Source organism: Solanum stenotomum, unplaced genomic scaffold, assembly GCF_019186545.1.
Source record: "Solanum stenotomum isolate F172 unplaced genomic scaffold, ASM1918654v1 scaffold11373, whole genome shotgun sequence".
Lineage (NCBI taxonomy): Eukaryota > Viridiplantae > Streptophyta > Magnoliopsida > Solanales > Solanaceae > Solanum > Solanum stenotomum.
Genome location: NW_026021534.1, coordinates 30,190 through 138,897, shown reverse-complemented (window position 1 = coordinate 138,897; position 108,708 = coordinate 30,190). Strand labels below are relative to the sequence as shown.

The 108,708-nt window shown below is 34.6% G+C and overlaps 5 protein-coding genes, 1 long non-coding RNA gene, 1 other non-coding gene and 1 pseudogene across 8 annotated transcripts; 5 read left to right on the top strand and 3 right to left on the bottom strand.

Moving 5' to 3' along the window:
• Positions 1–18,667: 18,667 nt before the first annotated feature.
• On the top strand, positions 18,668–19,730 carry LOC125849918 (uncharacterized). Its single transcript, XR_007444722.1, has 2 exons — positions 18,668–19,011; positions 19,433–19,730. It is a non-coding gene; the product is annotated as an uncharacterized LOC125849918 (long non-coding RNA).
• Positions 19,731–43,400: 23,670 nt separating this feature from the next.
• LOC125849922 (U5 spliceosomal RNA) lies at positions 43,401–43,517 on the bottom strand. Its single transcript, XR_007444724.1, has one exon. It is a non-coding gene; the product is annotated as a U5 spliceosomal RNA (small nuclear RNA).
• A 6,289-nt stretch (positions 43,518–49,806) lies between these two features.
• Positions 49,807–55,463, top strand: LOC125849913 (phosphoribosylformylglycinamidine cyclo-ligase, chloroplastic/mitochondrial-like). 2 transcript variants are annotated; one of them, XM_049529868.1, is made up of 9 exons: positions 49,807–49,951; positions 51,070–51,458; positions 53,221–53,315; positions 53,384–53,485; positions 53,601–53,660; positions 54,232–54,404; positions 54,532–54,634; positions 54,737–54,895; positions 55,025–55,463. In XM_049529868.1, the coding sequence occupies exons 2-9, from the start codon at positions 51,107–51,109 to the stop codon at positions 55,193–55,195; spliced, it is 1,215 nt and encodes a 404-aa protein (XP_049385825.1). In that variant the 5' UTR covers positions 49,807–49,951; positions 51,070–51,106; the 3' UTR covers positions 55,196–55,463. The 2 variants fall into 2 exon arrangements, with proteins under 2 accessions (XP_049385825.1, XP_049385827.1); XM_049529870.1 differs by having other exon boundaries at positions 49,807–49,955.
• An 865-nt stretch (positions 55,464–56,328) lies between these two features.
• LOC125849914 (glucan endo-1,3-beta-glucosidase 13) lies at positions 56,329–59,613 on the top strand. Its single transcript, XM_049529871.1, has 4 exons — positions 56,329–56,613; positions 58,512–58,850; positions 59,033–59,069; positions 59,294–59,613. The coding sequence occupies exons 1-4, from the start codon at positions 56,559–56,561 to the stop codon at positions 59,397–59,399; spliced, it is 537 nt and encodes a 178-aa protein (XP_049385828.1). The 5' UTR covers positions 56,329–56,558; the 3' UTR covers positions 59,400–59,613.
• A 2,552-nt stretch (positions 59,614–62,165) lies between these two features.
• On the bottom strand, positions 62,166–75,780 carry LOC125849909 (UDP-sugar pyrophosphorylase). Its single transcript, XM_049529866.1, has 17 exons — positions 75,600–75,780; positions 75,347–75,451; positions 73,871–73,987; positions 72,496–72,636; positions 72,202–72,301; positions 71,418–71,545; positions 71,275–71,346; positions 71,076–71,140; positions 70,620–70,680; positions 70,389–70,506; positions 68,096–68,220; positions 66,819–66,895; positions 64,949–65,054; positions 64,774–64,833; positions 63,824–63,904; positions 62,954–63,193; positions 62,166–62,761 (listed from the first exon to the last, which is right to left on the bottom strand). Exons 1-17 carry the CDS (start codon positions 75,702–75,704, stop codon positions 62,594–62,596), a joined length of 1,869 nt encoding a protein of 622 aa, XP_049385823.1. The 5' UTR covers positions 75,705–75,780; the 3' UTR covers positions 62,166–62,593.
• Positions 75,781–78,010: 2,230 nt separating this feature from the next.
• Positions 78,011–86,799, top strand: LOC125849912 (uncharacterized; annotated as a pseudogene).
• LOC125849897 (uncharacterized) lies at positions 80,132–81,421 on the top strand. Its single transcript, XM_049529849.1, has one exon. It carries the CDS (start codon positions 80,132–80,134, stop codon positions 81,419–81,421), a length of 1,290 nt encoding a protein of 429 aa, XP_049385806.1.
• Positions 86,800–105,704: 18,905 nt separating the features above from the next.
• Positions 105,705–107,562, bottom strand: LOC125849896 (putative laccase-9). The gene is made up of 5 exons (XM_049529848.1): positions 107,446–107,562; positions 107,210–107,361; positions 106,924–107,132; positions 106,698–106,823; positions 105,705–106,207 (listed from the first exon to the last, which is right to left on the bottom strand). The coding sequence occupies exons 1-5, from the start codon at positions 107,560–107,562 to the stop codon at positions 105,705–105,707; spliced, it is 1,107 nt and encodes a 368-aa protein (XP_049385805.1).
• Between the last annotated feature and the right edge of the window lie 1,146 nt (positions 107,563–108,708).

The following is a 108,708-nucleotide window of genomic DNA, read 5'->3' as shown; positions in this document are numbered from 1 at the left end:
AAAGGAATAAATATGGACATATTGAGGGAGAAATTGATTACCAAGATAAAAATACATTTGAGGCACTAAGGGAGGAAGAAGAGCATGAGCAGGTAGATGACAAATCAATCAATGTTGTAGAGGGTAGCACAAAAGAATGGGTAAATAGGAATTTTGACAGTAAGCAACAAGAATCAGAAAATAAGGAACGGGAAAAACTTAGGGAGTAAAGAAAATCAAGTGAACAAAAGGAGGAGAATAATACACAAAGGAAAGAAGTGATTCCAAGTGTGCAAAGAGAGGAAGACGAAACACATGAAAGCAACCAGACAGTGTCACCACAATGTAAAAAAGGTCAGGAAACTGGAGAGCAGCAGAATGAAAAAGTTAAGGATGGGCAAAGTGATGAAGATATGTATGAGGGAGAAATAGTTCTAGTGGAAAATAATAATGATGGGGTGTTGCCACTGGTAATACGAAATGATAGTCAGGAAGAAAATAGAGATCAAAAGGATGAAGTGGACGACATATCACAGTACATTGCCAAAATTGTTGTCAAAACGAGAATTGTCACCTACTTGGGTTGACAAACTAAAGGAGAAACAACCTAAACAAAGGAAACAAGATATAGAAGAGATGATTGGAGCATAAACATCATCCGGACATTCAAAAAGGACAATCATAAAAAATACTAGATATCAATGAGAGCTTTAATATGGAATATTAGATCGATAAACACTCAAAGGCGTTTACTCAACTTATTAATTTGACAAAAGATACCAATTCTACTTTGTGGGGTTGATGGAGTTGTTTGAAGATAGACATGACATAGATGAGTTTAGAAGAAGATTGGGGATGCAATATGCAATAGCCAATGTGAATGGGAAGCTATGGGCATTTATTGATGACGCCCTAGAGTATGAAATCATAAGGGATGATGATAAAATGCTAACTATAAGTGAAGAATCAATGGATGGGAAGTGAGGTTATGATTTCTTTAGTGTATGCTAAATGCACACAAAGAGAAAGATTGCAACTATGGGAGTCGATATATGATCTGGCAAACACAACTAATTTCCCATGGGTGATAGAAGGTGATTTTAATGTGATTAGTAATGAGAAGGAGAAACTGGGTGGTAGGCCAGTAACTGAGGCAGAGAGTAGGGACTTTAATAATTGTAATAATGTGTGCAATTTAGAGGATAAAGGTTTTAAGGGCAGCAAATACACATGGTGGAATGGCAGAACAGATGAAGATTGCATATTCAAGAGACTAGACATGGTCTTATGTAATGAACAATTGCAAAATGTATTTCCAGTAATGGAAATAGAACATTTTGGTGCGAAATGGGTCTGATCATACTCTATTATTGATTGTGTTAAAATCAAGTAATGAGAATGTGATTAAGCCTTTCAAGTAATTGAACTTTTGGTTGAAAGAGGAGACATTTATGGAGGTGGTTAAAAGTCATTGGACATCAGATTTTGAAGGAAACCCATTTTGTTTATTCCACCATAAACTGAAATGGGTCAAAAAAGCTTTAACACAATGGAGGAAAACGACTTTTGGAAACATATTTCAGGAGATAACTACGTTGGTGGAGGTAATTAGAGTGCAAGAAGTCCAATTTGAAGCTAATCCAACCATTTGTAACAGATAAAGGCTCCATAAATGTCACGCTTTGAGTCTACACCCTAGGCGAGACTAGCACTCGAGAACCATTGCTGACCCCAAGCGAACCCTTGGCCTGGCTTACTTAACTCAGCGGAAGACTCTAAGCATGATTACAATAATCAAATGAACTTACTCAAATAGCTTAACAATATAACTTAGAATGTTATAAGAATTAAACATTCAAATTGGCCGAAATGGCAATCCAAGTCTTAACATAAGATAAAATGAGAAGACTAAAGAACTAATAACTGACTGTCTATGAAGCCTCTAAAACAATTGAGATTGATGTTGGGACAAACCCCACAACATCTTAGTGAACTAAACTAGAAAGCAAATAAATGAGTCCTTCGAATGCAAGGAGGCTCACCACCGACTCCGAGTGCTCAAACTGGATCAACGAGGCGCTGGATACTGACCCTGGTTACCTGTGTCTACATCATAAGACGATGCAGGTCAACTGACATCAGTACATTGAAAGTACGAGTATGCGAGTTGGAATGCTAAACAATACATAGTCTTGAAAAGATTCTGAAAGAAACACTTACCTTGACTCTTCTCAACTCATGAATAACTTAACTCAGAATAAAGCAATGAACACATGCAATATATGAAAAGCTTTATAAAATAGTAAAAGCAACTTATTTTGTTAAAGGAAATATAGTAACAAACTCAACTTTATTCATGTAATAAAATAATATAGTTTCTGGGGGAGATTTTCTAACCGACAACCACCACTATGAGCCTAAGCGGTGATACATCGTTTTTACCATCACGCTGCCAGACTGTCCTATACTTTGCCATCATATAGAACTACTTAACTTAGTGGATCCACTAGCTTAACTTATGTGATCATCTAAAAAGTATCATGACCCATTAATACCCATGATGGCTACATGGTTTATGGAGACTTGAGTTAATAGGAACTCGCATCCCCATATTGGTGCTCAATACTACTCCCAAAAATATACTTAGCTCATATGTTTAAAAACAACTTCTTTCTTTGATTTGAGATAATTACTCAAAACTTAGCTTAAAAGCTCTCTTAGAATCAATGTTCCCTTTTCTTGCTCAAATGTGAAAACATTTATAAACTCTTTGACAATACTTAGTTCCCTTATAAGTTTTTGAGAAATAAACTCAACTCTTTACTATTTGCTTAACTTGAAACTTAAGTCATAAAACAAAGTTAAAACGTTTGTTAAAGACTTTTGCAAACTTTAAAACTTTGTTTGACTTGCTTCTTAACTTCTAGACTTTACTCTTAACTTCGCTTGACTTTGATCCTAACTTTCCTTGAATTGGATTATGGATTTAAGGTTCATGATCGCATGTTTATGAATGATTTCATGATGTTTATATGTACCTTGGAGTGTTGGAATCAACTAGAAAACATAGGTACATTGCTAAGGAACAAGTACGATAAGATGGGGAACGAATGGGGAGAACTGACGTCCTTAGCGCTCTGAGAGGCGCGGGGCGCCAGCCCTCAACATTCAGAGACTGGTCTGGGACGCACTGGGCTGGCGCGACGCCCCACCCCTATCCCCAGGTGTTTGACGACTTTTCTTCTCCATTTTTTCTCTCTAAACTTCCATGGTTCCTTCCCCGAACACTTAGCATCATTTATACTCTCAATATATGATAGATACAAACCAAAATAGCATCCAGAAACATGAATCAAATCACAAGAAACTTCAATCAACACAACCCACAGGAATTCAAGAAAACCTTCAACAATGTTCATCAAGAACTCAATTTCTAAACCTTCAAAGACTTAAATTCGCTAAATTAAATCATGATTGCCCTGTGGGTGAACTAAACCAATGCTATGTGATCTTATATATCTTTTTAGGGATCACCCCCGACGAAATCCACAAGCTATCGTCGACGAAATCGACGAATCTTGCTTCCTCTTCTCCTTTCTCCTCTTCTCCAAGCCCTAGCGTAAAGTTTACTTTTCTTAACTGACTAAAATCTGACTTTACCCCAATTAAACTCCTAAAAACGAATTAGAATAATTAGGTAAGGAAAAGACTAAATTACCCTTCCAATATCCGGATTAGACTTTCTTTAATCCAACAGCCCAACTTCTAAAGGGGATAACTTACTCATACGAACTCGGAATCGCGCAAACTTGGCGGCGTTGGAAAGATCATTCCAAGAGCTTTCAAACCATGTATTTAAGTACACCTAACTCATCCTGATCTAGGAGTTATGTCCGTTTGAAGTTGACCAAAACTCAACTTTTCCTAACTTAAACAAATTTCCAAATTTTCATTCTTTCCAAAAATGACTATTTCCAATTATTAGCTTCTTCCTAGTTATTTCAAATTGCGAGATGTTACAATATCTCCCCCTTTGGGAAAACTCTTCCTCGAATGAGATTACTCTTACTAGGTTAAAGGTGTAACATCAAGTTCAAACCCCCAACAAGCAATTGCAACAAACAACATGCTCACTCATAATTAAAGAGTACTAAGAAGAGAATTAGTACCTTGGTCTGCATTTTCTCCGGACTCAAAGAGATGTGGATATCTTTTCTTCATATTCCCTTCAGCTTCCCAAGTAGCTTCATCAAAAAATGGGTTCCTCCAAAGGACTTTGGCTGATGCTACTTCCTTAGTCCTCAACTTGCGAACTTGGCGATCTAGAATCTGAACAGGAATCTCTTCATAAGATAGGTTATCTTTGATCCCAATATCTTCAGTTGGTATGATCAATGAAGGATCGTCTATGCAATTCTTCAACATAAGAGAGGTGAAACATCGGATGAACCGCGGCTAACTCTTGTGATAGCTCCAACTCATAAGCTACATTGCCAACCCTTTTGGATATTCAATAAGGTCCAATATACCGGGGACTAAGTTTCCCCCTCTTACCAAACCTCATAGCACCCTTCATGGGTGAAACTTTAATATATACCCAATTATCTACTTCAAACTCTAACTCTCTTCTCCTACTATTAGTGTAGGATTTCTGACGACTCTGCGTCATTTTCAACTTCTCTTGAATCACTTTCACCTTCTCCATAGCTTGATGAACCAAATCTAGTCCTATCGACCCAGCTTCACCAACTTCAAACCATCCAATAGGAGATCTGCATCTTCTCCCATAAAGAGCTTCTTAAGGAGTCATTTGGATGCTAGAGTGGTAACTATTGTTGTAGGCAAACTCAATGAGAGGTATGTGATCATCCCAGTTGCCTTTGAAATCAATCACACACTCCCTCAACACATCCTTTAAGGTCTGAATGGTGTGCTCTACTTGCCCATCAGTCTGAGGATGAAAAATAGTACTCAAGTTCACCTTTGAACCCAAACCCTTCTGAAAAGATTTCCAGAACTGGGCAGTAAATTGTACACCCCTATCTGAAATAATAGAGACCGGAACCCCATGAAGTCTTACTACCTCTTGAATATAAAGCTTAGCGTAATCTTTTGCTGAGTGGGTAGTCTTCACCGACAAAAAATTGGGCTGATTTCGTCATTCTATCGACAATCACCCAAATAGAATCATGTTGCCTGCGAGACCTTAGTAACCATGTGATCAAGTCCATATTAATCATCTCCCGCTTTCATTCCAGAAGTTCTATATTCTGAGCCAAACCACCGGCCTTTGGTGCTCTACTTTAATTTGTTGGCAATTTGGACACTTAGCAACAAATTCTGCAATGCCCTTCTTCATACTATTCCACCAATACACCTCTCTCAAGTAATGATACATCTTTGTGGAGCCCAGATGAATGGAATATCTGGAGATATGAGCTTCCTCCATGATCCTCTCTTGGAGTCCATCCACCATAAGTACACACAATCTTCCTTGATATCTCAACACACCATCTCCCCCTTGTTCGAAAGCTAATACTTTTGGCTTATGAACATTTGCCTTCAACTCAAGAAAAAAGGGATCTTGGTCTTGTTTTTCCTTCACTTCTGACACTAATGAAGATTCAGCCCCATTCATCACAACTACTCCTCCTTCTGTTGAATCCATTAGCCGGACTCCTAAGCGTGCACGTCTATGCACGTCTTTCACCAACTCTCTTTTTTCTTTCTCAACATGGGCGGTACTACCTATAGACAACCTGCTCAAAGCATCAGCAACAACATTAGCCTTACCTGGGTGGTAAAAAATACTCATGTCATAATCCTTGAGTAATTCTAACCACCTCCTTTGTCTGAGATTAAGCTCTTTCTGTGTGAACACATATTGAAGACTCTTGTGATCGGTGAACACATCCACATGAACACCATACAAATAATGGCGCCATATCTTCAAAGCAAAAACTACAGAAGCCAATTCTAGATCATGGGTTGGATAATTCTTCTCATAAACTTTCAACTGTCTGGAGGCATAAGCTATAACTTTGTCATTCTGCATCAAGACACAACCCAAACCAACTCTAGATGCATCAGAAGACACCACAAAACCTTGAGTACCTTCTAGTAAGGTCAAAACTAAGGCAATAGTTAACCTCTTTTTCAATTCCTGGAAGCTTTTCTCACAAGCTTAAGACCATTGAAACTTAACTATTTTCTGAGTCAATTTGGTCAAAGGGTATGAGATAGACGAGAACCCCTCAACAAACCTTCTATAATAGCCAACCAAACCAAAGAAACTCCTAATATCAGTTGGAGATATGGGTCTAGGCCAATTCTGCACTGCCTCTATCTTCTGAGTATCAACTCTAATTCCATCACCGAAAACTATGAGGCCCAAGAATGCCACAGACTCAAGCCAAAACTCACATTTTGAGAACTTAGCATACAACTCCTTATCTTTCAAAGTTTGAAGAACTATTCTGAGATGGCTAGCATGATCTTCTTCATTCCTTGAATAGATTAGTATGTCATCAATGTAGACGATAACAAACATATCTAAATAAGGTTTGAAAACTCTATTCATAAGGTCCATGAACGCTGCAGGTGCATTAGTTAAACCGAACGACATGACCAGAAGATCATAATGACCAAAACGAGTCCTGAATGTTGTCTTGGGAGTGTCACATTCCTTTACTTTCAACTGATGGTAGCCAGATCTTTTCAAAAAAAAAAAAAGCACCCTGAAGCTGATCAAAAAGATCATCAATTCTTAGAAGAGGATACTTATTCTTGATGGTAACCTTGTTCAATTGGCGGTAATCTATACATATCCTAAGGAAACCATCTTTCTTTCTCACAAATAAGACCGGAGCACCCCAAGGTGAGACACTTGGTCGAATAAAACCCCTATCTATGAGATCTTTTAACTGCTTTTTAAGCTCTTTCATTCTGCTGGTGCCATTCTATATGGCGGAATAGAGATAGGACGAGTATCTGGAAGAACATCTATACCGAAGTTTATCTCTCTCAGGAGGGACTCCGGGTAGATAATCAGGAAAGACTTCTGGAAACTCTTTTACTATAGGAACTGACTGAATGTGAGGTATCCCAACACTTGAGTCATTAACTCGGACTAAGTGATAGACACAATCCTTAGAAACTAACTTTATTGCCTTAAGGTACGAAATGAAACTACCCTTAGGCACTGTTGAACTACTCTTCCACTCTAAAACTGGATCATTAGGAATCTGAAACTTGACAACTTGAATCCTACAAATGGAGGCATAACAGGCATGAAGTCAGTCCATACCCAGAATGACATCAAAATCTACTATGTCTAACTCAATTAAATCAGCCATGGTGTCTTTGTGATTGATGGAAATGACACAATCACGATAAACTCGCTCAGCTAGAATAGACTCCCCAACAAGTGTAGAAACACAAAAGGGTTCACAAAGTTTCTCAGGAAAAACATCAAACTTACTTGCAACATAAGGGGTTACAAAATATAAACTTGCCCTTGGGTCTAGCAAAACATAAACATCAAAAGCAAAGACTTTGATCATACCAGTAACAACATCTGGAGAGTTCTCTTGCTCTTGACGACTGGTGATTGCATAAAGATGGTTTGTTCCTCTTCCAGTACCTGAAGTAGCTCATCTAGGTGCAGTCATGTCTGGTGGAGAAACTGATGAAGATTGGGCCCTATTGCCCTAATTTCCACTACCTTGCCTATTCTTTGGGCACTCTTTCATAAAGTGACCCTCTAGCCTACACTTGAAACAACATATCTGGCCATCACGACACTTACCTGGGTGGATCCTACCACACTTAGCACATGCAGGAGCCCAATTACCTTCTTGTGCCACACTACCTTGAGACTGTGCAGGTCTAGCTCTGAAGTTTTGCAAATTCTGACCATTAGACTCACCTTTGTTTTAGGGTGCAGGTGCACTAGCAGATGATGGAGCAAGTCCCTTTTGGTTTTGCTGAAAAGACGAACAGTTCACATTACCTTTCTGCTGCCCGAACTCATTTCCCGTCTTAGCTTTCTTATTTCTGAACTCTTCTCTGTCCCTCAGTTTCTCTTCCTCAACCTGCTACACATAAACCATCAACCTTGATATGTCCATGTCCCGGATAAACGATCGTATGCAATATATTTACCCAACTATGAGTCAGGGTCAATCCCACAGAGAATATGGAAGAATATTGTCAATAGTAAATANNACCTTTCTGCTGCCCGAACTCATTTCCCGTCTTAGCTTTCTTATTTCTGAACTCTTCTCTGTCCCTCAGTTTCTCTTCCTCAACCTGCTACACATAAACCATCAACCTTGATATGTCCATGTCCCGGATAAGCATTGCAGCCCTACCTTCTTAGAGACAGCCCAGGAACAAACAACTCATTATACTCCTCATGTCCGCAACCATCTCCGAAGCATAACGGGATAGTTGGGTGAACTTCAACCCATACTTATGAACACTCAAAGAATCATGCTTAAGTGTGAGGAACTCACGTACCTTGGCCTCTTTCAATTCCCGGGGAAATAAACACCCCAAGAAAGCTTCCTCAAAACAGGTCCAACTCGCAGGTGGTGCATCCTCAGCTCTACCCCCTTTCCACTGGTCGAACCAAGTCCTAGCAACATTCTTCAGTTGATATGCAGCTAGTTCAACTCGCTCAGTATCTGCCACATGCATAACATCAAATACCTTATTCAGCTCCTCAATAAAATTCTCTGGATCTTTAGTAGTGCTCAAACCAGTGATGCTTGGAGGATTCATCCTCAAGAACTCACGAATTCTTGAAGTGTCAGCCCCTTCTTGTCGAGCTTCTCTTTGCTGCCCAACCTGGTTAGTCACAGCTTAACTCAGCATCCTAATTGCTTCTCTGATTTCAGCATTAACGACCTCCCCTTGAGGTTGTACTTCAGGTGCATTTGGTAACTCTAGCTCCTCAAAATTACGCCTAGTAGGACGACCTCTGACAGCCCTTCGTGGAGGCATGATTATCTGAAAATATACACAAACACAAATTAGAAGGAAACTTTTTAGAGATCAAACTCTAATGCACAAAATGAGTGTGAAATAAGTGAGATAAATTTTCCTAAGTGTTGCAGCCTCCTAATTATAGATGTGGCATGCTTCACACCGATAACTATGAATCTACAGACATGGCTTCATAGACTCCCTAGGNAACTATCTTTTATTAATCACGAATACAAATAAATAATAAAGGAGAAGAAAGAATAAACCACAATTCTCCGGCCTCCACGGCGGCTCTTCCAAAGTTCCTAAGCTAGAAGAAAATTTATATTGTGTTTTGTATCTTGGTTCTTGGCTTCCCTCAAGAATAACTTTTCATGCCCTATTTATAGATATAGAAATCCTAAATAAAATAATTAAGTTCAAGACAAATTAGGAAAAGAAAACCCAAAAGAATTGGATTTCACACGGTACGCGTAAACACTAAACCGCCTTATTTTTCTGTTGATGCCGCTGATGCATGGTCTTTGTGACACGTGTCAGGTGCAATTCGCTGTTCTGCCTCCAATTTACTCCATATGCATAAATATTAATATTATATTACAATCCTTCCATTAAGTTGTCTGCTTGATTTTCTTCTTCAACCTTCAATCTTCAATTCATTTTAGCTCCAAACATCTTTATTTTTCCACCAATTTAATTCTATAAATAAAATACACAATTTAGCACAATTCATAAAATTCACACTCAAAAAGGATAAATATAAATAATAAATGTGAGGAAATAATGATTAAAAATATGTATTTTTAGCCTCACATCAAGCATTGCAGCCCTACCTTCCTTACTCGACAGACGAGACAACCCAGCAACAAACAGCTCATTCTACTCCTCATGTCCGCAACCATCTCCGAAGCATAACGGGATAGTTGGGTGAACTTCAACCCATACTTATGAACACTCAAAGAATCGTGCTTAAGTGTGAGGAAGTCACGTACCTTGGCCTCTTTCAATTCCCGGGGAAATAAACACCCCAAGAAAGCTTCCTCAAAACAGGCCTAACTCGCAGGTGGTGCATCCTCAGCTCTACCCCCTTTCCACTGGTCGAACCAATTCCTAGCAACATTCTTCAGTTGATATGCAGCTAGTTCAACTCACTCAGTATCTGCCACATGCATAACATCAAATACTTTATTCAGCTCCTCAATAAAATTCTCTGGATCTTTAGTAGTGCTCGAACCAGTGATGCTTGGAGGATTCATCCTCAAGAAATCACGAATCCTTGAAGTGTCAGCCCCTTCTTGTCGAGCTCCTCTTTGCTGCCCAACCTGGTTAGTCACAGCTTAACTCAACATCCTAATTGCTTCTCTGAATTCAGCATTAGTGACCTCCTCTTGAGATTGCACTTCAGGTGCATTTGGTAACTCTAGCTCCTCAAAATTACGCCTAGCAGGACGACCTCTGACAGCTCTTCGTGGATGCATGATTATCTGAAAACATACGCAAGCACAAATTAAAAGGAAACTTTTTAGAGATCAAACTCTAACGCAGCCTCCTAATTATAGATGTGGCACGCTTCACACCGATAACTATGAATCTACAGACATGGCTTCATAGACTCCCTAGGACTCTTGAAGTCTGTGCTCGAATACCAAGTTTGTCACGCCTCGAGTCTACACCCTAGGCGGGACTGGCACTCGAGAACCATTGCTTGCCCCAAGCGAACACTTAGCCTGGCTTACTTAATTCAGCGGAAGACTCTAAGCATGATTACAATGATCAAATGAACTTACTCAAATAGCTTAATAATATAACTTATAATGTTATAAGAATTAAACATTCAACTTGGCCAAAATGGCAACCCAAGTCTTAACATAAGATAATATGAAAAGACTAAAGAACTAATAACTAACTGTCTATGAAGCCTCTAAAATAACTGAGATGGATGTTGGGACAAATCCCACAACATCCTAGTGAACTAAACTAGAAAGCAAATAAATGAGTCCTCTGAATGCAAGGAGGCTTACCACTGACTCTGAGTGCTCAAGCTGGATCAACGAGACGCTGGATGCTGACCCTGGTTAACTGTGTCTGCATCATAAGATGATCCAGGCCAACTGGCATCAGTACATTGAATGTACCAGTATGCGAGTTGGAATGCTAAACAATACATAGGCTTGAAAAGATTCTGAAAGAAACACTTTCCTTGGCTCTTCTCAACTCATGAATAACTTAACTCAAAATAAAGCAATGAACACATGCAATATATGAAAAGCTTTATAAAACAGTAAAAGCAACTTAGTTCATTAAAGGAAATATAGTAACAAACTCAACTTTACTCATGTAATAAAATAATATAATTTATGTGGGAGATTTTCTAGCCGACAACCACCACTATGAGCCTAACTGGTGATACATCGTTTTTACCATCACGCTACCAGAATGTCCTATACTATGCCGTCATATAGAACTACTTAACTTAGTGGATCCACTAGCTTAACTTATATGATCATCTAAAAAGTATCATGACCCATTAATACCCATGATGGCTACATGGTTTATGGAAACTTGAGTTAATATGAACTCGCATCCCCATATCGATGCTCAATATTACTCCCAAAAATATACTTAGCTCATATGTTTAAAAAAACTTCTTTCTTTGGTTTGAGATAATTACTCAAAACCTAGCTTAAAAGCTCTCTTTGAATCAATGTTCCATTTTCTTGCTCAAATGTGAAAAACATTTATAAACTCTTTGGGAATACTTAGTTCCCTTATAAATTTTTGAGAAATAAACTCAACTCTTTACTCTTTGCTTAACTTGAAACTTAAGTCTTAAAACAAAGTTAAAACGTTTGTTAAAGACTTTTGAAAACTTTAAAACTTTGCTTGACTTGCTTCTTAGCTTCTAGACTTGACTCTTAATTTCTTTTGACTTTGATCCTAACTTTCCTTGAATTGGATTATGGATTCAAGTTTCATGATCTCATGTTTATGGATGATTTCATGATGTTTATATGTACCTTAGAGTGTTGGAATCAACTAGAAAACATAGGTACATTGCTAAGAACAAGTACGATAAGATGGGGAACGAATGAGGAGAACTAGCGTCCCTGGCGCTCTGAGAGGCGCGGGGCGCCTGCCCTCAACATTCAGGGACTGGTCTGGGGCGCACCGGTTGGCGCGACGCCCCAAGGGTGAAGATTCAGAGACACTTTTGGGGCGCACTAGCTGGCGCGATGCCCCACCCCTATCCCCAGGTGTTTGACGACTTTTCTTCTCTTTTTTTCATCTCTAAACTTCCATGGTTCCTTCCCTGAACACTTAGCATCATTTATACCCTCAATATATGATAGATACAAACCGAAATTACACCCGAAAACATGAATCAAATCACAAGAAACTTCAATCAACACAACCCACAAGAATTCAAGAAAACCTTCAACAATGTTCATTAAGAACTCAATTTCTAAACCTTCAAAGACTTAAATTCGTTGAATTGAATCATGATTGGCACGTGGGTGAACTAACCCAATGTTATGTGATCTCACATATCTTTTTAGGGATCACCCCCGATGAAATCCACAAGCTATCGTTGACGAAATCGACGAATCTTGCTTCATCTTCTCCTTTCTCCTCTTTTCTCCTCTTCTCCAAGCCTTAGCATAAAGTTCAATTTTCTAAACGGACTAAAATCTGACTTTACCCCAATTAAACTCCTAAAAATGAATTAGAATAATTAGGTAAGGAAATGACTAAATTACCCTTCCAAAATCCGGATTAGACTTTCCTTAATCCAACATCCCAACTTCCAAAGGAGATAACTTACTCATACGAACTCGGAATCGCGCAAACTTAGTGGCGTTGGAAAGATCATTCCAAGAGATTTCCAACCATGTATTTAAGTACACCTAAATCATCCTGAGCTAGGAGTTATGACCGTTTGAAGTTTACCAAAATTCAACTTTTTCTAACTTAAACAAATTTCTAGATTTTCATTCTTTCCAAAAATGATTATTTCCAATTATTAGCTTCTTCCTAGTTATTTCAAATTGCGAGATGTTACAATAAAGTTCAAGTGGAATTACAAAAACAACTCCATAAGAAGGAGGAGTTTTGGAAACAGAAAGCCGGAATGGAATGGTTCAAAGAAGGAGAAAGAAACACTAAGTTCTTTCACACCATAATAAAAGGGAGATGAAGTAGAATGAGGATAAACAGAATACAAACTGATCAAGGGGAATGGTTAGAAGAACAAGAGGTGATTGCGGAGGCAACAATAGACTTTTACATAAGACAGTTCACAAAGCAAACAGATAACGAAGATTTCGAGATGCTAAATGAATTGTCTGTTGTGATAAATGATGACAAAAATGAAGAACTACAAAGATTGCCATCAATAGAAGAAGTCAGAAGCGTGGTTATGAGGATGAATAAGAAAAGTGTAGGAGGTCTAGATGGTATGTTTGGAGCTTTTTTTCAACATACGTGGGAGATATTAGGAAAAGATATTCATAACATGGTGAAGGCATTCTTTTGTGGTGCTGAATTGCCAAGATATATCACACACACTAACTTAGTCCTTCTGCCTATGAAGAGTGTGATAAATAATTTTTCAGATATAAGGCCTATTTCTTTGAGTAACTTCGTGAACAAGGTTTATTCACAAATTATTCACGAGAGAATCAATCTAACCAAAGTGTTAAAGGAGAATGGGATTTAGGCACCGGATAATAGACATGGTGTACATATTGATTAGTAATAATTGGTATTCAATTCTTCTGAATGGTCAACCCAAAGGTTTTTTTAAATCATCCCAAGGAATTAAAGAAGGTGATCCTATTTCACCTACTTTGTTTATATTGACGGCTAAAGTAATGTCTAGATCATTAAATACTCTACTAAGGAAGAAGAAATTTAAGTGCTTTGGTATGCCAAGTGGGAGTATGAAGGTAAATCACTTGGCTTTTGTTGATGACATGATTATCCTTTGTAAGGCAGAGGTGGGAATTATGCAGCTGATCAGTGAGACTCTAAGAAATTACAAAGAAGTATCTGGTCAGAAGGTTAATAAAGAGAAAAGTGCAATTTATATGCACCATAGTATAACGGGGGGTGAAGTAATTGTTGCAGAGGTAGCTACAGGAATACTGAGGAAGGATTTCCCATTAACATATTTGGAATGTCCTATTTTTTATAAGAGAAAACAGAAATCGTATTATCAACAGATGATACACATGATTTGAGCAAAAATACAAGCTTGGAAAGGAAAATTACTATTGTATGGTAGAAGAGCAATCATAATCAAAGATGTACTATATAGTACACTTATTCATTGTACTAATGAACCCTCCTAGCAATGTCCTTATGATGGCCCAATTTTCTTGGAGTAGCTGCGTTGGAGGAAGAGGAAGGCATTGGACTAAATGGAGTAGCTTATGCTTACTAGAAAACGAAGGGGGTTTGGGTTTCATATTACTTTATGATATGTCAATGCCTTGTTTTGTAAGTTATGGTGGAATTTTAGAACGAAGACATCTTTGTGGAATGAGTACATAAAGAACAAATACTGCAAAAATATGACAGCTAATCTGACTATGTGGAGAACTGGATGTGGGGGCTCTCAAGTGTGGAAAAGAATAATATAAGTGAGAGATTTAATAGAACATCAAATTTTATGGTAGGCGAGGATGGGATCGTCTTTAGTATGACATGATAATTGGACAGGATTAGGTGATTTATACACTATCACAGAGGATAATTTTGTATGGGACGACAATTATAAGAGAATTGTTGAACTAGCTACGAATGGTGAACGGTCCTTCAATATTTTTTATTTAGATTTCCCTTTAGTTAGTAAAACTCAATCATGACTTTGATTTAAGACTTTAAAGTCTTCATTGAAGAAATGTTTGAGAATGAAGTATAATGCCTTTATTCCTAACGCTCGCCTGGTTTGAATCCACTTTTTATTAAGATGTGGAAGTTTTTTATTCACTTATGTGGCTTTAACTTTAAAATCTTTTATCTTTTCCACCGAAATGTAGTTGATGGTTGGATAATATTCCTGCAAATCTTTGCTTTCCATAGAAATGCTGAAGAATCTGCCATAAACACCATCTCCTTGTGCATAGTTTTTAACTGAATTAAACAACTGAGTTGGTAATTGGATAATTCTTGTAGACCTGGTTTTGCATACACTCGATCTAAATATCCGAATTCAAATAATTGAGCTGTAAAGCCCGGTGATCCATTAGGGAATATTGATATTCTTGGAAACAAACTTGTTGTTCCTAAGACACTGAATGTTTCTCCGCTTTCTTCTGGGAGGTTGTAAATATATCTTGTGAAGGCAAGATATTCTTCTTCCTTTGGGTGTTGTTTGCCAACCTGAAAAGAAGAAAAAATTTTTGCTCCTGATGGAACTTTGTTAGTACTACTACTACTTTCTGGTTTTTCAGCTATTGCTGAGGATGTGCTTTTTCCTTCTTTCGAAGTAGAAGCATCAAACATTGTGCGGTTTTTTCCTTCGTCTTTCGACTTGGGAGTCGGATATCCGTGCTTACCGTTGAGATGTTTTGGGCACTATGTACTAGTGGGACATCTCTTGCCACTTTGTTGGGAGTATCATTCCCTTTAGGATTTGAATTCCTTTTTGGACAAGTGTCCAAATGTTCACACAAGAGTAAAAATTCACTCATGTTTTCAGCTTGTTCAGTATTGAATTGTTGTATCCCATATTGCATCATCCTAGCTTGTTCTGACAAGCTTTTTAATTCATCACTCTTATGACATAAAATGGCTATTTGGTAGTGTTTTTACTAAAGCACTGCCTCTTAATTTCCAAAACAATGAAATAAGTTAACAATCAATAAGTTTTATTTTAATGCTAGATTTGATGGCTTAGAGCTTTGCTACATTTAAAACAATTAGGTTGATGAATTTATTTGTGGGTCAATGAATCGATTAGCTCTTAATATTTGAAGGAGTAAGAGTTCATTAATGGTAGATCAAAGAGAAATATAAAATATATGGTTTTATTTTCTTAATAAGTTACCGTAAATGAATAAAACATCATTCTACTTTCAATATATAATTGAAACTGCATTCACTTCACAAAGAATAAATTGTGGGAGTGATAAATTGTCAATAAAGATGGGGAATGACAAACGGAAGAAAAAGAAGAGGAAAATAGAGAAATTAGTCAAGGATGATGTAAACAACAACTTATTGATCATGATGGAAAGCAGCTGATTTTTTGCGTTGAAAAATTGCAAGAGTTAGGAGTTGGAGAAGATTAACAAAGAGACGAGTGGTGAGTTGTTGAAAGTTGCACAAAAGTACAACCAGATCCCCCCGTTAGTAGTTAAAAATAGGGGGAGTATGAAAGTAAGGGAGTAGCCACTTGTAAATAGTTTCACTTTTTGGGGTACAAGTGTTCTTTCCCCAAAATTAGGCATCCAAATATAGGTCATTTAACTTTTTGCTATATTTCATTGGATCTTAGTGAATTACATACTGCTATACTTGGATGCCTAATTTTGGGGAACAACACTTGTACCCAAAAAGGGAAATTATTTACAAGCGGTTACCTCATTACTTTCATATCCCTTGTTTTTAACTACTAATGGGGGGATCCGATTGTACTTTTGTGCAACTTTCAACAACTCACCACTCGCCTCTTTGTTAATTTTTCCAACTCCTAACTCTTGCAATTTTTCAACGCACAGAACCATTTGTTTTCATCATGATCAATGATGTTGTTGTTTCCATCATTCTCGACTAATTTCTCTATCTTCTTCTGTTTGTCATTATCCATCTCTTCATCACTCTCACGATTTGTGAAGTGAATGCAGTTTCAATTATACTTTGGAAGTAGAATGATGCCCTGCTCATTTTACGACAACTTATTAAGTAATTTTCCCCTTTGATCTACAGTTATATGAACTCTTACTCCTTCAAGTATTAAGAGCTAATCAGTCCATTGACCTACATATAAATTCATTAATCCAATTGTTTTAAATGTAGCAAAGTCCCCCAAGGCCTAGCGCGAGTGGTAAAATGTGGAGAATTTGTGGCTTAAGGTCGCAGGTTCAAGCCCCACACAATGCAAAGCGAAGCCCGATATTTAAGTGGAGAAGGGTAAAGGGGTGGGCCCATCATCCACCGAGTTTAGAAGACTGTGACTGGTCCAAATGGCGGGTCACAGACGGATTTCTCGGTTATAAAAAAAAAAAGTGTCGCAAAGCTCTAAGCTATCAAATCTAGCATTGAAGATAAAACTTATCGATTGTTAACTTATTTTAATATTTTTGGAAATTAAGAGATAATGCTTCGGTGAAATTGAAATAATTTAGTAGTGTTTTCACTGAAGCACTACCTCTTAATTTCCAAAAAAATTGAAATAAGTTAACAATCGATAAGTTTTATTTTCAATGCTAGATTTGATGGCTTAGAGCTTTGCTACATTTAAAACAATCGGGTTGATGAATTTATATGTGGGTCAGTGGACCAATTAACTCTTAATATTTGGAGGAGTTAAAGTTCATATAACTGTAGATCAAAGGGGAATATATTATAGTATATGATTTATTTTCTTAATAAGTTACCATAAATGAACAAAGCATCATTCTACTTCCAAAGTATAATTGAAACTGCATTCTCTTCACAGAGAACAAATTAGGGGAGTGATGAATTGGGGAATGACAAACGGAAGAGGAAGATAGAGAAATTAGTCAAGGATGATGGAAAGCATATGGTTTTGTACGTTGAAAAATTGCAAGAGTTAAGAGTTACAGAAGCTTAACAAAGAGGCAAGTGGTTAGTTGTTGAAAGTTGCACAAAAGTACAATCGGATCCCCCTGTTAGTAGTTAATAACAGGGGTATGAAAGTAAGGGGGTAGCCGCTTATAAATAGTTTCCCTTTTTGGAGTACAAGTGTTCTTTCCCCAAAATTAGGTATCCAAGTATAGGCCATTTAACTTTTTGCTATAATTCGTTGGATCTTAGTGATATTATAAGTTTAGCCCATTTTAGTTTTGTATCATATTAAGGATACAAAACAAATGGTAATGTTGAACAAGTTTGCACATGACTCTTGAATGCTGACGAAGAACATTTTGTTTTCTTGTTTCTTTTAATGTTGGTTTACCCGTCAATTTGCTCTCATCAATGCCATGATTATTGTGTTGAAGATTGAAATAATGAAAGCACAATTCTAGAATAGTTGGTTCTCCTATTTTTCTTCAACTTACATGGATTTTGGTTCTCCATTTCTCTGGCTCCGATCAATAATTATTTGTGGATATTGCACGTGTCATACAGTATTTCAATCAATAATGTTTGATTCTGCAGCTAATTTTTTTAAATGATTCCGGAAATTCTGTAATATACATCACTTTCACTCCAAGGAAATTTTTTTATGAAGGGGTGAGGGGGGTAGCAATATCTCTATTCCATTGGTCTTACAGACTCAATTTTGTATGTGGACATGTTTATTTTGAGTTTTCCAACATGATGGGTTTAGGCTCTTGATAATGTTAGCAGATATTTTTAGGATAAGTTGTTAACCTATTCAATAGAATGTCTATGATTTCTCAAATAAGATGCCCTTATATAAGACTTTTATGTTTATCTGATTGATACCAACTTTATACAAAATATTCAGCCTTTCTCAAATTCAAATAAGGATCTAAATGTCGAAGTAGACAACTAGGATTGTATAAGACTAGTATGTTTGCCTTTTCCCTTTATTAATTGGTGAAATGGAGAGGTGTAGGATAGTTTAAAACTGTACTTTCATTTTTTAGTTTAACAAGTTGAGTTAGCAGTGAAGAGATGGATGTATTAAACTCTTCTTCATTGTGTATTTCATTCTTTATTTCTTCTTTCTGCTGCTAAATCAGATTTTAGGAGCAAAAGTCATGATACTTGAGGCCTTATCCAGGAACAACTGACTGATTATCGTAATCTCTCTGGGACACCATATGAAACACTTGCAGCCCTAAACCTCTTTAGGGTGATATGCATCCATTCTTTTATCCCTTTTATGTAAGTTAACCTACTTTAATAATCAAGTTAATTTGCTATTTCAGTTTTACCGTTGCGTGGTTTCTTTTGTTGAGTTGCATTTTACTCTATGATATTTTGATGTTAGTCATGTAAATTTGCTGTGTGAGTGTGTTAACATGGCTGGAAGTTTGATGCGACAACTCTTTTCCTTTTCATATTTGAATTTAATTTAGTTAGAGAAGAACAAAAATAGAAAGAGCTTTTCTATCGCATCCAATCCTGAATGTTCGTATGCATTTTAAGGAAAAAAGTCTTGTCGTCTAATTTTTCTCACTTTGCTAACAGTTGGCAGTATAACTTAGTTATAGTTTGATCAATGACTTGTAGGTTCATAAACAGATATGTTACCTCTGTTATCAGTTCTTTGTCTGACAACTTATTAAGTTTTTATTGTTAACAGACCTAATTGCTCTCAAAGTGTATATCTGATTGACAAGCGTCAATCTTTTATAATTGGTTAATATGTCATAGACATGATCGAGAAAGGGGTGTTCCGTGCACTAAAGCTGGGCTATGCGTGGGATCTGAGGAAGGGCTGGACCACAGGGTCTAATCCAAAAAATTCATGTTGAACATGGAGCGGCTATAGTGATGCTCAAGGCCAACTGTGGTGAATTAAATTACTTTTAGGTTGTAAACTTACAAATTATATTTAAACAATTTTCTACTAACATGATATATCAGGTATCTTTTGCAGGTATTGAAGTGTTCACTTGAGCAAGTCAAGATACAAGTTGTCAAGTTTCTTATAATTTTTCTACTGTTAGGTAAATAATTTATATCTTTTGCTGAGGATGTTAGATTTCTTGAAGGGTTGTGTAAACAATACAATGACCTACTAAAAGTTTTTTTTTTCCTACTAAAGGTTAATTTCCACTAATAATTGATGTTGAAACATAATTTAGGAACAATTATGTTACTACCGTTAAACAATTGTCGCAAAAAACTTTACTTGTTGCAGTGAGTAGGTGTTATAAAAATTGTGAATTAGTTAGAGCTTGCAGCTTGGCTGAGGCTGATTGAAACAAAAGAAACAGAAAAAGATTACCAAACTATGGGTTTGCAATAGTTTTGATCATGCCATTCTGAATTTTTCCCATATAAAGTGTCAATCTATCTCTATATGTTTTGTTCTTTCATGGATTTTGGGTTTGTAGCTTTACTGTCAATGTTCACTTGAACTGGTAGAACTGACTTGAACTCCAATTTCCTTAAGTATCCCAGAATTCATGTTAGCTTAACTACAGTAGACGATGCTAAGCTTCTGTATTCAGTTTCAACTGAACTTCTAGATGCTATACTTTGCTTTTTTGATTTCCAAGAGATTAAAGAGTCACCTAGTTTGATTAAAAAGCCTATCACATTTTTTCTGGAGTTTGGACATGCTGTCTTGTTCTTTGGTGCTGCTTGATATGAGTATTCCCCGCTGTTCATTTTGAAGGCTTGATGTAGTGCTGTCTTGGTTTCTTTAATTAGTTGTAAGTTACTACCAGTGATAAGCATGCCATCCACATATATTAGGATGACTATCAGATCATTTCCAACTTTCGTCGAGACTAAAAAGTGATCGTCTTGGCTTTGTTTGAACCCAGATTGCTTCCAATAACTTTGTATTCCATCGTCTTGGGGGATGTTTTAGGCCATACAAGGATTTTTAAGAAGCTTACATACTGGTCTTGTGTCCCTTAGCTCTTAAAACCTTATAGAAGATCCATGTAGACCTCATCACGAAGATCTCCTTAAAGGAAAACATTGTATACATTTTGGGTTGATCACTTGATACCATTTTGATTACCTCTGGTAATCAATGCCCTCTTGTTGATTGTATCGTTTTGCTACTAATCTAGCCTTGAACCTTTCAATTCCACCTGCGTCTCTGTATTTTATCCTAAAGTCCCATTTGCAGCCAATGCCAGGAGACCTCTTTCCTTCGGGTAGAGGAACTATTTTCCGAGTGTTGTTACTTTCTAGAGCAGCTATTTTTACCTTCATTGCATCCACCTACCTAGGATCTGAGACACCTTCACTATAAGATGATGGTTCTACCTTTGTTGAACTAGCAGCAGCGAAAACTCGATAAGCAGAAGAGAGAATGATCATAGTGAATGTAATTTGCAATGATGGAAGGTCTATTGTGACACCCCAACTTAAGATAAGAAATCTCACATCGGCAGAACACATGAGAGATGTTGGGTATATATAAGTAAGTAGACTTGTGCGGGCCTAGGTCCAAAGCGAACAATATCACTAGCGAGCCGGGTCGTTACATCCATGCTCATACAACATTTCATATTGCGACTTAATTGTTAAGCACAGATCATGTTAATTAAGTAAGTTGCAGCTAGAACATAGTTAACAAAAGCTTAAAACACTTTTGACCTTCCAAAAACTTGGTCAAACAGACTATAAGTCGTAAAGAGATGTCTAAAGGAAGGAAGGAATTAACAAACTTATATGATTGTATATATTTCTGTTACACCCCAAATTCAAATCACGCTAGAGAAATATATCAGTTCAAACAAACATAGAAGAAAGGCACAAACCTAAGAAGTGATCATCATATGATCAGTTCCATGACTCTACTTTATTATGACAGAATTAAGCTTGTATAATAACACACACTTAAATTACTGTGGAAATTAGTAATTTAGCAATTGCAAGGGTCACAAGTGCAGTTTGATCCACATTTGCATCCATTTCCTCCTTCTGCTTTCTCCTCAACCATTCCATAGCTACAACATTACATTACATTACAAGTAAGTAATCTTTAAATTTCATTTCCCAATTTAATATAGTATATGTTTAAAAAAAAGGGAAAAATAAACGTACTTGTTGATTGGTGCAACACCTTGAACGATGGTAAAGGTAGCAGACTTCTCCATGTCTGGGTACATTCCACATCTACAATAATGTATATCGAAAAATGTTTAGTGGTTATTTTCATTGATTTTTTGGTTGAATAGGTGAGAAAAGAAAAAATAATAATGCTTTCATACAGACATGATAATCTGTTTTTCACAATGCATTTTTCTAGATTGTTTGATAAAAATTGAGTAGAAAAATTATGTTCTGTAGCTCCAATTTACTACTAATTTGTGGTGGGAAAAACTTTGTTTCTAGTAAGGCCCACTCTTTTCTGGTGCATATGGGTAGGAAAAAATATATTGAAAATACCCCTAAATTTTGCGCAAATTATTAGTTTCATCTTCGAATTATTGAAAATCTTAAAAACATCCCTTGATCTTGCAACATGAGTGAAATACACCCATTAATTCTTGTAAGTTAAGGGGTGTTTTCAATACTTCTCTTGGTTTTTATTAAGAACTTCATGCTCTTACAAGAGTTTGAGACTACTTGCTATGTCAATGTGGCAAATTGGGAGTGTATCAAAGTTTAGTTAGTCAAGTAAAGGAGTGTTTTTAAGGTTGTAATAGTTCAAGACGAAACTAATAATTTGCGCCAAATTTAAGAGTATTTTCAATATTTCTCTCCCTAAACCTATAAATTCATATAAAGGGGATTAAGCAAGTGGTAAACATTTTTCATTAAGATTGTGGATACGAGTAACCAAACAGATTAATATATAATTGGTAAGTAGGAAAATCAAATGAAAGTTACCCTCCACAGCCACTGCCGCACTTGCAGCCAGATCCACAGCCACAGCTTCCTCCACAGCAAGACATGTTCACTTAATTTGTTTTTGGAAATGAGAGATTAAATTTGTTGTAAAAGAAAGTGTAATCACTAAAGCAAGTTCTTGTTGTAGTTGTGATGAAAAATGAAACATAGAGTGAGGGGTTTTTATAGGAGAAAAAGGAATAAAATTGGTGATCTATGTGTGCCTAACACGTTGACAATTAAATGAAAATTTGTATTTAATAGTAATTTATTATGTTAGAAATATCTATAATTATTTATTTAGAGGAGAAAGGCATGGAGCTTGCTGCCACAAAGAGTAGAATTGATCAGCCACCCCTACAATGTTTGACATTCGTGTGGTGGGTTCGAAAAATCTCGTATATTGGGGCTAATTATATTTTATTCCTAAAATTTTTCCAATCACAAAAATTCTGAATTTTTCATCGCGCTTGAATACACTCCTTAGTTGTTGATACATTACTTAATGAGATGGATGTATTCAAGAGGAGATGATGTATCTAAAAAGGGATAGAGATTTATTTGAGAGGGGATTTTTTTGTAAAAAAAATAAATGGTAGGAAATTTTAGAGATTATGATATTTTAAGTTGTGTATTTATGTAATTTTTCTCGAATTATATACTCTACTACTTAAAAAATAAAGTACGTTAATTACTTTGAGAAAATATGAAATTCGCTATGATATTTGTCGACAGATTCTAACTTATCTGTTGTTAAAACACTGTAAACTAATTAAATTATCTTATAATTCATAGCTAATTCAAAATTAAATGAAATTAGCATGAGATTTTTCAATTCTAAACAATGACACTTGGGTTGGGCATCAATATAGGACTTAAAGACTTTTAAGTACATATTAAATAACATTATCCAATTAGTATCGAATTGTTGGTGACACGACTTTAATTTCTTACCTATATAATTTTATTCCACTTGCTTTTAATAAATGTAGGCCTTTTATTTTGTTCCATTAAATAATTTCTAAAAGCATCAACAAGACCATATTCATTTTCCTGTCTCAATCAATCTAACTAGAAAGGCATATATTTGGAGTTTTTAGATTCTTGAAAAACTTAGCAACATAACAACCAAAGAAAATTGTTCTTTGTTAAATTCTCCATATCAACCAACTTATTTGATAGTATTAGGACCTTGTCAAAGAGTTCTAAGATTTTAACTATTACAAAAACTTGCACTAGCTAGTAGGTAGGGGTACAAGACCCATAAAATGAGCATGACATTTTATTATTTTGGTATAATGGAAAAGACAAAAGGTTTATAGATTTATAATGCAACGTCTTCTCACGTTACCAAATTTTTATTGGTTTGATTTGTCTTTTACACTTTCTCCATTTGTGTTTGATAGAGCTAGTTTTATTAGGAGTAACATTTAATAAATATTTGCAATCTTCAACAAATGATCGCAAGAGAATAATTTTATATGTCTTTATTTTAATAAGCTTGACGTTAAGTAAACCATCTGTTTGCTGCATGGATACTTTTACCACAGAAATTTTTTAGTGTGTCTCACATAGCTAACGGTAGTTGTGTCAGACTCCTTTTAATATAAATTTGAATCCATTTTTTTTTTAGTTGTGCGAGACATATAGTAAAAAAAAATTCCTCGTTCTACTAAAGGATGTGTGATAGGTAGTAAAAATCTTTTTGCCCTTAAAGATTTTAGATTCGATTATAAAACCGAGTCCTCTTTTATAAAGATCGTTGAAACCTTCATAATGAATTTTCAATATTGTGAATTTGAATAAATCAGATTAGTGCATTTTGGATGGTAAAAAACTAAGAGATGCTCACAAAAAAATCCTTTTCTTTTTCTATTTCTAACCGTCCAATATGGTGTTTCATCAATCATCAATCTCTTTTGCTTTTGGTGAATACATACCAGAGGCTCAGCCAGAATTTTTATTAAGCAGGTTAAAAAAATTTAAAAAAATATATACAAACTAGTCAAAGAGAGTTTAACATTTATTACATATACATAAAAAATAATTTTAATCATATATAAATAGTATATTTTTTTTATCGAAAGAGAATGGAATAAATTTCTGATCATAAGCTGACTTCGCCCCTACGTACCATACCTCTCAGATATCTTCTACTAAAAGAAATATATCACAGGACTCGAGGGTGCTTGATACCTTCCCCTGATCAACAGAATCACTTACCTAAATTTCTAGTTTGCAGAACAAAATGAAGAGTCAATTTCTTTTTTAGTAGGAATTTAAATAAGGTGACTTGGAACACCAAAATTCAATTCCAAGTGGCGACTATGTAAAATAAATAATTCCTTTTCAAAATGTCACTTTAATGGAAAAAACTCCTTTTTCTCAAAACTTTCGTTTATAAAAATTGGAGTGTGTGACACATATAATTTAAATTCTGAATCTGTCTCTCAACAAGTGCATATGGAAATGAAACATAGAGATAGATAGCATATACTACAATGTACTTGAAGTTCTCAACCTTCTTGTGTTATAATTTTCAATTCATTCCGAAAAAGGATATAAGAGAAAGTTCAATTTCTCCTTGGTCTTGTTGTCTCCGTCATGCATAACATGACTTGTACATAATTATACAGTGCATATAAATTATTTTTTATTTTAATTATTTGATATTCTATTGTATTTTGCTAGACACATAATAGCGTTTCACCAAGTTTTTTTTTAAAATTTTATTTTGTATATTACAAATTTCCCCAAAACTAACAAGTGCATAGTCAAAACAAATTGACTTAGAGTGTAAAGATGAAATAAAAGGAAATATACAGACACAAAAGGTTTTTTTTTTAGCTTAAAAAGTTGATTGACTAAAAAACAATGAATCTCTTGCAAAAAATAATAATAATACATAAATGTATTTGCTAGATGAGTAATTGAAAGAATTTTGTTCAACAGTCTAAGGTATTGATCCGATGTTTTTGTTCTTAAAACTCCATAGAGTTCTAATCAAATTGTTTATATAAATTTGAGTTAGGGCCGAAAAGAAAAAGTACGCAATTGATATAGATAGTCATTGCACTTAAAAATAAATAATAATTTTTTAAAGGTAAACTATGTGTGACATATTATGAAGAAGTAGAAAAATAAAATACACAATTAAAATGATTTTTTTTTATGTATGATTACGTGGCAAATAACGATTGAAAGTAACTCCATATAAAAAAAATAGCCCAAGAAGTAAAGATCAATTACTTTTTCTTACACAATAAATGATAAAATTCAACAATAACTATTATTAACAAACCCAAAGTTTTTTTTTAATTATTGAGATAGTCTTATTAATGTGAAAATTAATATGGCATTAGATATGTATTTTCGTTGAACAATAAAAGTATATGAAATTCTGAGATCCATGCAAATTCATTCTTTTAATCGAGTATTATTATTGTATATAAGTGAGATAAGTATGTCATTAAAACTAAACATTAACCAATTATTTACTTTTGAAGGACACAAAAATCAAAGAGAGATTATTAATATAGAATTAATTCTGAAAACAAAAAACAAAAAACCAAAAAACAAAAAAAGAATATTAAATATAAAGGTCCACTTGTACAATAATTTTGAAAAGAAAGTAAAAGTGAATATTATTATTAACCAGGCCACCAGGGTATCTTCACTGTACTCAAAAGCTTCTCTACAGTTCCCTTACCGCCATTGCTACTTCTCCGGTCGCAGTTTATTTGCCGCCATTGCTGAAATCTCAAGTTCTCCAAGTAGGTGTTTAGATTTCTTCTTCTTATAATCTGCGCATCGGTTATTGGCCTTGAAGGCTGTGAAGGTGAAGGGTTCTGACTAATCTGATTTTTTTGGGGATTAAATGGATAGGGTTTTTGTCTCTGTTGTTTTTGGGTCGTATAAGTTTCGAATATCTCTGATATTGCTTTATTTGGATAATTTCGGTATTTGTTGCACTACTAATTTTTGGCTTAAAAAATAGTGCTTTTTACTAAACCTTGAATTTTGTTGTTCTTAGTGAGCTGAATCTGTCTAATTGGAGAAGAAATAGTATTTAGGATTAAAATAAACTACTCTGGTGATTAAGTAGTAGTTAATGTTGATGTTGTGTTAACTGGTGCTTGATCATGGTGTTTGGTGCTGCACTTAATATATGATTATCAAGAGTGTTTATTGAAAGTAGTTAGTTAGAACAGTTCAAGTAATAAGCTAGTCGTTTCATAAAGTTAGTTAGAAGAGTTAGTTAAATACTGTTTAATTAATTGTAGATTAGTTACAAGTTAATTAGTTACAGATTAACATTCTTGTTATAAATAAGAGTCTTCTATTCATTGTATTCATAAGTTTGAGTAGTGAGAAATTGAAAAATCTCAATTGCTCTCAATTTCAATATGGTATCAGAGCCATTGAGCCAATAATTCTTTGGTTAAGCTCGATTTTGTTTCTGGAAACCGCTGTTGATGAAGTACACCATTGAAAAAGTTTGAAGCTTCGATGCCGTCAACAACTACAGACTCAGTAGATGAAATTGTTGCAGTTGCGATGGAGATGCTTGCAGTGATTGAATCGAAAAGGAATCACCCTTTTTACCTACACCCGTCAGATACTCCGGGATCTATCTTGACTACGATTTAGCTTACAGGTAGCAAGAACTATTCGATGTGGAGTCGATCAATGCTGATTAATCTCAGAGCGAAAAGCAAGATAGGTTTTTTGCTTGGGCCTGCAAAAGAAGTGATTATACATCTGATTTGGAGGAACAATGGGAAAAATGTAATGCGTTTGTACTTGCCTGGATTATGAACACTGTCTCGAAGGAGTTGCTAAGTGGAATTGTATATGCCTCTGATGTTGTGACTGTTCGGGAAGATTTGAAGGAGCGATTCGATAAAGTCGATAGATCAAGAATTTACCAACTTCATAGAGAGATTTGCACTATCCACCAAGGTAATTTGATTGTTTCAACTTACTTCACTAAATTGCGATTACTATGGGATGAATTCGATGCTCTTGTACCTCCACCATCATGTAGTTGTGATAGATCTAGATCTTATACGGATCACATTCAGTACCTACATTTGTTTGGTTTTCTAATGAGATTGAGTGAGACATATGGACATGCTAAAAGCCAAATTTTGATGATGTATCCACTACCAAGTGTGGGTAAGGCATACACAATGATAGTTGCATATGAAAGTCAGAAAATCACTTCGGGTACACTCATAGGGGGAGATATGGTTGAAAATGTAACTTTATATGCAGGAAGAGGAGGTTATAATCCTGGACACAATCGTACTGATGGAGACAAAGTTGAATCGCCAATGTATCCTAATCAGGGTAACTATAATGGGAAGAAGAAAGTGAATTGGAACTTGTTTTGTGATCACTGTAAGATGTATGGTCACACTCAGAAAATATGTTACAAACTCGTTGGAAATCCTGAGGGTGGAAATTCAAGAAGAAAACATTTGAACAAAATTTCACCAACACAACCTGCTAATAATTACAGCTCTATTCGTAATAATCTGCAGGCATTTGCTGCACAACCAAATTTCACTCTCAATCAGTATCAAAAGATAGTACACCTACTGAAAGAAGAGGAGCAAATTGTAGGAATAGCCAACATGGCAGGTAATTCTAATAAAACTGCTTTTTTTTGTCCATTAAGGATAATGAATATGCTGCTAGAAAGGAAGATTGCGTTGCTGTTATGAATGGTAGAAATGAACCTGCTTGTATCAGAAAAGGAAACTGGATAGTAGATTCGGGAGCAACATGCCATATGACTTCTTCATTGAAAACATTGAACAAAGTATATGCATCAAATAGAAACATTGGTAGGAAAGTATATTTACCTAGTGGCCAATCAACTTTAGTGACTAATTCAGGCAGTTGTGTTATACAAACAGGAGGAGAATTGGAGAATGTTCTTGTAGTACCTGAATTCAAACATGATTTGATGTCAATATCTCAATTAACTAGACAATTGTACTGTTCTGTTCATTTTTTTCCTGAGTTTTATGTATTTCAGGACCTCTTCAATGGAGAGGTGAAGGGGATTGGTAAAGGGCCAGGACCTCTTCAATGGAGAGGTGAAGGGGATTGGTAAAGGAATTGAAGGATTATACTACTTCCCTAGACAGTTCTCAAGTATACAAAAACAAACAGATGTTGGTGAAACCAAGGCTTTGATGACACAATCAGATAATTCACAATGTATGGTATGGCATAATAGGCTGGGGCACCCTTCTATCAAAGTGTTGAGGCAATTGTCATTGATAAAAGAAGACTCTGATGTAAGGTTTTGTGATAGCTGCTCAGTCTGTCCATTAGCAAAGCAAACCAGGCTCTCATTTCCCTCTAGTATGTCTGTAACAAATGTTATTTTTGATTTAATTCATCTTGATGTATGGGGACCATATAGATGTAATACTCATAATGGTTTTAGATTCTTCTTGACTATTGTTGATGATCATTCAAGAATGACTTGGCTGTTTTTTATGAGACTGAAAAGTGATGTTCTTTGTACCCTAAGATCCTTTTTTTTGCTTGTTGAAAATCAGTTTAACAAAAGAGTTAAGAAGATAAGGTCTAATAATGGGACAAAATTCTTTAACAAAGAATGTAGTTTGTTGTTTGATGCCTTAGGGATCATTCATGAAAGCAGTTGTTCATACACTCCACAACAAAATGGAGTGGTGGAAAGGAAACATAGACATATACTTGAAGTAGCAAGAGCACTTAGATTCCAAGGAAGCATTTCCATCAGGTTTTAGGGAGAGTGTGTGACAACAGTTGTGTATCTGATAAATAGAATGCCTACGGTAGTTTTACAAGGTCAATCACCCTATCGGGTCTTCCATAAATTCAAGCCATCCATTGATCACTTGAGAACACTAGGTTGTCTGGCATATGCAACCAAAATAGTAAAGGAGGACAAATTTTCTCCCAGGGCACATGCTTGCGTTATGATGGGGTATTCAGCCACTCAAAAGGGGTACATATTGTATGATTTGGACCTCAAAAGGTTTATAGTAAGTAGAGATGTCATCTTTAAGGAGCATATATTTCCTTTTAGAAAATTGTAGAACAAGTACATGCCAGTTTTTGTCAATAAACCACTTAATGATTATGATGTTGATGCACCTGTCAATGTTTATGATGATAAGACATGCCACAATCATGACCATCAATAAGGGTATGAAGTTAGTTTGGATAATAATGTTGAAGAAGTCCAAGAAACTAATGTACATGATTCAGAAATAGTACCAGACCAAGAGGATGCTGCAGAATCCTCAACAAGTGTAGATGTTGTCAATGAAGTAAGGCTTAGATCCTCTTCTAGGATATCTCACCCTCCCATTTGGATGAAAGAGTATGTGACTAAAGTGACTGATTCTGACCATCATTATTCACTGGCAAGCTGTGTTTCTTACAACAAGTTGTCTCTTACTTATCAAGCTTATATGAGAAGGTTGTCTAATGAAACTGAACCAAGAACATATAAAGATGTTATTAAGGATCCAGATGGGTAAAATTTATGAAGCAAGAAATTGCAGCATTAGAGGATAATGGAACCTGGATTGTTATTAAAATGCCACCAGTGAAGAATGCAATACGGTGTAAATGGGCTTTTAAGATTAAATACAAGGCAAATGGTGAGGTTGACATGTTCAAGGCTAGGCTTGTAACAAAAGGATACAATCAGACAGAAGGAATTGATTATCAGGAGACTTTTTCCCCAATAGTTAAAATGGTAACTGTGAGATCAGTTATTGCCATTGCAGCAACATAAAGTTGGATGGTCTACCAGATGGATGTGTACAATGCATTCTTGCAGGGTGATTTGGTTGAGGAAGTATACATGGAATTACCTAGGGGCTTTGCTCAACAGGACAAACATCAGGTTTGCAGACTAGTGAAGTCATTGTATGGATTAAAACAGGCCTTGAGACGATGGAATGCAAAGTTGACTGATGCCTTGTCTAAATCTGGTTACACACAAAGTCATTCAGATTACTCTCTATTCACCAAGAAGAAAGGATCAACATTGGTTATTGCCCTTTTGTATGTAAATGACATATTAATTACAGGGAATGACTCTTTGTTGATACAAGAAACCAAGCAGGTGCTATATCATCATTTCAAAATTAAAAATTTAGGAGAACTGAAATATTTTTTGGGGATAGAATTTTGTAGGTCTGCACAAGGGATTGTGATGAACCAAAGGAAGTATGCCCTGGAGTTGATGTCTGAAGCTGGACTGGCAAGTGCTAAACCATCATCCACACCTTTGGAAAGCAATATTAAACTAACATATTCAGAACTTAATTTTGAGGATGTCCTATTTGCTAATGTAAACATATCAAAGACTCATAGGGAAACTACTTTATCTCACTAACACTAAGCTTGATATAGCTTTTTCAGTCTAATGCTTGAGCCAGTTTATGCATTGGAATGTAGCCTTGAAGGTGATTAGATATATCAAAGTTGCACCAGGGCTGGGGTTGCTTATGAGCTCTAAGAAACAAACCACAATCACTAGTTTTTGTGATGCAGACTGGGCAGCATGCCTCAATACCAGGATGTCAGTTACTGGGTACTTGTTGAAGTATGGAGAGTCACTAATATCCTGGAAATAAAAGAAGCACAACACTGTTTCCAGAAGTTCTGCTGAAGCAGAATATAGAAGTTTTGCCAAAATAACAGCTGAAGTAGTTTGGTAACAAGATTGTTTAAGGAGTTGGGATTGAAAGTAGACAACCCTGTCATCAACCATTGTGATAGCAAAGCAGCCAAACAGATAGCAGCCAATCCTGTCTTTCATGAAAGGACAAAACATATCGAAATTGATTGTCATTTTATTCGGGAGAGAGTACAACAAGGACTGATCAAAACTTGTTATATCAACACTAAGGATCAATATGCTGACTTATTAACCAAAGCTTTGGGAAGATCTCAGCATGATTTTTTGCTTGCCAAGCTTAGTATCCTGAATGTTTTCAGTACATCCAGCTTGAGGGGGGATATTGAAAGTAGTTAGTTAGAACAGTTCAAGTAATTAGTTAGTCATTTCATAAAGTTAGTTAGAAGAGTTAGTTAAATACTGTTTAATTAATTGTAGATTAGTTACAAGTGAATTAGTTACAGATTAACATACTTGTTATAAATAGGAGTCTTCTATTCATTGTATTCATAAGTTTAAGTAATGAGAAACTGAAAATTCCCAATTACTCTTTCAATTTCAATAGTGTTGAATTTGGGTTTATCTTTGGTGGCTTATTGTGCAATCTTTAGGATTTGATTCTAACTAAAAAGCTTTAAACTGCTAAATTTATTGTATGGAGTAGGGAGTTGGTTTTGTAATTTTCTAGTATCTCGTGTGAACTATTTGGGTGCGAATGAATTATTAGAGTGTATTGGCTGCTAACTATGGTCCTCAATAATGTCCTTGCAGAATGGTGTCTGAATACATTGCATAAAATTTCTTATCTTCTTTGTACAATTCATATTTGCTGTTTGCATTATTGGAGATATGGTAGCTGCATGTATAGTTCATAAAATTTCTTATCTTCTTTTTTCGTCTTATTATCTTCTTTTGTTCTACTTTGTATCTATAATCTGATTTTATTTTTCTTGTCTTACTAGTTATTTGCACTGTTGAATTTTGAAATTGATTAATGTGTTATTAGCTATCACTTTTCTTAGCTAGTGTTGTTCTTGTGTCAAGTATATTATTTAGACTTCCATATATTTGGAGCAAGAGCAAGTCCATGTGTTAATTTGTGAAATTATTTGTTTGAATAACTTACTATTATATTGTAAAATTTCTTTTCGACATAACCATTTTTTATGGCAGGTGAAGCATATAGATATATATGTGAAATTCACTAATATTGTGAATTAAATTTTCAACCCATGATTCAAAGTAATGGTTCCAATAATAAGAACCTTGTCAAATTTAAACTATGGATATGTTTCTAACTATGTTCTCTTTTGTTTGGTTATTTTAGTTTTTTGAGTTTGAAGCAGAATTTTCCTTGGGATGTTGTTAGACCCGTAGTCTAACTAAGCAAATGACGTGCAGGCATGGCAAGGATTTGGGCATTGGTCTTGGCATGTATGCGGGCAAAACAGTGCAACAAAGGTTCAAGGTGCTTGGGTGTTGGCAAGGCAACTTGGACGTGCAAGGCTTACATGTGGGCAGAGTCGTCGGCAAGACAAGGCAGTATGTTGGCTTGACAAGGCAAGGTTGTGGAGCTTGACGATGGCAAGACAAAGGCATTTACAAGAGTTGCTGAAATAAAACTAAGTGTGGGAAGTAGGCTAAAATATTCTAAGTGTTGGAAGCTAGCTGAAATATTCTAAGTATTGGAAGTAGGCTAAAATATTTGAAGTGTTGAAAAGTAGGCTGAAATATTCCAAGTGTTGGAATGTTGTAATTTCGGTTAAGTGTTAGAATATATTTGAATTCGAAATATATTCTATCTCTTAGAATTATAGTTGTTGAGACTTAGTTTAAATTCTTTAATGACAAGTGTTAGACATATGTCAAACGTAACTGTTTTTGTAACTGTCGTAAATGTCTTGTGCAATAATTTTAAAAGGGTGGAATTTGTCTAAGGCAAGGGAGAAATGCTCTGGCCTTAGATTAATTTGTGAGGCTTTTCCTTGTATTGATCTTGATATTAATAAAGGTTGGGAAGAGTTCCTGTAAAGTATTTGTTCATTACTTAAGTTTGTTGCCTAGAAACTAAGTTAAAATATTTCTATACTTAGTAAAAAAGGTGAAAGTGTTAGGCTGAAGTTTGTAGACGTTTGCAGACTGTCTAGGAGTGGTGTTAGATAAAAAAAATTGACCCTCTTTCAATTGGTATCAGAGTGCAATTGAACGATGGTGATGAACGCTGAACTACGGGAATTAGTGTGCAGAGTTGAAGCCTTCGTTGGGATCACTGACGAAAGAATATGACCCAACGTTGGTGGATCTTTTGACGCATATTATCAGCTTGAGAGTGGACGCTGACAAATTTCAAGGTGAAATCAATGTGTATCGTAATGATATAGATGAACACATGGCTGCGAACTTGAATTTTTGTGAGGCAACGACGCTACAATTGGAGGGACTGCAAAAGGAAAATAAGAACCTTCGCGCAGAGATCGTTGTATTGTGTCGGGTTGTGGCAGCATTAGGCATAACTCGTGGGGAATCGTCTGAGGTTAAAATTCTGGAACCTAAAGCCTTTGGTGGCGCAAGAAGTGCTAAAGAACTGGAAAACATCATCTGGGATATGGAACATTATTTTACTGCTGCAAAGGTGCCTGAGACAGACAAGTTGAATATCACTACAATGTACTTGACTGGTGATGCTAAACTTTGGTGGAGGACTCGAAATGCAGACGATGTAAGTGCTGGAGGACCCAGAATTGATACGTAGACCAAGTTAATGAAAGAAATGTGTGATCAATTTCTTCCTACGCTTCATGGCTTGCAAAGGACAAGTTGAAGAGACTTAGGCAGAATGGTTCGGTGCGGGATTGCATTAAAGAATTTACCTCTGTGATGTTAGACATCTAAAATATGTCTGATGAGAATAAATTACATAATTTCATTTCAGGTATGCAAGGCTGGGCGCAAAACGAACTTCAAAGGCAGAATGTTAAGGATCTGCCAGGGGCAATTGTTGTTGCTGATTTGTTGGTTGATTTTCGGATGACTCGACCTGTTACTGATGTTCTTTCTACTTTGAAATCTAAGAAAAAGGGTGAGAAGAAAGGGGACTGAAAAAAGAAGAATCGTAAGGACAATGCTAATGACAAAGGGAGGGAACCAATGAAAGAATACAAAGACAAAACAAAGAGTAAATATGGTAATTCGAAAGGCTGTTGGACTTGTGGTGGTCCTCATTTGGCTAAGTCTTGTCCAAACTGGAAAAGGGTGAATGCTTTGCTAGCTGGAAAGATAGATCAAGGGGAAAAGGAAGAAGTTGTGGCTGCCATAGTGAATCCATTGGGTTTATCTTTCAATCAAATTACGTTGGTTAATAATATTGAAGGGACGTCTAGTACTTCAAATCCACATGCTCCACTGATTCATATAGAAATGAAAATTAAGGAACAAAGTATGATGGCTATGGTTGATACACGGGCTACTCATACGTTTGTACATGCTAAAATTGCTACAAAATTAGGGCTTAAGTTGACTAAAAGTCCTTCCTACGTCAAGACAGTTAATTCTAAGGCACAAGCCATTGTGGGCATGGCTTATGGGGTGTCTATGTCGACTAGAAGTTGGGTGGGAAAACATAATTTGATGGTAATGTCGTTTGGTGAGTTTGAGATCATACTTGGGATTGATTTTCTAAGAAAGTTTCAGTTTGTTCCGTTTCCTCACTTAGATGGGATGATGTTCATGAACGAGAGCAATGCTGGTGAACTCATACTTCTCGCTGAAAGGTTCATAAACCAACAAAACATATAGCATAAAATTAAAGGCAAGATGGGGTCATTAGGCGAGCCGCAGAATGGTTCGGCAAGCTCGACACAGCTCGCCAAACGGCCCAACGTGCCTTCATGCAACCCACCTTCTCGAATTCAACCCCGTAACACCCGAAAATAAAATCAAGGCATGCATAACTCAAATTAGGCTTAGACCCAATGACACTCATGCACAACCCACGATTTTTCATGTCTTTCAAGGTACAATTTTCAAGAATTAACTATTTAACTCAGTATGGGCAAAATTAGTGAATCTAACAGGCAAACAAATTTTTTTAATACTACTAGAGAGGCCCAGCACACATCAACAAGGTAATATCATTGCATTGAGTACAACATCGATAGAAAGAACTCAGAGTTTGGGAACCAACCTTTTGTGCTGACTAAAATGGAATTGAATCGCTAGGCAGTAATGTAATACAAATTCCGAGCATAAATCAATAACTAAAAATACCCGAAAAATGTAAGAAATATAAAAACTAGAGTGCGGGTGTGAGTTTGGGAAGATGGAAAGCTGAGGGAAAGGGAATGAGTTTGAAACTTTTAAACCTTTGGCCTGAAAGACCGTCCAGTTTCGCCCATTCAGCGACATTAGTCAGGATCGCCAAACCATTCGGCGTTTCACCAAGTAACCACTTGCCTCGCCGAATTTTATAGAACTTCCAGTTATTTTGGGAGTCCAAACTACGGTCTCCGTCGGGATCGCCGACATGATCGGTGATTCGCCAATAATTTTTTGTGTTGGCCGAGTGTTACAGACTCCAATGTAAGTTGGTCTTGAGTCTAACGGCGGACTAGTTTGGGGTCGCCGAACCGTTCAACGATTCGCTAATTAGACATGTTGCTCGCCAATTTTCACTTTTCGTTCACTCTCCACGCTTCCATCTGCACAATCAACACACCATTATTTTATCAAAGCAACATAAAGCAATAAAGAGTTTTGGGTTGCCTCTCAAACAACACCTTAGTTAACGTCGTGACACGACGCAAGTCCACCTTCAAACCTCATTTTTGGGGATGACCATAATGTCACTAGGCAAACCCATTTTTTGTCTCGGATTTAGGTGAGACGACATCTGACCTATTTGGGTCTCCAGCTGCTTGATTGATACTGAATGGGAGGTGACGGTCTGGCTCAGGGTCGACATATCTTCCTTCATTTCTTTCAAGATCTTGTCCAACCCCTCAACTTTGTTGAGGATACGAGAAAGCATATCCTCGGACCGACCACCTTCAGAATCCTTTGACTTTTGGCGCTCATGGGGAGGAATATACATGTCTTTCTCCCCATCCTTTCAGTTAGGATTTCAATCCCTCCATTCTCTGTCGCGATCCTTCCAACCATCTTTTCTAGCCCAACCCTGGTTACCATCCTACATCGGGTAGTTTGAACGATAACCACCGCCTTGGTTGGCTAAAAAATTTACCTCTTCATTATACAAGGCTTCAAACTTCATCTCATCAGGATTTACACACCTGACCCCAACGGCATTGACACTACGGGCACCAACCCTCATGACATTTTTGGATAAAATGTCCAGTTGTGTCATGATTTTGGCCAAGTTTTGGTCTCTGTCATGATCCTTTTCCATCTGCCCTTTGGATAGCTTGAATGTGAGAGGGGAGACCTGGTCATCGCGGCTGTACCACGCTCTGTTGATGGTTGTCATGCCATCTAGGAGTTGGGCTGCTATTGCATACGGTTGCTGCATCAAGCCTTCGGGTGAAAGTTGGTCAGCAACACCTTTGTTTACCGAGTCCAAACTCCGGTAAAAGTATTGTAGCAGCACATTATCCGGCAAACCATGGGTTGGGCATTGAAGCATCAACTTTTTGAACCGCAGCCAAGTTTCGTGCAAAGGCTCTCCTTCTAGACGCTTAAAGCTTTGGATACTGTCCTGAAGAATCATTATTTTTGAGGAAGGGAAAAATCGCACATTAAATGCGGTGATCAACTCCTCCCAAGAAGTGATGAATTCGTGTGGTAACTCCGCCAGCCATTTGCACGCTTCTCCCATCAACGAGAAAGGGAATAACCTTAACCGGACTAACTCCTGAGAGATGTTTTTGAAAGAGAATGGTCCGCACACATCTACGAAGTTTCGAATATGCTCGTAAGGATCCTCATGCGCCAATCCGCTAAAAAGTCCTTTTAGTTGCAACATAGTGCTCGTTATATGGAACACTGCATTTCCTTCGGCCGGAGGTAAATGAATGTCCCCAATACCTCCCATGATATGGGGGTCATTATTGTTGGGCTCTTAGACATCGTTAAGATTTCCGATGTCGTCTTGATGGCCCACATGGCTGCCGTTGCTGCCATTAACACTCATGTTTCCTGAAATATTTACACAAAACAACGAAACAAAACTACAAATTAAGAATGTAGAACTACAACTAAAAAGAACAAAAAAAAATTACTTCATTACAAATTCTCAATTAACACCACTCCCTGGCAGCAGCGCTATTTTGATGTTTGCGTAATCAAGATACAACTTCCAATTCAAGTGTCTACGATCGTACAATAGTAAAGTAACTCAACCAAGGGTTGGGGTCAAGTCCTAAGGGAGTAGTTTTGAGAATTAATAGAAAAATAAAATTTAATTCTAATTAGTCATAGTTATAGACATAATCAAATATAAACATACTAAATCTAAAGGGGGTGAAACAGGCGTCAATTATCAATGGGGGGTTTTGCATTAATTAACAACTACAAACAGTGAAAATATACGAACACAAGATAGAGAGACAGGATTCTTGGGATGTGATAGGAATACGGGATAAACTAAATTGTCGGGTGCATGCTTTTGATAGTAAATTGTTGAGTATTTGTGACTAGGCTAGACTATAGTGGGGGTAAATTCTCTCTCGAGCAACTTACCCCGAATCGACTCGGTTTCTCTCGAACACCTAGTTGCCGCTTTAAGCACAGCCTCCGCCTTAGCCCATTCACTCTATCGAGCTAAATGTGTGGGAGAAGGACTAGGATTCACTCTCTCGAGCTGAACTCATATCGACCCAATACCACCGGCTATCAATTTAGTAGTCTTAGTTTTACGACCTCTCTCTCGAGCAAGCCGAAAATACTAAGATGAAATCGTATTTGCAACTACAACTCCATTAAGTTCATACACAACTACTAAACGAAATCACATTTAAACAACAAGTAAACCATCAACAAGCAAGACCCAACAGATAATCTAACCTATATTCACAAAATCACACCCCAAGAATTGGGGTTTTAGCTAGACATGTAAAATAGATAAAAATTTATACCAATATCAGTTTCCACTAGCTGGGTATGAATGATTAAGTCTTAAAACACATCAAGAGTGAAGAATCTTTGAGACCCAAGTCTAATTTCTTGGAGTTGAAACCCTTTGAATCTTCAAGGTCTTAGAACAAAGTCTCCAAAACCCTCTAAAACTTAAACTCTCTAAAAAAACTGTAAAAAGTTCTAAGAATAATAGTGATATGATGCTAAGCTAGAAATTTAAACAAGCATTTATAGTGTTTGAAAATGTGCTGCGAAGGACCCTTTGGCGAAGTTAGTCGGGATCGCCGATACATTCGACAATTCGCCGTTTGGTTGATTTCATCGCCTTCCTGCTTTAAGCTTTAGGCTTTAGGCTTTAGGCTTTAGCCTTTTCGCGTTCTGAGTCGTTGGGCGATATGGTACTGCTTCGCAGAACTGTTCGGCAAGACGCCAACTGCTCCATTGCATCGCCAACTTGACCTTTTCCTTCAAGGCCCAGCGCACTAGAACAAAAGGCGGTCTCTAGGCCGATCGATGACTCGCTAACTGGGCTCGACGATCTTCAGGCCTTCATTTCTTCGTTCTTTTCAGCCGCCTTGTTCCTTCTTGCCAAGTAGTGTCCATGCTTTGCCTAAAACTCAAAATACCTGAAACTTAAGGATTTTCATTAGATATGAAGACAAAATATGCATTTGAGGACACTAATTCTATCAAAATATAGCCCTAAATGAGTCCAAATTATGGACTTATCATGAAGTTTTGAGATTGGATAAAATTAGGACCATAATTGTAGTTTCATAAATTACAGATTGTGGTATAGTGACCAGAAATATGATCCCTAAAAGAGTTGTATGGGCAGCTATCAAATCTCATTGTTGTTGTTGACGGCGGAGACAATAAGGATGGGTTGCGATCAAATTTTTTTGGTCTCTTAATACTTTTTGACCTTTCAAAAACTTGGTCAAACAGACTATAAGTCATAAAGAGATCTAAATGAAGGAAGGAATTAACAAACTTATATGATTATGTATATTTATGACGATATATTTCTGTTACACCCCAAATTCAAATCACATTACAAAAATATATTGGTTCAAACAAACATAGAAGAAAGGTACAAACCTAAGAAGTGATCATCATAATTCGTATGATCAGTTCCATGACTGTACTTTATTATTACAGAATTAAGCTTTTATAACAACACACACTTATATTATTGTGGAAATTAGTAATTTAGCAATTGCAAGGGTCACAAGTGCAGTTTGATCCACATTTGCATCCATTTCCTCCTTCTGCTTTCTCCTCGACCATTTCATAGCTACAAAATTATATTACAAGTAATCTTTAATTGATTTCCCAATTTAATAACTATATAGTATATGTTTAAATAAAAATAATAAAATAATAGACCTACTTGTTGATGGGTGCAACACCTTGAATTATGGTAAAGGTGGTGGACTTCTCCATGTCCGGGTACATTCCACATCTACAATAACAAAATTTCATCAACACACACAATTGTTCTTCTACGCCGCTAAAAAATCACTATTTTTCTAGTAAAAAATCTTCGGTGGTTATTTCATTAATTTTTTTTATTGAATCGGTGAGAAAAGAAAAAACAGTAATGTTTTCATACGAAAAAAATTTAGATAGTTTCTCAATATTTCAGTGAGAATTTGTTTCCCGTTATGCATATTTCCAGTGAACTGGTTCAATGAAAATGAGTGGAATAACATGTACTACGATACAGATTTTCCACTTATTGAGATGGAAAAACCCATTATTTCTGGTGCATATTGATACACTAAAATTACACCTCCCTAAAGAAGTATAAGCGATCGTTATCAAGTAAAGAACCCAACTTGTAGGTTGGGGTCGATCCCACGAGGAAAAATGGTTTGAACTTTACTTTAACCAACACTTGTATTCAATTAGTCAAATTACTTCTAGAAACAGGTAATTAAAAGGGGTGGGGGGGGGGGGGATTTTGTAAAACAAATTGTAATAATTCAGTAAACAAAAGTTAATTATGGTTGTTGTCAAGATAAGAGAATTAACTAGGGTATATGTATTCCCCACAAGCTCATAACGCAGTAATCCTAGTAATAACAATCATTTCCTAGTATNACTTGCACTAGCTAGTAGGTATATATAGGGGCACAAGACCCATAAAATGAGCATGACATTTTATTATTTTGGTATAATGGAAAAGACAAAAGGTTTATAATGCAACGTCTTCTCTTAGATCTGTTAGGAGAATCAGAAATTTCATGTTGTTGAGTACATTCTCACGTTACCAAATTTTTATTGGTTTGATTTGTCTTTCACACTTTCTCCATTTGTGTTTGATAGAGCTAGTTTTATTAGGAGTAACATTTAATAAATATTTGCAATCTTCAACAAATGATCGCAAGAGAATAATGTTTTATGTCTTTATTTTAATAAGCTTGACGTTAAGTAAACCATCTGTTTGCTGCATGGATACTTTTACCACAGAAATTTTTTAGTGTGTCTCACATAGCTAACGGTAGTTGTGTCAGACTCCTTTTAATATAAATTTGAATCCATTTTTTTTTTAGTTGTGCGAGACATATAGTAAAAAAAAATTCCTCGTTCTACTAAAGGATGTGTGATAGGTAGTAAAAATCTTTTTGCCCTTAAAGATTTTAGATTCGATTATAAAACCGAGTCCTCTTTTATAAAGATCGTTGAAACCTTCATAATGAATTTTCAATATTGTGAATTTGAATAAATCAGATTAGTGCATTTTGGATGGTAAAAAACTAAGAGATGCTCACAAAAAAATCCTTTTCTTTTTCTATTTCTAACCGTCCAATATGGTGTTTCATCAATCATCAATCTCTTTTGCTTTTGGTGAATACATACCAGAGGCTCAGCCAGAATTTTTATTAAGCAGGTTAAAAAAATTTTAAAAAATATATATAAACTAGTCAAAGGGAGTTTAACATTTATTGCATATACATAAAAAATAATTTTAATCATTTATAAATAGTATATTTTTTTATCGAAAGAGAATGGAATAAATTTCTGACCATAAGCTGACTTCGCCCCTACGTACCATACCTCTCAGATATCTTCTACTAAAAGAAATATATCATGGGACTCGAGGGGTGTAAAATGAGCATGTTTCTTATACATTAAAGCCTATTTTAATCAAGTAAAATACATTTTAAAAAATCAAAATAAAACATCACACATATATTAAAGACCATTTTGGTCATTTTCTCATTTATTATACGTCTATAACAATATTTGATATTTAAATCTCTAACTTCATTTTTAATTTTCTCACGTGTTCCAAGTTCACCAGAATTTTGTCGTTTTAGTTTCATTATTCGACCGTATAAAGTTTTATTAAAGTTATGTCTTCGATAAAATATAATTAATAATTATTATTTTCATTATAAATAACAAATCAAGTACATACATATTGTAAGGTTATCATGAAGAAATAAAATAACAATAAAAAAATTAATTAAAATATTTTTCATCGATTATAATAAAATACTATTATAAAAAGTAAACATTATAGAAAATTCTCACTAAATATATCTGAAAATCCTTGTTAATAATCACTCCAACAGAGTAAAAAGCAAGTAGCAAAAATAGCAATAATTAACGATTTTTTTTTGCCTTGAGATAAATCATTTCAATAAGATGCAATATGCATTAAGTCCCGAGAGAACTCCAAAGTTAACCGTGCCTAGGAACTCTTTACGAGTAATAATTAAAAATGTTGGGAAAGGCAAGCACAAAATAAATGTGCATGATAGGGCAATAGTGGAAGAATATCCAAGTCAAAACTTTCCCTTCTATTCAAGAGAAGACAAAAAAATGCAAGAAAAACACTGTTGGAACAGCAAACAAATCAACCAAAGCAAAGAAAATAAATGAACACACGAGACACCAAGTTTAAAGTGGAAAACTTCTTCGGTGTGAAGAGTAACAATCACAAGGCCAAAGCTACACTAAAATCAACAAGATTTACAAAAGTGTTCTCCAAAATGACAACCAATAAAGTGCCAAACAATAAGCAACACAACTGCAAGACAGTACCAAAAATTAGAGAAGTAAAAAAGGAGCAAAATCACCAAAATGCAGCTATTGTTCACGAGCTAAAATCGGGAACTACGTGACTCCAAATCACCTCTCTCAGTTCCCAATCAAAGATTAAGTTGACAGAAATAAATTGTCCAAATATCCGCTCAATCGAATAAGAAACGAAGCGGGAATCGCGATTTGAAATTGGCTCCTAGGGCTTGTGCAAAAATATGCATTCTCTCACTTTTCTCTCTATATAGCTACTGATCTAATTCTTGTGATACTCCAAAATAAGATCCAAAAATAAAGTCTTACATATGCACCATAAATATTGGGCTTATGAGAAAAGTGGGATAGTCAATTAGGCTAAATTTATTCACAAATAAAATGAAGGAGACTCAAAACCTTGAACTTTTATCTATTCACGTAGAAAGAGAAAAAGACCCAAAACCCAAAAAAAATTATTTGGGGCTCAATCTTGCAACGCTGGAAATACGCGATCGCGAGAGGGGTGAGAATGATCGGACAGCTAAGGGTTTTTTTTTTAACTAACTAGACATCCAAATTCTTTAACCACCGTGAAGAAATTATAAACTAGAGATCAAAGGCTACCACATCGACCAATTGACAATATAACAATTTTAAAAAGAAGGGCAAGTACATTTTTCATTTTTTTAATTGTTGTTGTAGTAGTACTATTTGATTTTCGAGTATTTATGTTAAACATTACCATGTGTTTAACAATTTATTGTATTTCTTAATTAATTGACATCAGTTCCACTAATATGATTTTGTTTATTTCCTAAATCAATAATTTATTTTTGAGTTAGCAAAACAATGCACCAATAACTATTTAAAAAGTTTTTAAAATGTCAGCAACGTAAATAAAAACAACATTAGTTTAAACTAGAATTGTTGGGAATCTCAGCTAAGAGAACCCCTCCAAAAATTGGCGTATGCCACTTTTTGCAACACACACACGGTATTCTTTAGTAAAAGGCGAAAGAATAGTTCGCTATGTGTTCATTGCGTGGCTGCGTGAGTTACAAGTCAGCACAAGGAGCTATTTTTATGAGGGTTGCACATGCTGCTGCTTCACTCGTAGCCGATGTGGGATTTACGTTCTACGTTGTACTATAATATAAGTCAATGTATGAAAAACTTTCAAAAAAAAATTCAAACATTAGGCCTTAAGTAGGATTTTTTAGCTTCATTTTCAATAATTACAATTTATAGCTATACTTTGGTTTGCTACGAATTTGTATTCGTGGTACTTTTTCGCTGATTTCAGAGAAAAATTATAAACTGATTTGTATGAAAATGAATACATATTAGGAGGAGAGAGACGTGCGAGATCAAAAGAGGGAGGAGAGAAGATTGTATTTTGTATTTATTTTGCATTGTGTTCTGTATTTATTTAATGTATAACCGTTTTGTATTTGAAATACAACTGTATTTATGATCTCTCCTCCCTCACTCAATCTCGCTTTTCTCTCTTCCCTCTCTTCATCTCAAATACAATTGATACAAGTACGTCTATTTAATATATCAGGTACCTTTTGTAGGTATTGAAGTGCTTTGAGCGAGTCAAGATACAAGTTGTCAAATTTCTTATAATTTTTCTAGTGTTCGGAGAATAAGTATTTATCTTTTTGCTACAAATATAAGATTTCTTGAAGGTTTGTGTAATCAATACAATGACTATAATATGCGTTTGGTCTTGATCAATTATAAACTTTAAATTATTGTGAAGTTTTGAGATTGGATAAGATTAGGACCACAATTGTAGTTTCATAAATTACATAGATTGTGGTATAGTGACCAGAAATATGATCCCTAAAAGTGTTGTATGGGCAGTTATCAAATCTCGTTGTTGTTGTTGACGGCGGAAACAATAAGGATGTGTTGCGATCTGATTTTTTTGGTCTCTTAACATTTTTTGACATTTCAAAAACTTGGTCAAACAGACTATAAGTCGTAAAGAGATATAAATGAAGGAAGGAATTAACAAACTTATATGATTGTGTATATTTATGATGATATATTTCTGTTACACCCCAAATTCAAATCACACTACAAAAATATACTAGTTCAAACAAACATAGAAGAAAGGTACAAACCTAAGAAGTGATCATCATAATTCATATGATCAGTTCCATGACTGTACTTTATTATTACAGAATTAAGCTTTTATAACAACACACACTTATATTATTGTGGAAATTAGTAGTTTAGCAATTGCAAGGGTCACAAGTGCAGTTTGATCCACATTTGCATCCATTTCCTCCTGCTTTCTCCTCAACCATTTCATAGCTACAAAATTATATTATAAGTAATCTTTAATTGATTTCCCAATTTAATAACTATATAGTATATGTTTAAACAAAAATAATAAAATAATAGACCTACTTGTTGATGGGTGCAACACCTTGAATTATGGTAAAGGTGGTGGAATTCTCCATGTCCGGGTACATTCCACATCTACAATAATAAATTTCATCAACACACACAATTGTTCTTCTATGCCGCTAAAAAATCACTATTTTTCTAGTAAAACATCTTTGGCGGTTATTTCATTAATTTTTTTTTATTGAATCGGTGAGAAAAGAAAAAACAGTAATGTTTTCATACGAAAATAAATTAGACAATTTCTCAATATTTTAGTGAGAATTTGTTTTCCGTTATGCATATTTCCAGTGAACTGGTTCAATGAAAAATGAATGGAATAACATGTACGATACATATTTTCCACTTATTGAGATGGAAAAACCTATTATTTCTATTAGTGTGTATTCTTTTGTGGTGCATATGGGTAGAAAAGGAAAAAAAGAGTGATGTTGACATATGCGGATTTAAGGTGGATTCTATCTAAATTCATTGCTTTTACTTGAATTATATACCTAATTAAGTTTAGACGTGTCTTTGAGATTTTGATTATACTCTAGAGGATACTTGTGCCTTGTCCCCTATAAATATCTAAATTATTCACTGATAAAGAAATTGAAATTTTAACAACACAAAACATTATATTAACGTTTTCTCAATTCTAAAGTTTTCTCTCATCATTTTCTCGTTTAAAACACTCATAAAGAATATTCATACCGGAATCTCTGATTCCAGAATGAACACTTAAAGTTGTTATCAAAATAATAATTGAAGCAATGACACTTCAATTTTACTGATTTGCTCACTTAGCTTATTTAATTATATTGATGTTCTTTATACGCTCTTCAAACAACGTCCAATCAATCTCCATATTTATAAGGGGAAATTGTATGAAATAACAAAATTATTAATTCAAATTAAATGTTATAGTCATAGTTTATTTTATTTGTAATTCGCAGCAAACATCCATTTTTTTTGTCATCTGGTTCGGTATACAATTACTCATTTCGATATACAATTACCCATTCGGTATACAATTACTATTTTTTAGTTTGTTTATACAAATTCAATTTGTTGTTTGTATATATTACCAATTCAGTATACAATTACTATTGCTTAGTTTGTTTATACAAATTCAATTTGTTGTTTGTATATTTTCCATAGTTATACATAACAAGACATGTTTGTATAATCTCTTTATGTATATATGTAGTAATTTTGTTTATATACAGTTACTATGTTTTAGTTTGTATACAAATCAATATACAGATTATCGAAATATACAGATCAAGACATGAGAGGTTTTTATGTATTAGTATACTGAAATATACAAATATAGTGTATATGTATACCAAAATATACAAATGCACTGTATATATATACCAAAATATGCAAATACAGTGTATATGTATATCGAAATATACAGATTAATAGTCATAGCAAACATAAAGTTTGCTATGAATCACAATTATACAAACTATAGTTATAGCATACAAATATGATTTTTATATTTGTTAAACCTAAAATTTACTCTTTCTTTAACCTTCCAATAAATTCAACTAAATACCATTTTTTGAGCAAGCAAAAATTATATATAAAAATCCATTAGAATTGTAACTTTGGTAAACATGGATCCATAATTATAAAAAGGGAAAAGGGTCTGATATACCTCTCAACTTTGCTATTTGAAGCTGATATGCCCCTTGTTATGAAAGTGGCTCACATATACCCTTACCGTTATACAAACGACTCACATATACCCCTACCATTACAAAATGAGCTCACATATACCCTTCATTTAACGGAAGTGAAAAAAATAATTTTAAAGTTATATTTTTGACTTTTTAAAAAAAAAAATCATTTAGGGGTATATAGGATTCTTCTAGCAAAGTTCAAGGTATATTTCAATTTTTTTCATACATAAATTATTTTTTGACTTCTTTGATTTTCATTATTTTAGTTTCTTATTCTTATTTTATTTTTTTCTTTCATTCCTTAGTGTAAAGAAAAAAAATTTAAAACTATTTTTTTGTGGCTATATTATAATTTAAAACAAATTTTTTTTTGTCTATATTGTAATTTACTTTTTGTATTTGAAGAAAAAAAAATGGTCATCTATAATAAGTTTTACAAGAATATTAGTGAAACATAAATAAATTTGACCACCAAAATAATAAATCTAAATTAGTCATTGAACAAAAAAAAAAAAGTCAAAAAATATGTTTAAGGAAGATTAAATATACCCGTATGGGATTATAGTTTTTTTTTTAAAAATAATAAAAAAAAATTAAACTAAAATTATTATTTTTTCATTTTGGTTAGAGGGAAAGGGTATATGTGAGCCATTTGTATATAATTAGGGGTATATATGAGCTACTTTCATAACGAGGGGTGTATCAGCTCTAAATGACAAAGTTAAGGGGTATATTAAACCCTTTTCCCTTATAAAAATACGATGGATTCAATGTGAAAAACTTTAAAAATTGAATAGATAAAATTTAAATTCTAAATCTGCCTCTGAACAGATGCATATGAAAATGAAACATAGAGATAATATATACCACTATGTCCTTCAAGTTCTCAACCTTCTTGTATCATATAAGTTTAATTCATTCCGAATCTCTTTGGTCTCGTTGTCTCCACCATGCATAAAATGAATTGGACATAATTATTCAGTGCAAACTAAATTATATTTATTTTAATTATTTGACTATTTGGTACTCTATTAATTATTTGGCTAGACACATGATAGCGTTTCACCAAAAAAAAAAATTAAAAATTAAAATCCCCAAAACTAATAAGTGCATAGTTAAAACGAATAGACTTTAGAGATTAAAGATGAAGTAAAAGGAAATATAAAGATAAAAAAGGCTTTTTTTTAGCTTAAAAAGGTGATTGACTAAAAACAATATATCTCTAGCAAAAACAATACATAAATTTAGCAAAATTTATCTTGCTAGATGTGATAATTGAAAGAATTCTGTTCAACCGTCCAAAGGCATAGGTCCAATGTTCCTATTTTTAAAATTCCATAAAGTCCTAATCAAATTTTATACAAATTTAGTTTAGGGCCAAAAAAGAAAAAAGTACACAATCGATATATGTAGTTATTGCACTTAAAAATAAATAAATAATTTTATTAAGGTAAACTATGTGTTTTTTTTTTCTTCTTTTTTTAATCCCTCCCTAGGAGCTCCCACCCCTTTTGCTCCCTTGGTGACTCGAACTCACAACCTTCGGATTGAAAGTGAGGGGCGCTTACCATCCGATCAACTCCCTCTCGTCAGGTAAACTATGTGTGAGATATTATGAAGAAGTAAAATACACAATCAAAATGAAAAAAATATTGTATATGATTATGTGGCAAATAACGATTGAAAAGTAACTCTATAAAAAAAAATACCCCACGAAGTAAAGATCAATACTTTTTCTTACACAATAACGGGTCGTTTGCTAGAGTGCATTAACAAAAATAATGCTTAAATTAGATTTGCGTATTAATAATATTGTTTGGTACCTTTTTTTCCTTCATGGTACACTTCATTGTGCATTGATGAGTGTATTATTAATACTATGAATTTTATATATTAGTAGATCTGTCAATATAGGCTAACACGCTCCATTTGGACCAATCCATACAAGCTTTGAATTTGACAAGTCGGGCAAGCTACTTTTTTGTGGGCTAGAAAATGGTCAGCCTAGCCCATAAGTGCGTTGGCTACGGGCTCTACCGGGCACACACTTTTTTAAAAGTATAATTTTTTAAATCAAATTATTATCATAAATATCGATAAGACAATAATACATAGTGTTAGTGTAACTACTTGTTGATCAATCCACAAATAAAATTATGTTTATAATATTTATTAAGTTTTATTTCAAGTAAAAGCAAAAATAGCTAAATAGAAATATTAACCTAATAATTTTCCAATGATCATAATAAAACACAAAAACTATGACAATATTCCATATGCTACGACCTACATAGTAATTTCTATAATTTTTAGAGAATTTTTATTTTATGTAGTACATATTCTATAAACATAATTTATATTTAAATTATAATATTTCAAATTTTAAATAGGTTTTGAATTTGGACTCTTATTATTTTTAATACTTTTTTATAATTTTATTTTTTAATTGATTTTATTTGGCCCATGGATTGTCTTTATCCATATTTCTCAAGCCCTACAAATCAGCAGACTTATTTAGGCCGGGCTAGATGAGCTCAAAAAGTCTTAGTCCAATCCTATCAAATCACGGGTTAGACCAGACTGGCCCAACAGGCCTAGCTTGTATTGACGGCTCTTGGTATTAGTAATGCAGAGGAATTTAATACATGCATTAACATGGTTAAAGACCCAATGGCCCCTCAAAAGTACTTTTATATCTTTTCAACCAAAATTATGGAGGATGCTTTTATAATAATTTTTTTTATACAATGCATATTTTTTTCAATACACCAAACCAAACAATATGTATAACTAATGTAAGCATAACTAATGCAAATATTACTAATGTAAGCATTATTAATACACTCTATTTATCATTATTTCTACACACTCTACAAGCAAATGACTAAATTCAACAATAAATATCATTACAAATCTCATTTTTTTTAAAAAAATTATTGAGATAGTCTTATTAATGCGAAAATTAATATGGGATTAGATATGTATTTTCGCTGAACAATAAAAGTATTTGGAATTTTGAGATCCATGCATATTCATTCTTTTAATCGAGTATTATTATTTTATGAGTGAGATTAGTGCGCCATTAAAACTAAAGATTAACCATTTTTAAAAATAATTTACTTTTGAAGGACATAAAAATCAAAGAGAGATTTTATTCATATAGAATTAAATTCTGAAAACAAAAAACAAAAAGAATATTATTTATTAAATAAAAGGTCCACCTTTAATAATTTTGAAAAAAAAAAAGTAAGTGAATATTATAATTAACCAAATTCAAAGAAATTTAGGGTAACCCGTACTTCTTCCAATTCCTTTACCGCCATTATACTTCTCCTATACTTCTCCGGTGTTCGCAGCTTCTTTGCTGCCATTGAAGTCTCGAGTTCTCCAAGTAGGTACTTTCTTCTTCTTCTTTTTTTCTTATAGTCTTTTTTTTTTCTGGTCCTCATTGGTGATTACATGGATAGGATTTTTGGCTCTGTTGTTTTCGGGTCGTATAAACTTCGAATTTCTATGCTCTTTCTTTATTTGTATAATTTTGGTATCTGTTGCTCTGCTAGTTTTTGGCTTAAAAGACGGTGTTTTTTTACTAAACCTTAAATTTTGTTGTTATTAGTGAGCTGAATCTGTTTAATTGGAGAAGAATTAGTATTTTGGATTGAAATAGACTACTATGTTAAATAGTATTTGATATTGTTGTTGTGTTAACTGGTGCTTGATCGTGGTGTTCGCGTTGTTTGGTGGTGCACTTAATTTATGATTAAGAAGAATGTTTAATTAGGGTTTATCTTTGGCTTATTTTGCAATCTTTAGGATTTGATTCTAACCAAAAAGATATAAACTGCTAAATTTATTGGCTTTAGGTTATGGAATAGGGAGTTGATTTTGTAATTTTCTAGTATCTCGTGTGAACTATTTGGGTGCGAATGAATTGGTAAAGTGAACTGAATTGGTAGAGTGTATTGGCTGCTAAATGTGGTCCTCAATGATGTCTTTGTGCAGTTCCTATTTGCTGTTTGCATTGTTGGAGATATGGTAGCTGCATGTATAGTTCATGAAACTTCTTATCTTATTTTTTCGGTCTTTTAATTTCTTTTGTTCTTCTTTGTATCTATAATCTGATTTTATTTTTCTGGTCTTACTAGTTATCAGCAGTGTTGAGTTTTGAAATTGATTTATGTGTTATTAGCTATCACTTTTTGTAGCTAGTGTTGTTCTTGTGTCAGGTTTATTATTTAGACTTCCATATATTTGGAGCAAGAGCAAGTCCATGTGTTAATTTGTGAAATTATTTGTTTGAAGAGATTACTATTATTGTAAAATTTCTTTTCGACATAACCATTTTTGATGGCAGGTGAAGCATATATATATGTATGTGAAATTCACTAGAATTGTGAATTAAATTTTCAACCCATGATTCAAAAGTAATGGGTCCAATAATAAGAACCGTGTCAAATTTAGATTATGGATATGCTTCTGACTATGTTCTCTTTTGTTTGGTTATTTTAGTTTTTTGAGCTTGAAGCAGCTTTTTCCTTGGGTTGTCATGAACACGTCTTGTGGAGCAAATTTGGAACTATCGAGGTGCATTGCTGCATCCCCTGTTTGTCATTTTAAATCCTCGATCTTTGAGCCAAGATCATGTGTACCCAAGCTCCAAGACTTCTCAAAAAAGCTATTCCCTTTATGCAAAGATATAAATGCTAGAAGTAACAGGGAGAGAAGCATTCCATTCTCTGTTACTTGTAGTGCCAGTCAGGTTGACACTGCTGCAGATGAGCCCAGCAGTCTTACATATAAGGATGCTGGTGTGGACATCGATGCAGGATCAGAGCTTGTGAAGAGAATAGCCAAAATGGCACCTGGAATTGGAGGATTTGGCGGACTCTTTCCATTAGGTATTATTTGCCTTTAGCCTACGTTTTGTTGGCTAATCCTTTTACATGGCATCTTCAATTGAAAATCTTGATTCATTTGTTTAGTGAAAATGTAATCAAGATTTGCGTGTTATAAAATTATAAAACTCAAATGGACAGTTTGATCAATCAGCTGGTGCCATGACAAAAGTGAAATACTTTAGAAAAAATGTTCTTAAGCTTACTCTTATTTAGTTTTGTATTCTATGGACAATGACTTTGAGCTCTTTAAATCAAGCTTGTATTCTTCTTTTAGGTGAGAAATGTTAGCTTTATACTGAGGATGGATGCCAGGGTTGTACCTTTTTGTTCTTTAAATATTTGTGATGACACCAGTCTCTGGGTAATGCTGCATGCACCTTGACTAATCTAATGTGCAGCTTGCTACAGTACAAGCACAGTTGAGGAGTAATCCTTCTCATCTAAGCTGGAGTAAATGGGCACACATGTGTCACTACCTGCAAAGCCTGGCAGTCTCTTTTTTGTTCTAGCAGTAGCATATGGCATTTAAACAGAAACAAAAGTTTGAAATGAAAAACCCAAGTATTAAGAAACAGTGATGTTAAAATTAATTTAATCAAAAAGAAGTTCTTATGCTCATTTACAATTATTATTTTTTATGACCGTGGCGTCCATGCCAACTTGTGTACACCTCTGCTACCTTCCACGGGATATCGGTAGCTGTGTCCACCAAGGCTTAGACACATAGGTAGAAATCATCTAGTGTTTTTGCGTCTGATCAGATTTGAACCTGAGGCCTCATTGTTCTCAACCCGCTTAATTGATTTCTAGGCCACACCCTTGGGTGCCCAGCTATATAATGGCAAAGCAACTTCTGTTCTCAGGGACCAAACTACGTCTTCTCATAGGTTTATTTTGCATTTACATTGCTGATTTACTGGTGGGACTAGAAGCAATCTTTTTCTCCTATGGGTTCTTTACTCATTAGGGTCAGACATGTGTTGTAGTTTTACCAAAATAACATAAGTTCAGGTCCGTAAGCTTATAACTTGGTGTACTGATGTCCACCATTTCCACGAAAGCAGGTTTGTCTTGCGAAACGAGAAGTAGTTCTTGAAATTAGGCTACTTTTTACTTTGTAAGGTCATGCATTTTTTAAGCATTCAGTATTACACTATGCAACATTACCACTTTCTTGGTGCCTGCAACTACTCAAAGTTATAGTGGTAAAACCCACCAAAGGAGCACCATATGATTTTTAATTTTTGCTTTTCTACCAGCTAAGACAAGTCCTTTTCCTTTCTCCCACATCTCTTATTTAAATTGAACCCTTAAGCAGAAGGTGGATAAACTAGTTTCTTCTCAGTTTAATATTCGTCTGTAAATCTGAAAATCTGAATTAGCCAGTCCAAAGTACAAGTTATATCATTTCCAAAACCTGTTCTTACTGATGTTGAGTATCATTAACTGATGGAGTCACAATGCAACTGAGCACAGACAAGTTTGTCCAACTGATTAATGCAACATTATAGTTGTTAAGACTTGTAGGTTATGGTTTTATGGAGTTCTAAAAACCTTAATTCCACTAATCCTTAGCTTGTTCCTGCTCAATATTCCCCTCTATATATATTTCTGCTCTATTTTCCTAATGGTCTGCGTAACCCATAGTCAAAGTATATATTTTTCTTTTTCTTTTGTTCGTTGTTCTTTTGGTCTTTTTTATGTTGTTACTGATCTTAATTTTGTAAATTCTTCTTTTTGGGTTTTTTCTTGTACTGAGCAGGGGATTCATATCTTGTGGCTGGTACTGATGGTGTGGGGACAAAACTTAAGTTGGCATTTGAAACGGGAATTCATGATACCATTGGAATTGATCTGGTAAGTTTGATTCATCTTTTTATGTGTTTTTGCAGATATGCAAGAACTAATGGTGTCTTTCTTACCAGGTTGCGATGAGTGTTAATGACATTGTCACTTCTGGAGCAAAACCTTTATTTTTCCTTGATTATTTTGCAACTAGCCACCTTGATGTTGACCTTGCAGAGAAGGTATGTCTGGCCACATATATCTATCTCCACTTCCTGGCGTTCCCATAGCCTTATTCAAACTGGTGTGTTGTGTCCTTTTCCTGTAAAACAAAGTTGGCTTCTTACATTTATGCAGGTCATAAAAGGTATTGTGGATGGTTGCCAGCAATCTGACTGTGCTCTTCTAGGGGGAGAGGTACCTATAACTCCATTTTTCTTCTCAAAAATCACTCCTAGTAAAAAAATGTGACTCATATTCTGCAGCAAAAGCATTATATATGAATGACAAATATTGAGCTGCTCATTCTAACAAAAGAATTTCAGCATGGAGTTGATTAGTTTGTGCTGCTTTTTCTAACAAAAAAATTTCTGCATTGAGTTGATTAGTTTGTGCTGCTTTTTTTTTGGTTGATATGTGCATAGTCATTGAGACATTCTGGATCACTTATCAAAACTTGTAGCATGTCATTTTCCTGCTTCATCACACCCTTCTTTTTTTGCTTGTGCTATTATGGGTTGTTAGTATACTACTGCATATAGCTTCTCTCTCTCTCTCTCAGGTGCCAAATGTTGGTTTTGTTTCATGACATGGAAATGTGTTAGGTAAGATGTGTTCTTTTTAAGTAGAATTGGCTGATGTGATCTAGTATATTTGTTGAGTGTGAATAATGACATGCGTTTAATTATTATATGTTTGGTAAACCATGGCATTGGAATTAGAAACAATCTTCTTTTATTGCACTCGGTTGATTTAGTGTGCGTTTCAGACTGCAGAGATGCCAGATTTCTATGCCGAAGGTGAATATGACCTCAGTGGGTTTGCTGTGGGCATTGTGAAAAAGGATTCAGTTATTGACGGGAAAAATATCAAGGTTGGAGACGTTCTTATTGGTTTACCATCTAGTGGAGTTCATTCAAATGGGTTTTCTCTTGTTAGAAGGTTTGTCTATTTTGAGAGAAATTATGTATTTAAGCCTTCAAAAATAATTTGATAATTTCATTTCCTTTTGACTTACATGCTTTTCTTTCCTTCCGTTGAATGATATGATAATATGCTACCTGTGTAGGGTTCTGAAGCAAAGTGGTCTTTCTTTGAAAGACCAGCTTCCTGGTGAATCTATTACACTTGGTGAAGCTTTGATTGCTCCAACTGTTATATATGTTAAACAGGTTTCGCCTTTGGTTTTCTTTTCTTCTACTTGTATTAATAAAAAAATTCAATTTTTAATATCGGGTATGCAGTAATGTGTTTCACGGATTTGGAAAATGCAGGTTCTTGATATTATTAGCAAAGGAGGGGTTAAAGGAATAGCCCACATTACCGGAGGTGGCTTCACTGACAATATCCCTCGAGTATTTCCTAAAGGCCTTGGAGCCCTTATTTACGAGGGCTCTTGGACAATTCCTCCTGTTTTTAAATGGATTCAAGAGGTGAGTATCTTTTGATACTTGCTTGAATGTTCTTCCCCTAATTACTTGCACATGAGATACTAATCGCGTACACTTCTATTGCATGTTTTTTTTCTCTTTAATGTTTGTGATATGGTCATTGGAATGTAGGCTGGAAGAATAGAAGATGCTGAGATGATGCGAACTTTCAATATGGGTGTTGGTATGGTCCTTGTAGTAAGTCCAGAAGCAGCTGATCGGATACTTATGGAAGTACAGAAGACAAGCATTGCATACCGGATTGGTGAGGTTGTAAAGGGTGACGGAGTAAGCTATAGCTGAAAGCTACGCAGGTGGTTATCGGAGGATAGACATGACGTGATGAGAGTTTTTTCTCCTACCTTCGATTAAGAGTTTGAAATTTAGGAGCCTCTCTTATCGATCGTGTTTATGGATCTTTGTGTTCGTCTAACAACCAATGCATAGACTCTTAAAGATGTGTTGTGTTATGTGTATTAGTGTGTCATTAGTTACATCTGTTAGCCATGAGGAGGATGTAGACAACTTCAACAGATTTTGAAATAGTTTTGCATGGAGTTTAGCAAATCATTTCCGCTATATTCCATTGTTATTAGAAGTGTCTTCTGATAAGTGCTTCTTACACCAACTCTATTCTATTTTTTCCATTGCAGGACAGCCAAAATGGTTGAGAATATACCACGAATAATAAGTCATAGATATTGTGTTACTATAAATTATTTGATTAAGGCTAAATTTGACATTTAAAAGTTAAATTGTTACTCCCTCTGGTCCATATCAAGTGAATTATTGGGGTTTGAAATACCCTTTAAGATTGAAGGACATAATTTAAAATTACTTTTCATTATTGCGCTTATGATTGGTTTCAAACTAATCTACAAAAAAAATGTAAAGTAGTAGTTAATAAGAAGTGTAAATATGAAAAAATGTCCCAATAATTTTCTGGAAATTTGAAAAAAAATTCTTATGTTGAACTACTAACTCTTAATAATTAATTAACTTAATATGGATGAAAGGGAATATAAATACAAAAATATTTCATTTTTTTGGGATTGATTAAAAAAGAAAATGAGTCGTATGAATTGAGGATTGAGGGAATATATTGACCCTTTCTCGAGGTAATGATAAACTCTGTACATTTTATTTTTACCTTCTTCAAACCCACTTATTGTAAATTACTTGATATGTTATTATTATTATTATTGGAGTATATCTTTGAGGAAAGGTTTATCGAAAATATTTTTTTTCTCAAAAATAAATATAATGTCTATTTACATTTTTACCCTTCCTACTGGACACTTTTATTATAGTTGTAATGGCAACTGGCAAGTCACATCTAGTAAGATCTTCCAAGGAGCTTTGTAAAGGGGTCCACACACATACTCAAAAAATAAAAATGTTGTAAATTCGATATGTAGTTCACCAAGAGGCTTAAGCTTAAAGTAGCTCTTGTCAGCACAAGTACTTACCTTCCTCAGTGTTCATTACTCACATCAAAAGAGGAAAAAAGAAAAAGAAAATTTCTCTTCAAGAAATGCTTTGATTCCTCTTCTACTCTGCATTTAAAAGTGGACATTACAACACTTATCTTTCTTTCATAAGTAAACACAAAGACACAAGAAACTAGTTAGTTGTGCCATTTTTTTAAAAATAATTTTTCAACTCCATGGCACTTAAAGATTGGATCTTTTTGAGCTTCTTGGTCATGAAATGTTTTGTTGGTAATGTTTCTTCTTTCCTTCAGCCCTTACTATCTTTCATGTTCTAGTTTCTAAGACCACTACTTTCTTGATTTTTGTGTTATTTATGATGTTTTCTACTTAGTTTTTTAGTAATGAAATGTCTAGTTTAATTTCAAGTTTATCCCATAGACTTGTTTTCTTCTATTCCATTGTTGTAATGTCTAGGAGAAAGCTTTAAGCTTTTTTTGTTTGTTTGTTTGTGAAGTGCATACTCATTGGTATGGGGATTTCTTGGCTTGTTTAAGGTACATTGTTTATTTGAGCTGAGGTCTATCGAAAACAGTCTCTCAAAGTTAAGGGTAATGTGTGCAAATATCCTACCCTTTTCAGACCCCACATGTGGGATTACATACAACAACATATCGAGTGTAATCCCACAAAGTGGGGTCTAAGGAGGCTAGGTGTACCTAGACCTTACTCCTATTTCTGAAAGTAGATGCGTTGTTTCCAATAGAGCCTTGGCACCATGAAAAACAAATCAAAGTAGTTCGAAAAAGGAAATAGCATAAATGATTGTTGTTTAGTGAATATTGTTAATGATCTTGAAATAGAACTATTAAGAGTGGAGGTTTTTGTTAGGTCTAGAAGAAAGCTTTAACTTTTAAAGGTTTTTGTTTGTTTGTTTGTGAAGTGCATACTCATTGGTATGTGGATTTCTTGTTGGGTCTATCGAAAACAGTCTATCACAGTTAAGGTTATGTGTGAGTATATCCTACCCTTTTCCGACCCCACATGCGGGATTACACAGAATGCAACAACATAATATCTAGTGTAATCCTACAAAGTTAGGTCTAGGGAGGCTAGGTGTACGTAGACCTTACTCCTATCTACAAAGTTAGAGACGTTGTTTCCTATAAACTCTCTGTTCCATGAAAAAACAAATCAAAGTAGTTTGAAAAAGGAAATAGCATAAATGATTGTTGTTTTTTATCAATGCTTCGCTCTACAAGGGAAGAAAGGAATAATGGTAAAGGTGACAAAAAATGAAAAAAGGAAGATTTATTTATTGATATAATAAAATGGTCTCTTTCTTTCTGACTTCAGATTCAATTGCTAAATTTTCCCAAATAGTAGTTAAATGAGAAAAAAAGAAGACAATTTGTTTAACAAAAAGTTAATTATAATCTGAAAAATAGTTATTTTGATGGTTAAGTATATGAGATAAAGATATAGTTTACTATTAATTATTACTACCCAAACAGAGTCCTCTGTCATAGCTCTCTAAGCAAAAGATGAATTCCTTTTACTGAACTAAAGAAAACATTCATTTTTTTGATAAGGGGACTAATGAAAACATTCATTTTTCTTTTGCTGTCTGAAGTAGTTCTTTATGCTTTAGCTCAAACGATATAGTTGTCGTTAACTTGATAAACTAGTAACACCAAGAGAGTGGGGTTGCTAGGAGCTATGTTGCTCGGACTATTCAAAAATATTGTCAGGGTCTGTGTCATGTCCTCTAAAAGTAGTACATTTAATAGAGGATCCGACAATAATTTTGGAGAGTCCGGCACCATAGGTTAGGTGTCCTAAAATGTAGAAAATGTATAGAGAAGGTTAGTTTTTCATCATTCTTTTGTCAGTGATCCAAGAGTTTTGTTGATAGTGTGTAGAGTATTTAACCCGATTTGATTAAATTGTCCTACAATAGAAGGAAACTCTTTATAGCAAGTTTGATATAGTAACTTTAATAATAAAGTATTAACATGTGATACTGTCAGTGTATATAACTTAAATATTTGATCTCATCGTTTAGATTAGTTTTTCGCACAATATTGCATTGTACACAATAATTATCTATACTTGGAATTGGCATAAGTTGTGTTTCTTATTCATTAAAGTTGTTCTATGTTCTTACATTGCTACTATAAAACATATAGTGCTAAAAGTAGAGGGCATGGTGCAAGAGAAGGAGGATGCAACTATTCCAATTACAACTCTATCACCTCCTGAAGGCAACACAACATTCCTTGGTGGCACAACATGGTGTGTGGCACGGGCCGGGGCTCGACAGTTTGATTTGCAGAATGCATTGGACTGGGCTTGTGGATTGGGGATGGCGGATTGCAGGCCCATCCAAACCGGTGGCCCGTGTTTTGAGCCCAATACACTTTTATCCCATGCTTCATTTGCTTTCAATACCTACTATCAACAAAATGGAAATTCAGATATTGCTTGCAATTTTGGAGGAACTGCTATGTTGACTAAAATCAATCCAAGTAAGCATCTGTTTGGCCTTTCCATGACTTCAGTTTCTAAAGAACTTACGCCCCACTAGGCATAACATAAGTTCGATTGCTAAAGGACAAAAATTAAAGATCAATTCATTTGAAGGACAAAACGTGCAATTTTATGAAAAAGAAACATAATGCCTTAACATTTCCATTGTTTTATGTTTTAGGTCATGAAAAATGTATTTATGTTACATCCAGTCCCAGGTAATGTCGACTATTATACGTAACTTCTCTTTTCATGAAACATTATATTGCTCGAATCCTTCAAAATTATCACCAGACATGTCGTATCTTTCAAAATCATTCATTTTTTGAGGATCCGACATAGGTATAACAATATTTTTGAAGAATCTGAGCAACGCAACATACATATGAAAATACCTAAGCATCCCTATTAACCGGTCTACTCTTTTTATTTTGGTTTTAAGGATTGAGAACATGAAGTCTGAAGCACCTCCATTTCCCAAAGAAAGGTTAAGCATTATGTGGTGGAAAATAGCTATGATTCTTCTTCTATTGTACTCAGGAAGTTGAGATGTAATTTTGCTATATGTAAAATTAAATTTAAAAAAAGACCACTTTTTTGTTTGGGAGAAAGTAGAGGGGGGCATAATCAAGAAGAGATACTATGATTAATTAATTAATTAAGATATTTATAGCTCTTTGGGACATTCTTGGAGTGGTTTAATTTCTTAAGTATATTCCTTACTCTCTTGTTGTATTAAGCATCTCAACCATTGAGAAGAAATCTTTTTTCTTTTTGTTATAAAGAAAATTCAATGCTGATTAGTTTATACAACTGTTGATTACTTTAGTGATTAGTAAGAATTTTGAGTGATTTTTTTGGTCTAGTCAACATTTAGGTGTGTTTTGCTAATTGTTGAGTGATAGTTTAGGTGGGAAACTCACGCTCGCAATAGTTCAGATATGAAATTCAATAAAGTGGGATGGTCTAGATTTGTTTTTGACTATTAATGCAATTTTAAACTTCTATTTTATATTTTGGTCGTGTTTGGTACGAAGGAAAGGAAGATAATTAATCTTCTTAGAAAATTGGATGAAAATATTGAAAGCTCAAGAATCCATTTTTTTGGTTTTGGGGTCCAATTCATAATCTGATTTTATCCCTTTATTTCATTATATCATATGGTGAAGCTTTCTTGTTAATATTTATTTTATTATAATATAGAAATATTGTGAGAGGTGAGAGAGGATAGAAGTGTGGGGTAGTGGGATGAGAGTTGGGTTTGTTCAAAATCGAACTGAAAAAAGTCATTAGTTTATCATTAATAGGTTATTAGTTAGCGATTTCAATAACAATTTTGAGTTATTTTTATATCGAGTTATCAATTTTTCACTATCTCAAACTTTTGTTTATTTTACAAGGTGTTAGTGATCGCTTTTGAGCAAGATGAAGTATATCAATTCAAGTGCATAATTCACTTAGTTTGTTATCTTGTTTCTAATTGATTTTCAATAATTCCTTTAATATTAAATCTTAACGATTAAATCAATATCTGAATCATAACGATTAATAATCAATTAATCGATATTTTAATGATTCTATAACGATTTAGTATTCCACAAATATAGAATTAGTAAGTCAAATTGAACCGAATCAACGAATATACAACCCTAACAAAAGCTACTGAGGTGGAAATGGCCATTAATGTGAAATATCATTTGTTACTCTTTATTCTCCCAAATTTTTACATGAAAAGTTATTTTTGTCATTCATAAGATTTTCTTCCGATCAATTAAACATGAAAAAAATTAAAAAATATATCTTCGAATACACCTTTTTGTCTTAACATTTTTTTTCTTGGGCAGAGGTCATGGCAGTGACAGGACATAAGAGGCCAGCCATTTGCCTTTATGCACGCCTTCTTATTGTCATTTTCCTTTTGTTTCTATTTCCTCTTTTTGTAGAAAAGTTTATTTTTATCGTACATAATTTGTTACTTTGACAATAGATTTTCAAATATTTTTGATAAATTATTTTTAGGTGAAGTGTTAGATGAAGGTTTATCATGTATTTGATTATAATTTTTGGGTAAAATATTTAATATTTTTAAAAGAAATATAATTTATTTTCATATGTACTATAAACTATTAAAAATATTTATAAATTTATATTATCACTTATAATGAACATGTTTCGTGAAAAGTTATGATAGTGAATACAACTGATATGAATGTAAAAAAAAAAGGAAGAAAATAAAAAGAAAATACTATTAATTTGTATACGAAAAACTACTATAACTCAATTTGTATATGAAAAACTACTATTACTCTTGAGATGAGAAGTAATTTTGGAGAGCCAACTCAAATAAAAACTATATAAAATATGTATATAACTATATAAATTATGTACAACAGACTAGGACTGAACTTCAAACTATAAATTATGAGTGTTTTATGAAATATAAAAATTTGGGATAGTTTTTAACTTTTTAAAAATTCCAAAATAATAGAATTTAGCCCAAATACTAATTTTTTTAACGTTTGGAAATTTAAATTTTTTGTCAAATTTTTTTATTAAATAATGACAAGTTATAAAACCAAATAATATTTGCCAAGTTTTTAGTTTCAAATATTTCTAGCTATTTGATTATTATCAAATATTAGTTATGACAGTCAATAATCTGATATAACCAAATAATATTTGCCTAATAGTTTTTTTCTTTCAAATATGCCAAGAAAAAACTTCAAACCTTTAAGAACTAATAATCTGATAATAAAGAAATTAAAATCATTATAAAAACTGCTAAATCAATAATCCATTATTAATAGACCAATATTTATTTTGTTCGAATTATCAGTTTCGATTCGATTTTGAACCTGGATCCTTCTTGAATATTCCCCTCACATCAATGATGAAGCTAAAGCTGTTGTAATAGTAAATGGACATTATTCTTGTTACTTTTAAGAAAGAGTATTTGAAAACACTCCTAAACTAGAGGTGAAATAACACCTAAATTCTCATCAAGTTTAAGGGCGTTTTCAATACTTCTCTTGGTTTTTTATTAAGAGTTACATGTCATACAAAAGTTTGACCACTTGCTATGTCTTGTGGCAAATCGGGGTGTATCTAAGTTTAGTTAGTCAAGTAGAAGGGTGTTTTTAAGGTTGTCAATAGTTCGAGAATGAAACTAATAATTTGCGTCAAGTTTAGAGGTGTTTTCAACACTTCTATATTACTTTAATAGATGGCCTTCCTACTGGCCAGCCAGTTACTGCAGCTAAAATATCAACAATTAAACACTACTACATGCAGGAAAAATTCTCTCATTCCAAATGCAAAGAGTGAACAATGAATTCTCCAATGAACAATTGTTCAATGCAAATTTAGTGCACTATACCAAGACAAGAGGAAGCATAAATATCCTAGGCTTAGAGTGACATTTACTCAAGTGTACTTGTAATAAGCGTCAGCTACATCTTTTACGCAAAAGAAAATTTCTCATAGGCCAATCGCGACGATTTTGACAAGGACTTATTACTAAATAAATACCAACCAATGACCTTATTCTGTCTCTAAATGTTTCAACCATTAACTAAGTTACAAATGGTTGGAGGGGAAAGAACAGACATCACCTATGTCACAATGTTACAAGAAGACTGAAACATAAACTAAGCAACAAAATCTGCTATAAATATCAACACTTTAGCCAAGCTTTCAGAGCTTGAGGGTAAAATCTTCCAACTGAGTATGGAATGTGTCAACCTTATTGCTTCAAAGAATATTTACCGGGCTCGGTATATGTTTTCTCCAACTGCTCAACCTTGTTGAATCTGAAACCTCTGATTCTTATTTCTTCTGGTATTGAAGTATCCTTATAGTCGACATTTTCAATTGTCCAACCCTTGTTCTGCACGGGACCTCCCACTTTGACCTGTTAAAACACAAATAGTTATCAGCAAGTGTATCAAATATCAACCTAATATTTTCATCAGAAAATTTGAGTTCAGGGGTGGACCAATTACAATCATATAGGCATGATGTATCAATTAAGAGACATCATTGGAGTTGATACACCCTTATATTGTCATCTGGATAATAAATTGATCAAGGACTTGAGATATACCTCGGCACCATCAACAGCCCCTACAATGAGAGCTCCATCCAGGGAGAGATCCTCAAGGGCAATATTACTCCCCTTGATCGCCATTGTAGACCTTTGTGACATGGAGCAGTTTCCACTCACTTTACGTTTTACTTCTGAGAAAGTAAGCGCCCATTTCGGCTTCCATACAACTCGAGACCATACCTCTACCTCCTGCCCGTTAAATACTTGGATAACCGGATCATCTATCTTAACACCAGCCTGTAATAGAAAGAGATGTTTTGTAATTGATGCACATATTAGATGGACACAGGTTTGCCAGCTGAACTCATATGAAACTGACACAGTGGCTACTATGAAGGGAAAAGTTAGTAAAGTGTTTCAAGAGTTGATAGTTATCTTTCATACTATCACAATAGAAGTTACAGTATCAACACTCTTACCATCTTTTTTGCCAAGCCCAAGGTGGTCTGGAAGCAATAAATTGCAGGACAAATCTTTATCATGGGGCAAAACAAAATGATCTTATGGACATAAGTCATAAGTGTAACCTTGTGTTTGGGTTTGCTGACCACTCATTCACAAATGTGACTAAATAAATATTCTGATTTACTTTTCTCTAATCATTTATAACCAGCAACTCTTCTTGTAGTTTCTACTGTCTTTTTTCTCCATTGTCTTTTCTGTTGGTTTACGTGTTACTTAAAAAGTACAAGGACATAGTAAAAGCCAAAATTGCTTCTTTCAGATTCCAGCAATCTTTTCCTTATACTGCCTCCTATAGAGGTTTGCACTACAATTGGTGCATAAAGTATCAATACCCATAGTCAAGAAAGAAATACTCCAAAGAAGTTCAATTTTCCACTTGAAATCCCAGAAGGAAAGAAATACCTTTCTTAGAATGAGGCTGTGAGAGCGATATATGGCCATTTCTCCCGAAGTGGCACTGTGGTAGGGATTTCCTTTTGGCACCTTTTGTTGTAAGGGAGACAATTGAAAAACAGTTAGAAATCGAACCACAAGAAATCACATCAATAGCAATAAATAACAACCTATAGTTATTTTTAGTAACAACTGTCCAGAAAGACTTCAAAAAAACGTCAAACCCATGAAATACAAGTCAAAAAATAGAGTTAAGAATGTCAGTAAGCAGTTTCAACTTTCTTAGTTGGTGAAAGAGGGTTAGGACAGTGGCTATAAACAAAGGAGGAAAAAATAAAGTGGAAGAAATATGCCACTGCATTTTTCACTTTTAGAAGGTTGCCCACTAATTATAAGCTTATGATTGCATATGCAAGAAAAAATTCCACAACGTCATCTCAAAGATCAAAGAGAATTGTTGCCTCCACAAACACACTTCGGTTGTGATCCTAATACCTACACAACTAAATTACAGTATCTGACAAGTATGCACAAGATCTAAACTCAGCAGAAGAGCTTGAAGCCGAAATCATTCGAGAAAACACATAATAGCGACCTAAATTGGATTTTTTTTTTTGCTAACTACTTGATATAAAATTAACCGTCGAGTCCTAAGAAAGAAAAAGCCAGAAGCAACAATTCTTCATTGCAATGGCCTGTGTGGTGAAAATTTTCAGAATGGAGCCAAGGAAGGGTCCACATCAACCACTAGGGACAAATATATTTGTTGTATATAGTCAGCACTAAATCATCAGATCTTTCAGTGAGAAGCAAGAACTAGAAGTAGAGGATGATGGATTTTTTCAGGACAATCAAAATGTTATGCCAGCCCCAATTTAAAGGCATCTGCTATTTACTGAAACTATTTTACCTACATATGATAGCAGAATTATTTCAATGCAGAAAACAGCTCATCATACCTTGGCAGCATCTTCTGGGTTGTTTTTCACAGGTGCATAAGCAAGCCAAGCATCCATCACCTGAGTCATTGTAAAAAGTATTGTGATCCCCCCACTTGGATAACTTGACAGTAGATGACTCACAGCATATGTAATATAATCAAAAGCCAAAAGCAGTACTATATCTTCTACTTACAGTGAATCCAACTCTAGCTGTAGGAGGTAGTGTTTTAGGGTAATCTTGCATCATGCATTCAAGACGAGTTGAGGACTTAAAAGCAGTTTTGGTAGCATCTTTATACCTACAAAGAGATGCAAAAAACTGTCAGAAAGAGGTTAAACAGATTCTGAAATCACAGAGATAGTATTTTAACAACGCATATACCCTGAATTGTAGAGCTTACAAGAAACATGTACAAAATGACATCAGATTAACAAATGGATTATGATATAGGAGCTTCTACTCAATCGCTTTAATCGCAATCTGAACAGCTTCACCTCCCCCTTTTCTTATATTTCTTTGTTGACAGTAGTGTCCAACCAATTTGTGCGTACCTCGACTATTTCACCAGGTACCTGCTACTTCCCACCATCCCACGAACACAAGTATCGGGTAACTCTACCCTAAGGCTTAAGAAAAAAAGAAGATTTCACCTAGTTCTTTTGCATCTGGTTGGATGCCCAATCAATCCTCTAAGCGCAGGCTTTTCAAGAAGATCATCCACCAGCTCGTTGTCCAAAAAAACAAATAAAGAATGGCAATATGCAAGAATTTCCAGAATACGAATTAGAACCATTTCTCTTTCTAAATCCTCACTGTCAAGTCAACCTACCAACCCTTGAGAACTACATGCCATCGATGTTATGTTCCAGTCTTATCAAAATGAAAAATATCAACCTTCCCAGAAAATGGGATCCAGAAAAGTGCTGTGCAGAATATCCCTGTGAACAAACTGCAATACCAGTGTTCATCTAAGCAACATAAACCCACACATAAGGCCTGAAATACAAAGAAAGTTTCCACATGCTGCTCCTTCATTAGCTTATGAAATGCTAGCTGAGGATATTCAACACATTCTAGTCCCACTTCTCAGTTGCAGGCTTGCAGCAATTGTTTTAGCTTCAGTGCCATGGCCAGTATTCATATTTAGCATTCAATGTCTCCTCTGAAGGATAAGGAGGCTTTCTGGAAGTTCCTTTTTTCTTAGAAAAGATGTACTTGTTGCTTGCTGAAATCAATAAATCTCCTCCAGATCTTCAGAGGACAAACAACCAGCCGGCTTCTGAAAGTGAACAATCATAACTTCTTTCAGAGAGCTAAGCTGGATTGACTTTACAAGAATCTGTTTGCTGTATGACATCCACCTTGGTACACTTGAACAACACACTGGAAGTCAACAGACCAAACAGTGAATAGGAAGACGAGAGCTGACCAGGAAACATCAAGGATGCATGATGTTTAAGCTAGTTACTACAGCTAGAAGCCAAAGATCGATAATTAAAAAGGTGCAAACGCCATGACCAGTGTCTCTTCTTTCAGCAAATTCAGTCTCCACCACCTCCCCTCACACTAAGAATTGTGACATCACAACACTCTAATTCTACTCTCTTCGACTTCGCCATCGCTGTCTTCTCTTTCATATGATCTTAACAAACCCTTAAAATATTCGTTCTCAAAACAGAGGTTTAAATCAGACTGGGAAACCCATGAATGATATAATTCCTAGGTGATTAGATCAGAATAAACTCCAATTTTCTATATATTGTAATGTCTTAGAAGTGACAGAACATATTGGATATAAAGCATCTGAAGTGGATCAGTATTTCTATTTATGACAATGAAGTTCAGCTCATTTACAATTTGTTTTTTCATTCCTACCAGCATATCAAATTCAGTGGTTTATTTCTCTACATATTTATATCATGGAAAAATTTCCTGGAGTTGCAGCAAAGAGTCAATACTCCATAAGAAGAAAACCACACATGTTTTTCAAGGAACAGAAAGCGACATGACACCACAACTTTGAACATATCTTAAATGTAGAGACATAAGAGTAGGTGTTTACTTAGGGTTAACAAACTCTGAGATCGCACCTCCTGTTTTTGTGAGCTCTTCAAGGTATGGGCCAATTTCAAAGATCAACTGCATTGCAAATTAGATAGCAATAGATAAGCAATACATTACTTTTCCACTGAAAGTAACAAAAATAGGAAAATTATCCAAAAGAGGAACTTGGCTGCTACAACATAATTTGCATGACACGTCCTCCAAAGTAAAGTGTAGATACATGCTCAAAAATTTATACCATTGTCACGAAGAAGGGGCACTTCACCTCTCTGTTTCTTATGAGATTCTCGGCCCAAATAACTATTTATAAAAAGATTTTTCCAATTAGCTAGTTCTCTTCCTTATTGCATTGCCATCTACAATTTTTCATGCGTTTCCTTGCATATCATTCTAGTCTAGGAATAAAATGCACTTTCTTATTAAAATTTACATTCATAATATAATCTAGTAACATATTGGAATGTTGTCCTTGGTTCTTTTACTGAAATCAGTCTGCATGATAAAATCAAGTCTGCTAACGTTCCAAAGCAATAATAGAAATATTACGCTACTAGAAGGCAGAAGCTCAGTGTAGGTAAGAAAAGAGACTTTACCATCTTCTAGTATTAAAAAGTCTTTGTTAGAAATCTAAAAACCAACTTCACTGATTCTGGTGAATTTATATTTTGAACTAGGATGTAGAAGAGTCTCATCATCAAACATTGTTTGGAAGATTAATGACACAATCCCACATTGATGAATCAAGCCACTGCCTAAGATGACAGTGAGATTTCAAACCAAGTATGGAGCTGATCTAAAAACAATATTTTATTTCTTTTTTAGAAGAAGTCTGCCTTCTTATCTGGTTCATAATGGAACCTTTCCCATTTTATTTTTCTCTGTTTCGTACATACAGGACTATGGATCCCAACTTTTTATAATCTTCTTGAGGTTTACATATAAATTGTAACCAATGGAGTACAAAAAGAATCAAATATAATATGCCTTTATATTCTGAAGGTTCAAAGGGAAAGGAAGTGGACAAAGCTGCCAATTTGTCAACTTATAGGTTTTTAAGGAGTTTTGTTACCCAAAACTGAAAGAATAGAGGTTTCCATGATAGTTGTAACCACAGGGATTATGCATTATGGGACAAAATTTCCAAGAACTTGGGGAATGTCTGCACTGTTATAAGAAAGTGGTAAAATAATACAGCAAATAACTAGAAGGCATTGCAGGGAAAAGAATGGCAAGAAAGAAAACAAAAGACAGTTCAGCATGAAGACTAACACGTACTTGATTTATATTTCCAGGAAAAGGTGAATAGCCTGTTTCAGAATTGACATCGCCATCAGGATATCCAGAAGCTCTAAGCAATGGATCAAGCTGGTTATATTCCACATTAATCACCATCGTTCGCCCTAGAAAGGAATTTTTTTTTTGAGAAAGATAACAATATTATATACTTTAGAAAGGATTTTTCAATTGATATTATTGACAGATAGAAGCACAAACGCCACATGAACTTTCTCAAATGGTACTCCTACACTAACCTAAGCACAAAAGAACATTAGAACCTGAAACTAAGAGAATTATTCCTGGAGAATATCACAGATGAAACAGAAAAGACTCCAAAATAAATGTTAGCATACACATTAAAAGAGCTAGAATGTTACCCTTATTAGAAAACATAATTTATGTGCTCAATGAGTGACTCTTGATAGGGCAGAAGCAGCCCAACTTATCGTGACTTGGCCATGCTATGGCATATATTTGGCATTGCTCAATTGAATTTACGACATAGAAGCAACTAATTGAATTGTTTATACATTTTGACGATTCAGTAGATAGAAATCATTTTGAGACCCCCCACTTAGATATATGATGATTTCAGGCCCATACCAGTTTATTCAATTAAACATAGCAGGAAGATTACATGGAAAGTCCAAATCTGTGGAGAGTACAATAGGTCTGAATTGGTAAATAACAGTTTAATGGCTAAACGCGACTTCAACCTCCCAGCAGCTCAGTATTTGTTCTTGATACAGCTGATGTTGGATTGTAAAGAAACACAAAAAGGGTCAACCTTTTACTGTATCTGTTTACTCTATTCAATTTTTCATTTCAAAACCCTTTTATCCAGTTTTACAACTCAACTTCAGCCTGTCTAAATTGTTTCATTTCTTCGAAAGTTCAACTCTTAATTGATTCTTCATGCATACAGACAGATAAGCCTCGGAAGAAAAAGTTGAGTCAAAAGCTAAAGGTCATGGGGTCAATTATTGTAATTTAGTCCTTTCTATTTATAGATTACAGCTTTTAAAATAATTATTTTAATTGTTCAACTGTTATCTTTCCTTAGTTGGTTTAGGGACTTCCTACTACTGGATAACACTCTATTTCTAGCATTTATTCATCACATAATCCACGTCTACAAATTTCAGAACACAAAATTGTAGTGAAGTAGCCATCTAGATGCAACCACTGCCAACTTTGAACCCCGATCAGATCAACAATATGTTTTGCGTTCATATTATGGTCAACAAGGAGCTATATCAGAATTTAATTCAATGGAGGAAAGGGATCACAAATCCACATGGAATTATCTTATATTATAATTGCAGAGTCAGTGTGACAAGAATTTTCAAAAGAAAAAACTCAAGGCTTGAAATATTTATGAATCGACTCTAGTATTCAGAAAATATTCCCACTCAGAGGAGCTCGGGTTAGTTCAGCTAGGGAGAACACGACCCTTAGTGGCTTGACCTACTGTCAATCAATTGCTATATACCTGGCCCAGTGGCCCACTTGCACCTATATATGTATGTAAAAGGTGATATCAGCAACCAGGAATATTACTTTCAAAAGTTGTGTAGTCGACAAATTTCTTAGGACTATTTTATCTTAAATAACTAAAAGTTCTCTCATGTTCACCCTTTTTTTTTTTTTTGGAAAAGGTCAAGTTCTATTCATAAGTACCAAGAAATTACAGAATAGTACAAATATTCCCACACCTACACCTCTCATCTTCACCTTATTAAATGCCTTTGAGAGATCCATAGTTTTTGAACAATCTCTAGAATCAATTTTTGCTCAATTATAGCACATCTATGATATTTTTATGTTCTCCACTTCTCCCACTCATGCCTTGTACAAATGGAGCATGAGGTACCGAAGCAAACAGGAATAAACATACAGATCCTGATATTCCTTGTCTACAGCTACCTTCACAAAGACCAGCTTCAATGCTTTTGGAAGTTTATAGATGACCAACTAAAAGGTGCATAACCAACTTGTTGGACATATTCAAGTATCCTAATATTTTTGCGACCTGGTAAGAGTTTTAACTATAGATTTAGCTACTAGCTTTGCAAAGTTCAGTTTACGAAAGCAGGAAACCTCCCATGACACCCATAGATTTAATAGTTTCTGCCACTAAAATATAGTTGTAATAAACAACTGCACAAAAAAGAAGCCCATACTATGACCCCTGCTTCCATTTCTTTTCAGCATTTGTTACTTCTTTTCTGACCTTTTCCCCGTGCCACTACAAGATGCAAAGGTAGAAGTAAACTACTTATCTACGCACCATCTTTATGAGTAAGCTTGGTAATGCCACCAATGGCTTCTTTTGCTTTCCGAGGAACAGCGAGAGAATTTACATGGTATTGTTTTGTGGTACTGACGCCTAGTGCTGCTGGAATTGCCTGGAAGACAATGAAATGTACAGATTGATAAAATTGGCCTAACATACATGAGCAGAATATGATACAATTGAAAAAAACAAAAAGAAACAAAAAAGACAAAGGCATCCACTAACCTTGAAAAGTAGACCGTTGGTGTCCTGGAAAAAAAGGACCCATCTTAAGCCCGCATCATGCCTAGATTGCACAAAATTTGGACCATCAAATCACAGAAATACGTTAACGCTCTTACTCTTTTTAAGTGAAAGTACCTCTTAAATAATCAATACAAATTGGATGCACTAGTGATGTAGATACAGGCTACATAAAAGGTTTAACATCATTTTTTATTTCTGCAAACGCTGGAAAAAAAACCTTAGTAATATGAATTTCGTTATTTTTTTACTTCGAAGATGGATACACTACAAGCTAGGGTCCATAAAGGTATCCATCTTTCTCTAACTGATTAACATTTATGTAGGCTAAAAGGGGCTAGTTCAATGGTTCATCCAGAATAACATCAAAGTGGATGAGAATGAAAAAAAAGAAAGAAAAAGATGGAACAAAAAGGGCGAGAAGGAGTGAAAACATACCAAACTTTAAGAAGGCCACTTGAGTAAAGAAGTGAATGGACGTCACCATGGCCATGAGGTTTTGTCTGGTAAAGCAGAGGCAAGGGTGAAAATCCCATAAATAGAAGCACTTTCAGCTAAAAAGTTACTGACATCAATTGAATACAAGAATGCTCATATCTTTAAACCTAGGAAGATTTTTAAGCATAGAATTATCCACCTGAATTCTATATTTATTACGGGGATCCAGAGCAAGGTGTGCTTCATTATCATCTAAACAAGCAACTTTTTCCTGCAAGAAAATCAAGAAATATGTAAGTCATGATACTATGAATTAATTCTTCAGCGAGATCAGTTGCTAACCTGCTTGAGCAGTTTCACTTGTGTGGGTTTCATTCCAAAATAAGAGTTTTTCTCTAAGAGCTCCAGAGTACGCAAATGTGTGTCATCTGACGTCATAATAGCCAGAGGAATATCCGCTCGGCAGTCGCCTAATTACAAGGAAGCTTTTAGTTACCAGGTACATCTTAATTGTATTAAGGATATGTATCACACTTTTAGGTGCCTCGAAACATGATATTTTAGCAGGTACCTCTACGCATAAAGATATTCTTTTCAATCAATCCTTTTTTTAGCTTGTACTATCTTTGCTAGGCCAAGGAAGTCTATTCTCAACACTGTTTTTATCCAAAACAAGCGTTCTTTTGCTTCTATTGCTGCTACTACTACATTACCTCAATCCCAAGCTAGTTTGGGTCGGCTCTATGAACCCTCACTATCCAACAACATTGTGCATCGGATATAAGGTTTAAATTGTTCTATACATTTTCTAAAAGGTTTCTAAAGAATCAAAATCTTAGCAACTCACAAATAGAAACACCGGCCAATTATTCTTGGAAGCAGCATCATAAATCTTAAGCTTGTGACTGGATCCCCTGGCTCAAAAATCCCTCCCAACCTACTTATTGAGCCCCTAACATAGAAGTTGAGGGAGATATACCTCACGGGGCTTGGGATTGCCACCTATAATCTGTTGCTTTACTTGGCTAGAGGTTTAGTGAAAAATTGGGATAACACAAGAAGCAGTTTAATAGTAATCCTCATCCCTGATGGATAATTACAAAATCATAACATGCACTTCACCAACCTCCGGCAAGGCTGCAACTGGCTTCTTGTAAAGCAAGAATAGATTCAATATAATGTTGTAAGAAGCATGTCCCTGTAGTTGTTTCTCTAGGAAGGGCCACCTGCAAATAATTAGAATGAGTTGTCAGAAGAATCAATCTTATGCAGCCACAAATCCTTAGATTAGTAGTTACATGGTGAATTGAAAGACTACAACTATCAATCAAGTCGCAAAAGATTCTGCACATTTTGCCTAATGAAGACAAAAATCAAAACAATTTCTAAACCAACCACATGAAAGCTTTATGTGCTCTACCTTTATTCCATTGTACCCAAGACGCTCTCCAAGGCCTCCAGCAACAAGAACAAATGCAGCCTTCCGTGCGTCTTTGATGCCAGCCTCCTCAAATTGAACAAAATTATCGTCACCATACTTCAGAACCTCTCCAGATGGGACCTGCAGAAGTTTACATCCATCTTAGAATGCATCACTAATCTAGAGCAGAGCATCAATGTGTTCTACATTTTAAGTGCATGTTATATAAGTATTAATAAGGTGATCCATTATTTTCCAAATTTTCAAGGTGATCAGAGGATTGAGCAAGAAAAATGTAATTAAAATCTGACCACATCGCGCATCAGCTATCATATTTCACAAGAAACACAAGGAAACGTGTTGCAAGTTTATCCAGAATGCTAGAGATCAAAATGGTTTTTGATCAGAACCTAAGGCTGTCCAAAAAACCATCAGTAGTCAAAGATTTTTTATAACAAGTTACCAAGAAGTATGCTGAGAGGAAATTTAAGTCCAAAAGACTTGATAATCTCAAATCACAAAGCTAAGATTGGCTACACACTATCCACCCTCACTTCTATCCATTTAAAAACTGTGAGCATGGTTTTCTTTTGACTCAGAATGGAAACTTCTGCTTCACGAAGCCGAGTCAGAGTTAGCACTTCAACAACAAATAGTTGGATAACAAGTCTTGTGCAATTTTTATATAAAAAATGAAATGACATCATCTCAATTTCACAAGTCCACATAAAAGAATATTACAGAAAAAAATTAGTTTGAAATAAAAAGTTCCAATTTTGAATTAGGAGAGATATATCACAATATCCTGAAATGGAAAAAGAATTAATCAGTTTGGGATTAAAAAGCATGACCTCATTAGTTTGACCTTCAACAAAGGGTTAAAGCACCTAAAAATAGCCAAAATCTGCTAAACTATGCATTTCAATTTGTGCATAGGACCAATAGACATGGCAACCTAACCAAAGTGAATAAGGTAGTTTTGGAATCTTCTACTAATGTAACATTAACCACTACTATCTGCTGAAGTTGTACCTTAGAAGCATTTAAGTGGTTTCATATTTTTCTCACACTCCATCTAAAGAATAGTTTACTGTAGCATGAATAATACAGGAGAAAAGTAGCTGCATGAACAGTAGTCATGAGATTTGTGAAGGATGGCTTTTCTTTTATAAGCAGCACCAGCACTAATTTCTAACAGACCTAAAAACCCAACTGCAACTTTAAGACATTCACCCAATCCAATAACTTAGATAAAAACACAACTTGAGCTGTGTGCTTCTTGATGAAAAAAGTAATAGTTAAACTTGCTTTTTACAGAATGATAATTAGTGAAAAAAGTTTTGCTGAAGCAGTAACACAGGATTCAGTTACTTACCGAAGGTGTAAAGCCATCATACGGGTTTTTTCCAGCCTTTGAATCAGCTAAAAGCTTCCTAGCAGTGTTAATGTATGCTGTCAACCCCCCAGGATAACTTGAATTAAGTTTAGCAATCTGAAACAGACAATAACACCTCAGTGTTCATAAATATTAAATTGAACTAGAAGTGAATACAAGCATAGAACACATGGAAACAAGCCCAAAAGGAAATGATAACATTTCCGGCATTACAAGACTGACATGATAAACAGCTGTACAATATTCAACAAAGACAATAAAACTCTATTTAGGCTACTTTATCGCTTGAATAATTAATCAAGAATAGATACTTCACATAAATTGCCACATAGTCTATTAACAACAAAAGACAAACAAGATCAAGTTTTTATTTGCTGAACTGCGAACCAAAACCTTATCATCCTGAAATGGCGAAATTCACCATGTAAGTTACCACAACTACCTAATGGGAGTTCAAAATTGTTTGCGCTGTTCAATTCAGTTGAAAATCCTAGTTGGTCAGTGAATTATTTAACAGGAAAAAAAAACACAATTCAATGCCTGTCTCCTGTCCTGACTTGACCTATTGCTCTCTGGGCGACATGCTATATTTCCATCTAAAAGGAGCACCGAGATCTCAATATCCCAATCCTGGTCTAGTCATAGACATCATAGGAGATATCAGGGACATTAATGGAAAAATCGTCCATGTTGGTTTGGTTCCAGGAAGAGACGAATGATTATCCTAGGTGGAGAGTTGCCTAAGCACCATATTTGCAATACCAATTTGACATGTTGCCTGTAATCCGAAATCCACCAGGTAATACTGACCACCAACATAGACTCTGTTTTGGGTTTATGGGTTCTTCATTATTAATATTCTCACTCCAACTACTGAGGAGAAGTGTTATCAAAGGTGCGCTTTAAGCGCGCTTAAGCCCTGAAGCGAGGCTCAAAACGTGTTGAGCGCTTCGCCTCGCTTTATGTGCGCTTCAGTGTCGTCATCAAGGTTCTAAGATAAACTTTTCCTTGCCAATGAACCTCTTATGAAGAATTGACATTAAACAGTTGATATTTTACTTTATAATAAAAAAAAATTCAATTTCATTGGTCATATATTTGTCATTCATGTTTATAATTACTAATCTTGGACTAAACATATATATTTGTATTTTTTTCTCCCTTTACGCCTTTTTTCATTAAAGCCCACGCTTTATTTGCGCTTTGCGCTTAAAGCCCCACGGACCTTAGAGCCTTATTGCGCTTTTCACCTTTGATAACACTGCTGAGGAGGAAATCACTCCTCTTATATTTGGGGATACATTACATATTCAACAACATGAAAGTAAAAGTCCTGAACAGAGAAGTATAATTATGTGGGTCTGATTATTTGGTTAAAAAATAAAAGTCGATCATAGTCTAGCCAGTTTAGCCAATTCATTAAAAAAACATATCCGAAAAACAAAAAAAGAAAACCTGATCAAAGAAGGCTCGCTTCTCATCATCATCAACTCCAGGTTCCGCCCAATGCTGAAACAAGTGACTTTGCCCCATCTCTATCAACACTTTCGCCAATTCTACCTAAAATTACACACACATCACTCTCATTCTCTCAATTCAATTCCAAACAGAAAACAACAAAACAATATCAATTCGTTTAAATTTCACACAGAATGACAATAAAACAAGACAGACATTGTACAAAGTTAAATCCTTTATAGAAAAAAACCTGTTGAGAGGAGAGAAGAGATAGGTTTTTGTGTAAATTGGGAGCATTAGAAGCCCAATCGGCACTAATGTTAAGCTTAGAGAATTCATCGGCCGTCGATGTCATACTGCCGTCGCCGATAATTTTTCGTAAAAGCCGACAGGAATGCAGAGCTGGATTGTCAAAAGCAATAGTAGAAGAATAATTGAGAATGATTTTGAATATACCGATAGAGAGAGATCTGGGAGAAAAGGTTGACCGGGTAACCGGAACAAACGGTGAGTGTTCGGTTAGTTACCTCACCTGAGAGATATGGGGATTGAGTAAAGCAAAGTTACTTCTTTTTTTTTTTTTTTTTCTATTTATAGGATAGGGAAAAAAAAGTGAAGCAAATTGCAAAAGAGGGGTTATGTTATAAAATTATTTGATTTGGTGTGTTAAGTTATTTTTATTTTCATTAATATTATTATTAATTTGTAACTTCTTTTTTTTTGGTTAATATTATGATTTGCTTTGTACCTGTTGTATATACTAATGAAAAATAATATAATTAATATTTGGAAAAATTACGCGTATAATATACTAGCTAATTACTTAGCATAATTATAGTTTGTCTTAATTACAATTCACAACCTACTTTTAGTTATAATTATGTGGCTCAACTTTTTTGTTTTGTATAATTTGCACGTTTGTATAATTCGGAATTTGTATAATATAATTTGTATAACTTTTGTATAATTCGGAATTTATATAATATAATTGTATAACTGTTTACACTTCTGATGTTTGTAATTGTATAAATTCGTTCTTTTGAGTTTATACAAAAAATAACTGAATTATACAAATGTAACCGCAAATTATACAATCCATGAATTATACAAACGAGACAGCTTAAATTGTAGCTACAGTCCATAAATTTGCAAACTATAGCTATGAAGCATAATTAAATTTATTATAGTAGCTATTTGCGAAAGTTTCTCTATATATTATCACCTGATGCATTTTATGAGTCAATAATTTTGGCAAGAATTCGTTCATTACATATTTATAACAATTCTAGACGTCTTCATTGATCATGACGGGTATTCCAACAGAACATCAAACATATATTGGATTATGATCTTACCTTAGTATTATTAGATAATACTAGAGTGAGAGGGATATTTAAAAGCTGTCTATTTTCTAAATAAAACGGATCCTTATATAAGAATATCCCTACAAATAAAAAGTTAAATAGAAAAGGAAAAAAGCTCATCAAACTTTGAGAAAATACGCATTTATGTCATATGTTAAAAAATTGGCTCATTTATGTCATTATCATTTGAGAAAAGGCTCATCTATGCCATTATTTTTTAGCTCCAATTTTGCAAAACTATTTTTTTTACCTCACTAATTCGTCCTATCTAGGAGTACCACTTTTTATTTATTTATTTACACTCGTTATCTTTGAATCAAACTAATTTATTGATTTAAATAATTCATGAGAGAAGAGACACTGACAAATCGAATGCTAGTTTTGGGATACGAGATATCTATCCCAGTTACTATGGAAGTATTTAAAAATTGTCCAGCAAACTGAACTTTTTTTCTTTTCATGGAATTAATCCTCATTTAAACTCAACAATTACCATTCATTTAGTATTGTTATGAACCAAGTCCAACCCAATAGGAATACCAAGATCACACAAATAGTTGTTGGGCTGGCAAGACCTATTGGGCTGAGAACAAGCAATTGGGCCAGACTATGTTTGGGATTCGGGTTGATAAATACGACTTGGGAGAGCAAATTGGACTTATGCAAATTGTGATTGAAGTTGTCTGTTACTCTCATCTTTTATCTTCTTTTGTATCTCATCTCTATCTTCTTCTTCTTAATTGTTCTTCCTTACCAATTGTTATTTTCTTGTAATTCCAGTCAGTGATTGCAATACTACAAAAGTTCCCTTGGTTCTTGGTTATTTTTGAGTTTGTTACATTGGTGCTTTCATCGACGTACTCTAATGGAAGTTGTCGTCACTACAAGAAACAACACTTATTGTGACGATATTTAGTGGCGACTCTGTTTTTTGCTACAGAAGCTACATATTCAGTGGCAACAATTGTTGTCGCTCCTGAACATTTATCTTTAGAGGCGAGTTATTTTGTGTCGCCACTAATAATTGTCACTAAATCTAAAATTATACTCCTGCTGAAATGAAAATTTTCGCTCCAAATATTTAGTAGCATCTTATTAAACGTCGCCTCTAAATATAATTTTGTAGCGATCAGGTCGCCTCTAATATTAATTTAAAAGAAAAAATAAATAAAATAAAATGAAGGTTCTAATTAAAATAAAACTAAAGGGTCATTTGTTCCTCTTTGCTCAAGCTAAAATAAGCAAATGTTCCTCTTAGCTCAAATGGGTTTTCTATAGCAAAAAGGAAGAAGAAAAACGTATCTCTGCTCAAATCTTGGAAAAGGAAGGAAGAAGAACTCGTTCCTCTTTGCTCAAATCTGGGAAAAGGAGGAAGAAAAAGATCTTTCCTCTTTGCTCAAATCTGTGAAAATGGAGGAAGAAGTAGTATCTGTTGGTTTAATATTTCCTCAAATCTATTGGAATAGGGTTTTTTTGCTGAATATTCTTCAATTTTTCACTAATAGGGTTCTCTAAAGTATATATTACATCAGGTATGTGCTCAAATCCCGTTCTTGGTATTTGTATTTTCGATTTCACATATAATTTCTTTAACCCAGTTGAAATTATGTAGGAATAGGGTTCTCTAAAGTCGAAGGAGGAAGGGAAAAAGTTCCTAATTTGAAAATCAGTGTGAGAGTGCCTCGTTCAATTGAACTTGTTCTTTGTTTGAAGTTTTGAAGGTACGATTCATGTCTATCCATATTTTAATATTTTTTATTTTGTTTTCTCGATCTTGAAAGTCATGTCTGAGTAATCTCTTTCTTTGGGTAAGCTGGAAGTTTATTTTTGATATTGTTATTGTGATTGTCTGTTTAAAATAGATTGGATACCTTAAGTTCAATGGTTTATACAGGGCAAAGAGTTTCTTTTCAGTTAAAATTACCTCAGGTTTAAATAAGTGATTTAATGATTCAGTTTCAGTATTCTATTGGGTTTCTACTGTGAAAGTTAAGTAAATTTCTTCTATCCAAATCAACCATAGTCACTGAAAGCATAAAGTCTTGTGTGTTTGTTGGAAATTTAAAACATGGTACAGTCAAACTTTGAGATGGTAAAAGCCTTTCTTCCTATATAGGTACGGTAAGAAGGTAAATGCCTCTCAAAAGGCAGGTTTATGGAAACAGACTTTCAAAAGAACGAACATGTAATGCTAATGTGACTGCTACTGTTGTGTATGGTTGTGGCCATTTATGATAGAAAATATAATTGCGGTTAATGCTTGAAAAGTGTGATGTAAAACATTGAGGGGATAACATGTGAAGTTAGAGAACAAGAAATTCCTTTTCCATTTTGCCTTTTAATTTGTTGACTTCCAAGAAAGCTATTATTCCAAGAACTTCATTGGAATTCTTTCATTTTGTAATGTCAAATAATCTTCTAAAGAAGCTGCTTAAAGTTAATGTTATTTACCATAATTGGTTTCTAAATTACACACTTTCTTACACTCCATTTTTATGAAGAAAAAATGAATCTGTTAGTGATTTAATAGTAGTTGTCATCTGGGAAACAACTCATTTTACTTGAGACATTTTGAAACCTATTTCTTTGTATGTACTCTGATTCGTTACACGATGTTTAATGAATCTTCTAAACTTGATTTCAGATTCTATTTGCTATGAATTGTGAATTATGTTTTAAATAGTATGAACATGATTCAAAGTAAAAGTAGTGTCTCATTTAGCTGCGATTTGTGTACATGTAAATATCTCATTTCGATTGGTGATTTATGTATGTATTTTCTGTTATAGTTCCATTGAGCTTGGAGATTCTAACAATTATGGTGTGGTGACCATTTGGTAGTTTGTTGGACAAGTGAATTAGTAGTTTTGCTAATAGTGCTAAGAACCCCTGTAACATTAAAGCTTCTGGCAACATTATATCTAGTACTAGTACTATTAATCCTAGTATTAGTAGATCTGTAGCCACCTGATTGTATTGATTCATTATATATATATATATATATATATATATATATAAAAAACCATTTCCTTTTACCAAAAAAAAAGTTTGTTGGCCTAAAATCTGCTCCTAGAATGGATTGAAATTATATGATAGAAGTAGATTATTGATAGTCCAAATCTATAATGTAAAATCTGTAAAATAAATGTTACATTTTCTTTTAATCTACCGCAAAATACTTACTCTAATTATACAAAAATCGTTTGTTTGACTTGTTAAAGAATTGACACCTTTGTTGGAGAATGGAGTACTTACATTTTTTTTATACAGTGATTTATTTACTACACTTTGTGTGTTTCTTTCTAGTTAGCTGATCCTCACTTCTCTTTGTTTAATTCTATTTATCTGGGCTTCTCTGTCCATTGCTTATCATTGTAAAAAAATTAAATTAATGAATTGTTTTCTGTTGAGAATAGGAATGGATAAAAGTTGGTTAAATATTAGGAATAGAGTTGACCAAAGATATAGAGATGGAGTTGAAGGTTTTCTTAATTGGGCATTCAGTCAATCTGGAGTAAATACAATGATTCGTTGTCCTTGTAGAGGATGTATGAACACCGTGTTCAAGCTAAGAATTGATGTAAGAGGTGACTTATTGAAAAAGGGCTTTTGGGATTCTTATAAAGTATGGGACTTGCATGGAGAAGTATTAGTTAGAGTTGAAAACTCTAATGCCGCATGTAGTGCTGAAGTAGAAGCTGATGACATTGAAGAGGATGACATTATTGAAATGATTCATGACGCTTGTGGATATATGGGGAATAATATTAATTCGTCTGAGGAAAATGAAGAACCAAATATGCATGCAGCAAAGTTCTACAAATTGTTGGAAGAAGCTCGGATAGAACTTTATCCTGGTTGCACAAAAGTCTCAAAGTTATCTTTTGTTATTAAATTACTTCACTTGAAGTGCCTCAACCATTGGAGCAACAAATCGATGGATGAGTTATTAAGCTTCTTTAAAGAAGTTCTTCCCGAGGGGTCATTATTACCTAGTTCTTTTTATGAAGCTAAAAAAATTCTTCGTGACCTAGGCTTGGGGTATACAAAAATAGATGCATGTCAGAATGATTGTATTTTATATTGGCGTGATTACGTCAATGCCCAATCATGTCCAAAGTGTGGAATGTCTAGATGGAAATCACTAGAAAACAAAGGCAAGAAAGTAGCTCATAAAGTATTGCGCTATTTTCCAATCAAACCAAGGCTTCAAAGATTATACATGGCAAAAGAGACATCAAAGAAGATGAGGTGGCATAAGGAGGAAAATATTGATGACGGTGTCTTGCGTCATCCATCTGACTCAATAGAATGGAAATCATTTGATGAGCATTATCCTTCTTTTTCATCTGAGTTAAGAAATGTTCGATTAGGTTTAGCAAGTGATGGGTTCCAACCTTTTGGAAATATGAGTTCAAATCATAGTATTTGGCCTGTTGTTCTAGTTACATATAATTTGCCACCATGGGATTGCATGAAAGATTCATATTTCATGATGCCACTTCTTATTCCAGGTCCTAAATCTCTAGGCAATGATATTGATGTATACTTACAACCCATGATTGAAGAGTTGAAAGAATTATGGGATGGGGTGGAGACTTATGATGCACACACAAAATCTAATTTTCTTATGCGTGTGGCTCTCATGTGGACGATTAATGACTTTCCTGCGTATGGAAACCTTTCAGGATGGTCAACNTTGGCGTGATTACGTCAATGCCCAATCATGTCCAAAGTGTGGAATGTCTAGATGGAAATCACTAGAAAACAAAGGCAAGAAAGTAGCTCATAAAGTATTGCGCTATTTTCCAATCAAACCAAGGCTTCAAAGATTATACATGGCAAAAGAGACATCAAAGAAGATGAGGTGGCATAAGGAGGAAAATATTGATGACGGTGTCTTGCGTCATCCATCTGACTAAATAGAATGGAAATCATTTGATGAGCGTTATCCTTCTTTTTCATCTGAGTTAAGAAATGCTCGTTTAGGTTTAGCAAGTGATGGGTTCCTATCTTTTGGAAATATGAGTTCAGATCATAGTATTTGGCCTGTCGTTCTAGTTACATATAATTTGCCACCATGGGATTGCATGAAAGATTCATATTTCATGATGCCACTTCTTATTCCAGGTCCTAAATCTCCAGGCAATGATATTGATGTATATTTACAACCCATGATTGAAGAGTTGAAAGAATTATGGGATGGGGTGGAGACTTATGATGCACATACAAAATCTAATTTTCTTATGTGTGTGGCTCTCATGTGGACGATTAATGACTTTCCCGCGTATGGAAACCTTTCAAGATAGTCAACCAAAGGCAAGCTTGCATGCCCTTGTTGCCATAAAGACACACAATCGATTTCCTTGTGCAATAAGTTGTGCTATATGGGTCATCGTCGCTTCCTTCCTATGAACCATCCATGGCGTAAAAATAGGGTGTTATTTGATGGGAAAGTTGAAATGGGGGTTGCACCTAGCCCTTTAACAGGTGATGAAGCACTTATGCAGATACAAGAGTTAGGAAATGTGAGTTTTGGTAAAGGGAAAAAGCAAAAGCGTAATGTTTCTAACAATGCTTATAATTGGAGGAAGAAAAGTATCTTTTTTCAATTGCCTTATTGGAAGAGTCTTAAGTTAAGACATAACCTTGATGTGATGCACATAGAAAGAAATGTCTCCGACAATATTTTATCTACCGTGATGAGTATAGTTGGAAAGACAAAGGACACATTGAAAAGTCGATATGATTTGGTGGACCTTGGAATTAGGCAAGGATTGCATCCAATTGAGGATGGGGATACTATTTTATTGTCGGCTGCTTGCTATGCGTTGTCTTCTCAAGAGAAGTTTAAGTTATGTGAATTCTTGGCTAATTTAAAGGTTCCAGATGCCTTTTCGTCAAATATTTCAAGGTGTGTGAACGTACTTGAGAAAAAGATACATGGATTGAAGTGTCATGATCATCATGTATTATTGCAAGACATTTTACCAATAGCTATACGTGGTTTGTTGCCTAAGGAAGTGTGTGAACCAATTATAGCCTTAGGCAAATTTTTCAAGAATTTATACTCTAAGTGTCTGACCATTGAAGATCTTGATATCTTAGAGGCTGAAATTCCTATCATATTATGCAAACTTCAAATGGTTTTTCCCCCGGCATTTTTTGATGTCATGATTCATTTGCCAATACACCTGGCAAGTGAGGCAAAACTTGGTGGACCAGTTCAATATCGGGATATGTACCCTATTGAGAGGTAACATATAATTTATAATTTGAATTCCAATGTATTTAAAATGTAATATTCTATAATTATATTAATAAGAAATCTATATATAGGTATTTGCGAATACTTAAGTCAGATGTTCGCAACCCACGTTGTCCAGAAGGCTCAATTGTTCAAGGTCATATGGCAAGGGAAAACCTTACGTTTGGCGCAATATATTTAAAAAATATCTCAACCAAGTTCAATAAACCAACAAGAACTGATGATGGATCTGAATCAAATGGTGATATGTCTATCTTTAAAAAATATGGGCAAACAAAAAGGGCTTCAGATGGAATTAGACTATCTCATGATGAGTTCAACCAAGCATGTATGTATGTTCTTCAAAATTGTGAAGAGGTTTCACCATTCATGGAGTAAGTCTTTTTTTAATTCAAATATAATTTCATATTGAGATAGTTTAATTAATCTTTACTAACACAAAACGTAGAGAATACATGAGAGAAATGGAAATACAAGGTGCAACGAGACCTCAAGGGATACATAATAACAAATTTATTGAGTGGTTTTGTGCACGTGTAAGTGTTTACTTCAACAACGCTTTACTATTAGTGTTGACATTTCATTATAAACAAGTCTTACTGATTTTTGTAGATATTTGTACTAGTTGCACAAGGACGTGCAACTGATGAGCTCATAAGCTTAGTTGTCGGTCCTGAACCATTGGTGCATCGATATTCGGTATATATGGTGAATGTATTTAGGTTTCAAACAAAAGAGCTTGTGAGAAAAAAGCAGAACAATGGAGTTCTTGTGAGAGGAGATGATGCAGACTCTAATAAGGAGTATTATGGTGTATTGGAGGACATTTATGAGTTGTATTATGTGGGAAATCGAAAAGTTTATCTATTCAAGTGTCATTGGTGGGATGTGGCACGCATAGGAAGAGGATATAAGATTGACCAATATGGTTTTACAAGTGTAAATACTCATTGTGCTTTGAATACAAATGAGCCATTTGTGTTGGCATCTCAGTCTGAACAAGTCTTCTACTTGAATGACATGATCGATAAAGATTGGCTTGTTGTTGTAAAGACAAATCCTCGGGACCTTTTTAATATGCCTGATGTTGAAGAAGAAGAATTAATAAATGACGAAGTTTATCAACAAGAGGAAGTCAAATGTAATATTTTGAATACCAATGATCATGAAACTAATATTGAGGTGTCTTTACATAGAGATGATATTGAACCAGAAACTGTTTTGCGTACTAATGATCAAGAAAATGAGGAAGATGATTTTATTAATGACTATCATACAGATGTATCCGAGGATGAAGAAAGTGAAGAAGAGTCACTTGCTGATAATGATGGAGAGGACAGTGATACATCCTTCTGAAGATTGAGAAACAAAGACGGTTCATATAGATGTCTACATGTTTTTTGGAAGTTCTTTGTATTTTGTTCTTTTGAGACTAAGATGAAATTAATTCATAACGCTTGTGGCTTTAGCTTTATAAATAGATCTTTGTTTTTAGTAGAATCAGTGAGTTACATTTTCACCAATTAAGCAACAGTTGTCAGCAAAATGTCCCACATTTCTTAAATTTATGGATTGATATTTTATTTGGCTGTCAGTGAATTACTTTATTTTACGAATTGATATTTTATTTGGCTTGTAGACATATTCATAATCATCTTTAATTTCTTATTTTGATACTTGTGATTTTTATTTTATGTTGCAGGAAATGAAAGGAACTGGACGAGGTAAAATTGGAAGAGGCGGTGTAAAAAGTGGACGTGGCAATTCTCGAGGACGTGAAAGTTTTGGAACTACGTCTCAGCCACAAGTACAACCAATAAGAGATACCGAAATATCATTCGAAGCAGAACAATCATCTAACCCAAATCAAGGATCTCTACAGATAGGCCAAATATCAAGTCACCCTCTCCCAAGAACATCTCTAGAGACACAATCATCCAGAAATCTTGAAGAAAGCACACTCCCCTCTCCAGAGGTTGAAACTGGAACAGGTTAGTTCACCTCCATTCTTAGTAGGAAATGACTGACTAGTGTTCTACCCGATTGTTGTTAGAGGATACCTGTTGGAGTTTTAGTTTGTTGTTGTTCAACTATTATTTTTTTATACAAGAAAGTATGTTGGTTAAGTGGCAGAATACTAGTATATTTTGGTTTTGCATTAATAGTATTATACAAGAACTATTTGATATTATGTTCTTTGAGCTTTTATTTGCTTTGCAGTTTCTCGCGTCAATAGAAAGAGAGGAAGAGGAAAATATAAATCTAAAACTGTTGATATTAAAACCAAGTATGGAGGAAAAATCAAAGTAATTATTCCAAATGACATTGATAGAGCTGTGGGTTCTGGGGCTAGAGATATTGTTAATTACTCAGGCTTGATCATGAGGAGCAGTATCTCGTTCCGAGATGGAAATTGGCAAAAGATTATTTTAAAACATGGAGAAGCAATGTGGTATAAGGTCAAGGTAATAAATCACTTTTAATTTTGTATTGCCTTTAGATTACCTGATTTATCAAACTTATTATTACAATGTGTTTAGGAAAAAATTGAAGTTTGCGATGGACTGAGAGAGCATAAGTTACAAGGCTTTGTGATAAGCACTATGCAAAGACTGTTTAGAGCTTGGAAAGCTCGATTGCATTATTGTTACTCTGCCTATAGTACCGGTGAAGACAGATTATCGCATCGTCCTGAGGATGTTGAGTTGGAGGATTGGAAATACCTAATTAAGTATTTTGGTAGTGAAAAATTCAAGGTAACTTACTTATGCTTACATGAACATACTATACTCTTTTAGTAGCACATTAGGATAAATATTTTCTGATCTCCTGACTTGGTGCAGGTTGTCAGTGAGAGAAACAGAAAAAATAGAGAAAAACAAATAACTAAGCATTCTTGTGGTACAAGATCATTTGCAGAAGTAGAGAAATCTACGGTGAAAATATATTTGTTCCTCAATTATTTCATATACTTCTTTGCTACCTATATACATCTGCTCATATATATTTTTTCTTATTGAACTATATTATAGAGAAATCCTGAATAGGGAGAAAAAGACACACCAGATAAAGTTTAGGAGATTCAACACACACGTAAAAAGACTAATGGAGAACGTGAATGGTTGGATCCACAATCACAACAGATTCATGTAATTCCCTAAAATAATTGCCTTGTTATCTTTTTGACCTACTACAAGTTACTTCCAATATGTAAGTTATGTTTTTGGGTAAATGGTTGTGTATTATTATAGGGTCAGCTCTAACAACTTGTTGTTGAACAATAATCTGAAGAGATCGAGCATCGCATGACTAGGGATGATATCTTATCTTTAGTTCTTGGTGAGAGATCAGGCTATGTTTGGGGAAAAGGATATGGAAAGAAACCTCCTAAAAAGACTCAAATACAGCAGGCAGACATAGAGGCTAGTGTGTCTTCAGCTATGGAAAGTATGCGTCAAGAGATGCAAGCTGATATGGACCGAAAGTTACAAGAAGAACGAGAGCAAATGACTGCTGATTTAAAATGAAATATGGAAGAAAGATTTGCAAAAAAAATTGGAAGAGGAGCGTGAACACATGAAAGGCGAAGTGGACAAGATGTTTCAAGAACAAATGGCCGCTATCATGACTAGAATGCAGCAGGTACTTTCTCTTGCTCCTGAACAATTCTTCTCCTTTCATTGTCTGTTCTTCTTGCCGTAAAATCTCAAATGTTATTTAAAGATCTTATTTGCCTCTCAGTGAAAACATTTTCTACCACATATCAAGAAAGAGTATGTGGCATTTGTTTGTTTTTTCAAGATTTTGATATTAGGAAGTTGTTAGCTCTGTTTATTGACTTCCCTTATATGTAGGTTCATTGTTTTTAGTGTGAAATGCCTCAGTTATCAAGGGTTTTAGTTGTGGGTGGATTGGTTTTTCTTTTTAAAAGTCTGAGATAAATATTTGTTTAATTGTGAAAAAGTATTATGTCTTCTAGTCTCTATCGTGTATGCATAAAAAAGTATTATGAAGCTTTTCATAAGTTGGCTTGTAATTTGAGTAAATGTTTCTTGTTCTGCCTCTGCTATTAATATTAGAAAAGATTGTGTCTTGTTACTTAAGTGACTAACTTGGAATCAATTTAGCCTCTTGACATATTCTTGTTTCCTTCTATGTGTTTACTCTTTTTTAACACAATGTGAACTAATGTAATTGGATTTCTGTCACTATTATAATATAACACTATTATTACTGGATCTCTAAGTCATCACTAGAGTTAGAAATTTAATTTGTGATGGATGTAGCACTTAAGAGAACAAATGAGATTCTTTTACTATGTTAGATATTTTAATGTCCATATTATGTATAGTTCTGATTGTTGATTTAAATAGAGGATTTGCTTGTTGTGTTGCAATTAAAATTTTTGGGGTGGGTTTTCAAATGACAACAATTGCCAGTATCTTATTATATATTTTCATACACAAAAAAATAAAGTATTGAAATTATGATGGTGTTGATTTTAAAGTCTTATGTTACTCTTGTTATTATTAGCATTTGATTGTGGGAATTAGAATGTGATTGTGTGTTTTTCCAATTTCAGGGACAAGGTTCTTAAACAATGGGGCACGATCAAGAAGTAGTTTTAAGGCGTGCAATGAAAGTTTTTGCTTTTTGGCCATATGTATATGGATACAACGATAACCGAACTACTAGTGTGTTATTATATATATATATATATATAAATATATATTATAATGTATAGTTGAATTTCTAGTACTGGGAGTATTTGTAATATTTAACTCGAAAATGCCTTTTGTATTAATTTTGTGAAATACAAATAGATGTTTTTAATAGCTATATATATGTATTGATTTTAGAGAATTTAATTCAAAACATTAAATATTGTTCTTCAGTGATGAGATGAATGTTGCCACAACTGCTATAGTAATTTTAGTGGTGATTTTTAGATACTACTAAAAATCACTTTTTGCAATGACATAAATGTTGCCACTGATAATTAGTTTATTTTTTGGCGGAAAAAGTCGTTGCTAATTAATAGTGTGTAGCAGCGAGATGAAAGGTGATACTAACAGTTAATCATTTTTTGCAACAGTAGGAGTCGCTACTGATATTAATGTTTAGTAGCGACAAAGGTTGCCACAGAAAGTTTATCTGTTTTATTGGCAACAATCTCGCCACTAAAGGGCTTGTTTTTAGTGGCGACTTGACAAATAGTTGTGTTGCTATTTTATTTTTGTGGCATATTTGTTAACAAATTGTGACGGATTATGTCGCCACAGATGAGTGTTTTTTGTGGCGACATCCTTTTGTCGCCCCAAATAACTTTTAGTTATGGAATTACTACTAGTGGAGAGTAAGTCGCCACAATAAACTTTTAGTGGCAACATTTGGAATTTTTGTGGCGACTTCTACCGCCACAATAAGGCAGATTTCTTGTAGTGCTTTTAGAAGAACTTGCTCACTAGCCTGAAATGTCATGTCCCTTACCTTACGGTCCACATACTTTTTATGTCGACTCTAGGCCACTAGAAGCTTAGATTGGGTACTTCTCACCTTATCCTGAGCATCTTTCACCAAATCAACCCACAAAGGTTTCACATCTCCAGCCTCAAACCACCCTATGAGTGATCTACATTCCCTCCCATAAAGTGCCTCGAACGGTGCCATCTCGATGCTGGAGTGGTAAATGTTATTACAGGAGAACTCACACAAAGGTAGGAACTTATCCCAATGCCCTCCAAAGTCAATCACACATGCCCTCAACATGTCCTCTAAAACATAAGTAGTTCTCTCTGACTGCCCATCCTTCTGTGGATGGAAAGTTGTGCTAAAAGTGAGTTGAGTGCCCAACTCCTCATGAAATTTTCCTCAAAACATAGATGTGAACTATGTACCATGGTCTGAGATGATAGAAAGGGGTACCCCATGCTGCCTCACTTTCTCTTTCACATAAACCTTAGCCAATTGCCGAGCATTATAATTTACTCTGATCGGAATGAAGTGGGTTAACTTAGTGAGTCAGTCAACCATTACCCAAATTGAGTCAAACTTCCCCAAGGTCTTGGGGAGACTAACCACGAAATCCATGGCTATCCTTTCCCACTTCCATTCAGGAATTGGCGTTCACTGAAGCAAACCAGCAGGCCATTGGTGCTCATACTTTATGCCAAGCCACCAATAAAGTCGTTCAAAATCTCGATACATCTTGGTCACACCCGGGTGAATGGAATACCGCGAACCATGAGACTCTTTCAACATCTTCTAAATCCAGCCATCCCCTCGGGGAACCAAAATTCTTCCCTTAAATTTGATTACACCACCCGCATCAAGAGCCACATCTTCTGCCTTACTAGATTCTGTCTTCTTTCTGAGCTCATTCAGACTCTCACCCTCAAACTTCTTGGCCTTGATCTCCTAATGGAATGTGGACCTAACTTTAATGATGGATAACACCCCACCTTTCTCTGAGATACCCAACTGTATGAACTTAGACTCCAAGGTCTGAATCTCATTAGCCAAAGGTCGTTTGGACACACCCAAGAAATATAGACTACCCATACTCACCGTCTTCCGGCTTAATGCATTTGGCACCACATTAGCCTTACCCGAATGATATTGGATGGTAACATCATAATCCTTGAGTAACTCCATTCACCTTCGCTCTCTCAAATTTAGGTCTTTTATAGTGAATACATGTTGTAGACTACGATGATCAGTAAACACCTAACACTTGACACCATAAAGGTAATGCCGCTAAATCTTGAGAGCAAACACTACTGCTACCAACTCCAAGTCATGTGTCGGGTAGTTTCTCTCATGCACCTTCAGCTATCACGATGCATAAGATATGACATTTCTTTCCTACATCAACAAAACACTGAAGCCCGAATGTGAAGCATCACAATAAACAATGAAATCATTACCTTCCACCGGTAGTGTCAAAATAGGTGTTGTGGTCAAAAGAGTCTTGAGTTTCTGAAAGCTCTCTTCACATTTGTCAGTCCATTTGAAAGGCACCTCCTTTTTAGTCAGCCTTGTCAAATGTGTGGTGACAAAAGCATATTTTTTCACAAACCGATGATAGTAAATAGCGAGCCCCACAAAACTCCAAACTGCTATCATAGAGCTAGGCCGAACCAAGTTCTTGACTGCTTCAATCTTTTGGGGATCTATCATTAACCCTTCATTAAAAACCACATCCCAAAAAAGGTAACTGAAGTCAACCAAAACTCACACTTGGTAAATTTTGCTTACAACATTTGTTTTCCAAGGACACCCAAAACAATACGAAGATGGTTGGCATGCTCTTCCTTACTCTTCGATTAAACCAAGATGTCATCAATAAAGATGATAACAAAATAATCCGGGAACGGTTTGAACACACCTTCATCAAATACATTAAGTGTGCAAGGGCATTGTTCAACCCAACGACATCACTAAGAACTCATAGTGTCCATAACGGGTCCTAAATGTCATTTTGGGTACATCTTAAGACCTAATCTTTAACTGATGGCAGTGTTTTAAAAAACTCTGTTGGGACTCGCCTCAGGGATCGCCCTGGGGTGGGGCTCTAATAAAACGCCTCGAGACTCAATTGTGGGACTTAGTTCTGTAAGACTTACGCCCTAAGTGCCCGACTGTACGCTCTAATCACACCCAACACCCAATGCTCGGGGCTCGCCTAATAGATCTTACACAAATTATGTGTTAAAATCTTTAGTTAACATTGTTTATCCTCGTAATTCTTTAATAAATGAATCATACTTAATATTTTTTTAATCTATAGAGATATGAAGATTGAGAGTAACTCAAGCAACAAGTTGTAGTATAGAACCTTTACTATTTGGCAACATTGTGAAGGTAATTATTTAATACGTAACATTTCTTTTAAAAATACATAGAAATTTTTTACTCTTTCACTTATCATTAGTCTTCATGGTTTTGTAATATCTCTCAAAATTATCATATTTTATTATCTATTTGAAAGTAATTTTATTTTTATTCATGATAGAGTGATGTTTTTATTATAATAGTGTTAAGTTTTATTGATTATTTTCTTTTAGGGGTAAATTATATAGTATAATAATTTATTTTTTTGAAATAATGATTATTTTATTATTAGAAAGTTAAGATACTAGATTATTTATACTAGTATAATCATGTTAGAAGTTTTATTTTCTATGAGTTTCCGTAATCATGTTTGTAATTATCTCAAACTATTGATCTATTTTTATAATTTTATGTTATTATATTAATATACTACATTGTAGTTTATAATTTTTAAGATTCGTAGAGATTACACCCCACGTCTTGACGTTTTAGTCTAGGTTTTACTCTCAAAGCACTACATTTCATGATCAAAATCTATGCTTTACTACAAAGCAGTTAACATTATATTCGTCATATATGTTTTAATCTCAAGCAATAATCATAATTCATAAATCCTATAAGAAGATATCTAACCCACAAAGTTTCCTTCATAGCATCAACCCAAATCACATCGATTCTATCCTAGGTTCATAGGATAGGAACGGGTACATGTAATTTCATCCTAAATACATGCAATTCTATCTATTCAATCATAATTAATCACAATCCACTCAATTGGATCAACATTCATTATAACCCACAACATTGGAAGAAACCCTAACTAGTATTAGGGAAATTCTTCTTCATATTATGGAATTCTAGGGGACTGCATGGGAGGAAGGATCCCATGGATGAAAAGACATCATACCTTAGTCACAAAGCCCACAAAAGAATGAAGATTAGGATACTTCATCTTGACCTAGCTTCAATCTCCTTCTTCTTCTTCTACCCTTCAGATACATAATGTTTGAGGGTGGATTTGGGTTCTCTTTTCTGATTTGAGTGAATGACTATTGGTCTAGAATCCTTATATAGGTGGTTTAGGTTTAGGTAAGACGACACCACATTAATTTAACCAAAATCGAAAGAGAAGCTTAAGCCCTCAACTTAATCGTCCCAACAGTCCCACCAACGGGACCTTGCGAACGAACCGTGGATGGACCTATAGTCCGTCCTGATCGGGCGTGGTCCTAACAGAGACTTTGGGCCATTGATAGACCCCTAACCACGAGCTATGGACCCATCCATGGGGCTTGGGTCCTGGTTGTGGTTCAGTGCCTCAGGCAGTCTACATGGTGTCCATCCATGAGGCACAACAATGGGGAGTGGGTCCAACCACAAGACGTGGTTAGCCCTCGTGGGTGACACCTGGAAATCCTAAAAAATTGCTAACTTTCCTCTTCAGGATATAGGGTGTTACATTATCTCCCAATTGCGATCATTCATCCTCGAATGAGATTCTAAGCATGTTTCAAGATAAAAAGACTCAAGACTAGCAGCACATCATGCATACAACTCTTCTAAATGCAGGCAACTAAGGAGGAACTTCATCTCCAAGCTAAACATACTTAATGCACCATAAGGGAGTAGGAACTGCTTCTAACAACCCAATATGAATGAAATCTTAACACTTCTCATGTTCAAGGAGGAACTATCATCTCCAACTCAAAACAATGCTCAACACTATCTCATGGAGCCTAAATGCAATTCAATCTCAAAAAGCACAAATTCAAGGAGGGGATCTCCATTCCAAGACAAGGAATATTCTAAAACTCATCTCATGAAGTAAGCAAGTCCTACCCAACTTTCAACAACATGAGGAAAATATTACATAAAAGCCATTTCTTTCTAAACTTAAGCTATTTTTTTTCACGGACATGCAAATTTAAGGAAATCATGGGAACACATAAAACACACATGACTTCAAATATAAACAAACCAAGAGAAACTCATTACCTCAAGCTAGAATAGGATGAAAAAGATGAGGATATCGGGACATCATATCGGCCTCGGCCTCGGGCTCCTTAGTAGCACCCTCAATTAGATTGTTTCTCCATAACACCTTAACGGAAGCAACCTCTTTGTTCCTCAATCTCTTAACTTGCAAGTCTAAGATCTCAACCAAAACTTCTTCATAAGAAAGGTTCTCTTTAACTTCAAACCATTCTAGGGTAATCATTGATGTCGGATCTCCAACACACTCTTTCAACATAGAGATATGAAAAATTGAATGAACCAATGCCAACTCATTTAGGAAATCAAGCTCATATGCAACCTTACCAAAATGTCTCAAAATTTGATATGGGCCGACAAAATGGGGACTAAGTTTCCCTTTTGTTACCAAACCGCATTACACCCTTCATGGGTGAGATTTTCAAGTAAACCCAATCATGCACACCAAATTCAAGGTCTCTCTCCTTCTAACATCGGCATAAGACTTTTGTCGACTTTGTGCCATTCTCAACCTCTCTCTAATGAGTCGAATCTTCTCTATAGCCTCATTAAATAACTCGGGTCCTATCAAAGAAACCTCACCAACCTCAAACCATCCTAGAGGATATATACACCTCCTATCGTAAAGTGCCTCAAACAGAGACATACAAATACTGGAATGGTAGCCATTATTATAGGCAAATTCTATCAAAGGCAAATGGTCATCCCAATTTCCCTTGAAAGCAATCACGCAAGCCCTCAACATGTCCTCCAATATTTTGATTGTTCTTCCCTCTTGCCTATCGGTTGGGGGGAAAAGGTTGTGCTAAGGTTAACTTTAGTGCCCAAACCCTTTTGGAAGGACTTCCAAAACTCAGAAGTAAACTGAGTACCTCTATCGGAGATAATGGACAAGGGCACTCCATGCAACCTTACCATCTCTCTCAAGTCCAACTTAGCATAATCTTACAATGTATAGGAAACCTTGATGGGAATGAAATGGGCCGACTTCGACATTCGGTCAACTATAACCCAAATCAAATCATATTGGTGCCGAGTTCGGGGCAATCCCACTATAAAGTCGATATTCAAATCTTCCCACTTCCAAGTAGGAATGCTAATATCTTGGGATAAACCTCCCGATTTCTGATACTCAATCTTTACTTGTTGGCAATTAGGACACTTAGCCACAAATCCCGCAATATCCTTCTTCATCCCATTCCAGCAATAGATTTTTCGCAAATCAAAGTATATCTTAGTGGCTCCCGAGTGAATAGAATATCGAGAACTATGGGCTTCTGCTAGAATCTATTCCCTCAAGTAATCAAAATTTTGAACACACAAATGACCTTGGTACCTTAGGACACCATCTCTCTCTTGGGAGAGAGCATCTACGAACTTCTTTAGTACTGCCTCTTTCAATTCAACTAAGGTCAGATCAAGATATTGTTTTGCTTTAAAATTGGCCATGAAAGATGATTCGGAACCATTATGGAGCATAATACCACCCTTGGTGGAATCCACTAGCTGAACTCTCAATCGGGACAACCTATGAACATCTTGAACCAACTATTTTCTCTCATCATCAACATGGGCAACACTACCCATGGATACTCGACTAAGGGCATCAACCACCACATTTTCTTTACCGAGGTGATAGAGAAAACTCATACCATAATCATTCAATAACTCTAGCCACTTTCTTTAGGGAAGATTTAGCTCTTTTTGTGTAAACACATATTGCAAACTTTTGTGATCGGTGAACACATCAACATGAACCCCATACAAACAATACCTCAAAATCTTTAAGGCACATAACACCGCCGCTAATTGAAGATTGTGGGTAGGATACTTCTTTTCATGAACCTTTAGTTGCCTTGAAGCATAGTAAACCACCTTACCATTTGGCATAAACACACATCCCAATACAACTTTAGAGGTGTCAAAATATACCATGAAGCCATCCATACCTTCCGGTAAAGTCAATACCAGAGTGGAAGTAAGTCTATCTTCCAACTCTTGGAAACTTCTCTCAAAAGTTTCTGACCATAGGAACTTGGCCTTTTTTAGAGTCAAAGCCATCAAAGGAGAAACAATGGAGGAAAACCTCTCAACGGACCTTCTATAATAACCAGCCAAACCCAAGAACCATCTAATATCTGTCGCTGATAGAGGTCTAGGCCAACTCTTCACCGCATCCTTCATCTTTGTGTCACGACCCGGGAGCACCCCCAAGTCGTAACAAGGCGTACCCGACCCCGAAGGGGTCTTATACAAGCCACATAGTCATTCATTACATTCAACAATGAAAATAGTGCGGAATNTTCTCTGTGAAACACCTATGGAGGTAAACAAGAAGTGTAGATTGAGGGATCCTGAATCATTTTCCTATCTCCAACAATCTTATTGCTATGAAATAATAGCATGTATTACTTCTGCTCATGATTCTGTTAATATAAAAGAGGTATTGAAAATTGCTTGGCTTGGCAAAAGAGAGCAGATGAAATTGTTTAGAGTTGTGGCCTTTGTTATGATTCTTGGTAATATGGAATTCTTTGAAGGCAATGAATTTGTTTCCTCAATTCTGCAAGTTGACAGTGTTTGGTTTATACTTCGCACCACTATTGCAGCTCACTACACACACTTGAGTCTTGGAAGATTCAATATTATATTGTCCGTGTGGCTCTACTCGAACCTTGAGGACAAGGTTCTTATTGAGGACAAGAGTATTGTTATGAACCAAGTCCAACCCAATAGGAATACCAAGATCACACAAATAGTTGTTGGGCTGGCAAGACCTATTGGGCTGAGAACAAGCAATTGGGCCAGACTATGTTTGGGATTCAGGTTGATAAATACGACTTGGGAGAGCAAATTGGACTTATGCAAATTGTGATTGAAGTTGTCTGTTACTCTCATCTTTTATCTTCTTTTGTATCTCATCTCTATCTTCTTCTTCTTAATTGTTCTTCCTTACCAGTTGTTATTTTCTTGTAATTCCAGTCAGTGATTGCAATACTACAAAAGTTCCCTTGGTTATTATTGAGTTTGTTACAAGTATCCTGAACCTCAATTCGATTCACTATACGAGAAATGTGTATATGTCGATTGAGTGTATGTGATTGCATATCTTATGTATCGTTGGACATAAGTTTACATATACACAACATACAAAATACATATAGATGATGTTGACATGTTGTTGGGGGTACAATTTGTAATTTCAAATATAAGCATAAATATATAACTTTATTATAAGTACTACAATTTACATGAGAGTGACCATTGCGCTTCTATGTGGCCTATTAGTCTGCCTATATCAAACAACGAATGTCGTACAAAAAAATAAACCCAAAATTACAAAAGTCATTATTACATATAAATAATTCCTACTAGAACTTTTATCGTAGTTGGAGGAAAAGTTGGGAAGAAGAGGTGGTGAAGAGGGTATGTAATTCCCTTGGTATTCTATAATGGCGGTTGTAATTTTATTTGTGTCATACATCTCGCTAATATTCGTTACAACAACCATATAATAATAATAATCTGGATGTTGGTTTGCCTCGAATATGCAGTCAATCGAGTGTTTTACACTCAATTTGACGTAGTCTGTTGTAAATGGTTTTGTTATAGGACTTCCATCCATCGCAATTACAGTTAAGTTGTGCCTTGTGATCCCAAAGTAAAGTTTTTTACAGATTGTATCGTTCACAATTCTGAGAAGATATTTCTTCCCCGTATCCACTACTATCCTAAAAGTTCCTGTCCAATTTAATTAATAAAAGAACATTAAAATGAGTTCAACAAATAACTCGAGAAAATAAAAAGTAAAATCTTGTTGGCCCATATGGACAGAATCGAAAAAAAAAACAATGTTAGAAATCAAACAGAAGAGTCCAACCTAAAAAACTAATCTTATAGATAGGAGAACTAATTTATCTTATAAATCCATTAACATTTAGTCGATGAGGAATAATTAACACATAACACATGAGTTTGTTTTCAAATTATACAACGCTACAACTGATCCAAGTGAAATTCGTTGAAAAATTAAAAGAATTTTTCTTTTTTAAATTTCAATACAATTACAACCTAGTAACAGTTAATACATCTTTCTTTTATTATAAAAGTCTAATTAGCCCTTAAAATGCTCAAAAGAGATCGAATATGAAGATTTTGATTTTTAATAGATTAATTAAGTTTGATATAAATAAATTGAACTGGAGGACTTATACATACCATTGTTTGAATAAGGGTAGAAGTCATCAGGTTGTCCATTGATAGTGAAAGCGTCCGATTTTATGTCAGTTAATATATTCAAGGAAGACCTCCTTGACATCCTTCTTCCACCATTCACCTGGCGAAATTGTGAAGAATTAAATGTTAGTAAAAGACTTGAAATTTTGAAAGAAATTACTTAAAATTAAATTATTCGAATATTATTTAATTTATATATCTAAAATGATGGAAATATAGGCACGAGGCTTTGAAAAAGGAAAAGCCTGAGTAATGTGATGGACAGCGAAAGTGACATGAACAGTGGTAATGTTGGCTTTAGTGGCCTATTTTTGGAATGTCATTTTTCTTGTCTAAAGAGTTATAGGAGTCGAAATTTTTGAGAAAAAGATGAAGAAGGGCCTTATCTTTTGAAGAATGTAATTATTCTGGAGTCAATTTAGAATCTTTATTGTAGATTAAAAGAAGGAACATTTGTCTCATACATTTCACTAAAAAATGAAGTGGGGAAATATATATATAGAGGAGAAAGGGGAATAGAGCTCCATCTATTCATATGCACAAAACTTTAATTCAATTTGGATAGAAGTCAAATAAACGGGTTAACTAGATTGAATTTGAGCAGATTATTAAAAATTAGACGCAAAGGCCATAAGCGTGAAATCATTTTGAGCTGCATATAATACTTATAAGTTATAAACTTACAACTTACATTTTTCTATATATGATTTTAAAAGTTTTTTTAAAAAAAATTCTTGTTGTGCTCATATCTATCTTTGTTTTTTCGTTTCATTGATCAAATATAAATTTTTTTTTATAGAAATGGAAAAATTCTCTTATTTAGATAAATTTACTAGTTTTGCATAGAAGATTGGTAATGTTTGAATAACACGTCAGCTACATAACAAAATAAAATTAATTGAGAGCAATAACTATAAAAAATAAATAATAGTGAATGACTGAAATATAACTAATTTTAGATATTTATCACATTATGTAAGACCATTAAGGTATCACTTTTTAGGGGGGAAAAGAAACATAAAATAAAAACCAAATTCAATCAATTTCCCCTCGTATGAAAACAAACAATTATACTTTATTGCTATCACTATCATATTGATTACACCTATAAGTAGGAAAAATAAAAAATAAAAAAATAAGAACCAAATAAGTAATACTTAAAATTAAAAGTTAAACATTCAAAAAAACTATGAAAAAAAATAGTATAAATTATAAGTTGTCGTGTCTATATGAGATATTGCTAATATAAGCAGCCTATGTTACATATTTAATTCAAGAAGCAAAATTAATTACTCATAAAACAAACTGATTTTTCTCTTCAAAAATTTCCCTCTAATTTAAACAACTGAGATATAAGACCTAATAACCAAATACCTCTAAGAACATTCTCTTTCACTATGTCAATTTTGTGATGTGATCTTTACATTTTGGGCTAAAATCATACTTCAAGTATAGCTCAAACTTATGCTACATTCTTATGGTATAATTGTAAACAAAAAACATCCTTTAATTATTCTAAACTTTGCAATAAACACCCTTATGTTAACCTTTGTTAAGAACTAACCGTTGAAATAATAATATGTGTCAAGCATGTGATTTCCCCAAATCCCTAATTGATTTTCTCTCAATTTGGATAGAAGTCAAATAAACGGGTTAATCAAATTGAATTTGAGCAGGTTATTAAAAATTAGACGCAACGGTCATAAGTGTAAAATCATTTTGAGCTTCCTATAATACTTATAAGTTATAAACTTACAGCTTACATTTTTCTATATATGATTTTAGAAGTTTTTTTTTAAAAAATTCTTGTTGTGTTCATATCTATCTTTGTTTTTTCTGTTTCATTGATTACATTTTTTTTTTTTATAGAAACAAAAGAATTCTCTTATTTAGATAAATTTACTAGTTTTGCATAGAAGATTGTTAATATTTGAATCATACGTCAGCTACATAACTAGATAAAATTAATTGAGAGCAATAACTACAAAAAATAAATGATAGTGAATCACTGAAATATAACTAATTTTGGATATTTATCACATTATGTAAGACTATTAAGGTATCACTTATTAGGAAAAAGAAGAAACATAAAATAAAAATTAAATTCAATAAAATTCCCCCTCGTATGAAAACACTCCATTATACTTTATTGCTATCACTATCATATTGATTACACCCATAAGTAGGAAAAAGCAAAAATAAAAAAAATAAGAACCAATAAGTAATACTTTAAACTTAAAAGTTAGACATTCAAAAATTATAAAAAAAATAGTATAAATTATAAATTGTCATGAAATATGAGCTATTGCTAATATAAGTAGCCTATGTTACATATTGAATTCAAGAGCAAAACTAATTACTCATAAAAAAACTGATTTTTCTCTTAAAAAATTTCCCTATTTTCTGTCGAATTGATTTTCTCTAGATTCCCATCCATTAAGAAGAACTTTTGGCTTCAAAAACAAAATTTTCTATCCTTCTGAACTTTAGCAACCAAATAAGGTGTTGTTTTACTATATTGTTGTTATTGGTTTACCAGTTTTTCCCCTTGTTATTCAGCTGCTTTCATTTTATTTTTTTTTAAATGGTGTGTTTCTCTACTAGTTAGCAATGAGAAAAAGACGCCCACCTTCATAGGCAAATAATATGTTGAATGACAAAATAATAGGTTTCCAACTTGAAGACAAGGCAAACTTCAGATGTTGAATGACAAAACAATAGGTTTCTCAACAATATTTTTACCTCTTTCACCAACAGGAAAACTACCCATACAAATAAAATACAAGGATTAGAACGATGAGTTAATTCCACATATAGACAACCGAACATTAAAATTCATAAGTTGCTAAATTTACTTTACAAGGCAATGAGACTTGGAAATTTATATGCAATATGCCCGCAATCTCTTTCAGACCTCAATCAAATAAGTAGGGGACATTTTACATTGCCATAGCAGATCTTGAACATGGTTATTTCTATTTGCCCTTTACAAATACAATATTTCTTTCAAGACCATAAAGACAAACAAGAATAGTTGGACTATACTTCAGGGATGATTTTAGCCCAAAACACCAAATAGTTGATCGGATTCACTGTTTATGCAAATGTTATACTTGAACACAATATGGGATTATAAACACAAACTGACTAGAAATTTAACATGTATGCTTGCTCTCTAGAAACTAACAAGACTAGAAGAAAAGAGACCTTTCTCTTGCCTTTTATACTAGTAAAAAACACAAACATGTACATCTACAACAAACTTTAGAGGTCAATTGTCTAAACAGGCAATAAGCACCAGCAAATTTCTTCAACAAAATCTGATAATTGTCTCAAAATTTTCAATAAATTTGATGGTAACGAGAAAAACAGAAAAAGGTCAGTTACAACGAGCCAACAAACAGCAAAACCAAAGTTTTCATCCTTGTCAACATGACGAAACCAAGAACTTTTCCACCAACATTCTTTCTCCTAGCCTCTTCATAGTCCATGATACCAGCTGAGTTAGTTGAAGTGCAAGTTGAAGTCAATACGTAAACATCAAAACATAAAAATAGATAATATACAGAGTAAAACTGACTAACACACACTACATCTGTGATCGCAGAAAATATCTACAATTTCATTTGCTTAGTATCAAGTATCAACTACATATCAATCCACAAAGAAACACACTTCTCATGGACAGCAGAGACTCTGTTAGCCAAGCCATAGGATACAAAATTTCTCCTTTGGATAGATAGGAATGCTTCCTTTACAAGAGAGCCTCAACTGCTAGCATCTACAAAGAGCGTTTGCTCCTTTGGATGGATGGGTCTTGTAAGCATTGCAGATGAGTACTCAAGATTTTTACTGCTTAAGAAGAAGCAATAATTTTCAAATATCATTTTTTTCCTTTGAAACAAAACTACTTTTTTCAAATTTCACAATGAAACATTGGTTAAACGCCCATATAGCAAGCCAATTCATGATTCAGCAAAGAAGGAATCAAAAATTAATAATGTCCATTACACAAGCTAATAAGACCATGACTTGTTCACCCCAACAATCATTTCGGAAGCTAGAAGCAAGGCTCAATTTGCAGATAACCAGAAATGGAGTTCCATATATTGATCAAGGGAACAAAGTGAATATATTAATTACTATACCTGTCGAGAAGGGAGTGAGCAATCTAGCAGTCCATCCTTNGGAAGCTAGAAGCAAGGCTCAATTTGGAGATAACCAGAAATGGAGTTCCATATATTGATCAAGGGAACAAAGTGAATATATTAATTACAATACCTGTCGGGAAGGGAGCAATATAGCAGTCCATCCTTCAATCTCCTTGACTCCAACATCGAAGCGAGGACTAATGACACCACACTTGTTTAGCCTTCCATTCAGTTCGACAACAATCTTTCCGGACCTATGATCATCGACATACTCAAATTCTCCGATGTAACCTACAGATAGATACCAACAGTAAGAAAATGATAGGGTGATGCTAGCAGTGCATACATTTAAGAAACTAAATTGATGAACAGAGATTGAAGGCGAAGATTCTGATTTCTAATACATTAAACAACTTTTACGTACCATTGTTTGAGCAAGGGTAGAAGTCACCAGGCTGTCCTTTCTCTCAGCATTGGATTTGATTTGGAGTCTCGTCACGCTTCCCTTGTTGAGAGCAACAGAAAGATTAAACCAGCAGGCCACACAAGATATAGCACGGTGAAAGTCCAGTGAAGGTGTAAGATTTTAAGTGGCTCCGTGAAGTTGAGGACACAATTACCTGGTGAATGGGCAATGAAGGCACAAAAAAATCTTTGTTTTGTACTTCCTGTATTTTCTCCTCACTAGCACACCCTGTCAAGTTAGACTGGAGTACTTCCTGTATTTTCTCCTCATTAGCACACCCTGTCAAGTTAGACAACAAGAAACTAGGAAGATTGTACTCCTACACAGTATCAACCCAATTGATATTATGTAAACTAAAGTCACTCTAGTTTGTTCACCCTCACACATATCTTCAAGAGAATTATGCAAACAAGGAATAGTGTAATGCCATAAGACACCGGATGAATATTCGATTGCAACGATTCGCAAACTCACCTTTGACATTACGGTACATTGGGTAGGAAAAGGAACCAGAGAATCTTATGAATCCCATTTAGGACATTTGACAAACAAAATGACATTATCTCGTGGATTCTCCTCCCCTCAATATTAGATTCTTTCGTATGAACTAACACCGCAGTAGGCACATTGGTTTGCAAGTTGACGTCTTCGCTGAAGTTATCTCAACCACTTTGGCTAGTGTAGTTGCAAAGTTTTCTCCCTCGTGGTCTATAGTGTTGAGAACATTGATTTCAGAGCTCACCGTTGTGTGGGAAATTTCGTCGAACACCTTAGCTTCAACAATAGAAAAAGGCGTTGATACCAAATTCGCTCCCTCTACTGAACTGACTTTGCATTCCCAAGATGAGGTGAGTCCGTGAATGCCAAGGCATCCACATTTTTATACGTCGCTGGCAATTTATCAAACACCTGGTCCACCTTTGAGTTGCCACCGGTATCATAAGCAAAATCAAAGGCAGATGAGGCCGGAAAATGACTATGAGGCAATACAACTGATTGTGAAACTATAGGGACAGAATTAGCGCAGTCAAAATGAATTAGCTAAACGCCTCACCACATCATTGTTGGTTTGTTGTCGTAATCGCTGAACAAATTTACCCTTGAAATGCTTCCAATCCAAAAATAGCTTGTTGCAAAATAAGCTATTGAACCAGGCAAGAGCTTCGCCATCAAGGTAGAATGAAGGATGTGGAAGCCAGTCATTCTCATCAAAGCGAAGGTATGCAAAGTACAACTCGGCCCAAAAAATTCAACTCTCTGGGTTGCGTCGCCACTGAATCTAGGTAGAAACATCGCTGATGTTGTTGGAGTACAATCAATGAAAGCACCATTGCAACAAACTCAAATTCCTCACTATATTGATAAGAGAACTGAAACGTGATTACAACTTTAGAATTGTAATTGCAATAGTCAAACTACTGAATTACAATAAAAATATGAAATAACAAGTAACTAAGATAGAGATAAAAATTGGATAAAAAGTTTAAACTCTAGAAGAAAAATAAGAGAGGAACAAACATTTTTGCTCAATATGCATAACCCTATTGTTAACTCCAAGACCTATTTAACCAATTGATAATTGGGCCTGGATTCCAAATAAAATTTTCCAACATTTTAATCAGCTCAATAATCTTAAATGAAACGATTTCATACACCCCTTCCGGCCTATAGGCCCTTATGTAGTTAGTCTTGTTCACAACATATACACCAGGTGCGAATAAGTTTTACCCAAATCAAAATGTGAGTCTCTATAATACTTGTACAACTGACTATGAATTATTTAGCAGAATTTAAGCATGATGTACATGAGTTGATTTGTCCTTCAAAATGTATTCCATACTTATATAGGGATGACAATGGGGCGGGCCGGATGCAGGGCCGTGTGGGTTTAAGGCTATGTGGGGCGGAGAGGGTTTAAGGTTGTGGAGGGGGGGGGGGGGGGGGGGGGGGGGGGGGGGGGGGGGGGGGGGGGTTGAAATGGATTTTTTGAAAACTAAAGTCGGGTGGGACGGGGCAGGTTGCGGGTATATGTGATTTTATGTGGATTTCAAACTTAATTTTAACTTTTAACATCTTATAAGAGTCATAGAGCATTATTTATAAAGATAATTTCTTTAAACTACTAAAATATTCAATATAGTAAATGAAAATGGTTCAATAAAAAATAATACAAATTTTTACATGTTTCTCAATTGACCTCTAAAAAATATTTTTTTAAGTCAACTATCTTATTAAATTAATACAACTTAATGAAAAAAATGAATTTATTTTTATTAATTATATATTTAGTATCAAACTTAACTAGAAAAAGAATATATTAAAAATATTATGCGGTGTGGGTTCATACGGGGCGAATCTATGCGGGGCGGGTTGAACATGAAATATATTGTTATGCGGGGCGGGGAGGGCGGATTAAATTTTTTGCGGGTTATGCTCAATCCGCACCGCCTCCACCCCGCACCGCTCCATTGCCATCTCTATACTATATCAAAAAAATGTGTTTCTATAATATTTGTACAAGTGGTAGGGGTGTTCCGTTTTAGATAAAAACTGATTTAAATAAAAAATATAGAATCAAAGGGATTAAATAAACCGACTTTATTTGGTTTTAGGTTTTTAAAATCGAAAGTATTTGATTTGGTTTTGGTTTGTTCAAAAAAATCGAAGAAATAATCAGACCAAACTAGGGTGTCAAAAGAATATGAAAAAGGGATCGAACCCAAGCTTCAATTCTTGAGCTTGTTGGTTTGGAGCTAAGGAGACACATTATTTGTGTTTGTTCACCAGCTGGCCAGATGCTAAGAATATCCATCATCATTGTTAGGGCTGGAAAATAAAATTATTAGTATATCATGAGCAAAGGGTAGGTGGTTGATACTAGTTATTCATGCTAAAGCCAATGAAGTCATTTTGAGAGTTCAAAGCATTGAGTTTGTTTGGAAAGAAATGATGAAAAGAGAAGGTGATATAGGGTCTCCTTGTCTTAGTCATATATCTTTGAGACTTGAAGAAGTCTATTACCATTGACAATCAAGGAGTGAGTAGCAATTACTGGAAATGTGTCTGTAAATCAAGTCTTTGTCATCAGAATGCAAATATATGGTCATGATACTCTATCATACGCTTTGGCCATATATATCCAATTTGAGCACTACATTCCCTTCCTCATTCCTGGGATAATAGAATATTTTCTGTAATAGATCTTCCTTTGATGAAATCACTTGGATTTGTGCTAATCAGAGTTGGTAGAATTGACATAACTTTTGAGAATGCTCTCAGTCCCCTTAGGGATCATAGCAATACAAGTATCATGAGTCAACCATTTAGGCAGAAAAAGGAATGTAGCCTTCACAACCTCAGGTGCAATACAAGACTAATTTGCTGTGAAAAGGTTATCTTTGACCTCTTCTTCAGAAGGAATTGTTAGTATCTTCATGCATCAATCACAGTATCTATGCAGGATATATAGCTCATTGAAGTATGTAACAACAGTCTGTTGCCTTGTACCCAAGATTGAATTGATTTTCATCCATGATCTTGTTAATCCTTAATGTGAAAGCAGCTAGGCAGTATTAGAGTCTCCCTCGTGTGAAAGTAGGCAGCTTTCTGTTTTAACAACACCTTATCTCTGCATCTCTATTATTACACCAAGTATGTATATTCCCAAAAAAGACAGCATCTTGGACTCCACAATTAATGCAGTCGAAACTTTTGTCTATTCACCTTCCATCTCTCTCTCTCTTATGCATCAACAATTACATTAAAGTCTAGAGGTTTCCTCAAAGCATAGACGCAAGTGATATGACTTCCTTTCTTTTAGGCAAGCAAATTAAAGGCCATTTGGACAGGAACTGTAAATAGTTGTCAACTCCTGAACCACATGAATTCGATTCACTATACGAGAAATGTGTATATGTCCATTGAGTGTATGTGATTCTATATCTTAAGTATCATTGGACATAAGTTTACATATACACGAAATACAAAATACATCATATAGTTGGGAGAACAATTTGTAATTTCAAATATAAAACTTTATTATAATTTACAAGGGAGCCACCATTGCACTTCTATGAGGCCTTCTAGGCCGCCTATTCCAAACAACAACCAATGCCGTACAGAATAATAAACCCAAAATTACAAAAGTCATTATTACATTTAAATAATTCCTACTAGAACTTTTATCGTAGTTGGGGGACAAGTTGGGAAGAAGAGGTAGAAGAGGTGGTGACGAGGGTGTGTAATTCCCTTGATATTCTATAATGGCGGTTGTAGTTTTATTCATGTCATGCGTCTGACCAACATTTGTTCCTGCAACCATATAATAATGATCTGGCTGCTGGTTCGCCTCGAAGATACAATCCGCCGATTGTTGTATACTCAATTTGACGTATTCTGTTGTGAATGGCTTTGTTATAGGACTTCCATCCATCGCGACTACGGTTAAGTTGTGCCTTGCAATCCCAAAGTAAAGTGTTTTACTCATTGCAGCGTTCACAACTCTGAGAAGATATGTCTTCCCAGTATTCACTACTATCCTAAACGTTCCTGTACATTTTAATTAATAAAGGAAAATTAATATGAGTGCAACAAACAACTCCAAAAAAAATAATAGGCAGAATCGTAAAACATTATAACGTTAGAAATCAAACAGGAAAGTCCAACCCCAAAGACTAGTCTGATAAGTAGGGGAACCAATTTAATTAACTTATAAATCAACTAGCATTTCTCTGTTTATCTGATGAGGAACAATTGGCACATAATGCATTAGTTTGCTTTATAATTGACAAATTAAAAGAATTTTTCATTTTTGAATTTCAATACAACAACAACCTAGTACAGCGAATTAATGCATCTTTCTTTTATCAAATTTTCAAGCCCCACCAACCATTACTTGGAAAAAGTCGTGTCTTTTCCTTGGCTACTATTAGCAAATTAAAAGTCTAATTAATTAGCCCAGATCAAAGATTTTGATTTTGATTTTTAATTATTAATTAAGTTCGATATAAATAAACAGAACTGGACGACTTGTAGGTACCATTGTTGGAACAAGGGTAGAAGACACCAGGCTGTCCATTAACAGTGAAAGCGTCTGAATTTACGTCACCGCCTGAGTCAATATAGTCAAGGACAGCCTCCTTGACATCCTTTTTCCACCATTCACCTGGCGATGTTGTGAAGATCAAATAAAAAGAAAATATATGTTAGTAAAAGACTTAAGAATTTGAAAAAAAATAAATTACTAGAACTTAATTTTTACGTACCTAAAATGATGGGAATATCATAAGTAGTTCCGGGTTTTGAATGGACAATGAAAGCGCCATGAATTGTGGCGCTTTGCCAGATGTTCATGGCGTGCCACCATAGCGTCCCTTCCTTGTCAAATATTGTGATGTTTTTTCTTACTTTAAACCCGGGCTCAATTAGCCAGTTCACTTGATCAGACTTCAAGTGTTTTCCCTCACGCTTACAACTACAAAGAAAGGAAAAAAAAAACGATCAGTAACAACTTAAACAAACAAACAAAAACAATGAAAAAGTAGAATGTACCAAAATATTGTAACGTTGTCCTTCCCTCTGTTTTCAACGTCTAGGACCACCGTTTCTCCAGCGCGCGCATATATGGTAGGCCCTGGGAATTGTCCGTTGACAGTAAGAATCTTCTTCGATTGGCAAAGCCTATCGAAAGAAGTTTCTTCAATCTGTTGATAGTACAAGATAAAATTGATTAGTACGAGAATTTTAATGTTGCAAAAAAAACTAGTCAATGAACAGACAATACTTACAACGAAATGAAAAATACTACTCCTATTATTTTGTGTTGAAGCGGTGTACTGAACCGCGAAAAATATGACAAGTACCAAGCTAGTGTTGGCTTTCATGGCCTGTTTTTGGAATGCCATTTTTCTTGTCTAAAGAGTTATAGGAGTCGAAATTTTTGAGAAAAAGATGAAGAAGGGCCTTATCTTTTGAAGAATGTAATTATCCTGGAGTCAATTTAGAATCTTTATAGTAGATTAAAAGAAAGAAGAAGTTGTCTCACACATTTCACTAAGAAATGAAGAGAAGAAATATTTATAGAGGAGAAAGGGGAATAGAGCTACATCTATTCATATGCAGAAAATTTTAGTTCTTCTCAATTTGGATAGAAGTCAAATAAACGGGTTAACTAGATTGAATTTGAGCAGGTTATTAAAAATTAGACGCAATGTAAAATCATTTTGAGCTTCCTATAATACTTATAACTTATAAACTTACAGCTTACATTTTTCTATATATGGTTTTAAAAGTTTTTAAAAAAAAATATTCTTGTTGTGTTCATATCTATCTTTGTTTATTCTGTTTCATTGATCAAATATGAAAAAAATATAGAAATAGAAAAGTTCTCTTATTTAGATAAATTTACTAGTTTTTCATAGAAGATTGGTAATGTTTGAATAATACGTCACTACATAACTAGATAAAATTAATTGAGAGCAATAACTATAAAAAATAAATGATAAGGGATATCTGAAATATAACTAATTTAAGATATTTATCACATTATATAAAACCATTAAGATATCACTTTTTAGGGGGAAAAAAAAGACATAAAATAAAAATTAAATTCAATAAAATTTCCCCTCGTATGATAACAAGCAATTATACTTATTGCTATCACTATACACCCATAAGTAGGAAAAAGCAAAATAAAAAAATAAGAACCAAATAAGTAATTTAATACTTTAAAATTAAAAGTTAAAACATTCAAAAATATACAAAAAGTATAAATTATAAATTGTCGTGTCAATATGAGCTATTGCTAATATAAGTAGCCTATGTTACATATTTAATTCAAGAAGCAAAATTATTTACTGATAAAAAACTGAATTTTCTCTTCAAAAAAAATTCCTTTCATGTAAATGAAGTTTGGATTAATTATGGATAAATATGCAGTGGTCCCAACCTTTTTATTTGTTTTGTACTACTTTTTACTCTCTTATTCCTTAATCTTTCTTACAGATTACTATTATTATTTGAAATTTTTTATTTTTCCATAAAAAAAAAAC

Bases quoted from the DNA above. Each gene is read 5' to 3' on its own strand.
- LOC125849913 (XM_049529868.1), top strand. From the start codon at position 51,107: ATGAACACGTCTTGTGGAGCAAATTTGGAACTATCGAGGTGCATTGCT. The intron at 54,405-54,531 runs GTTTGTCTATTT...CTACCTGTGTAG, and splicing joins GGGTTTTCTCTTGTTAGAAG to GGTTCTGAAGCAAAGTGGTC. The intron at 54,635-54,736 runs GTTTCGCCTTTG...TGGAAAATGCAG, and splicing joins CTGTTATATATGTTAAACAG to GTTCTTGATATTATTAGCAA.
- LOC125849914 (XM_049529871.1), top strand. From the start codon at position 56,559: ATGGCACTTAAAGATTGGATCTTTTTGAGCTTCTTGGTCATGAAATGT. The intron at 56,614-58,511 runs GTAATGTTTCTT...TAAAACATATAG, and splicing joins GGTCATGAAATGTTTTGTTG to TGCTAAAAGTAGAGGGCATG. The intron at 58,851-59,032 runs GTAAGCATCTGT...TTTATGTTTTAG, and splicing joins GTTGACTAAAATCAATCCAA to GTCATGAAAAATGTATTTAT.
- LOC125849909 (XM_049529866.1), bottom strand. From the start codon at position 75,704: ATGACATCGACGGCCGATGAATTCTCTAAGCTTAACATTAGTGCCGAT. The intron at 71,546-72,201 runs GTTGGTGAAGTG...CCTTGTAATTAG, and splicing joins CAGTTGCAGCCTTGCCGGAG to GCGACTGCCGAGCGGATATT. The intron at 66,896-68,095 runs GTACGTGTTAGT...TTTGCAATGCAG, and splicing joins TTCCTGGAAATATAAATCAA to TTGATCTTTGAAATTGGCCC.
- LOC125849896 (XM_049529848.1), bottom strand. From the start codon at position 107,562: ATGGCATTCCAAAAACAGGCCATGAAAGCCAACACTAGCTTGGTACTT. The intron at 107,362-107,445 runs GTAAGTATTGTC...TACTATCAACAG, and splicing joins GTAGTATTTTTCATTTCGTT to ATTGAAGAAACTTCTTTCGA. The intron at 107,133-107,209 runs GTACATTCTACT...CTTTCTTTGTAG, and splicing joins GACAACGTTACAATATTTTG to TTGTAAGCGTGAGGGAAAAC.